The sequence below is a fragment of the Cnephaeus nilssonii genome, assembly GCF_951640355.1.
Source record: "Cnephaeus nilssonii genome assembly, chromosome: 7".
Taxonomy (NCBI): Eukaryota; Metazoa; Chordata; class Mammalia; order Chiroptera; family Vespertilionidae; genus Cnephaeus; species Cnephaeus nilssonii.
This window is the reverse complement of record NC_137078.1, coordinates 66,498,187-66,617,738: the sequence shown is the minus strand read 5'-3', so window position 1 is coordinate 66,617,738 and position 119,552 is coordinate 66,498,187. Positions and strand designations below refer to the sequence as shown.

Sequence of the window (119,552 nt, the reverse complement as noted above, 5' to 3'; positions counted from 1 at the left end):
ATTAAAACAGACCTTCCAGGTTTCACAAGTTTCTACATGCATTCATTGACTTACCTTTTGTATATAGCTCTATGAAATTTTGTCATCACAATCACTGTAGAGAAAGAACTGTTCCATCACCCCAAAGAAACTAGTTGTACCCTCCTTCCAACCCTGACCTCTAAGAACCAATGGCCTATTCTCCATTACTGGAATTTTGTCATTTTGAGAATAAAAATGGAATCATAGTATGTAACTTTGAAATCAGTTTTCACGCAGCATAATGTCCTTGAGATCTATCCAAATTGTTGAATGTATCAATAGTTGCTTCCCTTCTCCCTGCATCTTCTTAAATATTAAGTTTAAATTGTTATTTCTGGATATAAATGAAAAAAATCTTTATTTGAGAGATAAAGCTCTTCTGCTGAAGTTAAATGAAGATACTGCCTTATATCTAAGCTTGATGTATAAATTGGAAAGAAATAGACTTTGGATTTCCAAATACTTTCCAACCCAGCTGGGGCTTTCTGAGGTAATCCTATATAATAAAGATGTAATATGCAAATGGTCGTTACACAGTGAAGCGTGACAACCTACCAAGTGAGGACCGACTGCGTAATGACCGGATCATGGATCAGCAGGAGGGTGGGGCAGCGAGCTACAAGCAGGCACCAGAGAGCTACAGGAGGAGGCAGGGCAGCAAGCTATGAGGGGTGGTGGGGGGAACTACAGGAGGGTGGGGCAGTGGGTGGAGAGCTACTGGAGGGTGGCAGTGAGCTACTGGCGCACAGATTCGTGTGCAGGGCTACTAGTAATCTGATAATTTATAGTAAGCAAGCCCAAGTATAGCAACATGGTAGCTCTCTGCTGTTCCCCACTGGAGCCAGGGACCCATTTGTGCATCTTTTCCTTCAGTGTTGCTCTTTCAAGTTAAAAGTAAAATGAGTAAATAGCAATGATGATTGTGTTTCCCTTTGTTTCCATACGCATTGTTTGAAGCTTTAGTTATTTTAATAAGTAGCATCAAAGTCCACCTATGGACTTCATTGGAGTAAAACTTTTTTAAAAATATTTTTAAAATGTTTTTCTTGATCTCAGAGAGGAAGGGAGAGAGTATGAGAGATGATGAGAGAGAATCAATGATGAGAGAGAATCATTGATTGGCTGCCTCCTACATTCCCGAACCTCACTGGGGATGGAGCCCACAACCCAGGCATCAGACCATGACCTCCTGGTTCATAGTTTGACACTCAGCCACTGAGCCATGCCAGCCAGGCATTGGAGTAAAATTTTAATGGAATTGTCAATGCCACACTTTAGCAGCATTGTGTGCTCTGTTTAATGTTAGTCCTCAGTGTTTCACCCAAGAGAGTGTAGGTACAATTTATATTGCACATTAATGAACAAAAAACCAGGGGATATTACTGAATTAACTGACAACCTCATTAACTATACCATTATCACTGGGAATCCACACCAAATAAGAAGCTCTCTATCTGAACAATAAAAACTGAACCTGACGCTTTTTAGGCAAAATCAAATTCCATCACCACATCTAATTTAAGGCCTCTGATAAGGATGCTTAAGCAGTTTGGAGAATGATTTTAGACTGCAGATTAATTCAACAAAACATGTCTCTCTACTAAATGCATTTCCAGAGAAGAGGAACCATCACTGAAGCCTACTCCAGAAAGTTCTCTAAGAAGAGTGTTTTACTATGGTAAGTTACTTGGCAAGCTATTGCTATGATAGCATCTAGGCATCTTTGGAAAAAGCATTAGTACTGGGAAAACCGGATTAAAAGACTTTTGAGATGTTTGTCTCTCAAGTGACATTTCTCTGAATTTTTTTCATTCATCCAGTCCCCAGCAAGCTGTTTATAGATATGGGTGTGCTACTTCAAATGAAATAAGGGAATAGAATTTCTGCATCCAGAAACATACCCACTAGTCTGGGTCCTGACCAATTGGCCTCTCCCCGCCCCCCTCCCCCCACACACCCCAAATGTGCACTAACTCAGCCTCTGAGCCCCTTGTGGCTAACTGCTCCATGCTCACTTGTCCTCTGCCTTGCCCTGCAGAAGTGGATGTAGACATGTTAGACATGAGTCTTGCCCTTTGCCAGCTGTAAAGATTAGGGAAAACAGATACACCCTGGAAGCAGTCACACAGCAGTATATGATGAAAAGCCAAAACGAGTGGTCCAGGCTAAGCCACAGCAGTGTAATCATAATAGCTTCCACCTTTTTAGAACTCACTGTGCAGAGTACTTAATATGTGTTAGTTCATTTAAGCCCCTGCTGACCCCAACTGGTGATTGTCATCCTCATAGATGGGGAACAGCCTGAGGGAAGTAACTTATCCAAGTAAGTTACTAGGAGAGATTCACACTCAAGTATAACTTCATAGCTCAAGCTCTTATTAAGCCACTGGGAAAACAACTTCTCTGAGGCCTGAGGAATTCAGGAAGAGCTTCCTACAAAAAAACAACAGATGATTTTGAACATTACAGTCAATGCTGTCTTCAAATATACACTGTCCTCTAAGCTGCCCTGCTGTATTTTCCCCTAAGAAGGAGTCCCCTTGCCCTTTAGCCAAGACCAGAAATGACTTATTTATTTATTTATTTATTTATTTATTTTTACCCAAGAGCCCTGAAGGAGGCCACCCCAGCTATGTTATGTTAATATTAAAGGGTTCATTTCGGCGATTTTCATCCTGGTAACCTCCTCGAGTCTACTGTCAGGGCTCCAGGAAATTGGAGGAACAAAAGATTTTTCTGTGCCCTTGTTTTCTAGACATTACTCATAAGGGCAGAACCTTTGCTAGCCTCCTAGATGAGAGAGGCCTTTATGCCTGCAAAATAAATTACATGATAATGTCTTAGGTTGATAGACTATTTCACACATTTTTCAAAGTGTGCTTTCCCACATACTTCCTCTTATTAATACTTACAAAACCGGACTGAAGTATATACGGCAGTATCATTAACCCCTTTTTTCAGATGATAAGGCAGACACAAATAAGTTATAACTGGGCCAAGGTCACACACTTATAGTTAACAATCTAGTGTTCTTCCATAGCATCTAGCCCAGCAGCAGCCATTCTCTCCACGTTTCTGATCCCCATCAGCACCATTTTCACTCCTAATCATTCCACAGGTATCTAATATTGGTTCTGCTGGGCACTGAGCTAGGTGCTGAGCATAAGGTGATGAACAGGACACATTTGCCCTGTAGGAACTCTATCTAATGGAGACAGACATGCAAACATTAGCAATGCTGAGAGGTCGGTGCTCCTATATGAAATGGGAGAATAGATTAAGAGAAGCTTGGAGGAGGGTTATTCTGACAACACTGGAATTTTCCAGAATCTTGCAGGAGCAAGAGGGAAGAGAAGGGAAAGAGGTGATAATTCTAATAGAGGAAATAGCTTGTTGAAAAGCATGGAGATACGAATAGGTATAGCACTGGAGGTGGGGGTTGGGGACAAGAAACTAAAGATAGGTAAAGGGGTAAAATATACAAGTCGAAAGAACACTGAATTAGAAGTCAGCAACAATTGGATTCTTCTTGTTGCTCTGCCCCAAGTTCTGTGACATTGGGCAAGTCACCTCATATCACTCGGCTTCAGTTTCCCAATTTTTGAGGTGAAGGGGTTAGTCATGTGTCGCTGACATGCTGTGATTATATGAACAGTGATTCAGAAATAGGGTATGAGGAGTGGTTTAGAAGTCCAGAGGGGAAGGCTTCCATAAAAGATCATTAGAGCTGGGCCTTCACAGGTATAGATGAGGGAAAGGAGATTTTCCTACTTTTTACAATGCTTAATGTATTTCACAATTTAAAAAGAAAAAGAGAGTTCCATTTTCCCCACCAAAATGTTGATTAATAATAACTGTTCCGAGGGATACCAAGATGCCTTTTTCCAGCTCTGAATTGCACATTCCCTGTTTTTAAGGAGTTCAAAGTACAGTGTGAAAGAAAACATCAAACCCATGGAAAGGGGTTTAGGGTTTGGAAGCCTGGGTGATGTTCCTTATCTCCTCTCTGCTTCCCAAACCGGAACTGTCTGGGTCACAGAGAACATCCTCAGAGGAAATCCTGTTTTCCCACTTCCTGGTCAGAGACTAAACTCCAGGAAAAGGAGAGATTAGGGGAGAGCCCTGTGTCCTGTCTCTTCACGGGAGGTCTGGGACCAGGAGGGCAAGAGGGACTAATTAAAAGCATAATGGAAACAGTGACGTAAGGTATCCGAGCTGCAGAGCTCTCAGAAGTCACTTGGTCCTCATTGTACAAAGAAGAGGAGGGACTGTTCAAGTTCACACAGCTTAGTAAGCACAGAGCTGGCACTGGGACTCAGGATGCCAGCCTCCCAGAGCAAACCATCATATGCCACAGTATTTGAGTCAGTAAGTTAGGTATCAAGCAATCAAACCTAGGCCCACCCTGCTACCCTTGATACCATGAAGGAAAGAAAGGGCACACACACACACACACACACACACACACACACACACACACACACACTTCTTGCTTTGCTCACATTGCTCCCTTTACCTCCAAACCCTCCCTAGGTTCAAAGCCTTGTGTACTCTTCAAAACCTAGCACTTTTGTTAACTTACTTATTCCTCACAACAACTGTATGAAATAGATACTTTTATTAGTCCCAATTTTATGGAGTGGAAAATAAGAGCAGAGGTTAATTAAATTTTCCCAAGGTCACACAGCCAATATGAAGAACCAGGATTCAAACTCTGGCAGTCTTGCTCCAGAGCCCTTGCTCTTAACCGGAGCATTAGGTTGGGAGTATGGAGACTCCGTGGTAAAGTGATGTGCCCAAGGTCACACAGGTGAAGTCAGGATTTGAACTCAGGTCTGTCTGACCTCAGAACCCATGTTCTCTTCTCCTTCTCCTTTCTCTCCTCCTCCTTCCCTCTCGAGGGTGGAGGGTTGAGGTCAGTATGTGTTTCACTTCCCTAAAGCCCAATATTCCTACCTTGGTAAAGTGATACCAGGTCATAGACACTGGCTGGTTGGAAGGGAAGCAGGTACATGAAGCAAAGCTGAGTCCATTCCTGGTGAGTGACTTGCTCCAAACTTCCAGAATCACCCAGGGACTGCTCTGTGACTCTCCAAGCCTCCTGCCGGTGTTCCCCTCCCCACCCAGCACAGAGAGTATCTGTGAAAATAGGGAGAGTCCACCCCCCTCACCCCCATCAAGGCCTGCGTTTCTTCACAGCTTGTCTGATCCTGGAACCATTTCTCTCTCTGACAGGGGCCTTAAGGATGCACTTACCCGTTCTCTGTGGCTGGTTTTTAGGACCAGGAAGGTTGGCCAGTTCCACTTCCTCTAAGTTCATGGCCCAGGTTCCTGCGAGTTGGTGTTCCTCTCCCTCAATTTCTTTTTCCAGGTTCGTCTCTGTCACTCGTCTCTGTCACTTTTTTTTAAAAATATATATATTTTATTGATTTTCCACAGAGAGGAAGGGAGAGGGATAGAGAGTTAGAAACATCGATGAGAGAGAAACATTGATCAGCTGCCTCCTGCACACCCCCCACTGGGAATGTGCCCGCAACCAAGGTAGGTGCCCCTGACCGGAATCGAACCTGGGACCCTTGAGTCCGCAGGCCGACGCTCTATCCACTGAGCCAAACCGGTTTTGGTCGTCTCTGTCACTCTTATTCAACATACATTTGTGGGGTTCCTCCTCTGTCTGTGCGATAAGCCGGCCCTTCAAGGGGCTTGGTGGGGTACGCAGACACCCAGATACGTGTGGTCAGCACCATGTTGGAAGGATGTTTAGTGGACACAAGAGGAGGAACTAGAGGCAAAAACTTCTTTTCTGCTGGAAGTTTTCCATACTCTTGTCTCTTCCATAATGTTTTTGAGGTTATTCTGTATTTTTGCATGTATCTGTAGTTTGGTTCTTTTATATGGCTGGGTAGTATTCTGTTGCATGAATGTACCACAATTTGTTTATCCATTCACCTGTAGATGAGCATTTGGATTATTTCTAGTTTTTAGCTATTATGAATGAAGCTGCTATGAATATTTGTGTACAAGAGTTCTTGTAGGTATATATTTTTCAATTCTCCCAAGTAAGTATGTTGATTAGGAACTGCCAAAGAGTTCTTCCAAGTGGCTGAGTCAGTTTTGCATTCTGTTCAACAATGTAAGAGAATTCCAGTTGCTCTACATCCTCACCAATGCTTGGTATCATCAGCCTTTTGTGGCACAGTTATCACAGGTTTTAGTTGCATTTCCTAATGCAAGTTTGCACATCTTTTCATGAGATTTTCGGGTGTTTGTTACTCTCCTATAGAGTCACTGGGTGTTCTCTGCAAGGCGCTCAACCTGTCTGTGCTTCAGTTGGCTACCTTACAAAATGGGGTCCCTACTTCATTGGGCTGTTGTCAGGAGTAACTGAACTAATCTTTAGGAGGAGGTTAGGTCAGTGCCTGGCACATGGTACTGCCATGTAAATGCACCTATTGGAAATTAACCAGAGCACACACAGCACCTCTCTCAGAGGACAAGCTCAGGGGAGAAAGCGCAGAGATTCGCTGGAACCCAGAGTTAGGGTAGGGTAGGGCGTTCTCGCTTGAAAGCCTAGAATTTGGAGTTGAGGGAGAACTCAGCCTTAGGCGGGGTGGGGGGTGGAGGGGTGGGGAAGGTGAGGGGGTGGGTTTGCGGGGGACAGGTCAGAGAGGGGACAACGCCTCAGGCCCAAATCTTGGCTGGGCTGTTCTCTCCAGGCTGCTCAGCTCCAGGACCAGACTCCAGACCAACCAGTCTGGGTCCCAACCTCCCCTCCTCCTTGACACCCCAAACGAGGAGCTCCCGGGTTTCCTGCCTGACAAGGCCCCCCGCTCGGAGCTGGCGGAAGAGGGCTGGCATTTCCTGGCGGGGCCACCAGCGGCGTCACCCGCTCCTGGACGCTGGGGCCACGCGCTGACCCACAGGCACCAGATGCTATTTCTGGCGGCGCCCAGCTCAGCTCACAGTTTCCGTTTTTCCACTGACGGGTCTGTCGGAAACAGGGGAGGGGGAGGTGCCGACGTCACCAGCCCCCAGCCCCAGGCGGAGATGGTGGAGCCTGGGGGACAGGTTGGGACCAGCCGGCAGACTGGAATAGAGGCGGGGAGGGGGAGATGTCTGGGGCAGGGCTGAAAAAGCCTTGCCTCCCTGTTTCTTCCTCACAACTCTTGGACAGGTCCTTGCCCCCTAAGTCAAGACCACAGCCTGTTGGTGCCTCAAAGGCGCCCAAAGTCAAGGAATTCAAAACCAAATGCAGAATCCTTCCCGGTGTCCCTGAGCCTCCAGGTGACCATCTAAGGAAAGGAGAACCAAAAACCCCGAGGGTTCCTGGATTTCTCCTTCCTCCTCACCCTCCAAATTCTTACAAGCCCGGTTTTGTATCCTAAATACCCGTCATCTTCATCTGCCTTTTGCCATCTCTTCTGCCAGCATCCCAGTCCACATACCTTGGACCAGGACATTGGCCTCAGAATCCTTCCCACCCCCACACACCTCTTCTCCACCTTGCAGTCAGACATTCTAGAAATGCACATCTCCTCCATAGGACCCTACACCTACCCTCAAACCAAATAAGCCAAAAGGTTCTCTGAAAATCCTTTGAGTTGTCCAGAGGCTTGCTCAAGCCACCAGGCTGTTTTTTGTTCCGCTCATGAACCGGAGCCCTTCTGCTTTAGCCCTTGACCCACCTGGAAGGCTCTTGATGCTCACTCTTCCACTCGCCCTTCAGATCCCACTCTTAGATCTGAGTCCAAGCATCATTTCTCAGGGAAGCATTCCCTGGCTGGGCTCTCTGATACGGGAATGGCCAGCCCCTTTTTTGCTGGGGCTCAGAGACATGAAATGACTTGCCCAATGGTGCCACAGTCCAAGTGAGCAGAGCTGGGCTTTGAACTTGGGTGTAGTGCAGGTTGTGGGCTGATGGATCAGTATTTTGCTCTCACCTCTCTCTCTCTCTCTCTCTCTCTCTCTCTCTCTCTCTCTCTCTCTCTCTCTCTCCCCTCCCCTTCTTCCTCTCTCTCAAAATAAGAAAATCAATAATACAAAAAAAAAAAAATACTGCTTAAAAAAAAAAAAAAAGGAAATGGAGACCAGAGGAGGGAGAGATGAAAGCCAATCAATCCCTTGCATGGAGGCTGCAGGCAGAAGTGGCCGAGAGGTTAGTCTGGAAGGATGGATGTGAGAGGAGGAGGACAATAAGCCAGAAGGACCAGCAGAAGCTAGGGCACAATGGAGCGAGAATTTGATTTGATGACAGTGAATGAGGCAAGGCTGGAGCCACGGGATGAAAGTGAGACCTGGGGCTGAACAGACCACAGAGGCTCCTCCTCAGGGTCCCTGCTGAGCAGTTGGTGTAGCTGGGCCCGGGAAGACCTTATAGAATTAGACCCCTTTTCTCAGGACGTGGATGACCTTTCTTCCATGGGATTCTGTAAAAGTTACCTGTGTCCACATGGCACCCTGATTTCCACCAGAGAGCACAGAGGAACACGGGGACTGACAGGCTGCACTGAATTAACTGTATCTTCACAGTTACAGAGAGCTGTCCTGGTGGCCAAGGAGGAGACAGGACTCACTGCAGTCACACTCGGGGCTTAGCCCTTGACTGGGACTCAGTCTGTGACCAGGCTAAGGGCTTTTCCCTAGTTCTCCTGTCCCAAAAGGAGCTCAAAGCCAGAGAATCTGGAAGGACAAAGCAGCCTGCTCTGGGGGATTGAGCTGTGGACCGTAAGCTTTAGCCAAGCCACATCTCTCCACGCTTTAATTTCTTTCTCTGTATTAATAGCCCAACCCCTCATACAAGTGTATATATGTCATCCTGGGCTCTGGGATGGGTGAGAGTTCATAGATTACTGTCCCTCAGCACCACCACCTTTCAAAGATCATTTTGTTTAATCCTCACAACTCGGTGAGGGAGGTATTATTTTCCCATTTCACAGATGAAGAAACTGAGGTTCAGGGCTAAGTGACCTGTAAGACTTGAACCTGTGCTATTTCACTCCACTATAAAAGAATGAACCCAGACACCCTCCATGGGCTAAGCCCCAGTTGCCTCTGTCTCCCTGAACCCAGATTTCTACCCCACAGTACAGATTTCATTTCCTCTAATGAACTGAGCCCAGATTCCTCCTCCAAGCCTAAGCTCTAGCTGTCCTTTTTCATCAGCTGGGCTCCAGAGAAGATTTGGTGCTGAATTTGCTTCAGACCCATGCTCCACCACTCACTAAATATGCAACACTGGGAAATTTTCTTTTATTCTCTGTGCCTTGGTTTTGTTGTTTGTAAATTGAGGATAATAATAGTCGTCACACCCTCTTAGGATTGTTTATGAAAACTAAATGAGTTAATATTTGTAGAGTGCTTAGCAAGATTAAAACGCTTAAAAATATTATGAGAGGAGGGATGTTCCTGGGCTCTGGGCTCGGCTCGCCTGAAACAGTAGAATGGACATTTTAATCTCTCCACTGACACCAGTTCTGCCTGCACACACCCCCTGGTGTGAGCTCAGTAGGGGACATTCCAGGCAAGCGGCTCCATTTTAGAGCAGAAAAGAGTCAGGGCTGAATAGGACACTGGAGAAATAATAAATGGAGTTGCAGAGAAGGGTTGGGAGTGATGGTTTTGGCGTCCTGGTCTTCAGAGGCAGGGACAGGGTGCTGGGATGGGAGAAAGGAAGGCCTGGAAGGCCTTGCAGGGACTGAGGTGGTGGGGAAGACCGTTTTTCCCAGGAGGCCTCAGGATCAGAAATGGGGCTGGGCCCGCCGGGTCCTAGACCGCGCGCCCGACTCGCGGCGCAGCGCAGCGCATTCCGGAGCCGGAGCCGGAGCCCGTCCCAGCTACACGCAGCCAGTCCCCATTCCCCCCAGTGAAATTGCCAAATTAAAATGAATCATTTGGCCCATAATGGCCGAGGCGCTTATCGAGGGCGAGCGGACCCGCGGCAAAGCCTTATCTCCGCGGCGCACACGGCCCCGGCGCGCCTCGGCCCATGCTAACGAGGCCTGGGACGTGAGCAGGATTAGAGCGAGTTAGTGGCGGAGCCGGTGCGGCGCGCGCGCGGGCGGGGGGAGACCGGCGCGGGGGAGGGCCTCCGCACAAGGACCCGGCCTCAAAATGGCCACACACGTCCCCCCGTAGCTGCAAAACGTGAGCATTCTAGCCTTTTTCTAGGGGACAGCAACCTGCAGCCTCCCCAGGAATTCCCCAGCAATTTCCTCCCTCTTTCCCCCCCCACTCGCAGAACAGCTCTCCGCTCCTTGTCCCTCTGTTTCTTTCGAGGGGGGGGGGGGGCATTTTCCACGGACGCCGTCGCGCTTGCCGCCGCCGCCCCTCCCGCCTTGGAGACTCTCTTCCTTCCTTCCCTTTTCTCCTTACGCAATATACAGAAATGCGCGAGGCGGTGGTTGGTTTCCATTTCTTCTTCGTGGTTGTGTGCATGCAGTGGGGTTGTGAGAGTGCGGGTGTGAGCGGTGGGCAGTGTGGACTTCTTCCAAGCGCGGTCTTCTTGGCGATCGGTTGTGGGGTCCGAGTGGGATGGTGCCTGCGCTGTTTGGGTGTGTGGATTCGGATTCTTCGCGGTCGTCCTTCACGTTGTATGTGATCGTTCGTTTGCCTTCTCAATTTGAGTCTGGTTCTGTGTGTGGGTTGTGTGGCCTTTGCGATTGTGTCTGGATGGTTTCGTTGTTGTGTTCGGCATGGGTGACCTCGACTCGGTGGGGTTGTGTGTCCATGGGCGATTGCGTTGGACTGATTTCGTTGTGTCATGTTGGACAATGTGCTGTCCTGACCACGTCGGTTTGTGGGGCAGAGAGGAGTTTGTTTACGCTGCCTCCCTTCTCCCGGGCTGGACCGTGTGTGGTCCTGTCCCCTGGATTGTGTGCTGTGTGCTTGTGTCCTTTAGGAGTGCGTTTGCACGTCGCTGGCAGGTAGCGGGAAAGGCGAGCGAGAGATGGAGGCGCCAAGTTGAGGAGGTGGCATGGGGGCGCGGGGAGGGATGTCACATTTTATTCCAAATGATGTATTCGGAAGGAAGCCACTGATGGCTTTGATGGGCAGACGGAGCTCCGAGCGGTGGCTGCTCTGTCCGGAGGCCCGCCGGTGCCCTGGTGGTTCAGGGATTTGCTGAGGAGTGGGAGTCTCTTTCAGCCGGGAGCCCTGGGCTTGGGTTCCAGCCGCACTCGCATTCCGCCTTTGTCCATTTCTGGTCAGTTTCTCCGGTCATGGCTGCTGGACTCTACGCGAGAGGCCGGGAGAGGCAATGGGCACATTCCCCAGGCCTGGCGCCTCGGGTGGGGACCCTCGGGATCATCTCCAAGGAACATTTCCCATCCCTTCCCTGGTGAGCGACATTCCCGCGTGGGTCGGTGCCCGTCGCATCCGTGTCCGGGTCTGGGCTCCGAGGGACGGAGTCGGTGCTGCCTTAGCTCCGGAAGAAATGGTTTTGTTTCGCCAGTTATTGTGGTTTCTAACGCCATCATCACCATCTTATTTTAATTAAAACAATCGTTCAGGAGCGAAGCGGCTTTTTCCTTTTAGCTTCTTTGGATCTGTAACAAAGCCGCGCGGCTCCCCCCAGCAGCCTTCTGGCCTTTTAAGCTGCTGGGTTTAGGGTAGGGAGAGAAAACGGAGAGGGACAAACACAGAGGCTCGGTCCTACAGCAAAAATCAACCTCGCCCTAAGACCCGGGAATGAGTGCATTCCCCTCGGCCTCCCCCTCCCCCATGTGCATTAGAAGAGGAGAAAGAGAATCTCCCACGTTGGATTGAAACCGCAGGGAAGAATTGCTCTTATATTTCCACCAAAAGTCGGGGCAGAAAAATGGAGGCCTTTGCAATTAATCCGAAACTTCCATGGGTGCTCATAAACTGGATGATTTAGGCAGAATAAATTAAACAAAGCCCTTTTGGGGGGAGCAAACTAAATCTGGCTACTGCTACACGCTGGGAAGCAGCAATGGGTTTGTTTTTTACCCTCCTTCCCTTCTTGTTTATTGCTGCGAGGCATTATTAGAATTCTTCCCTTCTCTTGGGGTCTGAATGCAGAAAAATCGAAATTCGTTGTGTAGGGATGATTGCGGGGAGGTGGCGTTTATTTCCTTTATTTTTTAAAAAAATTAAATTTATTGGGGTGACATTGGTTCATAAAACCATATAGGTTTCAAGTGTCACAATAAAGCATCATCTGCATAATGCACCTGGCGCTCACCGCCCAAAATAGTCTCTTTCTGTCTCCATTTTCTCTCTTCTTTTCTCTTCCCCCCCTTCTTTCTTCCTTTATTTATTTCTTTATTTATTCCTTGATTTCTTTCTTGGGTTCTTTCTTTCTTCCTTGATTTTTTTCTTTCTTGATTTATTTTATTTCTTCCTTCCTTATTTCTTAATCAACAGGAAGAAAAGGGTCCTGGATAGAACAAATACCCGCCACTCCCCATTCCTCTTGGGTGCCCGCGGTTCCAACTCCATTCAGGCAGGAAAAGTCTTTGAAATGGGTTCTGGTTTCGTTTTGGGCTGGAGGTAGGCAGGTGGGGGTCATGGAGAGAATGGGGCTCAGAGGTTCTGCCCCATGGACCCGGTCTGAAAACTGGATCCCCATTTTCCAATACACATGCGCCCCCACCCTCCACCCCCCAACACACACACCCAGGCCAAGCTGCTGCAGGCGGCTGCAGCTCCCGCCTGACCCGGTCCCCGAGCCAACCGCGTAGACGCGCCAGTGCTTAGCACACACACTGGGTCACGCTGAACCAGACGTCCAGGCTGGAGGGTCCGAAATGCTGGGGCGGACTGCGGCGGGGCTGTTGTTGTGGTTGGGCTCAATAGTTATCCCTGATTGGTCAGGTGCAGGCTCTTTTTTATGGGGTGGGGGAGGCTTCAAGCACCTGCAGATGGGGGGCGGAAAGCAGCTCGCGATTCCCTGGGCTGGCGAGGACGTGAGGTAATTCCCAGCCATTGACCCCCATTTCTCTCTCGCCCTCCCTCTCGCCCTCCCTCTTTCTCTCCACCCCCATCTTTCCTGGAAACTCGATTTGGGCGCGGCAGACCGCCCGGCACCACACCGCGGCCTAACTGCTGGTCTCCCGGCGAGACTGGGGGAAGCAAAGACCCCCGCCCGCGACCCGGACCTGGGCTCCCGTCCCTCTCCCACGGAGGAGTGGAGAGCCTATTCAGAGGGGCCGGTCTCCCTAAATATGCCCCAGGTGAGTTTTGGGGGGACGCTATCTGTGGAAATGGTGACCAGGAAGGCCTTGGGTTCCGGCCTGGGTGGGGGAGCTCAGGAGGGAGGACGGTCCAGTCTCAGAGGGAGGGAGAAGGGGGGGACGAGCCCAGCGTTGGGAATCCGGGATCTGCGTCCGTCCGCCTCGGGCTGGCCTCTGGGCCTCTGAGGCTTCCAGAAGGCCCTTCCTTGTTCGACCCTCAGCAAAAACAGTTAGTTTTTGTTTGTTTTTACCACTAGTAAAACCAGAACCTTAGTCCCCCGGGCTGCTACCATCGGTTCTGTGGACGTTCCCCAGGCTCCTAACTTTGGGGCGACTGTATCCCTATATCCGGGTGCGCGGGCTGCCTGCGCCCGCAGATCCGGCGGCAGGAAGAAGGCCGCAGCCGGCCTGGCGAGCGCGGTCCCAGCTCGGTGGGCCCTGACCCGGGCTTAACGCCTAGGGTGGGGCGCGCTGGACTCCCCTCCACCCACCTAGCAGCAGGGGGAGAGCGGTTCTATTTACTGATGCTGTCGGTTCTCCCGCAAGCTTGGGGCTCCCCCAGGGGGTCAAGCGGGTGTGGGTGCACTGTGAGGACTGGAAGCCAGGTCTCAGGCGGTGGCCTCGGACGCCGCAGAGGCTGTTTTCACAGAAGAAATTCTCGGTGCCTCCCCTCCACCTCCCACACCCAAACCCAGGAGCGCCCCAGAGCCCCTGACTTGTTCAGGTGCAAGGACCCCTTAAGGCGGTTGGCAGCTGGAGATGAAAACCTGGTGTTGGGTGCTGCTAGCTGGGTCTTGGCTGCACAAAGACGGATGCATTGTAATGGTTGAATTCGCTAGTGCCATTCAGTTTGAAACCTTCTCCCCCTTCCTTCATCTCCCCCAAATAAAAACGAATAAACAAAAATCACTCGGGCTTTCTCTTTAGTAATCTCAAACGAAGCCAAGTGATGGGGTTTAGTAGCTGAAAACCGACAACCCAAGTTGCTTGTGAGGCCTCCTGTGGCACCTTCTGGAGCACAGACCCCTGGCCTGGACGATACCAGTTGCAGAAGTGCCCCATGGATTTTCCCAGAGATCCGGGAGGGGCGGGGAGTGGTCCCCCACAGACCCTGGGGACCAATCGTAGGTTTCCCACAGGGAACCTGGGAGATACAGATATTTCCAGGCATCTGGAGAGGGCATTTGGGGCAGGGTCAACTCATCTGGAATATGTACTCCCCTTGCTCCTCTGGGATTCGCTCCTAGGCTGAGCGGGGGAGCCTGGAATTAATCAGAGGGTATAAATGTGTCATAAGGAGAGCTTGAGCTCAGTCCTGCGGTTGCACTGCACATCATTTGTCACTGGGTCAGAAACTGGGGCTGAAGCACGTGTCACTGGGCGCATCACGCATTGGGACAGTAAGGTAGGGAGCCGGCACCTTGGGGCTTGTGTGTTTTGTCACGGAATGGTAATTTCTGGTGCATTTCACTGCTGCAGGGGAGCCAGGAGGACCTACAGGTATACCGTGGGTACATTTTTAATGGCCAGTGTGTTGGCGGTTCCATTCTGTGGATACAGATCTATTGTTTCCACCATGATCGTAAACTCGCTTCCAGTGAAGCCTTGCGGACCCATTGCTTTTGCAGCTTGTCTCAGGGAAATTTGTTGTTTCTGGGCCGGGCTTCAGGGCTGGCAGACCCAGGGAAGGAGTGCAATCTGAATGGCGACTCTCCACTGGTGTGTGTGTGTGTGTGTGTGTGTGTGTGTGTGTGTGTGTGGTGGCAATTGAGCCGAGCTTCGGAGGAGGTTTCAAAAAGTCCTGTGTCTCCTCTAGGGTGGGAGGATTGTGCCCAGATCCACTCCGGTCTTGAGCACTGCAGTGGCAAAATGGAAGCTCAATAGCTGCCGTGAATGATTAGATGGACTCTGCTTGGGGCTGAATTGGAGTTTGGGGTATTTATTTTCTGCTATAAAATACCCCAATTATATAATTCTGAGAACAAAAATCTCACGTTGAACATCTTATGAAGCCTGTCGAGTTGATTATATTTTTATTTATATATTTTAAAATAAAACAACTTAAAGGCATCCCCAACCTCTGGGCCCAGAGTCTCATGGATTTTTTTTTTGGTTTTAGTTCTTAATGGGGCCTGGCTCCACTGGCATCAACGCAGGGTGCGGGAAGAAGCTGCAGGAGTGCTGTGCGGGGCGTGGAGCCTCTGATGATCCCGGAGTTTGGTTGTGGAGGAGGGGCATGGCCTAGGCTCCCGGGGTGTACGGAGAGGGCGTGTGTGGAGGATAGTGTAGGCACAGTGAAATCAGAGGTCTGGTCCTGCCCTGTGGCACGTCGGCGTGGCTTTGGGCAAGGCAGTGGTCCCCTGGACGGCCCAGTCTCCAAGTCAATAATAATGTTTACTTGAGCCATTGTGTAGTGCTTTTCAATGCATAAGGAGGCATTTCCTAGAGGACAACACTAAGGCCAAAGGGGGTGGGGGAGGGCTGGAAGAGTTCAAGGGCTTTTAGGGCACCTCTTTCCAGGTGTGGATGGGAGCCCACACCCATAGCCTCGGGGCGCCCTTTGACTGCGTGGGCTCCGTACTGCCTCAGCCAGGCCTCCCTTCCAGACCCGACCTCACTCCCGAGTCCTGCTGAGCAGAAGAGGGAGGAGTGTGCAGGGAGGGAGACCAGGATCATCTTCATGCCTCCCTGACGTCTCACCTCCAGTCCTGGGGGGAGTAAAGGGAGCCTGGGGTTTCCAGCAGCTGCACAGAAGACACCCCTGCGGGGGGTGAATATATGCTGAAATGGGGTGCTGGTTCCCCGGGAAAATTCTCTGGCAGCTCCAGCAGAGTGGACCCCACGCTCTGCAGCCTCCATTCCCTAAACTCCCTACTTGCACCCCACCACGTTTCTAGGTCCGTGTGTGGCCGTAGGCTGGAGGCGGTATTGCTGAGAGGTTCTTAAAGAACCCCCAACTCCGCGGGACAGATTCCCCGCCAAAACCAAAGAGGGGGGGGGGGGGGGGGCGGGAGGAACTGGGTCGGGGATTTGTTCCCTCCTCTTCCCTTGCGGCCCGAGAAGGGGACGGGGTGATATTTCTCTCTCGCCTCTTTCTACATTTCCTTCCTCCTTTCTCCCCGTCTGTTTTTCCTTCGCTGACTGTATGCCTTTTCTTCCAAAGTCTCTGTTGTCTTTCTCCACCTCCGTCCTTCTGGCCCTCAGTCTCTGTTTCCCAGGCACCTTCCCCCCTTCTCCCAAACCACAGACACCGCCCCCCCTTTCCTCCCTCCCCAGGCCCGCCAGGGCGTTAGGCCCCGAGGGCCAGTGTGTGTCCACGTGGCTCTAAGTCTGTCGCCTTTTCTCACTCGGTGCGTGAGTTTCTTTTTCTGCCTTCACTCCCTCACCGCATCCCACGCGTGTCTGTCCGTCCGCCTGCAGGATGACGGAGCGGCCGCCGAGCGAGGCGGCACGCAGTGACCCTCCACAAGAGGGACGGGAGGCGGCCGAGGCCCGCATGGCCCCCCCGCACCTGGTCCTGCTGAACGGCGTCGCCAAGGAGACGAACCGCGCTGCCTCGGCCGAGACCCCCGTGATCGAGCTGGGCGCGCGCGGCGGCCCGGGGGGCGGCCCCACCGGCGGGGGCGGTGCCGCGCGGGACTTAAAGGGCCGCGACGCGGCAGCGGCCGAAGCGCGCCATCGGGTGCCGACCACCGAGCTGTGCAGACCTCCCGGGCCCGCCCCTGCGCCCGCACCGGCTCCGGCCCCGGCGGAGCTGCCCGGCGACGGCCGCATGGTGCAGCTGAGCCCGCCCGCGCTGGCGGCCCCCGCCGCCCCCGGCCGCACGCTGCTCTACAGCCTCAGCCAGCCTCTCGCCTCGCTCGGCAGGTCAGTGCCGGCGGGAGGGCGCGGGGAGTGGGCAGCGGGTAGGCGCTCCGGCCCCGGGGCTCCCCGGGTGCACTTCGGGGATGCTTGGCTGGAGCGCAAGAGGAGAGGGGGTGTTTTAAACTCATGGGCGTCAAAGCCTGGAAGCCCCGTGTGCGAGTGAGACATGAGCCCGCTGTGAGCTTCTGTGGAAGCGCGTGTGTACAGATGTGGGGGTGCCTTGTGACTGCGGAGCGCCTGGGTGTGGGTAAGACGAGGAGGGAGAGTGCAGGCATGTGGCTGGGTGTGAGCAGAGGAGCAGAAGTGCGGTGTGCTGTGTGGTTGGGAGGTAGGGGATGGCAGGAGGGAGTCCCGTGAACGTGAGTACCAGGCAAGAGTGTGTCTGAATGTGCTCCACTGTGAAATTCTTCTGGAAGCTGCAGCCTTCTGGGGACAGGATCTGAGGGTGTTTGGGAGTGGGCTCCCTCCTCTGCATCTGAATCTCTGCTCTAGGGTCCGGACACAGGTGGTGAAGGCCTGTGGGCGGGGGGGGGGGGGGGGGGGGGGGAAGGGGGCTAGAAGAGGTCAATGGGGGGGGGGAACAGGGGGGACATATGTAATACTTTCAACAGTGTGGGGAGTGGATCCCTTCCTCCTCTCCCCAGCCCCTCTGCCCCTAGCTGTGGTCTCTGGCCCCAAGCTTTCTACCCCTTGTTGTGAGGGAGTCCATTTCTCTGCTGAGGCCACTGAGAAGGTGGAGAAAGGGAGGCAGGGTAGGGGTCGGGATAGGCAGATGATGCAGGGATACACAGTGTGGATCAGTCAGTGAGTCTGCAGGAGACTCCAGAGAGAAGCTATAGAGAGCCCGAAGTGGGTGATGGGGGGCGGGGGGGTGAGTCAGGGTTTCCTGTCTGTTGCCACTCCACAGGCTCCATGGGGCCAGGGTGAAGGTGGGGGGAGGTTGGAGGGAGGGAACAGTGTGCCCTTTTATGGTGCTGGAGTTGCACACCACCAGTGTGAAGGCCATGTCTGCCTGTGTGAGCACCTGTTTGAAAGTGCAGGTTGTCTGTGGATTGTGTGGCTTGATTTTGGGGAGGGAAGTGTGTCTCTCTGTGGGGTTTGTGTGTGTTCATTTTTGTGTTTGTTCCATATGTTCACCTCTGGTGTGTGTGTGTGTGTGTGTGTTTCATGCTCCTTCTATCCCCAAGTCAGGTGTGAAGGGACCAGGGTTGCTCTTGTATTTCCAGGGGTGAGGGGCTCAAGGACATGCAGGGGGATTGCTAAGGAGCCTCTGTCTCACCTCCACCCTACATGTGATCTTGTGATCTGCCTGCTCCTTCCCACAGCGGGTTCTTTGGGGAGCCAGATGCCTTCCCTATGTTTGCCGCCAACAACCGAGTGAAGAGGAGACCCTCCCCTTATGAGATGGAGATTACTGACGGTGAGTTTCTGCCCCACCTTTGTTATTTGCCCCTCTTGCTGGTTAGAGCCTCCAGAAGGAGGGATCATGGGGATTACTCCTCGGTGTCTCACATGGATGGGGAGGTTGCCATGGGACCCCAAACAGCTGGAAGTTGCCTTGCAACTGAGCTGGGATTAGAGAAGAGAGGACGTGGGAGTGAAGACATGTTGTGACATTTAGTCCAAGCCTCTGAGGGTCAGTTGCAGTCCCCACTCTAGCTCCATTCCTACACTCAGCAAGGATCCTGGGGGAGGGCAGAAACACAAGGCGCTCCCACACTAAGCACCAACCTCAGGGATTAGAGTCTGGAGTTTGCTCCTAGCCTGGAATTGCACTTCAGGGGTCTCCTTCCAAGTCCCTACATTGTGGGGCCCTCTTGTCCCTTGTTCCACACTCAGGGCTGAGACCTGGAGTTCCCTTCCTGACATTATGGATTCTACACTGCCCCTTGCTTCCTCAGAAGGGCCATAGCCTTGCTGTTATACACTGCCTGAGTAATCTTTGGCTCTGAACTTGGGGAAAGGGGTTAAATGAGTGGGAAATTTGGGAGACTCCTTCCCTCTTCTCAAGGTTGACTTTGATGTGCAGATGGGGCCCATCCCCAGGGGGCAGGAGAGCAGGCTTTTTAGAGCCCAGGGATGTGGAGGAAATCACTGGAGCTCCCCGTGCTCAGCCAGGCTGGAGCCTGGGCTCCTGAAGGAAGGGCACCTGAGGCCTGGGAGCCAGGCTGAGATTCACACAAGGGGCAGGTGGGAGGGATGGGTTTTGAGCAGGAGCTTCTGGAGGGGAGCCCATTGTGGTCTTCTGGAGAGGAGAGAGGCTAGAGTCTGGACAAGGAACAGACCTCAAAAGACCCGACCAGCCTGGGGCACAGGGTTATAGGGCCAAGAGGGAAGAGTCATGGGGTGTCAGTGCTGCTAGGTTAGAGAGGGATGGTAGGTATGCCAAACAGGAAGTAGGATGGACCAGGCCTGAAGTTCCCCAGGAAAGTGGCATTTTCTACAAAGGGCAGAAGCATGGGAAATTAGGCACAGGGGAGAAGAAGGAGATGGAAAGGGGGCAAGGGTTTGGGGGAGTGCAGGAGGGTTAGGGAAGCCATTACCCATAATGTTACCAATATTTACTAAGCACCTATTCAGTGACCGGCCAGAGAGAGAAAGAGGGCATACAGGATGGACACACTGAGGAAAGAGGAAGGTGCGAAGAGGTGGGCAGTTCTCTTGGAAGGATAGACAGAAATGAGGGTGAAGGGGAGGGTGGTGAGGGTGCAGGATAACTCCATGGACTTTGAAATCAGAAATTTAACCAAAAAGGGTACATAGTAGTGGAATTAATACAAGGTCTAAAGTCAGGATTTGATGTGGTTCCTGTTGCTGAACTTCTCTGGTTCTCAGTTTCCTCATTTGTAAAGTGGGGAGAATAATAGCTTCCTCACATTATTGAAAGTACACAATGGGGTAAAGTGTTTTTGGGGTCTGCTCGGGGTAGGTGCTCCTTCTGGGGCCTGTCTAGCTCCATCTTTCCATCTTTTATTTACATTCAGCGTCCTGTCTGTTGATCTGTTTGCTGCTTGTTCACCATCTGTCAGCCCCAGTAAGGTACCCACCTCCCCCACACACCTAGGAGCTCCCTCAGCATCAGCCAGCATTAGTCATGGAGCAGGGGCTGGTTCTCCCTGTGCCACAGCTGAGGGCTTCCTCTCCACCTGGCCTGGAGGCTGAGAACAGCAAGTTATTTCCTCTGAGGCACCTAGGGTAGGACTGCCCAGCAGGTGTGCTGTGTTCTTCCCAGCCTGGGTCTGGCCTTTGGCAGAGCCAGCTGGGCTGGGGCCTGTTGGGATTTGGAAAGACAGCTTCAGAGGCTCTGTGGCAGAGAATGAGTGACCCTCCCTGGGAAAACGTGTGTGTGTGTCCATGCCAACACTTTCTGCTTGATCATCTCTCTCCTACATGTGTGCATGCGTACACACACACACACACACACACACACACACACACACACGTGTAGGAGAGAGATGATCAAGCAGAAAGTGTTGGCATGGACAAGCTGGGTCATAGACTGACCTTGGAGGTGAGTTCTCCTCTGTCCTGGCCCCAGTCTCTTTAGCTTGAAATGAGGAGTAGGTCTTAGGTGATGTCTTGACTTTTCCTTTCTTCTTCTCCCCTACCCAAGTTTCCACATTCTGAGGTCTGGTTCCAAGGATCATAGGAAGAGAACGAACCAATAGGCCAGTACTGGCAGTTCCTCCAGTGTGCAGAGCTTCCTGAGGACTGCTGGGAGCCCAGCTCTGTGTTAGGGAGGAAGCAGGCACAGCCCAGGAGCTCAGGAGCACTGGCAGGGCCCACCTCTGTCTTCCCTGGCTTTGGAAATCCCAGGTCAGGCTTGGACATAGCACAGTGCTTTGCATACCATAGATGCTAGATACATGCTTGCTGGTGTCTGACACTGCTCTGCAAGTCTTAGTACACGAACGCAGTGAATATTGATCAGTGCATATAGTCAGTGCATTGTAGACATGGAGAGACTGAGGCAGCCCCCATCTGCCTGCCTAGAGCCTCAGGCTGAGCCTGTGCATGGCTGTCCCTCCACTCCTTTCAGGGCGGAGAGAGCCTACAGGGTAAGTCCTTTTCCTTCTGTTCTCTGCTCTCTCCTCCATTTCCCTACCTGCCAGCATGATCAGTCAGCAGACATTTACTAAACCCTTACTCTGTGCTTTCTATCACCTTTACAATAGAAATCCCCACACCTTACTACAGGGCCCTAGGAACTGGACTTAGCCTACTCAGATCTTACCCACTTTGGCCATTTTTCAGCTCAGGGCCTTTCCACATGCCATTCTCTCTTCCCATGCCTGGCTGGCTCTTCTTCAGCCTTAAGTTCTCATCTTATCGATGTCACCTCCTCCAAAAGGCTGCCCCCAACCAACTCAGCTCAGCACAGTAGCTCCTTTCCATCTTTTATTTACATTCAGCCTCCTGTCTGTTTATCTGTTTGCTGCTTGTTCACCATCTGTCAGCCCCATTGAAAGGTAAGCTCCAGGAGGGCAGTCACTGTCTGTGTTGTTCAGCATTATTCCGTAGTGCCAGGCCTACTGCCTGGTTGTTAGGAAATAACTGATGCACAGATAATAACAGTGAACATGTATTGAACAAATGTTTAATCGGAGGCAGCTATTGTCTTAAGTACTTTGCCTGTGTTAGTTGTTAGATCCATGTGATAATTTTATTCTTGGGTGATTGGTATTATCTCCATTTTACAGATGATGAAGCTAAGGTAGAGAGTTTAAATAACTTTCTCAGAGTCACTATCTAGTGAGTAATAGTCAGGAATTGAACCCAGAAAGTCTGGCTCCAGAGTTTGTCTTTGTAACTTAGTGCAATATGGCCTCTTGGTTCAAGTAAATGAATGAATACGTGGTCCTTGTCCTCAATATCTCACAGTACAGAGAGATAAGCATGGAAGCATACTGCAATGATCAAGAGTAATGAAGATCCAGGGATTGTAAGGCTGTGGTGGTTGGTTAGATCTCTCTGGAGGGATGGAGGTGAACTGGGTTTTGAAGGATGAGTAAGAGTTTTCTAAGTAAAAGGAAAGAAGGCATTGTAGGTTTCCCAATGAATGGTTTTTCTCCTTCCCCATAGGAGAAGATCCTTGGTAGATTTCCAACCCATTCTCCTAACCCTGTCCCCTTGCCCTCCAGGTCCCCATACCAAAGTCGTAAGGCGCATCTTCACCAACAGCCGGGAGCGATGGCGGCAGCAGAATGTGAATGGGGCCTTTGCTGAGCTCCGCAAGCTGATCCCCACACACCCCCCAGACAAGAAGCTCAGTAAGAATGAGATTCTCCGCCTGGCCATGAAGTACATCAACTTCCTGGCCAAGCTGCTCAATGACCAGGAAGAGGAGGGCACCCAGAGGGCCAAGCCTGGCAAGGACCCCATGGTGGGGGCTGGCGGAGGAGGTGGTGGGGGAGGCGGTGGTGCACCTCCAGACGATCTCCTGCAGGATGTGCTGTCCCCCAACTCCAGCTGTGGCAGCTCCCTGGATGGGGCAGCCAGCCCGGACAGCTACACAGAAGAGCCTGCGCCCAAGCACACAGCCCGCAGCCTCCATCCTGCCATGCTGCCTGCCACTGATGGAGCGGGCCCTCGGTGATGGGTCTGGGACCATCCTGGGCCAGCCAGGAGGGTGCCCTCAGGCCGCTGGGACGGTGGGCTTCAAGACAGGTGGGCAAGGACTGGGCAGCTCTGAAGTAGGGCAATGGACTTGAACTTTCCTTGATGTCTGAACTTTGGGAAGCCCAAACTGCCCTGGGGCTGGCTTTTCACTTCCTGCCTCAGTAGGAGAACAGAAAATGGAGCAAAGTGGTAGGTACTTTTTATGAAGACGGCACGGTCTTGCCCCTTCCCCAAATCCCTAAGACTTCTCATGTAAGAGGCTTGAGTGGCGCTGCTTTTGGCCTGGAGCTTGGGAGCCCTGTCTTTGCGGAGACCTGGGGTTGTCAGCTCTCACCTGAGGCGTTCAGCAATCTCTGCCTTGCCTTTAGCCCCTCCCAAGCAGGCTGGGGTGGCTTTGGTAGCCACTCTACCCAAATATATAGGTACCCAATAGCTGCCCATTTCTTGAGCTCCATCTTCACCCAGGCCCATGTTGGTCCATTCAGCTTGCCAAGTGCTGCGGAGTCAAGCCTCAAGGTGCCTTCTTCAGGGCCTGGTTGAAGAAGACGGCTGGTGGACCACCTGCTCCCGGTTAGCTGGGCCAGAGGGGCAGAAAAGCCAGGGGACCGAAGCTTTGCTTTCTCCCCACTGACATTTGCCTTCCTAATCCTTGTAACTGGGGGACTGAGTCTGCAGCTGTGAGCATGTCCTTTGGGCTTTGGGTGAAGGCAGAGAAAGGAAAAAATGATTAGAGGGAATTGAGCAAACGCTATTTGGGGCTCGTGGACTTCAAATTCTGGTAGTGTCTCAGAGCTACTCGTCACTGTTCCAGCGGTGAGCAGATGCCAGTGTGCTGATGGATGGGCATGCGTTGGTGCTGGGAGGAGATGGGAGCCCCATCCGTGCATTCTCCAAGATGCTCAGAGGTCCCGCCCCGCTGCCGGATGTCTGTTAGCTAATGGTCTGGTCGGTGTTTTGAGTGGAACTGAGCACACACTCTGTCCTAGGAATTCCTGGCATTTGGGATTTTTTCCTGGCACTTGGGATTTTTTTTTTTTTACTTCAGTTGTTGGTGGGATCTTTAGGTAGATATGACCCAGGATCCAGCTCCACTTCTAGGACATGGGGAATGCAATCAGAGACCAGGCCCCAGCTGAGACCCGAACGGATGCATATTCACTGAGCAGAATCTTAAAACACCCTTCAACCGTGTAGCTTTCAGTCATCATGGTTGTGAATAGGAGGCTAGCTTAATGCAATAGGAGTGCCCCCCTCCAAAAGTTGTACATGACATTTTTGTAAATCAAATCCTTATACTTAATCTTTTAAAGAAATACTACTACAAGTCCTTTTGTAAGTGAAGAATCCTTTTGTAGAGTGGACCACTGCCCCTTGTTGATCTCCTGTGTCAATCCAAGTGTCGGGGTGTGGTTTTCTTAAGGCTAGGCCTGCCTGTGACCCGCATTCAAGCCCATGGAACCAACTGCACACAAGCCCTTCATACCTGTCATTGTACCCTCAAGTCACCCTAGCCGTCTCCCACCAGGCACAGCCTTTGAGGTCAGAGGGGAATGATCCAATGGCCCGGCCCTGTCCATGGCCACGTGGAAGATCTTGACGCGTTTTGGGTTTCAGCTCAGGCTTCGCCCTCTGTGATGGGGCCTTGGGCACAGCCATATGCAGACAGGGAATGACCCCTGCTCCCCCCCTTTTCCTTTTAAGTTGTGAGGATTGGGAGCACTGTGGTTAACCCTTGTAGCTCTCTGTCTGTCTCATGTCAGCTGCCCCAAATCATATTTTAATGAACTTTAGGATGGGTTCCTTTCCAGTACTTGGAAGCTCCTGTGAGGCATCCCATCTGTAAAGATGGAATACCTGCCTAAGGCTGTGCTTGCTTCCCGGTGGGTGAACTTGACTTGGGGCCACAGTGCGGATGGGTGGATGGGCTTTAGGAGATGGATCACAATTCTGTCAGGAACTCAAGCTTCTGGCTCCCTTTTCTCTCACAAGTTATCTCTAAGTGTCAGTTTCCCATCAGTACCCTGGCTCTCTGCTCCTAGGACTGAATGGACATGAAAGTAGAAGCGTTCTGAGACCATAAAGAACTCAGTTGCCCTTAATCCTGAGGTGGGGTTTCCAACCCTGAGTTCAGGGCCTAAGCAATGGGCCAGGCTGCCTGACTACACAGCTTGGGATAATGTAGGTTCTCACCCACTTTTGCCTGAGTTATCTAGATTGTTCTCATTTCTCATAATTGACCTCATTTCTGGCTCATTCCAAGGCAAGGTACAGGAATGAGAATGGATAAGAGATATGGCAACATGGGTAGAATATGTAAAATGTAATGCAACCACCTCACACAGGCCTGGGTAGGGAAGCACAAGGCTTTAGGTTTTTGTAAGAACTAGAGAAGATCCATATTTTATTTTCATTTCCAACCCTTCACCCCATCAAACCCTCTCCCTCCCCTGCCTCCTCCTCACCCATGAAGAAATGGCAACATTCCAAGAATAATATCTGTACAAAAGGGAAAACATGGGAAGGTTTAAAAACACGAGAATAAAAATGATGGGGGACTCCCATCTTTTAAGAAAAATGTATATTCTTTTATTTGTAGTGGCAAACGACAAGATGGTACAACCTTTATCTTTTCCCAAAAACAAAACCAAGGGCACAGAATCTGTAGTCAGCCGACAACTATCTCGGCCTTTGGGGGTGGTCTGGTCGTACTTGTGATGCCAATGGTACGTGGCCCCCGCTGAAGGCTTGCCCCTGCCCATGTACATAGTGCAGTGTTCCTGTGGGCGGGCCCAGCACTTTCTGTCAATGTTGTACTGTACGTGATGAACTGATGAATTACGTTGGTCTCTGCATTTTTCTGCAGAAGAGGAGTAATCGCTCCAGGTACCTGACCTTTGTACAGCCCAGAGGCCAACACTGTGGGCGTGTGACTCTAGCGACAAAACCCATGTGGTGATGATGTGTGTGTATATATAAGGATATATTGGGAAGATTTCTAAATAAAAGTTTTACAAAGGGGACTGGACTCTGTGCTTGCATGTTGCACCCTAGGCCTGAGAGTTGGGACATTAAAAAGAAAGGTGTGGCATGAACCTGTCTCCCCTGAAATGGGGACCTCCAGGACTCAGCTGTCCTCTGAGGGGGAATCCCCCTCTTCCTGAGGCTTCCTCAGTAGGGTTTCCATTCTTTTCCCGCTTCTCAGCATTGTGCACCCACGCTTTCCACCCAGGGTGGCCCCACGGATATTCCACTCTGTGTCAGGTTCAGCTCCTGTGGGTGGGCAGTTGCTTTTATCATAGGTTCAGGACAGATTCAAGTCTCACCAAAGGAGGCTTCCAGGTTTCCTGATGGCTCAGTTGAGGCTACAGCTCTAATGCCTGGCTCTTAAGGATTGAGGGGTACAGGTCTCTCACATGGGGCTCAGGGAAGGAGGTCAAGGCTTTGGGGGTAGTGAATGGAGGCTTAGGGATGGGAATGGCATTCAGAGGTGGGACTCTGGGTTATTGGAGGCCTCTACACGTGGACTGTTGGATCTTTAGTAGGTCAGGCGGGCATTTCCAATGGAGTACCAATCCTCCTTTATTGCATTCATTTAACAAATATTTACTGAGCACCTCCAATGTGCTGGGTATTGTTCTAGGTCCTGGGGATCCAGCAGTGAAGAAAACGAAGATCCCTTGTGTAGCTTAAATTCTAACAAGGAGACAGTAAACACACACACACACACACACACACACACACACACACACACCCATCACAAATGTGTTAATTATATGGTAAGTTGGAAGGTGATTAGTATTAAGGAAAATAAACGTGCCAAGAAGGGAACTCAAGGTGCCCACAGCTCCTTTGGGTGAGCTTATCTCATCCCGCCAGGTTTGGATCTTGACCACCCTGTCCTGGGTGTTTCCAACTGTAGCTTTGAGGGCAAAAGCACAACAGCGCTTGGATCATGCTCTGGCCTGTAGGGAAGTTCTTTGGGTTTGGAAGGCTGTGTGTTTCTCCATAGCCCAGGGCTAGGAGGTCCCCAGGCAGCTGGGATGGTGAGACTGAGCTCTGGGGCAGGGAGGTCAGCGGGTCGTGGTGGTGGCAGTGGTGGGTGGCCCGGGACCTATGCTCATAAGCCTGAGGAGCAGCATGATGAAAGGATCAGAGACAGACAGAGAGAGGCTGACACAGCAGTGAGAGAGGTGGGAGGACACTGGGAGAGTGTGGTGGTTCAGAGGCTAAAGCAAGTATGTATGTGGGATTAACCAAGCCCAATGCCTCTGAGAGGTCAAGCAAAAAAAAAGGCCTGAAGTGTTGCCTGGATTTGGCCATGTGGAGGTCGCTGATGACTTTAGTGAGAACAGTGTCTGTCACGGGGAGGGATAGAGGCAGCAGCCTGGCTGTCATGAAAGAGCACTCATTTCCAGAAGGTCCTTTCTCAGGAGTGGGCGAGGCTGTCCATGTCTAGAGAGGTCAGGAAGAGCCCATCAGCCCTGTGGCACCAAGGAGGAGACTATGAAGCTATGGAGTGCCCAGGCTGCCCAGGCCCTGGGGATCGTCTGGGCTAACGTCCGTATCTCCACATGGGAGATGGAGGCCCAGAGGGGAAAGGAGTCTTCCCAGGCCCACATGTCCCATAAACAATGACAGCTGTGGCAGGCAGGGCAGGACCAGGCTTCCTGCCTCCCAGGACAACCTCTGCCCACTGTATGGAAGGGACCGAACCGGGGGTCATGCCTGAATGGCCTGCTGATCTTTCCAGCCTCCCTTCACCACTCTGCCCTTCATTCTCTTTGCTCCTGTTGTCCTATCCTTTCTGTTCCACGCTGCAATTTTTTTATTTTTATAGCTGTCCAGTTTTTGCACTTCTTGTTTCTACCCATCCTCTGCTCCCACCCTCCTTTCATTTGGTTAACTTGTCCTCAGCACCCAGGAGAGTTTATGGGGTCAGCCACCTCCTATGTGTCCCCACAGGCTCTCCTTCACTCTGTGTGTCCGCTGTTTGTCCACTTGTCTGCTTCCCGATTCAAATCCAAGCTCATGAGGGCAAAACCATGTCTGACTTGGCTCTTTCTCTCTGGTGCCCTATGTCAGATCTGGCCCAGGTCCCTTTCAGCATTTGTTGAATATTAGCCTGTATAGAATATTCTAGTGCGGTTTTGAGGGCAACATGAAATGAAAGAGTGAGGGGAGGTGGATGGGTGGGAAACAGGGTCATTTTTACAAAAATGCCTGTTCCATTCCCCCTCCCCCCAACACCATGGTCCTGGGCTGGTAAGGGGCTGGTGGACAGCTCTGCCCCTGGGGTGGCAGAGGGTCTTGGGCTGCTTTTGTTGGTAGGGGGAAGTAGGGAGGCAGGGTGTGAGTTTTCTCAGGCTAGACACACCAGTAGCCTGGTTATCCTATTGGACCTGGATGGGGAGAGATTGAGGGTGATGAAGATGACGATGATGTTTATCTGGTCTGCTCATAGCCGCCTGCTTCCTCATGCTGCCCACTACCTCCCTCCTTCTTGCAAAACAGTGAACTGTTCCCCAGCATCCAGCACACCCCTCTGGCCTGTGGCCCATGTGAACCAGGCAAGCACCTCTGACCAGCCTGCTGGGGACAGGCCCTGTGCTGGGCACCGTGTCCAGCAGTAGAGGCTCAGTCATCATGAGTCAGAGTCAGGAAAGGACTAATTCAAGATGGCCCGGGGCATCTTCTTCATTGCCCAGAGGAGGAAATGAGAGGATGGGGCTTCATCAAGGGGACCTAGGATTTGAATTCCGGTCTGAGTCCAGAGCCAGTGCTCACTGCCCCTCAGGAGGAGGAGAGTGCCCAGTAGAGAGTTAGTGGCTTTAGAGCAGATAGGCCCGTGCTGTGCCACGGGGGAGACAGCAACTCAGCTGGTCCAGCCAGCTGCCCAGGGCTGTGACAGTCAGTGTGGGTTCTGGAGAGCTTGCCTCCAACAGGTTCAGCTTGAAGACAGGCTCCTGGGCAGTAAGGACAGTCGATGTGCTGTCAGCTCCAGGAGGAAAGGCCAGGGCACAGGTGGATTGAGCAGGAAAGGCGGCTGGGCCACAGGAAGATTCAAGCCTTTGGGTCAGACTTCCCTGGGTTTAAGACCCAGAGCTGCCACTTACTGTACCTGCTGTGTGATTTTGCGTAAATCATTTAACCTCTCTGAGCTTCAGTTTCCTCGTCTGTTAAATGAAGATCTTAACCTCCATCTATAGGGCTGCCATGGGATTTCAAAATAATATATGTAAGGAAGGTGTTTGTGTTTCATAGAAAGCAGCCGTATTAAACCCCAATGCTGGAATGGGGTTGGGATAGGGCTGTGCGTGGGAATGGCAGAAGAAAGAAGAAGGGCAGAGGGAGAAGTGGGAACATTAGCTGTTCACAGCAGCAGGGATTCCTCTGGCCTGCCCCATGCTGGGCAATGCTGGTGAGCAGCTTAAAGGAGCTTGAAGAGGATGCTGGGCAGGCTGTTCAGAGGAGGTACTGTTCCCTTTCTTCTAGGTGCCTTTGCAGGGAGTTACAGCCTGTCCTGAGCCCCAGCATCTTCTCTCAATGGCAAATTCAAGTTGCTCCAGGGATACTGGTCCTCCCTCCTGGGTCTCCTACTCCTGCCCAGGCCCCCTGGGGTCAGGCAGGGCTGCTGGAGCTACCCACTGCCCACTTCGACATTCTCTTTGGCTCCTCCTTTCTCTCCCCACTGGCCTGGTCCGAGCCCTGCCTCCCTCCCCAGCTCCTGGCCTTCTCTGTCCACACAATAACAGGATGTGATCCGTTCGAAGAGAGGAAGTGGGGAGGACGGCAGTGCTGATAGTGCATTTCTGACTCCCCACGCCTCCCCTCCCCTTTGAACCAGCCCCTGCGGCTGCCTCTTCCCCAAGGCCTTGCCCAGGCCTCTCTCTGGGTTTGGGAGGGATGAGTTTGGGATCTTTAGGCTACACCCAGGCCTTTGTAAGCCCCTGGAAAGATACACCCGTGAACTACGATCTCCCTGCAGGACTTGCCCTCCTGGCTCTAGCTTTGCTGCCTGCAGACAATTGAGACACTCAGGGAAGCCTGCCTGACAAGCTCCCAGGTTCTACAGTATTTTCGCGAACTGCTGGAGCCTGGGGATGGCAGGTGGGTCCCTCAGCCTCCACCTGTTTCCCCAGGTCCACCTGGGCCTGACCCAAGGTGGTGGGGAGACAGAATCAATCAAAAAGTCCTTATCAAGCATTGACTGTGCCCTGCCTTACACGGCGTGAGGGATGGGACTTGACTAAACTCAGCGTGAGCTACGAGCTAAGCTGGAGCTAGGACCTAGATCTCCTGACTCTCAAACCGCACTCTCACCCCTTTAGCCAGTGCGGTCGAGTCGAACTTTCTGTGATGATGGACATGTGCTATATTTGCCCTGCCCTGTGTGGTAGTCACTAACCGCAGGCAGCTGTTGAGCACTTGAAAAGTGGCCAGAGCCGCTGAGGAACTGAAAATTTCATTTTGTTTAATTTGAACTTATATGTAGACCTATTAACATGCCACTCCCCCCGGGGTGAAGAGATGCTCTGTGAATCGTCAGTGAAGATCAGGGTATGGCAGAGCCAGTCCAAAGGCCCCAGATCCCAGACCCAGGAGCTGGGGAAGAGGATGTGAATCACCACAGGTCAGCCTCATTGCACTTACCCCAAAAGACTGCACTTTCAGTCCTGCGGTCTCACCTTCCGTATCTCCCAGGAACCCATTGCGAGGGGACAACCACCCTCATTTTACAGGTGAGGAAACACTGAGGTCAGAGACTGCCAGTGAATCGCCCAAGGTCACGTGGGAGCCAGTTCTGTCACCCCAGAGCGGGTGGAGCCATGAACCCTGCCAGGATCGCACAGGGAAGGACCACACAGTTCCATCCCTTAGGATGGGACCATTCTGAGGGGAAATCATAGGAGGCCCCCCATACACTGCGGGAGGGAGGTTTGGCTATTTGTTATTTTGTGTTCCCTGATCCCTCCTGACTCGGTCTATTATGCAGATGGCGATCTGACAATAACATCCTTTCTTCCTGTCTGCCTCCCTCCCGACCCCCTCTCCACCTCCCCCCCACCCCCCGCTCCGCCATCCCATTACTGAGCCCCCCACCCCTTCAGGACCCCTGCCTTTCTGAGACCCAATGGAGCGAGCGACGGGACCAGGGTGGAAAACCCTTTCCCACCCCATGCCTGGTGACAGCTCAGCCAGCTGAGACCCCCGAAGCCCAAGGTCTGCAGCCCTTCCCAGCTCACCCTCTGCAGCCTGGGACCTGTGGTGCTCCTGGGTCCCAGGCTCTGTCGGGATCTCCCGGGGCCAGGCCTTCTGCCCTCTGGCTGTTCCCACACAGGCTGGCCATGGCTCCGGCTCTGAGCGCTCCGCCCCTCTCTCCAGCTGTCCCCTGAGAGCGGCGCGTTCAATGGGCTATCAGGCTTCCCCATCACTCTCACGCCCCCTCTCCATTACCCCTGAATAGGTGGGATTCAGACAGATACAGGCATTCCCAACCCCAAGCCCCCAGGCAATCTCGCCTAGGAGGGCTTGGGATCTCATAGCTCTGATGCGCTACCTGCCTTACCCTGCTCGGGGCTGAAGTCCTGGGAGGCTGCAATTCTGTTGTTTGGTGAAGGCGTGTCCTAAAGCAGCGATCTAAACGAGATCCCTACACGCTGGGATTGCCCTGGTCTATGATGCTAAGATTTGACTGTGGGACGTTGAGGTCTCTAAGTCCCTCAGATTATATCACCCTAGGAGCCATCATTGAGGGAGTGTAGCTTCTCCACCTCTCTTTGGCTTTGCCACACGGTAATGTAAGGAGAGGCTTACGGGGCAGGCAGGACAGGGTGGTGGTTGCCTGGCTTGGTTTTTTTGGGGGGGGAGCAGGGCAGGATCGGCCACAGGACCCTTCCTGGTCCACATCTGCTCAGTTGGGGCTCTGCCAAAGCTGGGCTGGCCTGTCCAGTTGCCCGGCTGCCATGAGCTGGCAGGTTTTCTGTATGATGCTAATGAGGGCAGTGGCAGGCGAGGAGGGGGAGGCGATGCTTTTGTCCTGCACTTGTCCTTGCTGGAGGGTCCTCGGAGAGAGACAAGGGGCCTGCTCAGACCCAAGGGGCCATGATTAGCCTGCCATCACTCACTTTGTTGGCTCCCAGTCTCTGGGGGTCTGGGCAGAGATTGGGGCGGGGGTGGTGGTGGGGTGGAAGGGGGAGCAAGAGTGGCCACACTAGTTTAAAGTCAGGATGAAAAATGCTGCCCTATTCTCCTCTTAAGGGGCTCCTGAGCTCCCCGAGTGCTCCACATCCATCATCTCTTACTTTCTCACCTCTAAGCCTTTGCACACCTGAGGTGCCTTCCCTGCAGACTCCCACCACAGCAACAGTTCTCTGTGTTAAACTATCTCAGATGCTGCATCTGCTGGTTGCCCCCATGGATGGGGTTCTCTCCTATTTCTGAACTCACAGAGCCTTGGGCCATATCTGGCTGCTGCTCACCATCTGCCTGTATTTGAGTTCTTTTGTCTGTGAGCTGGTGAATGCTGGGACAGTGTGCCACTGGCCACTGGTGGCTCCATCATGCCCAGTGTGGGGGTGCACAGAGGAGGGGCTCAGTAAATATTTATTGAATTATTTCATCAGACCCTCAGGATGAGTGGTCACAAATGGACCATTACCTTTATTGTAATATATATACAAGGTGGGGCAAAAGTAGGTTTACAGTTGTTCCTATGAGGTAGGAATAGTAATTAATAATAATACATGGATAAACTCTGTGTTTCATGTACTCACAACTGTAAATCTACTTTTGCATATATATGGAGGGGAAGAGAGAGAGAGAGAAGGAGAGAGAGAGAGAGGACAATGTAATGTGACATAAATCCATCATCAACACAACAATAATTCACTTGGGTAATCTTATTTCATTGAAACCTCCATTCCTCCCCACACTCCCTATTCTTGAAATACATCATTATTAAGCAAACCCCAAGCATCATGTTGTTTCATCTATACATTCCGATAAAATCTTTAATAGTTGACTTAATTAAAAATATCTACTGAACATCCACTCTGTCAGGTTGTGTGCCGCATTCTGGTAAATTCTTAGTCATCTTTCAAAGTTTAAGTCACATGTCATCTCTTCCTGAAAGTCTTCCCTGATCTTTTCTCCCCCCAGGGGAGTTGAATGGCTCCTTCCTTGGGGTTCTAATTGTATACATTTTTAGTAATTGATTTTTTTTTTATTGTGAGGAGGAAGCATAATATAATAGTTAAAAGCATTAGCATCAAATAGATGTGGATTGAAATCTTGGATCCACTTATTAAGTTTAATGTCTCTGGACCTCAGGGTTCATGCCAGTAAAATGGGGCTATAGCACTCACCTCATATTGTTGTGAGGATTCAATGAGCTAGGGATCAGAGGCACCGAGAATAGTGTCTGGCACACAGTAAGCACATCTTCAAGAAGTGGCAGCATTACTAAAGCTACATGTCTCTCTGTCACCATGGATTGAGCAGGAGGGCACACTTAGGCACTTCCTACGAGTGTCCTGGCACCTGGAGGCCTCTCCAGAAGAGCGGAAGGGGCAGAAAACAGACAGACGGGCTCTGCCACGGAGCCCTAGTGGCCCTGCCTGGTTAGGGACAGATTCTTCGGCAAAGAGAGGCTCTTGGTTAACTTTTGGGCTATTTAAGAGCAATAATAAATATGTGGGAAAATGACCTAATTTTGCCTTTTTATGAACATTTATTTTTAAACTGTGAATTTTGTGACACACCCTTCCCCTCCTCCCCCAAATAAACATTCCTTGTTATAGAATTTCTGGAAAGAACAGAAGAAAATTGAATCAACAAACAAAATCACAAATTTCGCCCCGTTCACCAATGAACATTTTTGTTGTTCATCTAGAAAAAAAACCTACATGTTTTTTTAAAAATTGTGACATTATTTGCATTTTGTTTAACTTTTGCCTGCAGCTCCAGCCTTTTACAGTGATTTTCATTTTGAAGGTCAAAGTCTGACCTTTCAGACAAAAGCTTCAAGTATGAAATGGTCCCCTGGTGTGGGTGTGGCTTCTTCTAGACTGAGTTCCAGGCGGTGAACATGTTGGCCAACGTGTGGCCTGTAATGCCTCTCAGCGCCCTGCTGGGGCTTCTGCTCTGAGAAAGGACTGGCTTGAGACAGGCAGTGTGGCTCCAACATGTGATGCTCTGTTTAGATCTGGGTGATCCTAACACTTACCAAGTGTCCACGCCGACAAGGCGTTCAGATGTGGTCTCCTCCAGCCAGTTCAGTGCAGCATTACTGGAAACAGAGGCTCAGAGAAGGGAAGAGACTTGCTTAGGTGACACAGCTAGTGGTGAGTGAGGAGGGTCTTGACCCCAGATCACCTATCCTGGGCCCCAGGAACTCCAGCATTAAGACCATGTACCCCTCCCCTGCCCTTGCCGTGCTCTATTCCCTTCTGCAAGCTCATAGCTTCTACTTGCACACCTCTGGGGTGGGGAGCTCACCACCTTTTAGGGTCATCTCTGCCATCACTAGACAGCTCTTGCAGACAGGTCTTTCTCTCACTGAACCAAATCCAGCCTTTCTGTCTGCTCTCATCTTCTCCAGCTCCATGCCCAGAGACACAGAGCACAGTTTCTCTCCCTGATCTGGGACTACCCTTCAAATATTTGGAGAAAGAGACCCTCCCAAGGCTGTTCCTTTTCAGACTGAAAATATCAGCTTCTCCAAATATTTAAGAGATTAATGGCAAAATTAGTAACAAGGGAGGAAAACAGTTTTAGTTAGGATAAATTAAAATCAGTCCTATGACTCCAGAGGCCCTGAAATATGAGGTATGCCTGATGCTTGTGGTTTGATCATAGAGGTATACAGGCAATGTGTGTTGCTTCTTTGTTTTCCCTTCATTTCAGAAGGAGATCCACTCCCAGTCCATTTCTTTGGGCTGGGTCCTGGCCTGACTTCTCATCCTTCCCTATCCCAGTCTTTAGTCACCATCCACAAACTGCTGAATCCTAAGCCTCTATTTCCAGCTCAGATGTCTCCCAGGAGCGCCAGATGGACACACTGAGCTGTGAACTCAGCCCTTCAACTCTGGAACCCAATATTGGGCCCATTGCTCATTGCTTGTCTCATCCACTAACATGTGAGTTCCCTAGGGCAGGGCTGTGGAGCTATAGTGCTTTGAATGGTGTTTGGCCCAGAACATACACTTCAGAAAGTTTGTTAAAAGAATTAATACATGCTTCTCTCCCTCTACCCCCCACCAAAACCTGCTGCTCTTTGGTATTCTCCAATTTAAAAAATAGCACCACAACTCAACACCAGAAAGACAAACAATCCAATTAAAATTGGGCAAAGGACTTCTCCAAAGCAGACATACAGATGGTCATATTCATATTTAAAAAAAATGCTCAACATCACTAATCATCAGAGAGATACAAATTAAAATTAAAATCCCCTTACACCTGCCAGAATGGCTACCACCAATAAATCAACAAACAACAGGTGCTGCCATAGATGTGGAGAAAAGGGAACCCTAGTACACTGTTGGTGCGAATGCAGACTGGTGCAGCCACTGTGGAAAACAGTATGGAGTTTCCTCAAAAAATTAAAATGGCTGAAACTGGTTTGGCTCAGTGGATAGAGCGTCGGCCTGCGGACTCGGGGGTCCCAGGTTCGATTCCGGTCAAGGGCATGTACCTTGATTGCGGGCACATCCCCAGTAGGGGGTGTGCAAGAGGCAGCTGATCGATGTTTCTCTCTCATTGATGTTTCTAACTCTCTATCCCTCTCTCTTCCTTTCTGTAAAAAATCAATAAAATATATTTAAAAAAAATTAAAATGCAACTGCCTTTTGATCCAGTGACCCACTTCTGGGAATCCTCTATAATAAAAGGGTAATATGCAAATAGATCAAACAACAGACCAATCAAAGTGTAATATGCTAATGATATGCTAAAGCTGCTCAACTGCTCGCCATAACGTGCACTGACCATCAGGGGGCAGATGCTCCAACCGGTAAGTTAGCTTGCTGCTGGGACCGATTGTGCACCGGTGGGTTCCCTCAGCCTGTCCTGCACCCTCTCACAATCAGGGACCCTCGGGGGATGTTGGAGAGCTGGTTTCAGCTCCATTCTGTAGGCCACTCCCCTTGGGAGGGCACCAGACACAGGGCTCATGGCTGGTGAGCGCTGCTGTGGCAGCGCAAGCCTCTCCCTATCAGAACTGATTGGGCACGAGACTGCAGCAGGCACAGTGGGGCCGGGATGAGCGGGAGCGGCAGGTAGGAACTGCAGGTGGCATTGGACTGCGGGTTTCTGCCTATCCTTGCAGGCCACCCAGAGGGACCCCACCCATGCACGAATTCATGCACCAGGCCTCTAGTATATAATAGGAATTTTGAAATACCAATCAGAAAGAATATATGCATCCCTATTTTGTAGCAGCATATTTACAATAGCCAAGATCTGGAAACAGCCCAAGTGCCTATCAGTAGATGAGTGGATTAAAAAGCTGTGGATACATTTACACAGTGGAATACTACGTGGCTGTAAAAAGGAAGGAACTCTTACCTTTTGGGACAGCATGGATAGCTAGAGGTTATAATGCTGGGCAAAATGAGCCAGTCAGAGAAAGACAAATACCATATGATCTCACTTATATTGGAATCTAATGAACAAACTAATCTGACAAACAAACAAACAAAAATAGCACCAATATCCAAGCATTGTCCAAGATGGGAGACTTGGTACCACCTTTATTCTTCTGCATTCCTCACTCCCCACATTCTTAGTCTGCCAGTTGTACCCCTTAAGTTGCTCTTTGATCCTCCCACTTCTCTCCATGCCACACTGTCTTCTAGTCCCAGCCACGCCGTCTCTCTCCTGGACCCACCCCCCACACCTCCACTCCAACCCAATAAAACAGCCCACTCAGTGCTCACTGCCCTGTCTAGTCCATTCTTCAAGCCGTGGTAGGGGAGATCTCGCAGAAGTGCAAGATCGCCCCTGTCACATCCTTGCCTAAAACCCTACTCTGGCTCTGCATTATCTGTAAGGGAAAGACCAAACCTCTTCACAGGTCCTGCAAGGCCCTCAAGACCCCTTTCCAACCGTCTTCTGCTGTCTGGCTGGGCTGATCTCCCTGCCTGCACTCCTTCCCATCTGCCCTTCCCCAAGCCCAGCACTTCAGATCTCTCTGTGTCCTGGGAGCTCCTCCATCACTGCCCGACACCTCCCAAATGCAATTCTCCAGCCTGGACCTCGCCTCTGAATTCCAGACTCACACACCCATCTCCCAACCAAACTTGTTACTCCTGCCCCCCCCCCCCCCCCAACAATAACGCCCTGTCCTTCCTGAACCTTCCCATCGCTGTCTATCTCACTGAGCAGACTCAAACCTTGAAACCACTCTGGCTCCTCTCTCTCACATTCCAAATTATGTTGGCTTTACCCTCAAAACACAGTCCTCTCCCGCCCTCAGCCTCACTGACACATCCTTCAAACTCTTTCCTTAGGGCCTTTGCACTTGCCATTTGTCCACCTTGAATGTGATCCTCTCCTCTCCTCTCTGACAGCTAAGCATCTTGTTTCCTCACTTCTATTCTCAGACCTCGTTGGAGGAGCTTTCGCTGATGAATCTATGTGAACTAGCGTCCCCTGCCCTGCCAGCACCCCATTCTCCTGATCCTGTTTTGTCTTTCCCATCTCGCCATCTGACCCATTTGATCTATTTGTTTGTTTGTTTCCTGGTTGACCCTGATAGAATGTAAGCTCTCTGAGGACAGGGACTTGTTTGTTTATTGCTGTATTCCTGGCATCTCCACCAGTGCCTGGTCCACAGGAGGTATTCAATCTATATTTGTTGAATGAATGAATAAACTTTAGACTTACTACTGCCTTTTAAAAAAATTTCCTAGACTAGATGGCATCTCCATGATATACTTTTAGCACCCTTCTATCTCCTTTGAAACATTGGTGCAGTTGTAATCAGATAATTGTATAACGTAAGCTCTGTCCTGTTCACTCCTGTGTTTTCAGTCCCTTGGTAGACACTACATATGTGTTGAGTGAATGAATGAAAGCAGAGCAGATGCTATTTGGGAAACTGACCGGCCAGCTGATGCTTGACAGAGGGACTGAGCCCTGGACATAGGGATGCCTGGGTTTTAGTCCTATCTCTCCTACTAACTCATTGTACGACCTTCAGTTAGTGACTGTCTCTTTCTGGGTCACAGTTTCCCCAGCTGAAAAGTGAGGAGCAAGATCATGTTACTCAGGATGAACTGTTAGGCGAGAAGGAACCACTTGGTTCCTAGAAATCAGCACCCCTTGGTTCCACAGCCGGCCTGTGGCCTTGGGCAGGACAGCGGGGCTGTGCTGGAACCATTTGGTAAAAAGTTGGCCTTGGGACCTCTGCTGGCAGGCAGGGCTCCTGGCAGAGCCAGCCCTTCAGTTTCTTGGCTGAGTGAGTGGGCAGCAGGCAGAGTGATTGATCTTCCCCCACTGGGCGGTCCTGGCCATAAATCTCACCGGCCCAGTGGAGTAACCTAGGACCCAGGAGTCACAGCCAGTACATTCCGGCTTGGCTGGCTCTGAGGACTGCTTTCTGCCCCTTCTAACTCCCAAGCACAGGGCTCTCTGTGGGGGGTGAGGACCTATTCATTCTGACCATAGTTCCCAGCTCCCAGTCCTAGAAAACTTCTATCTAGAGAGTGCCAATCTTTCTCCAGTGGCATTGTTTTTTTGCCAACCTGCCACAGGCTCCCAGGTGGGTCAGAACTTCTTAACCATTTTTGTGCCTTGGGAAGTTTGGGGAAGCCTATGGACAGAGAGAGAGAGAGAGAGAGAGAGAGAGAGAGAGAGAGAGAGAGAAGCATTGATTGGTTGCCTCCCACAGGCACCACAACTAAGAATCGAACCTGCAACCTGGGCATGTGTCCTGACCGGGAATGGAACTGGCAACCTTTTGGTGCCTGGGACTACACTCAACCAACTGAGCCACACTGGCCAGGGCCAGAGTGATGTTTTTAAATACATACAATAAAATGTGTAGCATAGCAAAGGAAATCAATTATATTGAAATACAGTTACCAAAATATTAAAAATGTAAGTTTGTAATATAGTAAGTTATGTGTATCTTTATACTGTATTAAATAATAAGATCTAGCGGAAGGTCCAGTGACTGTTATACTTCCATAGTGATGAGCATACATGATATCTCCAGAGATCTGCCACAATTGTCTGGCAATATGAACATACCACAGGGACACTGTGGTTTGTTGCCTCCATTCCTAATGGAAGAAAATGGTAACTTTCAGTTTTAGAGGTTAGTGAATAACAGTTGTGATGTATTCCCCATGCAAGTTCGTGAATCTCTGAGTTCTGCCCCCGGGCCCTTGTGAAGGGATTGCTAAGTGAGGGGGAGCCAGGTGGATGAAATGCTGAGTCTGCGGGGAGACACAGTCCTCACCGGCCCACTTCCTCAGAACCTGACTACAATACAAAAATCTCCTATAATCTGTTAACAGAGTCACAGAATCACAGGCTTCCAGACTGATGCTTTAAAATGCATACAATAAAATGTGTAGCATAGCAAAGGAAGGGCCAGCTCCCTTATGCAAATGCTCCTGTTGCATGGCCTGGCTCTTTGCTTCTGCTTGCACACCTCTAGGGATGGGGAGCTCACTCTCACTCTGGACTGGATAGCTTCAACGTCTCTGAGCTATGACGACATACAGAGATGAATTAGACCTAGGCTCTGTCCCCACAGCTAGAGGATAGAGAAAGAGAAGGATCCAACTAGCGCTAAAATGCTTTATTTACTCAATCATTCTCCTAGCTTCCGCTAGCTGTCAGGCCAGAGGTGGGCACTGAATATACTGAGACTTACTTTCATAAAGTATTTTCTGGACGTGTGCTCAGGCATGGCGCTCTGTAACTGGGGAGACAGACAAGTGAGGAAACACAGACATCAATATGTAATTGCAATTTGTGATAATGGCTGTACAGAGATTATCAGGGAGGACTCACAGAAGAAGTAACTGCAGATGGGGGAGAGGAGCGGTGAAAGAAAGCCTCTTGGCGAAAGTAACATTTAAGCAAGACTTGGAGGATTTGTTAGCATCTGGCGGGCAAATGGGACGGGAAGACGGGTGCAGGCAGAGGAAAGAGCAAGTGTGGAGAGGCCTGATGTGGGAGAGCGCTGGGCTACTGTTAGGACTGACAGGAGGCACGGGGGCCAGATGAGGCTGGAGAGGGGGGTAAGGGCAGGTTGTGGGGTCTTCAAGCCCAGGCTAAGGAGTTTGCATATTATCCTAAGAGCCATTGGAAGCCCTTGAGGGGGTTAAGCAGGATCTCTTTGAATGAATAAAGCAAAGTCTCCAGGTGCTCTTAGGCTTGCAGCAGACATTAATGAGACAAAATATTATAAGAACGAGCAAAAAAAGCTTTTGTTTTTGTGCTCTCAACACCCTTCTTGAATGTACTATCCTGCTTTCTCTTGCTACAACCAGTGTGGGATGGAGCTGGACTCTGCCACCTGCTGGCAACAACTGGAATGTCAGGCAGGATGAGGTGGGCAGAAAGGTGACTGGGGGAAGTCTAGGCCCACTTGGGCTTTTCTGAAGGGTAAGCACACAAGGATAAGCTACATGGAGGGCCTAAGGGATACTCATGATCCAGGATGGTGGAACTGGGCTGGGAACAGGAGGAAGGAACTGAGCCTGGATGGAGCAGCAGCTCAGAGATGAGGACACAGGGTCTAGCCCTATGGGGCTGCTGAGGTCTGAGTCCAGATTTTGGCTCCAAGCCAGACCACTAGGGGGGGGCCCAACCTGTTGCCATGGGGACCCAGGGCTGTGTCCATACAGATGGGGAGATGACCCCCCTCAGTTGTATGAGGACACCCAGAGAGCAGGGACCAGCCTCAAAGCCAGTGTCCACCCACACTCCCCTTTCCGGAACAACTTGTTTTGCTCTAAAGCTTGGGACTTTGACCTGGGAGGTGTGTTTTCCTCCTGTTGGTCACCTGATGTCCTTCCTGCTTATCCCACTCTCCACCCCCCCCCCCCCCCCACGAAAAGCATGGCCCAGGGAATCCTTGTACTTCCCCAGGTTTTTTTGGGGAAGCGGGGGTGCTGCTCAGGTAAGGGAGGCAGGACCTGGGACTTGGGGAATGATGGGAGAGGCTGGTCTGGTCTTGTGAGTCACTGGCTGGAGGGGGCTCACAGCAGCGACTTCCCTGTCCACGTCGTCTTGGATTCTCCTTTCTGGGTTTCTGGGACACCCCTTCTTCTGGGGTTTCCTGCTCCATCCTGACTCCTCTTTCATGAAAGACCCTTATGTGTCCTGGCCTCTCACTGCTTCCCTCCTTACCCCTGCTTATCTCTCTCTCTCTCTCTCTCTCTCTCTCTCTCTCTCTCTCTCTCTCTCTCACACACACACACACACACACACACACAGCCTGGGACACTGGCACTCTCATGTCTCATGTTACCCATGCTGTACCACAGATGGCTCCTGGATCTAGCTCTCTATTCCTGGGATCTGACTGCTTTCTGGACCTTTCCCTCTGGAGGGCCAACAGGCACCACAAGCACAATACTTCTAAGCCTGTAGCTCATCCTTCCTCCCCACATTCCGAAGCTTGCTCTGCCTTGTCCTGGGCACCACCTTTCACCAGCGACCCAAGCCAGAAACCAGGAGTCACCCTCAGCTCCTCCCAGTTTCCCACCCACTCCCAGGTAGTCACCATGTTCTAGCAGCCACGGCCCCTCATAAAGAGGGCTCAGATTTATTCCTACTGCCACTCCCTGGTGCAGGCCACAGCCCTGTTGTGTGGCTCTTGTACAGCCTCCCCTGTTCTCCCTTTCTCCAATCTTTGCATTCCCCTTTCATTCTCCACTCTCTGTCCGCAGGAGTTTTCAAATGCAAACTTGACCAGACTCCCCTGCTTAAAATCCTCGAAGAAGGCATTGTGGGTGTTTGTTAAATGCAACCCCATTCCTTGCATTCCAGTCAGTGAACCTGTGGCTGTTCATTAACATGCATGGTGCCGACTCTAGACAAACTTTGTGCCAGAAGATTCTGAGGACACCAAGCTGGGATAGGGAGGCAGAACAGGATATCCATGTATGGAGGGGCCACTGGACTGTAAGCCAAGCCTCCCTGGATCATCTTGAGACACCCCATCTTTGGATGGAAATGGGCCCACTGCACTGCCATGTGCACACCCACACCCATGCACATAGGGGAAGCAGGGACGAGGCGTAAAGTCTGAGTGTCGGCCCTAGAAGACCTGTCCTGCAGGAAAAAGGGCTGCCTAGAAGGTCCTGTGGCTTCTGGCCAGGGAAGCTGTGGAGGGGTTTCTAGCTCATGCTCTGGCTTCAGGGGACCCCCCACCTCTGAGACTTTGCCCCTGTCTGCTGGCTCCTTCTTTCTTGGTGTCTATGGAACTGGACTCTCAGCATCTCTGGCTTCCTGTATTCCGGGGCTTGGGGGGCAAGGAGACCCCGTGTAACCTTGGCCCTAGGCCTCGAAGGCACTTGGGTCATTCTCAGTTCCTGAGCTGGGGACCAATGAACTCCATGTATTTTGAGGGTTGAGGCCCAGGGGTTCAGAGCCCCAGATTGGACCTTGACACCTGAGGGTGTCCTTCCTTTGCCGTCCACAGCCCAGCTGTGACCCCCACTCGTCTCCCTGTGATGGGTGGAAGTGGGCCAGAGGTGTGTGGAGAGACTTCTGACCAAGCCCAGATCTTGTTCCAGGGAAGCTCCACCCAGATCCCAGGAACCACATCTGGGGCCAAGAGGAAGAGCTGAACTGAGCCAGGTCAGCGTGTCTGGGTAGAGAAGGCTGGGGCCTGGGAACCTTAGGCCCTCTGTCGTGACCCCCACGGGAGAGGTGGATTTAGAGAGCTACTGTGCAGCACTGGGCATAGAGGGACAGAAGTCAGGACTGTGAGTCAGGACTGTGTCCCAGGACTGGCTCTTAGCTGAGTAGGGACAGGTGAGAGGAGAACAGGAAATAGGCCAGGCTCTGCGGGAGGGGTAGCTTTGACATTTCCCTGGCCTCTGGAGTTTACCTCACTCTCCCCCAGCCAACCAGCAAATTTCTTAATCCTCCTGTCTGCCTTCTGAGGGGCCCCACCCAATGGGCTCATTCAGGGCAGAAGCAATAATGTGTCACTCTCTTCCCAGAGCCCAGCCTCCCTGCCAGGAAGGGGGAGCTGATGTAAAAACTCTGGGGAGGCCTTGGGCTTGGAGATGAGGTCCCGACTCTCCCCACATCCCCCTATTCCGTAGACCCACTTCCTTAGCCAAACTCTGAAAGGTGACCTCACATGCCAGCTCCAGTGGGCTGGGCACCCGCCAGGGAGGCCAGGCCTGGCAGCTCATTACCATGGGAGGGAGGGCAGTTTCTCTGCACTTCCCTCCTCCTCCCACTTGGCCTTCTTCCTTACCAGCTCCTCTCCTCCAGGGCCAGACTGCGGGGCTACGCGCTGGCTGATCTCAGCACATATCCACAGACCTCACAGATTCCAGCAGTCCAGGGGAGTCCCCGGAGCTGCCTGCAGCCATGTCAGCCCTCGGCCTGCTCATTCTGGGCCTGCTCTCCGCAGTGCCACCCGCCAGCTGTCAACAAGGTGAGCATAGGACTGGCCCGCCGGTGGCTGTGGTGCAGAGGGCTGGGCTGGGTGCTGGTACCCAGGTGTGGATGAGGGGTGTCTTCTGGCCTCTGTCACCATCCTTGACACCTGCACCTCAGACAGGGGAGCAGAGACTGGAGTCGTGGAGGAACCTCCAAAGGCCGAGAACTTGGAGCCAGATTTCTGCCTGAGACTCTTTTCCATGAGTGAGAAGTGCAGGCAACAGGGGAAATGTTGGGTCTAGGATTGGGGAGAGGAGTTGAGACGCAAGCTCTAAGAGCAGGACTGTCCCTAGAGATAGCTGGGTCCTGAGAGCAGGGTTTGGGCTGAGCCACTTGTGCCAGGGGAGGGGCCGAGCTGTCACTTGTGCCCATGGCTTTGGCATAAGTCCTCATTTTAGTTTCCTGGGCTTTGGTAGGGGACAGTGCTCCAGTGTGGCCCCCACCACGTACCTGAGTTCTTTGTCCAGCTCTGCCTCTGTCTTGCTGTGTGGCCTTGAGCAAATCACTACCCCTCTCTGAGACTCAGCTTTCTCATGAATAATATGAGGACAATAAAGCCGCCCTGCCTACCTACCACTGTGGCTGCCGTGTCAGGGGCGCAGAAGAGCTTGGCTCCAGTGAGGTACCACACCCCAAGATCTGGTGTCTGCCCTGCACTGTCCGGCTACATCTGCAGCCTAAGTCTGGACTCTTCTCTCCTACCCCAGGCTCTGCCCCTTGCTCTGCGTCTCACCCCAGAGCCACAGGGTGTGTCTGGAGGGAGTTGGCTGCCTTGTTCAGGGGAAGCAAGGAGAGGCCCCCCAGGGCTTGAGCCCTAACTCCCAATCCTTGAGCAAACACTAACCTGAGGAAACAATGTGTCTAAACCATTGCTTCTTGGGAAAACAATGAGTGCAAAACATTGCTTTTTGGCAAGTATGGAACTCAGGGTAACCACACTGTGAATCTTCTGTTACCCAAAGAGAGAAGCAAGATCTGACCTGGCCATAGGCCAGAGAGTTCCAAAACCCCGCCTCCTTCCCAATACCTGCCGGCTCCGAGGGAGCTGAGAAGAAGCAGGGCCTTCACTCCTGCAGGAGGCTGTAGGGTAGACTCAAGGAAGGACTTTCGAGTGAGAGTGAGTCAGAGTGAGATTTTTGATGCCCAGCCTGGCACCTCAAAATAGAGGATGGCACTAGGATGCTGGTGTTTGGGCTGGAGGCAGGACCACTCTGAAGCCACCTGCTAGCCTCTGTCCCCTCCTGAGACCTCTACCTGCTGCTGCACGCATGTCCTCTGTGGGAAGAAGCTCCTCAGGCTCACGGAGCACAGTGCTGCCCAGGCAGTTAAGAGCCCTGGGGCTGCCAGTGGCTGAGGACAGAGACTTCTGAGAAACTTTGAGGGTTAGAGGTGGTGTCAAGGGTTAAACATAACCCTTAAGGGTCAAAAGGCAGAGATGTGCATGGACGGCGCCTCACCCGCTGAGCACGTGGCTGGAGGAGCTGAGAGGGGTCAGGTTTGGAAGCTTCCTTCCTGGCCCCCAAGACCCAGAGGAGAGCCCCTCTGTCTCGCGTTTTGTCTCACCCCTCTCTCTGGACACCTGGGCACCCATAGCTGAGCAGCAAGCCTGTCTCTCATTCCCATGCCCCACCCAGCACTAGGAACCCTCCTGCCACAGAACAGGATCTTCCAGATGCCAGCCCGGTCTGTCAGCGCTGGGCTGCCCAGCCTGCTGGGAGCCGGGGAGGAGGGTTGCCACCCCTGGCTGGCAGGCCTAGGCCGGCTGTGCAGGGGGCTGCCCTTTGGTCCCTGTGGCCCAGATACTCCCTGTGGGGCCCTGCAGGTGACCCATGATGAGGGGGCTCTGGGCCGCCTGGATCTCAGACACAGCATTACGAGGCCTGGTCCCTCCTCAGCACCTCATTCCTCCTTTGAACTCCTGTCTTCCTTCCTCCAAACCTCCATTCCTTTCTTCAGCTCAGTGGAGTGTCAGATGGGTCCTCTTTCCCACCCCTGGCACCCAGAATGTCTCCTCTGGCCCTGGCAGCTGGCTGATGACCTCTAGCACAGGCCCCAGCCCTTGGGGTGGGAGGCCCGCCCCCTGCTCTGTACTCACAGTCCCACTGTGGCCAGATCACTGGAGCATCCCCCACCCCCCTCTTCCAGGCCTGGGGAACCTGCAGCCCTGGATGCAAGGCCTGATCGCCATGGCCGTGTTCCTGGTCCTCGTTGCAATCGCCTTTGCTGTCAACCACTTCTGGTGCCAAGAAGAGCCGTGAGTGCTTCCTGGGGACCCCGGGGGCTGGGCCACCACGGGCAGGGTGGCCCCAGGACCATGGCTACTGCTCCAGCAGAAACCCTGGGTCCAGTCCTCGCACAGTGTAAAAGGGACACTGAGGCTCGACGTCTTGGGCTACAGCACCAGCTCACTGGCTCCCAGACCTGCCTGTGAGGCCCCACTGCTCTGTGCTCACTCACTGGGAGGGTGGGGAAATGGCTCCTCTTCCCCAAGTCTCATCGATTCTATCTGTATAGTTGGGACAGCCGCCCGGCCCACGATGGGGGCTTGTGAAACCTGTGGAAAGGAAGGCTCTGTCCTTCCTGGGGGTCAGCTGCTGTGCCACACGCGGGGGTACAGAGGGGCAGTGGGACAGACACCCCCTGTGCTCACAGGCTCCCCACTGGCAGGGGAGGCAGATCTGAAAGCAGCCGGCAGAGGTGCAAGTACTGCCACTAAGGGGAGAGCAGAGTGCGGCGCAGGCCTGACCCGTCTGGGGAGCAGGGGTGGCCCAAGAAGGCCTCCACTGCACCTTTACCCCAAAGCCAGTCTCAGGACAGGGTGGCCTGGGAGGGAGACTGGAGTCAATGAAAAGTGCCCTGGGGTCCTGAGTTAGGGGCAGGGCACCGAGGTAGAGGGGCTCGGCTGAAATCCGGTCCTCTGGGCATTTGCCAACCCCGGGGCAAGGCTGCAGCTGCCCCAGCTCTCACCCACATGGCCTGGGGCCGCGGTGCAAGCGGTAGCCCTGCACGGCCCACTGAGAAACACAACATCGCATGAGTGGAGAGAGAGATGGAGAGGTCCAAGATAGGCCAGTGACGAAGGCACAGGCCCAGGCCAAGCAGACCCCTGCACAGCAATGCACTGAACCGTGGGCTTCTCCCTCGTGCGGTGGGGATCTAGTGCAAGTTTGCAAGTGGTTCTGGTTGCCCTGCAGTGGGCATGTGCAAGGAGAGCAATGCGGAGGCTGGGCATGAGGTCAGGAGAGAGTTTGGATGATGGAGGTGACAAGGGGATGCAGAGAGGCGACAGGTCTAGACTGTCTGCTGCCTAGGAGTCAGACCCCCTGGGAGATGAGGAATGGAGACAGCAGCAGGCAAGAGGGAGGAAGGACAGGGAAACATTTAGGCTTCTGACAGGACCACTCCTGAGACACAGAACACAAAAGCAGAGCTGGGGCACCTGCTGAGTTTAATTTGGGACACAGTAAGTCTGAGCAGCCTTACTGGGATGTCCAAGGGAAGATGAGCAGCACTAAGGCTCCCTGGGGCCCTCAGGAAAGCAGTTTCTGGGGAGGTGGGACAGAGGCTACACTCAGGGGGGTTAATCCTATATAATAAAAGGCTAATATGCAAATCGACCAAACGGTGGAACACGCGGTCGCTATGATGCGTACTGACCACCAGGGGGCAGACACTCAATGCAGGAGCTGCCCCCTGGTGGTCAGTGCACTCCCACAGGGGGAGCACCGCTCAGCCAGAAGCCGGGCTCATGGCTGGTGAGCGCAGAGGTGGTGGCGGGAGCCCATCTCCGTGGTGGTGCTAAGGATGTCCGACTGCTGGCTTAGGGGAGTGGGCCTAAGCCATCAGTCGGACATCCCCTAAGGCAGTGATGGGCAACCTTTGGAGCTTGGTGTGTCAAACTTTGCCAAAAAACTGAGCATAACTTGAGTAGTGTGTCACCTTTGAGGGAAAAACTAACTCCAAGACTCTAGTCGCAAATGTTTCATCCTCAGGAGCAGCAAATGTTTCATCCTCAGCATGCGGCCGCGTGTCATCAGAAATGGCTACGCGTGTCAGTGCTGACACGCGTGTATAGGTTCGCCATCACTGCCCTAAGGGCTCCCAGACTGTGAGAGGGCACAGGCTGGGCTGAGGGATCTCTCCCCTCCCTCCCCCCTCCCGTCCCCCGAGTGCATGAATTTTGTGCAACCAGGCCTCTAGTCTTTAATAAGGGGCCAGGAGCTTTGCCCTTTCTCCACTGACCCCAGCTCTGTCTTCAGTGGCTGATGACCATGGTGCTACTGCTGCTGGGAAAGTCGTGTGGACATCTCGAGCAGACCCCGAGTCCTGCGGGGTCCACTCTGGGGCTGAGCTGAGCCAGAAGAGAGGGAGGCTGCCAGTCTTGGGCTGGGACCTGAGGCTCCCACCGTGGAGCAGGCAGAAAGGTGTGAGGGTCCATGGAGTGGGGCCAGAATCAGGTGCTGCCAGGGACCTCGCAGGAGAGGACAGCAGCCTCTGCCCTTGGGCTTGTGAGAACCAGAGCCCAGACAAGGCCTCACTGGACATGGGGAGAAGGGGGTACAATAAAGGAGGGGATCCAGAGAGCTCTACTGATGAATCCTGTCCCCAGGGAGCCCGTGAACATGGTCGTGACCGTTGGCAACAAGGAAGATGGGATCCTGGCAGGAACGGAAGGAAAGTACTCCTCGATGGCGGCCAGCTTCAGGTGAGGTGCTCCAGGGGCTGGGCCATCAGGACCAGGCGCTTCTGCCAGAGCCTGAGGGGAGGATGGGACTCCTGCAGGGAAGGGCTCAGTGAGGAGAGAGGGCGCAGCGAGGGAACTGGTGAGCGACGGGGGCTTGATGAGAACCGCAGGTCCATGGGGACAGGACCCAGGAAGGGGACAGAGACTTGGTGGGGGAAGGGGCTCAATAAGTGGATTGAGGCTCAGGAAGGATGCAGTGGGGAAAAGGGGCTCAACGAGGGAAAGGGACTCTAAAGAGATGAGTGGGGGGACTCCGTGTGGGAAGAGAGCTCAGTGGGGCGATGGCCTCATTAAGGGGCTCAGTGGTGCCTGTGTGGAGGGGCTCAGTGGAGGGGATTCAGGGAGGTGGTAATGAGAGACCTCCAGTGTCAGGTGCACAAGACCAGATGTGGTCAGGGGAACCCCTTCTGGGACTCAGACGTCTATTCTGAAAGATACTGTTCTCACAAGTGCAGGATGGGGCAGGGAGAAGGCGATGGGAGGGAAGGTGTAATGACCCCTGTTACCCTCGTTCAGGTCTGATGAGCATGAGAACGCCTATGAGAATGTCCCCGAGGAGGAGGGCAAGGTCCGAAGCACCCCCATGTGACCCCACTTGCCGGTGGCCCCCAGTGCTGATCCTGGGCGCCTGTAATCAATGCCATGCCTCTGAGCAGGAATCTACAGTAACAGGCCGACTTCTCCAACCACACCCCACCCCGCCCTCCCTTGAATCATCCTGGCCAACTTCGGAACTCAGACTGTGCCTGGGTTGGGGCTCCACTGTGACTCTGAGGTCTCCTGAAGGGGGAGGGGGTCTCCCACTCAATTCAATTCAGGAGACCCTTCTGAAGGAGACAGTCAGCTCAGCACCTCCCATCCTGCCTACATTTCCTCCCCCCACTGTGGAAATGGCCTTATTTCTGTGAATAAAGACTTTTTGTACTTCTGAGGCTCCCAGGGCTCACAAACAGCCCCCCAGGCAGCCCCTACCTTGTGTTCTGCATCATGACTATCAGCACCAAAGCTGCTCTCCAGGTGGCTTCGGAGGGTTACCCAGGAAGCCCTCTCTGGGAGGCCCCATGGGGCCAGGGAGCTCACCACTCCACCCTTATTCCAGGCAGCACTAACCCCTCCCGCTGGCCTCCATGCTGCCTGGCGTTGTGGTGGGTTCACTTATCTCTCACCCATTCAGCTCCACCCCCCTCCACAAGCCTCTCTGGGTGGGCTTCCTGCATGGGAAGCCCCAGGGAAGAATCTTGGACTAGGGACTTAGGAAGCCCAGATTTGAGTGCCCGCTGCTCCACCAACTGGCTGTGTGACTTTGGGAGAGTCACCGCCCTCTCTGAACTCAGCTTCCCCTCTGTGGCTGGTTTGGCCAGTCTCACCACAGAACCAGTCCTGGGGTGGGGGTGAGGGGGTGGAGTCAGACTCCTGGTGAGAGTGAAGCAGGAAGGAGAGAGAAGAGGCACTGGCTTAGCCGCTGGCTGACCTTGGAGGCCCCTCACTTCTGTCTGAAACAGCCTCCGTCTCTCTGTCTGGGGTGACAACCTGAGTCAGACTCACCTGGGAGCAGCCCCCCCCCCCCCAGATGCAGAGGAGTGGGGCTGCAAGGTAGGAGGCAGACCACTTGTCCCCAAGATCTCCCTCTGCCAACTGTTCCAACCTGTCACAGCGTCTTCACTTCACCGTTATAGCCATTCCTCTGCTGTTCTAAGGCTTCACTCAAATGCCCTGGGAGACCCAAATGAAATCTGGATGGTACCTTCTCTCCTCACTGGGGTTTGCAGCCTGCAGCAATGGGAAGGACCCGACATAAGGACAGCACGGTCTTTGCCCCAGGCTTACCCTTTCTCTGCTGTGTGGACTTGGGCAAATCTCCTCTCCTCTCTGAGCTTCAGCGCAGTGAATTGTGGCTGTAGCTCTTGTGATCCCACCTCTAGGCTTTTGCTCAAGTGATGATTAAGATGATTTTCAAGATCACTTCCCTTATGCTCAGAGTATCATGAGCAGAAATACTGCTTGTGAATTGTACTTCAGGGTCACATCAGGGCATGCCTTCTCACCCACCTCTGCTAGTTTCAGCTCTGCATATTCCTTTTTTTCTTGGCCCAAACAAGGTTCGTCTTCCTCTAGGAAGTCTTCCTTGATTAGACCAGAGGGCACAGCTCGGGGACTGAAGGAGAGAGGGAGGTTCCTAGCGGGCAGAATACCTCTTCTTCCTCTCCAGCCTCAGGTCTGGACCTTTGGCTGCCTGGATCGGATTCTCCTGGCATGAAGCTACATTTCCTGCCACTGCTGCCCCCAAGGTGTCCCGAGGGTGGGGCGGGTTTGAATCTGGTTCCCCCCCTCACCCCCCCCCCCCAGGCCTGCTAGGGCCCAAAGGCAGAGCCACCACCTCTGTGTCTCCCTGCAGCAAGTGAAGCCTGCGCCTCTCACCTGTTCCCTTTTACCAGGTGGGATGGGCTCGCAGGGCCCTGCTCAGATTCCTGGGCCTCCTCAGCCCCTCCCCATGCTGGCAGGACGAGGATGGTGGGAACTCTGGGGGTCCTTGCAGGTGCTGGGCTGGCATTGACCTTTCTACCCCCGCCTCCTTGTTCCTGCCCTGACAGGGGGCAGGGGGCAAGGGGCTGTCGGCCCCAGAACTGCTGGAGCCCCCAATCGTTATCGCTAGTTCCCACCTGCCCGACTGGCCAGATGAGGGAGGGGAAGGAGGCTGGGCTCGGGCCAGGGCGGCGCTTAATGACCCTCCGGGGGCCTAATCTCAGACAGGCAGCCGCTGAGCGGCTCAGGCTTGCTCCTGGAGGAGGCTGATAACGTACCAGCTGGGCCCCCCACCATCTATCCGGGCGGCACAGACCCTCCCGAGGGGGCAGCGCTCACGGGGCTGGGGAGGGAGCCCGTGGGCTGGGACGGAGCGGGAGGTGCGCTCTGCTCTCCGGCCCTGGAGGGGGGGGGGGGCGGGGAGAGGAGGGGATTCCAAGCTCCGGGAGTGACAGATGAGGGGGCGGGCCCGAGCCCGCGGAGCGGTGGGGTGGGCACGCAGGAAACCCCAAAAGGCCGGTGCTCCTTTACGCCTCCCGCTTCCTTCCCACTCTTTTCTCCCCATTTAGGACCTCTCCACCCAGCTCTCCCAGCCTTTATCGACCTCCGATCTCTATCACTGTTTCTGTCTCTTTCTGGGTGCGTCTCTTGGCCTTTGTTCTTATCTTCATCTCCTTGCCTCTGCCCGGTCTCCCTTGCTCCCTCCACCTGAGCTCAGCGCTCACCGTCCCCTCTCCGATTCATCCTTTCTCTCTTTCCAGCTGGTTCTCCCCATGGCTCCCCTCCCCACCCCCACCCACCGCATATGCCCAAGCTGCCCTGAGGTGACCCGTGGGGCGGCGGCGGGGGGGGGGGGAGTCCCCTCATTGGAGTCTCCCTTCTTTGTGCCGCATCATTCCCCCCACCTCACCCCTCCAGGTACTCTCGGGGCAGAACGCTCAAATTGCCCACACCCTGGCTCTAGGACCAGCAGGCTCTCTCTTACGCTGGCTCCTCCTCCTTCCTGGAATAGGACTTGCACCTTTCTTTTTCTTCCCCTACCTAACACGTGTGAATTTCACAGGGTTACATAGTAGATTACACCCAAATTCAGGCACTGAAGGCTCCACCCGGGGACTGCAGATCTAAGGCAGATTGCAGCACAGCTTACTTCAATTAGACTCCAAGAGGAACTTCCAGCCTGGAGTTCTATCTTGAGTGCCACCTGTTATAGACAGGCCAGAGTGCCAGGCCATCGAGATGATCTTCAAGATTACTTCACTCATGCTCAGGGTACAATGAGCAGAAGTACTACTTGCTTATTGTGCTTCCAGGAGCCTCAGATCTGGACTACTGCTGGGCAGTATCCTCTGGCCCAGGGTAGAGGTGAGGTGTGGGGTGCAGAGTGCCACTGGGAGGGGATGTGACCCAAGTCACACACACTCTGCCCTGTCCCCTTAGACCCACCTCACAGGTGAGTCAGACAGCTGGAGCTGTCAGACTTGTTCTGGGACCAGGGCAGGAAGCACCTGCCTCCCCTCCAGATCTGACCAGGAGCCTGGAACCCCCACTCGCCCCTCTCCTTCCAGTTTTCAGTCCTTGGAAGTACACACAGTGGCGAAGTCTTTGAGCTTGAGAGTCTAGCAGACTTGGGTTCAGATTCCAGCTGTGGTCCTCACTGCTTGTGGGACCATTCAGATGCTCCACTCACTTGCCAGCAAAACTGGTTCTGTCAAGTCTTCCCTGCAAGGCTGCTGAGGGGGAAAGGAGATAATGCATGTTACTGTGGCACCCAGGACTTGCCAGAAGACCATCTAGGCCAGTGATGGCGAACCTATGACACGTGTGTCAGCACTGACACGCGTAGCCATTTCTGATGACACGCGGCCGCTGAGGCGGCCGCATGCCGAGGATGAAACATTTGTGAAATAATGTTTTTTCCTCAAAGTGACACACTACCCGAGTTATGCTCAGTTTTTTGGCAAAGTTTGACACACCAAGCTCAAAAGGTTGCCCATCACTGACCAGGCCCAGCTTAGATGTCACTTCCTCTGGGAAGCTCCTCCCACCACCCCTGAGCTAGGTGCTTCCTCTGGGCTCCCCCAGCCTCCCTCCAACTTGCTGTCTGTTTACTTGTCTTTGTCCAGCTCCAGCCTGACTGCTCTTCAAGGGCAAGAATGGGGTCACTTCCCTCTGTGTGTCACTAGCACCCAGGACAGAGTTGAACTCAGGGGAAGGGAAGCCCTAGGCTTGGTGAAGAGACTCAAAGGAAGGAAGGAACTAAACCTCAGCTATCTGTCCAGCGGTAAATCTGTCCATATCTCCATAGCTCTCAATCCCACACAGGTGCATACACACATGGGCACACCCACACACATGTGTGTTCTCTCTCTCTCTCTCTCTCTCTCTCTCTCTCTCTCATTGAAGGTCCTGGGATCAGTGACAAGTTCTTCTGAACATCATTGTTCCTCTGGCCTTCAGATTTTTGTTTGTTTGTTTGTTTTATTTTGTGTGTGTGGGGGGGATGCTTTCTGTCGGTCTGCCTGTAACCTCGGCTGCCATCTGGTGGCTGCACACTTCACAGGAAGAGCAGATTCAGTGTAGCCTTTGAACTTGAGCTTCAGGTGGAGCTCTTCCCCCTTAGGCACTAAGACCAGAGACCCTCCCATGGCTTGTCCCTAGGAACCCCTACAGGTTGTGCCAGCTCCTTTCTCAGTCTTCCCATGGACTTCAAGGGCAGCTAGGCCACCAGTGCTCCTCCTTGTGGCCCTTTCTCTCAGAAATTGTCTGGGTGCCCAGTGGCTTCTGCCCTGGGGCATCATTTCAGAGGATACCATGTTTGCTGCAGACCTTAGTCCCCTGGAGAAGCAGGAGAGAGAGTTATGTCAAGGGGGATGAGTCCCAGTATGGTCCTGAGCAAAGTGGAAGATGACGGAGCCAGGACACCGCTCTAGGTTGTGCAGCCTGTGCCTCCACTCACCAGGCCTTGCAAGCTGGCTTTGGCCTGTGTCAGCCTGCAGGGAGGGGCGCCATTTTCTGATTCTCACAAAGGCCCAATATAGGCTAGTGAATAGCACTGAGAATGGCAGGTGCCAGAGCACAAGCAGGAATGTGTGTGAGTGACTGCATTTATGGACACATGGCATTTAGGAGCCTGTGTGGCATCTATAGGCAACGGAGTAGGACTATTGGGTTCTCAGTTCAGGTCTGAAGCTCAGTTGAGCAGTTAGTAATTGAGCCAGGGATTTTGCCCTCAAGTGGAGGTTTAGAGCCCAGGTCCGGGTCAGGCAACCTGATTCAGCTGCCCTGACACTTAGTATCTGTGACCTTGGATAAGTCAACTCCACCCTGGAGCTCTGGCTTACTCATATGTAAATTGGGGCAGTAAATGGGGGCTATCTAATAAGAGATGTTGTGACGGTTAAAAGAAACTGCACATAAAATACATAGAATAGTGCACTGGCAGGGTGGCTCAGTTGGTTGGAGCATCGTCCTGTACACCAAAAGTTTGTGGGTTCGATTCCCAATCAGGGCACATACCTAGGTTGCAGGTTTGTTCCCTGGTTGGAGCACATATGGGAAGAAACCAATCGATGTCTCTCTCTCTCTCAAAAAAACATATACAATAAAAACATGTCCTTGGGTGAGGATTAAAAGAATAGTACCTAGCACAGTTAGTGCACAATAAATATTAGCGATTGACTTTTATTTTTATTATTATTACATGGATGCAAGACCACAGTGTGTAAGAGCCAGCAAAATCCTTAAGCCCAGCTCATTTTGCACTATGGAACCCGAAGACTTGGATGCGATGGCACTTGCCCAAGTCATGTGGCAAGTCAGGTGAGAGGCAGGCTAGAGGCTCTGCATGGCTGGAGGGTACAGAATATGCTGGGCCCAGCTGCTCTCTTGGACCTCTGGGGGCACCACCACAATGGGGCTGGTTGCACAGGTTCGTTCTGCACTGCTGAGGCTGGTACAGTTCTGTACATGGACTTTGCAAATGAATAACTGGCCTGTAAACCAGTTGTAGCTGTAAACTTGGGGGTGTGGGATGAGGGTGGTGAGGACAGGTACTGGAGAAGTGGGGAAAGGGTCAGGGAGGAGAGGGAACTCCAGTGGACAGAGAAAAAAAAAGGAAGAGAGATGGGTGGGGAGAAGCTGATGGAAGAATCTTCCATGCCCTAAGAGCTAATGTCCTGAAACAAAGGACTTCCACCGCACCCAAGCACAGTGATGGTGATTTTCACATGAAGCTGAAGGCTCCCATATGGCTTATAGGATGCTTTTTGACTAAAGCCCCATTCTGATCTGATCAGGTTGTATAACTGGACCCATTGTCTTGAGGAGAAAATGCAGGCGGGGAGAGAGAGAGAGAGAGAGAGAGAGAGAGAGAGAGAGAGAGAGAGAGAGAGAGAGAGAGAGAGAGAGAGGAGCTGAAGAAGAAAACAGAATGCTTACCATTGCAGTCTTATAGTCCACTTGGAAAGCTGCATCTGGGATAGTGGAGAGAGGTCCCTTCCAGTGTCTAAGAGAAGTGGTTGGCATTTGCTGTTTTTGCCTTCATCCTTCCCATTCCTCCATGTCTTTCATGCCCAACACTCTGCAGAGACTGCTCTCACCACAGGCACTATAGTCCCATCTTCTTGTTACAAGATACAATGTCTTATTTGATCCTCTGCTCTCAACATAATAGGATAGAAGCCATTTTTCCTGAGGAGCTGTTCCTGACCACCTGCCCTCAGCCCCCCAGGCTCCCACGTTGGTCATGGCGCTGCTCTCTGGACAACACTGTGAACTCTGGATTCAGTGAGACACAGACCCCATCTGCCCTGTGTGCCCAGCACAAGCTGGAAATACAGAAGGTCTCCAGTCAATACTTGTTCAAAGAATGACATGGGGACCTTATCCACTCCATTATTTATAGTACTTCCTTTGAACCATCAACTTCCAAATTAGCACCTTCAGCCCATTCCCTCAGGACACTTGTTGCCTTGTTCTCAACTCCTCAAGTACCTCAGGTCCAAAATAGAATTCCTGGTCTTTCACCAACCTAAGCCCTTGCTCCTATTAGTGGCGTCTGCACCCATTCACCCAGGCCAGGGATGGATTCACACTGAATGCCCCTCCCTTACCCCTACTCCCAGCTCCCCTGCTTCCGGTCTCCATCTTGCCTGGGTTGTTTTGTTTTCACTCTTGTTGAACACTCACTGCCCCATACTGTCACTAGAGAGACCTTTCCCAAATACAGCCAACCAGGATCAGCTCTTCACACCTCCAAGTCAGTGCAGCTTAGTTAGTGGCTGTGGACATGGGCTTGAAACTAGACTATCCTGGGCAAATCGCACCCTGCCAATTTTTCAGTGCCTGAATATGAAAACAAAGGGTGAAGTTACGGCTACCATATAGCCGTATAGTCTGTGGTGATGAGTAAATGACTTAAATATGTATAGAAAACATTTAGTAAGTGTTCAGTGAGGGTTAACAACAGCCATCATAATTTTCCTTTCAGCTTTGCCTGCACTATCTAGAGTAGCCACTAGATGGACACACTGGAGGCTTTCTGTCACTGCATACTCCAATCTCCCCTCCCAGGATGTTTCACATCTCAGTGTTCACGTTCAGGGCTCATGGTTTTTTTCCTTCTGCGACCTCACCTCCTTCAGGATGATTCCCTGACACCTCTTTCCCTACCACACTCACCGGGTGGACTCTTTGTCTGTGAGCTCCTGGAGGGCAGGGCATCCCCAGGCATCTGGCATAGTCCCTGCATAGAACAAGTGCTTGGTGTTTTTGAATGAATTAATACGCATCAACCAGTTAACCTCTCTGTGTCTCAGTTTTCTTTTCCTTAAATGAACATTTAAAAGAGAATCTACTTCATATTTTTGGTGAGAGTCCAATGGATAAAGACCTGGCATCCTGTAGACCCAGGACCACCATGCACAGCCCATTACCATTGCCCACCAGCTACTGCCTACCCTAGGCTCACTCCTGTCACCTGGCCCAGCTGAGAATATTAAAAATGTTTACTTCTTCCCAAAAGTCCTTCTTTACCAAGTAAGGTCTGGAATTAGTCTGCAAGTCGGCCAGCTGCGCTGGGTGGTTGACAGATCAGCTGAGCCCAATGGGCTCCCATTTTCCTGGAAAGCACAACCTCAGCCTCTTGTCCCTGGAGCCCCACCATCCTCCTGAATGACTGACCCTCCTTTTCTCCATCCACCTCAGTTCCTTTGTCCCTGTTCAGTCTGGGGTCGGGTTGAAGGGCTGATTCCTGGCCACTCCCCATGGATCTCTGTATTCTGACACTGCCTCTATCTGAATGGCCCTAGTTCCTGAGCCCTTTCCATTAAATCTCTGAAGTAATGACTCTTCCTTACGACAGACTCCCAGGAGTGTAATGTCTCCATCAAAGAACATAAGCCTTTCTGAGGGTCTTGTAATGTACATGCTCACTATTGGTTTCCCTAAGGGTTGAATACTTTTACATTTACTCCGTTACACCACAGTGTAAGTAGTGAGGGGGGCAGTGGATTCCAGTTTGCTTTGAGGCCAAACACTTTCTAAAAGTTTGCTTACAAAAAGTATGGCTCTATTTTTTTTGGCCAAAAGTTTGTTCCTATTCTTTATTCCCCACCCCCCTCCCTATTGCTTGCAATATCTTGAATAGCAACCAGGTGGCAGAGCTTACACAGTCCCTGGGAAGATCGATGCTGGAAAAGGCAACCTGCCTTTTCCTGTGCAGAGAGGGGGTGCAGGTTGGGGGTCTGAGTGGAGTGGCCATTGATGGGATTCCTGGGGAGATGTGGGGGTGGCTTTAGTAGAGAGAGCTCTGGCTGGAAGTTAGTTTTTTGGGATTCTAGAACGGGCCCTGCCCTGCATCACGTTTAGTTTCCATTTATTTCTTGAGGACTTCCTGTATGCTACATATTTATCCAACCACCACAGAGGAAGCATCCATCATCAAGGTTTGTGTCTTAGGCAACCGGTCGTTTTATGAAGGTTTCAGGCAATGCAAAGCCTAAGAAAAATCTGTGTGCTCATGGGCCACCGGGCAATATTTATTAAAATGGAAGTTCTGATGGCTGATTTGTAAACCAGGTCATTGTGATGCAGGAAAGTGTGTTGACCAAGGTGGATGAGTTTGGTCTTGTTAAATTTTGCCTCCATGAGGGATCTGGAGATGTTGGAAGAGAAGAAGTGGAACAGCAATTCATGGATGAAGTAGCTCCTGGTGAATGAGTTTACTTTTTGTCTTTTAGTCACTGACCTGTCCACCTGGGCACTGCCCTGGTGATTGAGGACACACTTCATAATGGTGTCCAGATTCATTAGGAAAGGTGTTCGAAGAATTTCAGTTGCACCATGAGTGGAAAAAAATATTTGGGGGTATTTGAGTCAATGACAACATAAACACAAAATTGTTGGACTCTTAATTTTCCCCAAAGGACTTAATTATTTGATGAACATATTTTTCGTGTCCAGAGGAGGAGGGTAAGTTTGGCCTGGTGCAGGAGCAGACCCCTTGCAATCGATCCCAGGGAGCTGGGGGTTGCTTCGGCCTGGTACTCCAGCGGACCCCCTGTGATCGATCGCCTGGGCAGGGAGCTGGGGGTCTGCTTTCGGCCTGGGAAGCAGGGGACCCTCTGCGATTGATCGCAGGGAGCTGGGTTTCCGCTCCTGCCCAAGAGGCTTTGGGTCTGGGCAGGGTTGAGCCGGTGATCAGAGGGAGCTGGAGGGGCCTGCCCAGGCTTAAAGCTTTGGCCAGAGGCTTTAGGCCTGGGCAGGGCCCAGCCGTAGATTGGTGTGAACTATAGAGGAAACACCTTTTCTGACTGCACATTGGCTAAGCTTCCTGTATGCCACTGGTAATATTCTTAGTAACTTGGGTAATAAGAATCCAAAAAGGTGATCTAGGGTTTTTCCACCACACTTCTGGAGAAAAAAAATGAAGGTCCGCTGCTGGAGGGCTAAGAAATGTCATATCCTGCCCTAGCCAGTTTGACTCAGTGAATAGAGCCTGGGCCTGCAGACAGCAGGGTCTGGGTTCGATTCTGATCAAGGGCATGTACCTAGGTTGCAGGCTTTTCCCTGGCCGGGGCCCAGATCAGGGCTCATGCAGGAGGCAACCAATGAAAGTGTTCCTCTCACTTTGATGTTTCTCTCTGTCTTTCCCTTTCTCTTCCACATTCTCTAAAAGTCAATGGAAACATATCCTCAGGTGAGGATAAAAAATAAATAAAGAAATGGATATCCTGTAAAAGACACATCTTGAAAAAGCCTAAAGAAAGTTGTCATTTTTTCTTGGTGAAGGGACTGGAGTCTGTGTTGATAAAAACACCTTGGTGGCTGCGGTGACTAGCAGTGGCTGCAGCAGCGGGGTGATGGGGCTGGTGCCTTCCCCTGATCAGCCTGGTTGCCTCCCACAAAGGGAGGCCAGACTGCGGCTTAGGCCCGCGCCCCATGGGGCGCGGGCCTAAGCTGTCAGTAGGACATCCCCTGAGGGCTCCCAGTATGTGAGAGGGACCCCCGACCCCCTAGTGCACGAATTTCGTGCACCGGGCCCCTAGTGTGTGTGTATATATATATATACACAAATATATATATATTGAGTGGCCAGATTATTATGCATTCAGAGATCATAACAATCTGGCCACTCAGTGTAAAGTGGCTTGGTAACAACTTCCCCAGCTCAGGTCTTTCTCATGGGTTTTCATTGCCTCCTGGGCATCTGTTCTGTTGGGGCCTGCCAGGCACCTCCCATTCAATATGTACAAAACAGAACTCACCATTAACCCCCTGCTTCCCAGTCCATTTCTCCCTCTTAGATGTGTGGCAGTGACACATGGCCTCACCCCCGCTCTTTCAAAGTGCCATCATTTTGCCGCTAGAAGGCCCATGAGAAAAAGTAGGAGTAGCTTCCATGATCATCTTTCAGGTTTCAACTTATATGTCACCTTCTTAAAGAGAATTTTCTAGATAAACCAATTCAAAGTAAGTTCCCCTTGATTACTGTGTAGCTGAGCCCACTCATTTCCTCATGGCACTTAATATAATTTGTAACTATCTGTCATTCATTCACATACAACATAAGTATTGTTTAAAAAGGAAAATGAGAAAAATTACAAAGAACAGTTACAATCAAGGATTATTATCCATAACATACGAAAAACTCACATGAATCAATAAGAAAAAGACAACGCTATAGAAAAAGAAACATAGATGATGCACAAATCATAGAGAACAAAACAAAAATAAACACAAATGGCCAATAAACATGTTTTTAAAACTACAAATAAGTTAAATATCTAATAATAGGAAAATAGTTAAATAAATTATGGTACATCATGAGCCAGGATTGGGAATGAGATTTATTTTTATTAAGTGATAAAAAGCAGGAACAATATGGATATGGTCCCATACAACTGCACATATGAAATGTATAGGAAAATGTTCGAAAGAATACACACCAAACTATTCTGTTTTTAGAAAAAGCAGCAGGATTGGCCAGGGCAGGGAGGGTTGTGCTATGGGAAATGGATTTTTACTTTTTACTCTACATGATTTTTCTAGTGTTGGAAATCTTTTATAGTGAGAACACATTCACGTGTTACTGTGTCATTCTGAAAACTATTTAAAAAAAAACCCACAGAAGATGTATGGAAGCCTCTTAGCACACTCCTTGGTATACAGCATTAATAATAGCTAAAATCAAATAGAAAAGATAGGAAAATCTCACCAAATCATATAGAAACAGATCTAGGTGACACCCTATATCACCTAGGAATGTTTTTGGATAATATGCAGCTCCACAGAGACCCCTATCGCACCTACCCGTGACCTTCCCACCATACTTTGATTCCTCTCCATGTTCTTGAACCATTAGTAGTAATTTAATTTTAAATCAAATTTTATAATCATTCTAGCCTGGGCTCTAAACATTAGGAAATTTTTTTCAAGGACAAGTAGAGCCCATTCTTGGGTTTGAGGAGAACCTTGGGTACTAAGGTAAGTGGCCTGGTGGGGTCGGGCGTAATCTTGAAGCGAAGCAGAATCATGGCAATGGCCATCTTTAACTCAATCATGGTGAAGTGCTGCCCGATGCAGTTCCTGCAGACACCGAGAGAAAAGCAGAGATATTCGAACAAATGTGTTTCTCCTGACTCTGCAATACGATGCTAGAATAGCAAGTCTGATGTTCCCAGTAAAGCAACGTGTTCATTCTAAAAACGCCATACAAACTTCTGTACTTTGGGTTTACATGGTCTCCTGTGAGAATGTGAGCTGGGAGGCCCCAATGCAAGGGTCTCCCTAACCAAGGTGGCACTTGGCATTGCTCAGAGTTGTTTCTGCTGTGAGGATCTGATGGAAAACATGGTGACTGTCGTTCACAACACTGTATTTTATAATTGTGATGCGCTAAGAAAGTAAGTTACAGTTACACAGTGGTGTATATTTCACACACACACAAATACATGAGGTGAAGGATGGGGAGGAATCTTTTCACAATGAAGATGTATATGAAATCATCATGATGTACACTTTAAAGATCTTAGAATTTTATATGTCAGGTATACATCAATAAGGCTAAAATAAAAAACAACACCTTTTTCTATTATTAGAAAAAAATAAATGCAGCCCACTTGCATTGGGGGTGGACTGCATTGAGCCTCTGAGCAACAGCTTGCCTCATGAGATAGCTTTCTGGGGTGTGACTACCTAGGATGTGATAGAGAGGGGCATTGTCCTCTGTGAAACTAACTGGCCCTCTCAGAGGTTCAACTAGGCACCAAGATCTCCTCATGGCCAGGCGAGAAGATAGGGTTCCATGGAAGAATTTACAGAGCTGAGAGACTAAAGGAAAAACGCTGTCTCCAAGTAAACATTTTTGTATATTTTCAACAGCTTCAACTTGTCCTCACCTTGGTCCAGCTGAGAATGGTAGGAAGGAGTAGCTGTGTCTCTTATTTTGATTATCTGGAGAGAACCTCAAGGGATCAAAGACCTGAAATGAGAGGTCACCCCCAACACCATTAACACATTCCTAAGCTACTACTTAGTACCGATCAACCAAAATATACTGTGAACCACATATATAATTTTAAATGTTCTAGTAGTCACATTTTTAAAGGATGAAATGAATTTTAATCATGGAATTTATTTAACAGAAAATATTATCATTCCAATATCTATCCAATATAAATAATTATTAAGGAAATAGTTCACATTTTTGGGTACATGTTCAAAATCCAGTGTGAATTTTTTTCAGCACATCAGTTTTGACCAACCACATTTTGAGTGCTCAATAGCCACATGTGCTAATGGCTACCATGCTGGACAGTGCAACTCTAGACCTATGACCTTGTCTGACTTCCCAATTGACTAATCTGCTACCCAGACTAAGTAAGGGGAAAGCAGAAATGCTATGGCCAGTGGTATGATTTTCACTTTGGAGGTAAGAGAGCACCTACTTAGAAGTCAAGTCAAAATGATTGTGTGATCATTGTTACTGGGCTATGCAGTCCAACTTTCCATTACATGTAACTGATCTTTAACCCTAGCAGCTTTTGTAAAAGGAAGCATCAAACATGTGTTTAAAGAGAACATCGAATCAAGGAACTCAGGTATGCTACACCTCTTCTTTTTGTCTCTCTAGATCCTTTCTCCTCCCTGCTCTCGGCTCTAAGAAGCTGAACCACATGTTGTTCGGTTGGGTTTGGCCAAGAAAAGACATTGATAGGAGGCCTGAAGGGTGGGAGGAGAGAGCATTCAGGGTATTTACTTCCTGGGCCCCTACCTGCCAGGTTGTCTAAGGTGGGCTGCATGCTCGACTGACAGCCACAGCTCCTGTCTGATGGTCTTTTCCAGAAGCTCTCTCTCTCCAGGCTCATCACCCTCTCTCCTGTGACTCACCAGGCCAAGAAGTGGTAAGCCCTTTGGCAGTTATTTACTCTATTTTGCTTTTCTTAAACCCTAACCCATACCTTTATCAAAAGTTCCTTCATAGAACTCTTCTCAAATTGCCCAACTTGAGGGATACTTGATTTCCTTCCAGAATCTTGATTGTGAAATCCAGGAAAAGGGGACTCTACCCCCCACCCCCACCCCCCGTGCAGATATCTAGGAAAGTGCGTGGCAGAGCCTGCTGAGTAAATGGCCACAGCAACTAGAGCAGCCCGTGTGACGTTAGGCCAATTTGTTTATTCAAAGCAAAGATAAAATAGGAATAGAGGGATAGGACCGTTTTCCTTTAGTGGGAAAGTTTTACATTTTTGGTTTTTATGTTTATTTTTGTTTGCTGTATAGTTTTCCACTTCCATGCAGAGCTAACAGAAAGTGAATTGGATGGCATTGGTTCTTTGAAGTATTTATGTGGAAGATAGTCATACCTTGGGGTTTTCCCAGACGGCAGGGTTGTGGTGAAGACCCCAAATACTGAGAGTCACAGTCATTCCTGAGAAAGGGAAGAGATAACAGAGATTGCAGGAGAAAGAGTAAACAGTGGGCTACTGCTCTACCACTCTTCAGTAAGACTTTTCTTCTACAAGGACAAGAGCTAGTTCCTGGCAGAGCTGTGGGCACTGTAGCTGATGCCAGGAGTGAATGTCCTGTGGGAAGATAAAGCTTGGTGGCACCTGAGTTTTTAAAGCAATGATCTGCTTAACACATGACTCTATCTTAAAGAGCAATTGGTTTCACATCAAAATATGCTTATGCTTTCTGCTGCCTTTGGAAATCACTTATGCAGTGATCTCTACTTATCCATGGGGACACGTTAAACCCTGAAACTGGGGATGGTACCAAACCATATGATGAAGTTTAATTTATAAATTAGGCACAGTAAGATATTAACAATAACTAATAATAAAATAGGACAATTATAATAATATACTGTAATGAAAGTTATGTGAATGCCATCTCTCTTTCAAAAATCTTATTGTACTGCACTCACAAGTCTTGTGATGATGTGAGATGACAAAATGCCAAACCTATTCCTGAATCTGTGTAAACATCCCTTGTGGCAGTAAATGGCTGAGTGTCACTTATTTTAGTGGACCCTCTGCTGAAGTCTTCATAAGGCTCAATGCTTCTGGTAACACATTACCATCGAGCAGAACAAGATTTCTGTTCATGTCTTCCACCCACAAACTTAATGCCTTTTCTATCTTAACTCAGCACTTATCACACACTGTGGCCATAAGTTTTGCAGTTTGAGGTGCAACAACAAAACTAGCACAAGTTTCTTTTTCCTTCTTCACAATTTCACAAATAGAAAATTCGTTTTTATGGTAGGATCATAGCAAACTCAGCATATAAGAACTTTCACTTTTTCTCTTTACAAAAGCACTTATAGCTGCTCCTTGGAATATCTGAATTGCTGGCATCACTACTCTTGTGCTTTGGGGCCATTATTAAGTAAAATAAGGGTTTCAGACCCCAGGTGACTGCAGGTACCTGAACCAGGGGAAATGAAAGCATGGATAAGCAGGAACAACTGTATATTAATGGACTATAAAGCACTAATTGGGGACAGTTTGAGGACATAAGAACAGAGCTATAATTCTATAATGCAAATCCAATGTCAAGTTTCTGTTGGTGCTGTTCCTATATACAGGGTGGGGAATTTTGACAAATACCCATGTAGTTTGGGAATAAAAAAAAAGCCACACAGGAGAGAGAATTTAGGATTATTTGATTACCAGAATTAATTCTTGATCTGTCAACAATGTCATAGTAACTAACAGGTTGTTGGCTTGTTTCCAAGGGCAAGAATACATAGAACAATGAAGCAGATACGTGAAGGATGTCTCATGTGAACCCTCTGCCTCCCACCCACCCTGCTCAGAAACGTGTGTTGTTCTGAAGAGCTCCGGGCTCTGGGCACGGGACTGCTGCATGAGCTCTAGCTCTTGTGGCTGCACACTGGGGTCCCCCAGCGTGTTTTTTGGTGACACCAAAAGTATTTGAAAGGGCTTTTAAACTGCAAAGCACTATAGAATTGTTTGCTAAGATCATGTTCCAAGAGAAAAATGAGATAAAATGTTTGAAGGCTCTATGTAAAATATTAAGTGCTGCTCACTTATTAGGGCGATATTGTGATGGCAAAGAAGCTGAAAGCTTTCCTTGGGTCTTGTAGATAAAGATAATGGTGTTCATTTCCCATGAAATCTTGCCTGGGTCTCAAGCTCAGCCAAACAAGGATTATCTTTAAAACAATGTTCCAACAATGGAAGATAGCCTGGGTTCGGAATCTTATGACACAGGTTCTGGACATAGTTTTGCTGCAAACGGTTATGTGCCTTTGGGAAAGTTGCTGAAACCACATCTGATCAAGACAATGCCTCCTGTGCCCCACCTTAAGCCCGGTATCTTTAGGATTGTCTTTTGACTTCTCCAAGAGTTGAGAAACCTACTGGTCTTTTACTGTGGTCCCCAGGGTCCCACAATATCTAGCTGCTTAAGAAATGAGGGCAAAGACCTGCAGGCAAGGAGCGTCCATCGGGGAAGGTAATGGGCTTGCTGAGTTGTCTGGAAATAGATATGACTGTAGGGTACAATCGGAGAGACTCTTTGATACACATTGTAGTGTATGTCATCTCGCCCAGATGGTCCCTGTGAATACAAGGGAAGAAGGGAAAGGAACTCAGACTCCACATCCAGTTTGTAAATATTGATTTCTTTTCCTACTTGATGTTTGTTCCTGGTAAATATCATCCTCGTGTTAAATCTATTTTTCCAATTGTTTATGCAACAGCATTTTAAAATGGAACTCCTTCCCAGAGGATGAAGAACCAAACAGATGCCAAGTATCCTCATTACAAAGTGAGGTGCTAAAGTACTGGAAAAGGATTTGCTAAGTAGATTTCTGAAAACCAGTTTTACAAACCTTAGCTCATTATACAAATCCAGAATGTATAAGGAATGGCTAAGGACTGAAGAGAAGAGGCTTGAGAGGTTTGATAGGAAAAAAAAATGCTTTTAAGAGAAGTGTTGAAATGCTGGATTTGCCATGGAGAATGGAGGAGGATTCCCTCCCATGTTAAGTAAAAGGGGCTTCAAGAGGATTAGTCAGGTGATCTGATGTGTGCTCCCTGGAGCTTGGGGAGCACAGGACGGATAGAAAAAGCCATGACTCTGAACAGACAGAGAGAGGCAATGGAGAGCAACAGGGACAAAGCAAGAATGCTCCCATGTGTCCTGTGGGCCAATGAACTGAACTGGTCAGAGGGAGAGCTCTGGAACCAGCTTGAGGGGAATTCTAAGGACAAGAATTCCCTTGCTTCACCCTTGCAAAGTCCCTGTGAGGGAATCTCCAAGAAACCCACAGGGGCAACTATTGAGAATAAAAGGAAGCATTTGAATATCCACCAAGCTCAGAGGGCAAGGTCACAATAGTACCAGCCACTTTCTCCTTATCCTCTCTCCTGCCTGGGCCCATTTCTGGAAGGGTCAGAAACAGCAGCGTAGGGGAAGAGCTGGTGAATAAGAGGAAGCCATCCATAAGCCTCTTACCCACCACTGGCTTCCAGACCCAAAGAAGTACTGAACTGGATAGGGGGTGATGCTCCAAGTGGATAGGAAATTTAAGTTTTTAATATTCCACTGGACCAGCTTAATTATTGGAATGATACTGCTCTTTTGATTTAAATCAATCAGAATATGTGAGGTTCACTCCTGCTTTCACGCAGCAAGTTTGAAGTGTTGGCAGGAGAAGAACAAAATTTTTGTTGTTGTTATTTTGTTTTTTTAAAATATATTTTTATTGATTTCAGAAAAGAAGGGAGAGGGAGAGAGAAAAAAACATCAATTGAGAAAGAATCATTGATTAGCTGCCTCCTGCACGCGCCCCCAACAGGGATGGAGCCCGTAACCCAGGCATGTGCCCTGGCCAGGAATTGAACTGTGACCTCCTGGTTCATAAGTCGACACTCAACCACTGAGCCAAGCTGGTCGGGCAAGAATGAAGTTTTTCATTTGCACCGTCGCTAGTCAGGTTGGTTTAATAAAATGATTGCATATAGTTTTTAGTCTATTTGCTCTATTGTATTTCTATTTTCTTTTCTGATTACTTATTTTGAATGCAGGCTTTGATCATTCTGAAATATGAAATCTTAATTTTAAACACTTTCCTCCTTGAGCCCAGAATAAAAAGATTCATGTGGTTAGTCTGGAACTTAGCATATTTAAGAAAACAATGCTGTCCACTATAGCCCTGGTGTAAAAAGAAGAGAAGAATTTTAACCCAAAGCAGAAATGGGGTAAGAAGCCAGAAAAAACATTGAACAAATTTTCAGCTTTCTAGAAACTGCTTTTTGTAGTATGGTTTTATTATCTGTCTAAAGGAATTATCAATTCTCAGAATTCTATGTACAAATTTCATTAAGTATAACTATAAGGCCATATTATAGAATAAAAGCATATTTATTCCCTATAATATAATTGCCATTACTCTCATTAAAACAAATGATAGTAAAAAGATCCTCTGTACTTCGTTTTCCTACCTGGAAAATATTTTTTGTTGCTTTCACATTTTACATAAACCCAACGAGAACAAGAATGATCACTAGTTGAGTTGTATATATATATATACCATAATCAAGATTAAAATATCTAATTACTGTTGGGAGATGGTATACAGTGTTTTCAATTTCAATGAATGAATAAAAATGACTAAGCAACACTGCATTTTGTGCTATATTGATCAGACCTTTAATTTATAGTAGGAAATGATGATTATTCATTTTTATAAAAAGTGAGATCTCTACTATACCCATATAAATTCAAATGTCTTTACAAATGTTCTAGTTGAGCTGACCTTTGTATTTGAAATATGATGATTTCCCTCTAACCATGGGGCCACATTACCCTTAACATTTCTATTTTTCTGCCCCTCTGACCAGAAAAAACAACGATATGTGAAATACCTAGCTAGAATGAAGAGAGTGTTCTTTGCAAACAGCATGTTTAAGGGGAAAATTCATAAGCTGGGCTTCATTAACAGCAAGATATGCTCAAACTCTAGCAAAATGAATTTTTCCATCTGACTAACTCCTGCCCATCCTGTAAGAAGTACCTTAAGCGTCAGATCTTTCCAGGAAGTATCCTTGAGACCCCCCATGCCAGCTTAGGCACCTGTCTTCTAAGTGGTTGCTAGCATATATCTCTCTGCCTTATCATGCTATTCTGCAATTGTCTGTATGGGAGGGGGGGGGGGAGCTCATTGAGGGTAGGACCCACATCAAATCTTGCATGTAGTTTTAGTACCTCAGTATTTAAAATGTCCTCAGTTTGTATTTGCTAAACTCAACTTCAGTGTGCATCATTTAGTACTATGTTCAAAGTCCAAAGCCAATCCTGAGGAGTAAACAAGGAGACAGGAGAGACTTAAATGACACAGATGTTCATTCAGGTCTCTCAGAAGAGGAGCCCCACTTGAGCTCTACCACTCAAGCTCTAAATGCAAGTCTACTGAACAAGTCCCCATTTCCAATGCACCAGAAACTGGGTGAAAGAAATAAATAAGACATTTAACACACTACTGCTCAGAAAAACAATGAAACGTAATTTATGGATACTTGGCGCTCTTTTTCAAAAGACAAAGGGATAGCTTTGGGCCCTCTAGAGAAAGAGAAGAATGGTAGCCTCCCTTGTCTGCTTCTACATACACATCTTTTGAAGCACTAGTCACCAAGGTGCCAGAAGAAGAAAGAAGAAAGCAAAATCCCAGGAGGAAAACAGGATGAATTGTTTAGGGATGCAGAATCTTACCAGGTGATGGAAGACCCATCCCCCAGGATGCCCCTGATCTCCTCCCGGCATCTCTCCTGATGCTCAGGGTTCTGAGCCAGGTTGTAGAGGAGCCAGGAAAGGCTTCCTGCTACGGTGTCTTGCCCTGCCACCATGAATGTGTTCACCTCAGCACGCAGGTCAGCATCTGAGAAGCTGTTGTCATGTTCAGCCTAGAAAGTACAATAGAGGTATGTTTATGCAACTTCAGTTTATAGATGCTTGGAGCTCCAATCAAAATAATGGATTTAAGGAAAAAAATTATCATTTCCAAAACAAGTTTCAATTTTAACTCAGTTCAACAAATATATACTTCAAGTCACACTTTGCCCAGAGCATAAAGGAGGACCAAAGCTGGAAAAGGACAATAGGCCTTGCAAAGAGTTCCTTCAATCATCCTGTCAGACTTATCCAGCACCTTATCATCAACATTTTATCAGCTTACCTGTGACCCATTTCCTTGTTTTCCTGAACTATTATGTATCTTTATGATAGTAACCAAATCCTGTCAAATCAGTAAAAAATGTAGTCCAATCTGACTTTCTCTAATGACAAAGCTGCAGAATTCTATCTTTACTACAGATTGTATAGAGCCAACCCATCAATTCAAAAGTATTGTTAAATTTAGTTGATCAATTTTACATTTGTCTCCTCTCCTCCCACTCATCCATCTACCTTACACAGTTACTTAGATATATGAGCAGGCTCAGAAATGTGAAAGATTTACCTGGGCAGAAAGTAAAATATCCAGAAAATCCCGATACTTCCTATCGTCAGTTTTACCATGCTCCTTCTCGTCCTTGAGGGCTTTCCTTCTCTCCTGGATTATCTGGTCTGTGGTATAATAATTCCCCATTATCAAAGTGACAACAAAGTAAATCAAAGAAAATAAATTTTAGAGCAAGCCATGGCCCATAAATAACTTTAAATCTTGTCTAATTTCCTGAGGTCAGAGTGGGTATATCTATTAAACAGATTTAATTTTGCAGACATTTATTTTGAGGCTTAGAGTCAAGATGGCAGAATAAGTAAATGTTGTGCTTGACTCCTCCATTATTACCTCAAAATTGAAATTAATTATAGAAAAACCACCTTTGAGAACCACCTGAACACTAGCTGACTAGAACTCCTATAATCAAGCATATAAAGAAGAAGCCATGTTGAGACTTCTAAGAGGGGTAGAGATGCAAAATGAGGTTGTCCCATATCCACATGTTGTAGTTAACAATTGGGAGGGACATGAATGGCCCAACAGCACCCAAGACTCAACTACAACAGAAGGGCTCACATAATACATACAAGAGACATTCTTGGAGCACCTAGCACAGGTGATCAGGAAGAGTGCACCACTGAGCCCCACAAGACACCTACTACATAAGATCATAATAACAAGATAGGGAGACTTAGCAGATCTACCTAATACACAGAGACAAACACATATAGGCAGACAAAATGGGGAGACAAACAAATGTAACCCAAATGAAAGAACAAAATAAATCCACAGAAAAAGAACTAAGTGAAATGGAGGCAATTAAGCTACCAGATGAAGAGTTCAAAACAATGGTTATAAGGATGCGCAAGGAATTTAGGAAAACAATGGAGGATCTTAGTGAGATCTTAAAGAGATAGTAAGCATTAAAAAGGACATAGAAACCATAAAAAATAACCAGTCAGAAATGAAGAATACAATATCTTAAATGAAGAATATACTAGAAGGAATCAACAGCAGGTTAGATGAAGCAGAGGATAATAGTGTCAACAATAAGAATGAAGTAAAAAAACAACAACTCAGCATTTAGAGGACAAGATAACAGAAACACAGCAACAAAGTGCTGGTCAGTAGATGAGTGAATAAAAAAGCTGTGGTACATTTACACAATGGAATACCAGTAGGCCATAAAATAAAAATTTTAAAAAAGGAAAATTTACCCTTTGCATCAGCATGGATGGACCTGGAGAACATTAAGCTAAGTGAAATAAGCCAGTCAGAGAAAGATAAATACCATATGATTTCAGTCATATGTAGACTCTAATGAACAAAAGAAACTAACAAACAAAAAAGAGATAGACTTATAGAGAGCAGGCTGACAGCTGTTGGGCTTGAGGGAGGGTTGAGTGAGGAAAGTGGGGGAGAGATAGATAGATAGATAGATAGATAGATAGATAGATAGAGAAATTCCTTCATGGACACAGACAACAGTGTGGTGATTGCTGGGGATAGGATTGCTTGGGGTAGGGAAGGTGGGTGGAAGTGGAGGAAGGAATAGGGGGGATAAATGGTGGTGGGAAAAAAACATCTTTAAGAGAGTAGATAGATGACAGATAGATACATAGATAGATGGCTCTATCTTTAAAAAATAAAATTTTAAAAATGAGGAAACTCTAAGGGATTTCTGGGACAATATCAAGCATAACAACATTCACATCATAGGGGTACCAGGAGGAGAAGAGAGAGGGCAAGGGATCAAGAACTTATTTGAAGAAATAATAGGTAAAAACTTCCCTAACTTGGTTAAGGAAAAAGACCACCTGTACAGGAAGCACAGGGAGTCCCAATTAAGATGAACTCAAAGAGGCACACACTAAGACACATTACAATTAAAGGGACAAAGGCTATAGACAAAGAGAATATTAAGAGCAGCAAGAGAAAGATAGTTCCATACAAAGGAGCTTCCATAGGCTGTCAGCTGATATTTCAACAGAAACACTTCAGGCCAGAAGGAATTGGCATGATATATTCAAAGTAATGAAAATCAAGTACCTACAACCAACACTACTCTATTGAGTAAGGCTATAAAATTAAAGGTGAAATAAAGAGCTTCTCATACAAGAAAAAGCTAAAGGAGTTCATTGCCACCAAACCAGTATTATAAGAAATATTAAAGGGTCTTCTTTAAGAAGAGGGAAAAAAAGAGGAACATAGTTATAAAGACTAAAAGGGCAATAAATATGTACCTCTCAATCACTACTTTAAATGTAAATGGATTCAATGCTCCAATCAAAAGACATAGGATAGTTGAATGGATAAGCAACAAGACCCATATATATGCTGCCTACAAGAGATGCACTTCAGATTAAAAGATATATACAGTCTGAAAGTAAAGGATGGAAAAAGATATTTCATGCAAATGGAAACAACAAAAAAAGCTGAGTTAGCAATACTTATGTCAGACAAAATAGATTTCTTTTTAAAAATCCTCACCAGAGGATATGCTTAGAGACAGGAAGGGAGATAGATAGATAGATAGATAGATAGATAGATAGATAGATAGATATAGATAGATAGATAGATAGATAAACATTGATGTGAGAGAATCATTGATCAGTTGACTTCCATACATATCCTAACCAGGGATTGAACCCACAACCCAGGTATATGCCCAGACTTGGAATCAAACCATAAACCTTTTGGTGCACAAGACAACACTCAAGCAACTGAGCTACTCCAGCTGGGCCAGACAAAATAGACTTTAAAACAAAGGCTATAATAAGAGACAAAGAAGGACATTTAAAAATAATAAAGGATCAATCAAACAAGAGTATATAACCCTTGTAAACATTTATGCACCCAATGCAGTATCAACTAAATAGAAAGGTAATAATGACAGATATAAAGGGACAGACCAGTTATAGTAGGAGACTTTAACACCCCTTTGAAATCAATGGGTAGATCATCCAGACAGAAAAACAGTGGCTGTAAATGGTACATTATACCAAATGGATTTAACTCAACATTTTTAAGGATATTTTTTAGGATAGACCACATGTTAGGCTACAAAACAAGTCCCAATACATTTAAGAAGGTTGAAATCATATTGAGCATTTTCTCTGATCACAGTGGTATGCAACTAGAAATCAATTACAAGAAGAAAACTAAAAATCACACAAACACATGGAGGCTAAATAACATGCTACTAAACAATGAATAGGCTAACAATGAGATCAATGAGATCAAGGAAGAACTCAAAAGATACCGGAGACAAATGATAATGAAAACACAATGACCCTAAATCTATGGGACACAGCCAATGCAGTTCTAAGAAGGAAATTCATAGCAATATAGAATTTCCTCAAGAAACAAGAAAAACCTCAAATAAACAATCTAACCTTACACTCAAAGAAACTAGAAAAAGAACAACAAAGCTTAAAGTGAGTAGAAGGAAAAAATTATAAAGGGCAGATTGGGAATAATGAAATAGAGTCCAAGAAACAAGATAAAAGATAAATGAAACCAAGAGCTGACTCCTTGAAAAAAGCAAACAAAATTTATAAATATTTAAGCAGACTTATCAATAAAAAAGAGAAAGAACCCAAATAAATAAAATCAGAAGTAAAAGATGACAACTGACACCATGAAAATATAAAGGGTTATAAGAAAATACTATGAACAATTATATGCCAACAAATTGGACAACCTGGAAGAAATGGATAACTTCCCAGAAACACAATCTTCCAAGACTGGAGCAAAAAGAAACTCTGACCAGACTGATTACAACTAATGAAATCAAAGCAGTAATCAAAAATCTCCCAACAAACGTAAGTCCTGGACCAAATGGTTTCATGGGTGAATTTTACCAAATATTCAAAGAAGAACTAATACCTATCCTTCTCAAAGTATTCCAAAAAATTGAAGAGGAGGAGGGAAGACTCCCAAGTTCCTTTTATAAAGCCAACATTACCCTGATTCCAAAACCGGACAAATACTTTACAAAAGAGGAAATTATGATCAATATCCCTCATGACCATAGATACAAAAATTAACAAAATATTAGCAAACCAAATTTGGCAATACACCACGATCAAGTGGGATTTATTCCTAGGATGCAAGGTCAGTTCAATATCCACAAATCAATTAATGTGATAAACAAAATTAAGGATAAAAATCATATGATCATATCAACAGATGCAGAAGAAGCATTTGACAAAATCCAGCATCCATTTATGATAACTCTCAGCAAAGTGGGAATAGAGGAAACACACTTTAACATAATAAAGGCCATATATGACAAACCCACAGCCAACATCATACTCAACAGTGAAAAGCTAAAAGTATTTCCTTAAAATAAAGAACAAGACAAGGATGTCCACTTTCATCACTTCTATTCAACATAGTATTGGAAGTCCTAGCTACAGCAATCAGATAAGAAAAAGAAATAAAAGGCATCCAAATTGGAAAGGAAAAAAATAAAACTGTCATTATATGCAGATGACATGATACCATACATAAAAAAATCCTAAAGAGTCCACCAAAAAATATTAGAACTGATAAATTAATTCAGTACAGTAACAAGACAAAAATGAATATATAGAAATTGGTTGCATTTTTATATGTCAACAATGAACTATCAGAGAATTGAAGCAAACAATCCCATTTAAAACTGCATCAGAAAAAATAAATAAAATACCTACGGATATATTTAACCAAGGAGGTAAAATACCTGTAATCAGAAAATTAAAAATCTTGAAGAAAGAAATTGAAGAAGATGTAAATAAATGAAAGTATACATTGTTCTCATGTATAGGAAGAATTAGCATTGTTAAAATGTCCATACTACCCAAAGCAATCTGTAGATTCAATGCAATCCCTATTAAAATATCAGTAGCTTTTTTTTTTTTTGCAAAACCAGAATAAATAATCCAAAATTTATATTGAACCCAAATAGTCACAGCAACTTTTAGAAAGCACAGAATTGGAGGTATCACATTACCTGATATCAATCTAACTACAGGGCTATAGTTATCTTATTGCCTTGGAGAAAACATAGGCAGTAAACTCTCTGACATTGTTCTTAGTAATATTTTTTCTGATCATTCTCCTTAGGCAAAAGAAACAAAAGAGACCCCAACCAGCATAGCTCAGTGGTTGAGCATTGACCTATGAACCAAGAAGTCATGGTTTGATTCCCAGTTGGGGCACATGCCCAGGTTGCGGGCTCAATCCCTAGTGTGGGGGTGCAAGAGGCAGATGATCAATGATTCTCTCTCATTATTAATGCTTCTATCTCTCTCCTCTCCCTTCCTCTCTGAAATCAATAAAAACGTATTTAAAATTGTTTTTAAAAAAGAAACAAAAGAAAAAATAAACAAATAGGACTACCTCAAACTAAAAAAGTTTTTGTACAGCAAAGGAAACCATCAACAAAATGAAAAGACAACTTAATGAATGTAAGAAGATATTCACCAATGCTCCATCCATTAAGGGTTATTATCCAAAATTTATAAAGGATTTATACAACTCAACATGAAAAAAATAAATACTCCAACTGAAAAATAAGCAAAGGCCCTGAATAGACATTTCTCCAAAGAGGACATACAGATAACCAATGGATATATGAAAAACACTCAATGCCACTAATCATCAGAAAAATGCAAATTAAAATTACAATGAGATATCATCTCACACCTGTCAGGATGGCTATCATCAATAGATGAACAAACAAGTGTTGGTGAGGATATGGAAAATAGTGAACCCTTGGTGGGAATGCAAATTGATGTAGCCACTATAAAAAACAGTATGGAGGTTCTTCAAAAAATTAAAAATAGAACCAGGGGTAAAGTGAGTAGCCCAAAGTGAGTAGAAAGAATAATAATAAAGTACCTATTTAATATGACCCAGAATTTCCATTTCTTAGTATTTATCTGAAGAAATCCAAACCACTAATACCCAGAATTTCCATTTCTTAGTATTTATCCAAAGAAATCCAAACCACTAATTTGAAAAGATATATGCACCCCTATGTTCAATGCAGCATTATTTACAATAGCCAAGGTATGGAAGCAAACTAAGTGTCCATCTATAGACATTTGGCTAAAGAAGAGGTAGTACATATATAAAATAGAATATTACTGGGCCATAAAAAAGAATGAAATCTCACTATTTGTAACAGCATGGATGGACCTAGAGGATATTATGCTAAGTTAAATAAGTCAGACAGAAAGACAAATATAACTGATTTCACTTTTATATGGAACACTAGAGGCCCAGTGCATGAAATTCGTGCACGGGTGTGTGAGTGTGTCCCTCAGCCCAGTATGCACCCTCTCCAATCTGGGATCCCTCTCACAATCCAGAACTGCTGGCTCCCAACCACTCGCCTGCCTGCCTGCCTGATTGCCCCTAACCACTTCTGCGTCCCAGCCTGATCACCCCCTAACCACTCCCCTGCCAGCCTGATCGACACCTAACTGCTCCCCTGCAGGCCTGGTTGCCCCCAACTGCCCTCCTCTGCCGGCCCAGTCACCCCTAACTGCTGGCCATCTTGTGGTGGCCATATTGTGTTTACATGGTGGCAGCCATCTTGTGTGTTGGAGTGATGGTCAATTTGCATATTACTCTTTTATTAGATAGGATATTTAACATTGATTCAATTCCAGGAAATGTTCAAAGTGCTTTACATATATAAACATATTTCATCATCACTACAAACCTATGAGTTACATTCTTTTTTTATCTTCATTTTACAGATAAAACTGAGACAAAGCAGTAAGTAACTTGCCCAAAGTCACACTGCTAGTAATTGGTGGAGCTAAAGGAGGATTAATTAACTGCTTGATAAACATTTTCTATTGTTATGTTCATTAAAAGTAATATTGAATTGTTTAGAAAGTTTGATCTATTTCAACTTCTTTGTTTATGTTTTGTTAAAACTATATATTTTTGAAACAAGCTTTTAAAACTTTATTTTATTTTTTTATTCTGGTAATAATGCTTATCAGAGATGAACCCATTTAACGCATTTTAAGTATACAATGCAGTATTGTTAACTATAGGCATGATGTTGTAGAATAGCTCTCTGGAACTTATTTGTCTTCCATCACTAAAACTTCATAACAATTGGATAATTCCCCGTTTCCCCCTTCTTTGATTGTATGTCCCTGTTTACTCTGTCTCCCTATTCATTCCTGTGTTGCATGAATATTTTTTGCTTGTCATTATTACTGAAAGCATGGTGCAAATAGCCAAATGCTATTTATGCTTTGAAATATTAAGTATGCACTTGTTACATTTGTATTAATAAAAATTATGCATAATAAAAATTATAGAATACATTGAAAACTTCTCTCTCATAAGACACTATTATAAATGTAGCAAACTTCTCTAAAGGACTTACATTTAAAAGCCCCATTAAGAACAAGAATTCTTTCTCTTTTCACAATCAGATACCCAGTATATGGCTGAATTATGTATCATTGGCCTATTCCTCTACACAGACACAATACAGTTATGACAATGTATGCACTCGGGCAACCCAAACCCAAGAAATACCTGTGTACTGATACAAATTGTTGACTATCTTCTGTAAGTGGCGCTTCATAGAGCTGAATTTGAAAATTATGTCATGGTGATATAAGAAACTGAACATGCGCTTATAGATGATTTCACAGCCTTCACTTATCCCTTTAATATAAGTATCATGGGTACTAGAGAGAAAGTGGAGATAATATGTCAATAGGTGACTCAGATAATGGCAAACAAATGTTTTGTTTTGATTTTTTTCCCCATCTTGTCACTAACCTGTTTATCTGGCAGTTTGTCTCCCGGCTGAAAGTACATCTCATGAGTGTGTCCAGGCTCATCAAGCTGATGTCCTCAAAGACCTCCAAAACTGATTCCTGAGTTCCACAAATCTTCTCCCATTTATCCTGGCACGGGAAGTCAAGATCAACATCACCATCCAAGTGCCTTTATCTGACCCTGCCCTTATGATGTAAGGGAGACAACCTAGCAGGAGCCAAAATTCATACAAGCAAATAAGCTAAATGTTTACTTAGCATCAGGAAGGGGGAAAAATGCACAAAGCTGGGTGTGAAAGAGCATGGAGCCAACCAGATACCCAGAAAATGGCTGAATTAAGTATCATTGGCCTTTCAGTTATTACCATAACTCTGCTTTAAAACAGATAAGATCCTAGTGAAATAAATCATCTCTGATACAAGACCCATAATTACAAGGAGTCTGCCCAGGGCTTCCTCCACCTTCAGTCCCCAAACTGTTAGGTCCCCTCACCCCATCACTACTTCCAACCACCATAATCGCACTTAGAATAAACTTGGAACATTAAAAGTAAAAATACTAATAAATCTAAATGTTTAAGTTCAGATCAACTGACATTTATTTAGCGACAATACCTATAGCTGGGTGCTAAGGATTTGGAGGCACAGAAAAAAAGGCAAAGAGATATTTCTAAAGTTTTTACCTAAGTGTCTACTGTTTAGTCAATTGCTGTCATCCTGAATGATGTAAGTTTTACCGAGTACAGAAGGGAGTTTAGAAGAAAGGAGAGCCAAGGGGAGGCTCAACACTGGAGGCAGTTTGGCACAATTCAGCAGAAGGAAGGGCTGTGAGAGGAATCTCAGAGAAATGTGGGACTGAGAAGTGAGGGAGACAGAAATGGTTGATTGAAATGGTGATAAAATCAAATGTCACTACTGGCTGATATGCAATTGTGAGCCAAGCTGCATAGCACCAGAATCCGAAGAGTATGCCCCATCTCATTCTAACCTGCACCTCAAGCTCTCTGCCTCGACTGGTACATACTTTCACCACAGTCCCAACAGACTGGAGGGAAAATCCGCTTCTCTGAGCTTGGCTGAGAACCCAGCCAATCAGTGGTTCTGTCATGCAGAAAGGGATAGACTTGCGGATGAAGATGGAAGAAAACTTTGGCTTTGTTTGTGGGGGTTGGAAGTGTTTCTGATGAAACTGTTTTAGTACATTATTAATCTGATTTTTAAATAAGTACAATTTAAAAATGTATCATTCAAACCTGGAGTTTATGAATAGAACTCATTTATAAACCAGGGACTGCCCATAGGAACAGTCCTCTGCAACCTCCTCATGCCCCTTTGAAAGGGTGCAGGTCAGCTCCTAATGATCTTCCGCGAGAAAAATCACATCTGCAACTTTAATGTAGACACTTATCATCCCAGCCTGATCACCCCCTATCATTTATAGCCAGATCATTTATGGCTATCAGGCAAGTCCATTCCAACCTCCAAACATTTGTTCATGCTACCCTAATTCCCTCTGCCTAAGTTTCCTCATCCATGTTATTCACATAGTAGAGGCCTGATGCACGAATTCGTGCATGGGTGGGGTTCCTCGGCCTGGCCTGCGATCGGGGCTGATCTGGGTTGGCTGGGAGAGGTTGGCTGTGGGAGCGCACTGACCACCAGGGGGCAGCTCCTGCGTTGAATGTCTGCCTCCTGGTGGTCAGTGCACATCATGGCAACTGGTCATAAAGGTCTCTTAGGCATATATATATATATATATATATATATATATATATATATATATATTCAAGTCCAGCTCAGATTTCATGATAAATGTGAGTCTCCTCTGAATTTGAAGCAATTATAGCTATTCCAGATTTCCTTACCTGTCATCGACAGCATTTACCATTTGAATCTTACTACTTTGATTTACTGCCATAGGATCTCAAAATATATCTAAGACAGACAACCAGATCTTCATCTTTTTTATCACCCGAAAAAACATAGCATAGGCTTACATAGACACCTATTGCTTAGGGGGTACTTGTGCATTGATTGATTTCTAGAAAGCATTTCTTTTTGACTTTCACTACCCACTACACATATGTCTAATCCATTTCCTGTTGGAAGTATTTTGAAATACATCAGAACACTTTTATCCCTTCACTTACCAGCATTGTGTTTATAGACTGGGCCATAATGCTGGTGTGGGATTTCAGGGTGTTAAAATTGAATACAGGAGTTATTAGGCGCCGGTGCTGGAACCACCTGATTCCATGTAGACTCAGTAGTCCTTCTCCTTGAGACATAAAAGGCATAAAAGCATTTTATTAGAAGGAGAGGTGAGGAACAGACATCATGGAGTGACCATGATGTGCAGTCATGATGTAATAGAATGTCAAAGCAGTGCTCATATATTAAGATCAAGGTGAGTTCTGATGCTTACATCTGGGATGAATGTAGTTAGCATTGTCAGAAACCCCACTTTATGAAGCCTTATGAGAGTGCTCATACTGAAATCATCAGTTACTACCTGTGTAATAATTGAGTAAGTCACTTAATCTTCCTAAGGTTTGATTTTCTCAATGATCAAGTGTGATAATAAATATCTACTTCACTGTGTTTCTGTGCAGATTAAATTAAGATGTATATATAAGGCACCTTGGCTGGTCTCTAGCTGACAGTGGAGACACAGCAGATATTAATCTTCTCTCACTCCAAACAAACCCATAAACCATACTGTGAACACAAAATTCACAAGGAACTGGACAAGAGTATCCACTATGTCCCCAGATAGCTCCTCCTTGAGCCCTTGTCAGTGCTTCACACCCATGAATGATACAAACAGAAAACACTCATCAAGCCTAATGCCTCATAATCTTCTGTTACCAGGGAGGTCATTGAAGATTTGACATTAAAAGAAACTCAAAGCATATCCTATATAATTAAAGCCTAATATGCTAAGTGTCTGGTTAACCGTTTGGCCATTCAACCAATCAAAGTGTAATATGCTAATGATAGGCTAAGGCTGCTCAACCACTCACTATGACATGCACTGACCACCAGGGGGCAGACGCTCCAACTGGTAGGTTAGCTTGCTGCTGGGGTCCAGCTGATCGGGACTGAGTGAGATGGGCTGGACATGCCCTGGAGCCCTTCTGCGGTCCCTTCCCGACTGGCCAATCTCCTGTGTACCTCCCCAACCCCGATTTTACACTGGTGGGGTCCCTCGGCCTGGCCTGCATCCTCCTGCAATCCAGGACCCCTCAGGGGATGTCAGAGAGCCGATTTTGGCCTGATCCTGCAGGCTAGGTTGAGGGACCCCACTGGTGCACGAATTTGTGCACTGGGCCTCTAGTTAATATATAATTGCAATCCTTCATTGAGGGCTTACAACATACCAGTCTTGCAATGCATGGTCGGGCACTGGTATGGTGATAGCTATTACAATCAGTGCTGAAAATATGTTTCATTTAATCCTCTCAACAGTCCAGAGATGTAACTCTCTTCCTCATCATCAAAGGTGAGAAAACAACTAGTCAGTGGGGGGTTGTATTCCAATTCAAGTAGTTCTAAATCCAAAACCCATGTTCTTTCATTTAATTCCTTTCTTGTCTAACATAAATACCAATTACATGACTAAAAGACTTAATTTATCTGCTCATGGACTATTTCCAAACTGTATTTTGGAGCAAAATTTTACTGATTTGCATACAGAAGTAGAAGAAGTCCAAAAAGAAAGGGAAGAAGCCAAGAAAACAAGAGAGAAGAAAGGATAAAATAAAAAATACCGATGGCTAGGCTGCAATTTTAAGACAGAGATAGGACAGATACACACATATGTTACCTTGAGAATGAGATTTCAGCGACAGAACTGGACAAGGAGGATTCCTAGGAAGTTGTGCTCTTACCATAGCACTCCCTCCTGACTTTCCCCCTAGATAACTTGCAGTATAGGTCTACCATATTCTTAATGCTTTTGAATTCCGACTTGAGTTTCTTTGGAATGCTCTACTATAGCAAAGGGGGCTTCTAGCAAGAGAGTGGGTCACATACATACCGAGTAATGGAATCAAGAACTTGTATAAGTACTGGGACTTGGGATCTGCAGAGTCAAGCAGGGGAAACAAAAGACAGCATTAGAGGAAAATTATCAAAGTTGGTGAAGGTTTTCTCATTTGCCCACATTAACCCCAAATAGTCAGTAAAAGGAAACGCAGGGCTCATTCTTGCAGCCCTTGGCAGGTGTAGGGGTTGGGTAGTTGACAAAACTTTTGGCTCAGGAATCAGAGGACAGCAAACCCCATGAGGCAGATAGGTGCACGAACCCAGAATCATTCCTCCTTTACATTTCCTACATCAAACACAGAGATTACCTGCAGGTTACAAAGTTTTCAGAACAGGAGTTGAGACAACATATTATATGGTGTGTGTGTGTGTGTGTGTGTGTGTGTGTGTGTGTGTGTGTGTTTGGTGTTTTTTTTGTTTTGTTTTTTTTTTGGGGGGGGGGCGTTGGGTGACAACAAGAGTTGGGGAAACACCAGAAAGCAAGGTATAAGTGCCACCTGTGGTTCTCATGAACTCTAACGTGGTGTTTACATCTCCTGTCCCTCAAGAGACAAACATGAAACCAACCTGGAGAACCACTAAAAAATAATGAAGATTTTGCTAAAAGTAATGGAGAGAATGGCACAGGGAAGAAAGATCTGAATATCACACTTTAATTTACAAAGTTGATGGAACAAAAACTGGACATTTAATTTTGTGCTATGAGATAATGTACTGTGGAAGCCTTGAAAAAGAGTTGGATGGAGGAGTCAGAGAACTTGTGCTCCAAAGGGAACACAGTTGAGAAATATGCAAAAAATGAAAACAAAATGTGGACCACAGTGGAGAGGTTAGCCTGAGTAAAGCAATGACCTGGCATTCAGGGCTATATACCAAACCGGCACAGGCAGAGATTCCTCCGAATCCCTCTGAACACTTACACTCAAGAAAGAGGCCGGGCTGTGGAGTGTTGCTGACACTGAAGTCACAAAACCAAAAGAGGAAAAGAAAGCTCGGGGTGATCTGGTGGTGCCAGCTGGGCTTCAATACAGTGACCTAAAAGGGCCCAGGGAGGTCTGTACTAGAGAGTGACTGGGGTTGTGTGGGAAGGATTGGTGGAATGCCTCTCAACACTTTCTCCAGTTCCTCTTGAAGGCCTAATACCAATCTTTGCTTCAGAATTCCTTTAGAATCCTGCCTATGGGTTGTGCATATCACTCCTAGGAGGATGAGGTTGCTGAGATTCATTCCTTATCTTACCTGTTCTGTTCAGAAATGTCTTTGCATAGTCCGGGTCATAGATTTGGAAAAATGCCTCAAAGGGCCCAATCCAGGCAGGAAAGGCACACGGGTATTTTTTCACAAACTCCTCAATTGTCTCGAAATCACCATCCTGAAATAACTGCAGTGAAAAAAGTGAAGGAAATTAGAGATGCCAACCAGTCTACACTCAGCCCCTCTTACAGAGCCTAGCTGAGTTCAGGGCCTGCGTAGCGTCACCAGGCAGAGGAGCCTGACCCTTTTTCTGGAAGTGGGTGAACATGCCTTTCTTGGGATTCCTAAGCTTGGGGTATAGCATTCTAAACAAGGATAGTGTATTTATCTTCTTAGTATAAATATACTAGAGGCCCAGCCCATGAAAAGTGCATGAGTAGGGTTCCTAGACCTAGCCTGGCCTCCGCCAACCAGTGATGCTACATGAAGCACTCTGCTCTAGGACGCTCCACGATGCTCGCATCTGCTGCCCATCGACTGCTCTGCAAGGCTCTCCCGCCCCACCACTGCTCCACGAGGCTCCCCCAACCCCTGGACTGCTCCATGAAACTCCCCCGCCCCGTGACTGCTTCGCAAGGCTCCCCGCCCCTGGACTGCTCTGCGCACCCCCCCCCACCCCCTTTAGAATCCTGCCTATGGGTTGTGCATATTACTCCTAGGAGGATGAGGTTGCTGAGATTCATTCCTTATCTTACTTGTTCTGCTCAGAAATGTGTGACCTTGGCAGGTGAGGCAGGGCATGTGACTGGACTCCCTTCACCCTCTCAACTGGGAAAACAGCTCACATTTGACAGTGACTTGGTCTGGGAATATAACATCTATATTATAAAAGGCCTGTGGCCCTAGTGTAAGGACCAAACTACCCCGCCCTGCAACAGCTTGCTGAAGCTCAACAGTCCCCAGTCCTGCCACCCCTGCCTCATGGCGAGTGGCTTGGGCAGGGAAGGGGAGGTACCGAGAGGTGCTCCATGCACCTCCTGGTGACCGGTAGTTTGGTCCTTACGCTAGAGCCACAGGCCTTTTATAATATAGACTAGAGGCCCAGTGCATGAAATTCGTGCATGGGGGTGGGGTGTCTCTCAGCCCAGCCTGCACCCTCTCCAATCTGGGACATCCCTCTTACAATCCAGGACTGCTGGCTCCCAACTGCTCACCTGCCTGCCTTCCTGATTGCCCCTAACCACTTCTGCCTGCCAGCCTGATCACCCCCTAACCACTCCCCTGCCAGCCTGATTGATGCCTAACTGCTCCCCTGCCAGGCTGATTGCCCCTAACTGCCCTCTACTGCAGGCCTGGTCCCCCTAACTGCCCTCCCCTGCAGGCCTGGGTCCCCCCTAACTGCCCTCCCCTGCAGTTGTCACCCCTAACTGCCCTCCCCTGCAGGCCTAGTCACCCCCAACTGCCCTTCCCTGCAGGCCCAGTCGCCCCCAACTTCCCTCCTCTGCTGGCCTGGTCACCCCCAACTGCCCTCCCTTGCAGGCCTGGTCCCTCCCAACTGCCCTCCCCTGCTGGCCTGATCCCTCCCAACTGCCCTTCCCTGCTGGCCATCTTGTGGCGGCCACCTTGTGTCCACATGGGGGCAGCCATCTTTGACTACATGGGGGCAGCCATCTTATGTGTTGGAGTGACGGTCAATTTGCATATACTCTTTTATTAGATAGGACTAGAAGCCCGTTGCATGAAGTTTCATGCAATAGACCTTCCTTCACCTGGCTGCCGGCACCAGTTTTCCACCAGCAGCAGTTTTCCTCTGGCCACCCGCCGATCGGAGCGCCTCCCGCCAGCGCGATCGGCCACCCCGAGAGGAACTCCGATCAGGAGGCGCTCCGATCGGCGGGTGGCCAGAGGAAAACTGCTGCTGGCGGAAAACTGATGCTGGCAGCCATGCAATCGGCCACCCTGAGTTTGCCACCAGCGCCTTCCGCCGGCTCCATTGGTCCTCCCGCAGTGCTGGCCGTTGGGGCCTGCAGGAGGAACGGGGGGCGGGGACTTGTGAGTCCCCACCCCCCGCTCATCCTGTCAGCCCAATTGGCCACCCCAAGTCCCGCCCCCAGCCTGCCGCCGGCCCAATCATGGGCGTAGCGGAGTGATGGTTATTTGCATACTTCCCTTTTATTAGGTAGGATGTTATATTCCCAGACCAAGTCACTGTCAAATGTGAGCTGTTTTCTCAGTTGAGAGGGTGAAGGGAGTCCAGTCACATGCCCTGCCTCACCTGCCAAGGTCACACACTTAGATTAGGAGTGGCATCTGAAAACTGAAAAGATTTTTTTTCCTATGTGGAAAGCTAACTGTTAGTGGGTTGAACATGATCCATTATTCAGCACACCATTCCCTCTCCCGTTTCTCTGATTATTGATTAGTGTCTTTTTTGTAATTACTTAATAGTAAATACTTCTCTCAAAAAACCTGCCAACTCCATCTACAAAGAAAATCCAATTCTTTTTTCATATAACAGTAGAAGTTTCATTTATTTGGGAGTGTGAAGCTTGATGCAAACTCAAATGCAAAACTCTCAGCCTACCACCACCACTTCCCATATGCTCCACCTGCCCCTGTGCAGCCCTTATTCAAGCATCACTTCCTCATGGTAACTGAACTGCCAAGCCATGACCATTCTGCCCTACCAACCAGAGTGTTTGAAACAACTCCATCACGGCTAATCTGATCTCTTCCCAATGCTGACAACTGACAACGTTCTATTTAGCCAGTGATTCTTATCTACCTTTAAGTCAGTCAAAATGCCTCTGTGTGGAGTGAAAGATTCATCACGTGTGACCCAAGTCCACACTAGTGAAAGGTTTCAAAAAGAAGAAGTCAAAATTATTGCCTCAATAAATTACAGGATTTCCTGTGGCTCGATGCACATAATCTATCTTCTCATTCTTGTTCAGATAACTGTGTGGTAGCTGTGTGTAGACACGATGTAAGAGATATATCTAAAATATGCCCCCACTTTTCCTGGATACAAGCTCTTGCTTTGAAATGAATCTATTTATTTCCAATGTCTGCTAAAATTGCACCTCGGCCCTGCTGATGCCCAAGAATATGGCACTCAGTGCTGTAAAAGCAAGAAGCAAATAATTGTTTTTATAATATATCAATAAAAACAAACTCATATGCAAAACTAAAAAAAGAAAAGAAAAAGAAAACCAAAAAACTCACCTTCTCAGTTGAGAAAACAGCTCTCAGTGTATGTCATATGATAGTGAGTTGGTCTGGGAATATAACATCTATACTAATAATAGCCTAGGTGGCATGATGCCCTCACATCGTTACAAGATGGCTGTCACAAGATGGCCACGTGCACAGTGGAGGTGGGGCCTGGTGGCCGCTCTGCACAGTGAGGCCTGGGAGGTCCCATGGCTCTGCATGGCATGGAGGAGGTCAGTCCTCGTGTCTCCACCACCTCGCGTGGAGGAGGCGGGTCCCAGCAGAGGAGGTGGGTCATGGCAGGGAAGGGTAGTTGTGGGCAATCAGGCCGGCAGGGGAGAGCAGTTGTGGGCCATCAGGGTCGTAGGGAAGGGCAGTTGGGGGCAAACAGGTTGGCAGGGTAGGGCAGTTGGGGGCGATCAGGCCCTCTCAGGGGAGGGCTGTTGGGGGCCACTTCAGGCCGGCAGGGGAGGGCAGTTGTGGGCCATTAGGCCGGCAGGGGAGGGCAGTTGTGGGTGATCAGGCCAGAGGGGGAGGGCAGTTGTGGGTGATCAGGCCGGCAGGTCAGACATCCCATAAGGGGTCTCAGATTGGAGAGGGTGCAGGCCGGGCTGAGGGACACCCCCCCCATGCATGAATTTTATGCACCAGGCCTCTAGTATATTTATATTGAGAAGATAATTACCCTTTTTTGTTTAGAATGTTATAACCCAAGCTTAGGAATCCTAAGAAAATGTATAAATCAGAGTACAAATACTACCATTAGAAATGAACTTTTTGCCTGATACGCAGACTGCTACTAATGGTTCATTTAAGTAGTTCCATAAAATCACTGACAATAGATTCGTTTATATCGGCTTCTTGTATAACATGGGGTAGGATAGGTGTGGAGACCTATATGTGTGTCTGGGTGTGCCCAGCTACACATTTGAGCATGATCGTGAGGACTCTGACCTGCAAAAACACCCTAAGGCTGTGTGACAACTCACACAGCATTTGCCATGTGATTTATTTGTTCTTACCCTCAGGACAGGTAGAAAACTTTAGCTCCTAATATCCTGTTACCAGTTAGCACCTCTAATCCATGAAGTGCTCCCGGATAGTTTAGGCCCCCTAAAAGATTGCAACTGTTGAAACTAGTTCCTGCAGACTCTTATTTGGTCTCATTCTGACAGTCAAGGCAGTGACAAGCACCCACCGACATCCTGAGTGGTTTGCCAACAATGCTAATATTTGTTCATTTGCAGAAAATAAACTTATTAAGTGCTTATTATATGCACCAAGTGATAGAGATACAGAGAAATATAAGACAGGCAAGGTCTTTGCCCTCATGGAACTTATAGCCTAGTATGAGGATTACTTTTTAGGTTAGAAATGATCATGGACACCCTCAGCCACAAACATTTAGTTATACTTTTAGTAACTCCTGTCTAGACAAAAAGTATAGAAAGTTATGTGAATCTTGTAATATATGAGTTGATATTTTTTTCATCCATGGCAGCATTAAATACATTTGAAAATACATATTACACATATTTAGGAGACATTGTTCGGAAATATTCAGAAATTATTTAATCCCTGGAGTCATAGTAACAGCTAACATTTACAAGCACTACTATGAGCTGGGTGCTTCCAAGTGCTATCTATGTTTAATATCCCTTAATTTTTACATCAGGAACCCTATGAAGCAGGCACAATTGCAATATCCATTTTACAGATGAGGAAATTGAGCCTTAGAGAAGTTAAGTAATCTGTCCAAGGTTGTACAGTTGCAACTAGTAGTAAGGATTCAAACCCAGGAAGAACTCTGGAGCCCAAGTGCCTTACTACTTAGCTATACGGACTTTCCCCGAATTACATACAAGTATGCATGTGGGCACGTGTGCGTGCACACACATATACCTGCATATACAACACAATTGGTCCCACACACTGGCTGGGATTCATTGGTCTACTGAATAAGTATCAATCTACCTGGTCTTTTCTTTGTAGTCAATAGATCTTTGAATGAATGAATTTATTTAGCACCTAATATGTGTGCATTCAACAAAGTAGTTATTAAGCACCCATTATGAGCCAAGCACTGGGTTGATAGTGTTGAACCCTCCTCTCACAGATTTTGTATTCTAGTGGGGAGGAGAGCAGAATATAGTAAAGGAGTATATAATATGGTAATAGGGAATGATAAGTGCTAAGATAATAAAAACGGGATAAAGAGTACTTGAAGGCCCTATTTTAGTTTGAGGGGTCAAGGGCAGGTCTCTCTGAGGAAGTGATATTTGTTCAAAGGCCTGAATAAAGTGCAGGAAGAGCATTCCAATCAAAGAAGAGCATATCCAAAGCCCCGAGGGAGAAATTTTCTTGGCATCTTTGAAGAATAGCAAGAAGGCCAGCATGACTGGAACAGAGCAAGGAATGAAATTCCTTGTCTTACAGGGAATTTCCCTTAAACACACCTATTCCTTCCGGAACCTAAAATGTTTTACAATGCAAAATAGTTCCATCCTCTCCTTGCGCCTGAGTAATGAATCATCAAAAGGAACATAGTCTGGCCGGTGTGGCTCAGAGGTTGAGTGTTGACTTATGAACCAGGAGATTGCAGTTCAATTCCTGGTCAGGGCATATGCCCAGGTTGTGGACTCGATCTCCAGTGTGGAACTTGCAGGAGGCAGCCAATAAATAACTCTCTCTCATCATTGATGTTTCTATCTCTCTCTCCCTCTCGCTTCCTCTCTGATATCAATATAAATATTAAATTTTTTTTAAGGAACATAAAGGGCTAAAAAAAGGTAAAGAGGTAGGGTTGGTAATATTAGCCAGCTTGATATATCAGCCAACTCCAATCTTCAAAACTCTGAGAAAGGCCTCTCTTAAACACAAAAAACAATTTAGTGACAGTCAAGAGGAATACTAGTATAGACTTTAAAATATCATGAAGGCAAAGACCAATCTGAATGAAGATAAAACCATTCTATTTATAACTAGCAAATAGAAGAAAATATTCAGAAACAAATTTAACAAAAAAGTGTAAAATATGTAGCCTGAAAACTAGAAAACCTTAAAAGAAAACTTAAAAGACTTAAATAGCTAGAAAGACACCCATGTTCATTGATCAGAAGACTTAATATTAAGATGGCAATATTTCTCAAATTGAACTACAGATCCAATGCAATCTGAATCAGAATTACAGCTGGCTTCTGGCTTCTGTGTAGATATTGGCAAACTGATGCTAAAATTTATATGAAAACCGGAAGCATTGAGAATAGCCTAAATGTCTTGAAAAAGAACAAAGTAGGAGAGCTCATGCTTTCTGATTTCAGAACTTATCCATAAGGCAACAGTAATTAAAACAGTGTGGTATTGGCATAAGGATAGGCATATAGATCAATTATATAGAATTGAGAATTCAGAAATAAAGTTCCATGTTTATAGTCAATTTATTTTTGACAAAGGTGCTGTGAGATAATAGAAATATATATAGTCTTCCCCCAATTCCTGGCACAGAGCTCCTAGAATCCTTGTAATGTCCTAAGTGACAAGAGTACTAGAAGCATCTTTTGTTCTAACATCTGGTCTTTGAGCCTGGTTTCTGACATAGGGTTCTTAACTCCTTGGACTTTCCTTGGTGATAGCAGTGTCTTGGTGGGCTCCTGGGTGGGGGCTGGTCATCAGAAAGACTAAGCCATAATTAGAAACTTAGAATTTTTGGCCCATCTCCCATTCTTCTGGGAGGGGAGAGGGGCTGAAAATGGAGTTAATGACCAATCATACTTACAAGATAAAGCCTTCATAAGCATCTGAAAAGTACAGAGTTTGGAGACCTTCCTTGTTGATGAACATGTGTAGGTGCTAAGAGAGTGGCACACCTGGAGAGGACATGGAAACTCTGTGCCCAGTCCCACATATTTTGTCCAATGCATCTCTTCTATCTGGATGTTCATCTGTATCCTTTATCATACCCTTTTATGATAAACCAGTAATCAGTAAGTAAAGTGTTCTGTGATTCCTTCTAGCAAATTAAAAAATATATTTTTATTGATATCAGAGAGGAAGGAAGAGGGAGAGAGAGATAGAAACATCAATGATAAGAGAGAATTATTGATTGGCTGTCTTCTGCATGCCCCACATTGGGGATCGAGCTCACAACTCAGCCGTGTGCCCTGACTTGAAATCGACCTGTGATCTCCAGGTTTACAGTTTGATGCTCAACCACCGAACCACCCTGGCTGGGCACCTTCTAGCAAATTAATCCAACCTGAGGAAGGGGTCATGGGAAACTTCAATTTATTACTGATTGGTCAGAAGCACAGTAACAACATGGACTTGTAATTGGCATCTGAAGTGAAGGTGAGGACTGAGCTCTTAATCTGTAGCATCTGATGCTATTTTCAGGTAGGTAGTATCAGAATTGAGTTAAATTTTAAGACACCCAGTTAGTGTCACAGAATTTCTTGGTGTGGGGAGAATTGTAAAACATCTGGTGTCAGAAATGTTGTGGATGTGGTAGTGGTGTGAGAGTAAAATAGATACACAGAAGGAGGACTTGGGTTTCCCTACTCAGGTGCCCAAACAATTTAATGGGGGAAAGAATAGTCTTTTCAACAAATGGTATGGGATAACTGGGTATACACATGCCAAAGAATGAAGTTGAACCTCAACCTTACACAATATACAAAACTCAAAATGGATCAGAGATCTAAATGAAAGAGCTATAACTATAAAACTCTGTAAGGCACTTTAATTTAAAGGCCACCTAGAGAAGAAGTCATAAGAATTTAACTTTGAATATGGCAATTGTTTCTTAGATATGACAACAAAAGCATAAAAAACAAAAGAAAAAGTAGATCATTTGAACTTCTTTGTTGTCTTAAACCAGTAAGTTTTAGGATTTTAAAAATGCATTATACTGCTTGGCTGGCATGGCTCAGTGGATTGAGCATCATCACATGGACCAAGAGGTCCCAGGTTCAATACCCAGTCAGGCCACATGCCCAGGTTGCGGGTTCAATCCCCAGTAGGGGGGTGCAGGAGGCAGCCGATCCATGTGTCTCTCTCATCCATGTTTCTCTCTCTCTCCTTCTTCCTTCCTCTCTATCTAAAAATCAATAAAAACATTTAAAAATAAAAATGCATTATAAGGTAATTAATACAAGAATAAATGAAGAATAAGATGAACTCTTGGAAATTAAAATTGTGATAGCAAAAAAAAAATTTTAATTCTCACCCGAGGATATTTTTTCTGTTCATTTCCAGAGAGAATGGAAGGGAGGGAGAAGTGGGAGAGAGAGAAAGAGAGAGAAACATCAATGTGAGAGAGACACATCAATTGGCTGCCTCCAGCATGTGCCCCTACCTGGGCTGGGGAGCCTGCAATTGAGGTACATGCCTTTGACTAGGAATTGAACCCGCTACCCTTGGGTCCGGGGGCTGACACTCTAACCATTGAACCAAACCAGCCAAGGCATGATAACTAAATTTTAAAAATTGTAGAAAGATAAAATCAAGAAGCAAATTTTTGAATGTTGTTTTAAAAATAGAGGTCCAGGGAGAAACCAAGATCGCAGCATAGGTAAGCACCTAAACTGCTGCCTCACACAACAATTTCAAAACTACAACTAAAAGACAGAATGGACATCTTCCAGAACCACAGGAAAGCTGGCTAAGTGGAAATTCTACAACTAGAAGGAAAGAGAAACGCTCACAGAGAATCAGAGGAGCTGCAAAAGGCTGAGGTATGGAGACATGCACGCAGGGAGGAAGGGTGGCTGAGTGCCTGACTGGCTTTCTCTGGCGGAAGGGAGAAGGAATTTCCCGACTGCATTGAACCCCAGTTCCGACTGCACTGAACCCCAGTTCTGGGCAAAACCCCGTGGACCCAGGCTCATACGGGGGAAGTCTGGACTGTCAGGTAGAGAGAAAGGCACACAGAGACTCAGAAACTCGGGGGAGCTGCGGTGGGCAAGGGTCTGGAGACGTGTGCGCGTGAGTGTGTGCAGTAAAGTCTGACTGCGGAGGTTGCCGCCGGCTTTCCCTAGCGGAAGGGAGTCAGAAGCTCCTGACTGCACTGAACCCCAGTTCTGAATGCACTGAACCCCAGTTCCAGGCGAGCCCCTGGGGACCCATGCTCTTACGAGGGGAAACTGGACTGTCAGGCAGAAACTCAGGGGAGCCGCGAAAGGCAGAGGTCTGGAGGCACACGCGCAAGTGCACGCAGAGAGGACTGACTGCTAACTGAGCTGCTGGCTGGAGGGAACCGGAAGCTCCTAACTGCTCTGAACTCCAGTTCTGGGCAAGAATCTGGGAATCCAGATTCATTGGGGGAGAAACTGGACTGTCTGGCAGCGGGCGAAACTCGAGGGTAGCTTTCTCTCAGAAGTGCTTGCAGCAATTACCAAGGGACACTGAGACCCAGGGGCCTCAGGCAGGGCTGACGGGAAGCCAAGACTGTCTGCTCAGCTCTGAGACTCCGCCCCATCCAAGCTGAGCACATAGGCTTTTGCAATTTTGCAAGTCTGGTCTCATAAGGCTGTCTCCAGCACAGAAGGTCTCCCGGCATAGACACAGCTGATACTCACAACCAATTGGCCTGGAGGTCAATTCCTCCCAGTGATACCAACAACAATCAAGACTTAACTACAACAAGGCTGTACACATAGTCCACAAAGGGGTGCACCAAGAGTTTCCATCTCAGGTAACTGGGGAGGCCGACCCACTGGGCCATATAGAACACCTAGCACACAAAGCTACCCTACCAACTCAGGGAAGCAGAGAAAATGCGGAGACAAAGAAACAGATCACAAACGAAAGAAATGGAGGAAAACAAACGACTGGATATAGAATTCAAAACCACGGTTATAAGGTTTTTCAAGAATTTCCTAGAAAAGGCTGATAAATTTAACGAGACCTTCGAGGATATGAAAAAGGACCAACTAGAAATTAAACATACATTGACTGAAATAAAAAATATTGTACAGAGACCCAATAGCAGACTAGAGGAATGCAAGAATCAAGTCAAAGATTTGAAATACAAAGAAGCAAAAAACACTCAACTGGAAAAGCAAAAAGAAAAAAGAATCCAAAAAGTTGAAGATAGGGTAAGAAGCCTCTGGGACAACTTCAAGCATACCAACATCAGAATTATGGGGGTACCAGAAGAATAGAGAGAGCAAGATACTGAAAACCTATTTGAAGAAATAATGACTGAAAGCTTCCCCCACCTGGTGAAAGAAATAGACTTACAAGTGTAGGAAGTGCACAGAACCCCAAACAAAAGGAATCCAAAGAGGACCACACCAAGACACATCATAATTAAAATACCAAGGGCAAAAGACAAAGAGAGAATCTTGAAAGCAGCAAGAGGAAAACAGTTAGTTACCTACAAGGGAGTAAGTACCCATACGACTGTCAACTGATTTCTCAACAGAAACTATGCAGGCCAGACGGGAGTGGCAAGAAATATTCAAAGTGATGAATAGCAAGAACCTACAACCAAGATTACTCTACCCAGCAAAGTTATCATTCAGAATTGAAGGTCAGATAAAGAGCTTCACAGGTAAGAAAAAGCTAAAGGAGTTCATCATCACCAAACCAGTATTATATGAAATGCTGAAAGGTATTCTTTAAGAGAAAGAAGAAAAAAGTAAAGATAAAAATTATGAACAACAAATACCTATCTATCAACAAGTAACCTAAAAATCAAGTGAATTAAAAATCTGAGAAACAGAATAAACTGGTGAATATAATAGAATCAGGGGCATAGAAAGGGAGTGGACTGATAATTCTCAGGGGGAAAGGGGTATGGGGGGTGCGGGAAGAGACTGGACAAAAATCGTACACCTATGGATGAGGACAGTGTGGGGAGGTAAGGGCAGAGGGTGGGGTGGGAACCGAGTGGAGGGGAGCTATGGGGGGAAAAAGGAGAAACAATTGTAATAATCTGAACAATAAAGATTTATTAAATTAAAAAAATAATAAAATAAATAATAAATAAAAAAATAAAAATAGAGGTCCAATCCAGGAGGTGCATATTCAACCAATAGGAGTTCCAGAAAGAGAGAAGAGAAAGCTTGAGAGGGTGATGGGAAGGAGGTATCAAAGAAATTATACTATTCACTATTATTGTTCTGTCCCTAACTCTTCTTCCTTACCACTTCAATGCATACCATAACCAGAACTTTTAATTATTAATTTAAGGGTTTCCCTTAGCCACTGGAGCCTGCTTTGTTGCCTACATAACAGTCTAGAAGTGCTGGAAATTTAACACTCCCTATGACCATCTTCCACCGATGACTGTCGGGAGTTAGTCTAAAAATGCCCCAGTTTCTTTACTCTTCAGGCAGGATAACTCTGAGTTATACATACTGGCTACCAGAGTTTGCCTGTGGGATTAAACTACAGTTGTCCACAGTGGTAACTTGTTTGAAAATCAACCTTATGTTGACTGCCTTCTCATCTCTATCTCAACTGCCAAATCCTCTATCAAAGTTTCCTGGCATCATCTCCAAAATAAAATACTTGCTCTTGGATCCTTGTCTTAGGGTCTTATGCTGGGAAAACCTAAACTAAGACAAAGATTTTACATAAAATTTCCCAGAACTGATTAATATGAGTTTTCAGATAGAAAAAATTGCTGAGATAATAATTCAAAAAACAAACAAACCTAAGTGCCACACCTAAGTACATCATAATTAAATTTCAGAACACCGGAGGCAAAGGGAAGATTTTAAAGCTGTTAGAGAGAGGGAGAGAAAAAGATCACATAATAAAGATTAATAATTAGCTAGCGGGGAGGATTCTGGAAGGATGGCAGATTAGGAAGCACCAGTAATCTGTCTTCCCACCTAGACAGCCACTGCACTGGCAGAATTTGTCAAATGTACCTATTTTCTAACTCTGGAGTCTATTGAAGGCTTCCACCTTCCAGGAGTAAGGTTTGGACTGTAAATCGCAGTTGATTTTTGTCAATTTCAGCTCTTCACACAGTAGCAGCTACCCATTCCCCACCCCCAGTCCCATAGCAAACAGTTACAGGTGTTCCTGGAGCAGCTTGGACACAGTGGGGCATGGAGGTGTGTGTGTGGGGAAGAAGCACCTTGTTCTACAAATATTGGGAATTACTTCTTCTGATCACAGAGGGGCACACAAAGAGGATAAAGGCCATTTTCATTACACCTCCCCCATTGTTGCAAGTCCCCTTGCTCTCACCAACTGAAGTGGCTTCTAGGGAATTTTAAAGACCAGTGCCAATTTCTTCTGGCCATTTTTTCTCTTTTTTTTTTCTTGTTTGTGAACCATATATTAAAAACTAGGACATTCAAAAGCAACTGTATATATGAGGAAAATTAGAAAGTGGCCACACCTGTTCAAGGAAAAGCACAGGCTCAGAAAAGATCTGAGAAGACATTAAATTTACACCTCATGATGATCCTTGTTATATAGAGAGCTTACAACAATTAAAGAAACAAAAATCTAAAACAACACCCCCCATCAAACCCTGGAAAAGGGAGAGAATATTATTTCTTAAATAATCATATTATTAGATTGAAATGTCTAACTTTCAACAAAAAAAATCACAAGGCATAAAAAACAACAACAAGAAAATATAACCCACTCAAATGAAAAATTTAATGAATAGAAATTGACCCTGAAAAAGACCCAAGAGCAGCACTATTAGATGAAGACTTTAAAACAACTGTGTTACAGATGCTAAAGAATGAAAGAAAGAGGTGAAGAAAATTTTAAAAAGTGATGTATGAACAAAACACAAAAATCAACAAAAGGATAGAAAACCTAAAAAATGTTGGTGATTAAAAGTACAGTAATGGGAATGAAAAACTCACAGAGGGATCCAAAAGCACATATAATCAGAAAGAGAAAATGTCAATGAACTTGATGATAAAATGATGGAAGCTATTGAGTCTGAGAAACAGAAAGAAAAATGATTGCAGGAAAGTGATCAGAGCGTAAGGGACCTATGGGACACCATCAAGCTGAACAACATACGGTCTCAGAAGGAAAAGAGAGAGAGAAAGGGATAAAGGGAACATTTGAAGAAATAATGGCTGAAAACTTCCCAAATTTGATTAAATACATGAATATAGACATTTAAGAAGCTCAGTGAACTCCAAGTAAGATGAACTAAAAGAGACCCACCCAGAGACACATAATCATACTTTTGAAATCCAAAGACAAAAAGAGAACCTTGAAAGCAGCAAGAGGGAAGTGACCCTTTACATACAAAGGATTCTCAGTAAGATCAGCAGCAGATTTCCCATCAAAAACTTTGAAGGACAGAAGACAGTGGGTTGCAGAAGGGAAGACATCTGTAATACTTTCAACAATAAAGATTTAAAAATAATCCTGAGAGTACTCTTTCATTCCTGCTTCACAGATAAGGAAACCAAAGCATTTATAGGTGCACTGTGCAGTTCTAAGCCATTATTTACCAACATATATTCTGCAATAAAATAATCTCATGGTAAAAACAACAACAACAACAACAAAAAAAACACCCTATAAAGTGGTAGGCACAGGCACCCCCCCCCCACACACACACACATACACACACACTCACACAACCGTTAATAAAGAGTCCTATATCCAGCAAAACTGTCCTTCAAAATTGAAGAAGAAATGAAGACATTTCTCAGGTAGACAAAAGCTGAGGGAGGTTATTACCACTAGACCTGCCTTGTAAAAATGCTCAAAGGAGAAATGAAAAAACACTGCTAAGTAACCCAAAACCATATGAAGACATAAAGATCTCAATAAAGGTAAATGCATAGACAATTATAAGAGCTAGTATTATTGTAATAGTGGTTTGTAACTCAATTTTTGTTTTCTACATGATTTTAGAAATTAATGCACTAAAAGGAATTAGTAGTTTATGTTTTAGTGAAACAAGGAATCCGGAGTAGGAGTGGATTTAAATAATAGGAGGAACCAAAAGGTAACAGCCTTCCTCTGCCATACAAACTTAAGTCAGTCGATATTTTGTGAGTGATTGGCTGGGGCTGCTCCCTGCTTCACAAGAATCTTAGGAAAAGAAAGTTATTTTTTTTTCCAGTTGAAATAGCCCAATGTTGGCAACTATTGAGTCCAATTTTGCACATTTTCTGCAATTAATAGCTATTATTTAGGATAATACTTCCTAAAAATATTTTTACAATACGCGTGGAAGACTTTTTAAAATGCAGTACATAAATGCAAGAGATTGGTGAAGCAGAGATAGACCTGAGTTACACCATGCTTTCTTTTCCCAGATTCAGCTCCAGGGTGTTTCCCTTCCCCTGCAGGGCTGGGAGGGAGCAAAAGGAAAAGACGTGGAGAGCCACAAGCTGGGCCAGAGAGGTCTGTGCAGGGTAGAAGGATGGGAGGAAGGGAAGGAAGCAGTCGCCTCTCCGCCCGCCTGTTTTCCAGCATCCTCCTTTGCCCCCCTCTTCCGTCTTACCTTCTGGTGGCCCGTTAACCAGTGGGGGGATGGACCTGGGAAGGCGCGCAGAACTCGCTGCAGCTGCTGCCTCCGCAGGTAGAGCTTGATGGCCTGCAGCAGCAGTAGGGTCAGGAATAACACGAACACCAGGTAAAAGGACCTTGTCCAGCGCATCTCCAGCCAGGAGGTCTCCATCACTCTGCTCTGCGGATTGCCGGCAGTTTCCAGGCAAGCGGGAGAGGATGAGCTTTCTGAAGCCTGGCGCTTGGGAAGGATCACGCTGCCCGCTGCTTCCCGGAGGCCTCCGGAAAGCTCCCTCCTTCCCCGGAAAGAGGAAGAGCGATGGGAGCGGCAGCTCAGGCTTGGCCAGAGGAGGTAGGCGCAAGTTCCAGGATTTCCAACCCTTTATTAAGGGATGCAAATCTTCATCCAGGACGACCTCCTACATCCTCCTGGAGTATCATATTTCAAGAGTGACCGTTTCCAAACAAGGGAAAATTGAAGTTTGGTTTTTGAAATAATGCCAAGGTTGAGGTCATCATTTTTCTTCATTGCCACAAATAAATGGTAACCTGCTATACAAAAGACCTTCTTTTCACTCTGAAATTGTATCAAAAACCCACAAGGTCTGTGGGCTAGTGGTGGGCATGTATAATCATTATATTTATATAGTGTGGCCTGACCAGTGGTGTGCTGGTGAATATTTTACACGTGGTGCTCACTCTGATTTCTAGTGTTTGCAAATGTCCACCATATCCTATTTCAAGCTGCCAGCAGAGTACACTGAACCATGAATTGGGAAGAGATGTTAAGTAGCATACCATTGTACAGTAGTTCCACCATACACATGCAATCAGGGCCCTCAACATAATTTGTGGATCACAGTACAAAATGAAAACGTGTTAAAAATCTATTAATGAGATGACGACAGTAGAGCATTTAACCAAACACACACCGTTCTGAGTGCAAGGTCTGTGTGACTGCTCAGATTCCATGCCCATGAAGAGAGCTTTGGACTCAGGAGACATAAAAACCCTTTTGAGCATACATAATAGTAAATGTAGTAAAGTAGTTAGAAAGGAATGAGATTTTTATTACTTAGTAGATACTGAAGTAGGATCCAACAGACCCAGCTTCCCAAGCTGCTGTCCCCCACTCACAGCCTTCTTTATAGGCATTTTCCACAATTCACTTCATCATTGTGTATTATTGCTAAGATAGGCACCTGTTAAGTGTTGGATTTACAGCTGTAAACAATAAACACAATCTCTTATAACTTCTTATTCTCTTCCCTGTCACTGCCTCTCCACCGCCCCTCCAACCCCATTCACCAAGCACCTACACCAGTCACTGGAGCTAGGTTTTGTTTGGCAGGTTAATGGGTAAGACAGACTCCAATGGCAGTTACTTCATCTGGCCCCTCGACTGTTCCATTTTGTGCCACACCTATTTCAGCTCTCTCTTCCCTAGACCTTCCCACCTCTTGCCTACCTCCGTCTCTCAGCTAGAAGTGGGATAGTGGTGGGCGTGTATGGTTTTTAATTTATTTTTTAAACATGTTTTTATTGATTTTAGAGAGGAAGGGAGAGAGAGATAGAAACATTGATTAGCTGCCTTCTGCACAGCTCCTACTGAGGATCAAACACAGGCACATGACCTGACTAGGAGTCCAGCCGGAAACCTCTTGGTGATGGGATGACACTCAATCAACTGAGCCACACCTCGGGGCAGAATCATATGGTTTATACAATTAATGTTGAGTACATTGGCAAGGAAGTTTTAAAATATTGAGTAAGCAGTGAAATTTACATAGCAGGTTTCATGCAGAGGTCCAAGAACATATGATTCTATCATTTTCTTCCCGAACAGCCTGGTGGTAAGAGAATGGTTATTTCCGGGAAGGAGGCATAGAGCTAATCCCACTCTCACTGTACACGAGCCAGTGCTGGCAATGCCAGGAAGCAAAGAAGGATCAAGAGTAAGCCTTAACTTGGGACAGTTCACAATCTGGTGGAGGGGACAGATAAGTAAGCAAAGAAATACAGTACAATGAATAAATGCTATAATTGGAAGGATTCCCATGGGTTATACAAGCAGACACTGAGACACTTGAAATAAAAATGAATGTTGAGTGCCCTGGAGACAAGCTCAAGTTTGAAATGTGTTCATTGGAATCAGCTGTAACCATAGCTGTTGAAATGATTGATAGAGAAGCTAAAATAAAGTAGCTTGAGAAGTGAATATGATGGCAATTCCTTGAGACTGTGGAGAAAGTATTAAAAATTCTGAAAAGTTTGGCTATGTAAAAGAGGAGACTTGGGATGGTACCCAGTTGTGGATTTGAAAATAGAAGGAAGTTAAGACTCCCTTCCTCCCTTCCATTTCTTGAAGAGTGCGAGAGGTTGGAATCAGTAGTGCAGTCGGCCTTGAAGTAGAAGGAAGAAGGAAAGGTTGGGACAGATGTAGAGTTTCACATTTTGTGGTATTTCATACCACAACAGAGAATAGCCCAAAATGTAAATCTCACTCACAATCTTCCTTTGATAGACAGTTTTGAATTATATTAACTCAATTTTACAACTTTAAGAACCAGCCTTTCTCTTTTTAATATGTGTCCACTCAAAATAGTTGAGTTTAAGAGCACATTGAAGTCATCTGATCAAGAATACACTTTGTTGATGGAGGGTAAATGAATCAGGAGGCTTTGGCTAGCAATAAATGACAAAGTTTAATTCAAGGGTCTTAGGGCTTGCAAACCCGAATTGCAAGTGGGCAATGTCCAGAGTGTTGTGAAGAAGAAAGAAAAGCTGAGAGTTCTTATAGTAAAAAGTACATTTTGAGGAAGAATCAGCCCTGCATTCTTACTAGTAGCCTCTGGATTGGTCTGAGAGGATAATCTTTCAGATGTCCAATGTTCTAGATACTGGATCTCAGGTGGTCTGGAGAAATGAACATTCTTTCCTTAATCCTTCAGAGGGTATAGGAGATATATTTATAGAAATATAGATAGATATAGATATGGACATGGCTTTATATATAGATTATATAGATATAGACAGATAGATATAGATATAGATATAGACATAGACATAGACATAGACATAGACATAGACATAGACATAGATATAGATATAGATATAGATATAGATATAGATATAGATATAGATATACAGAGTTCAAAAGTTTAAGTTTCCAGGCAAGCTAAAGCAGGAATAGAATCATACGTTAACCTACTTGATTTGGTAATTTAGTAATTTTTTTGTTCTTTTCCTCAATTTTTATAACATTAAGTTAAATAAATTCTCAATAATAAGTTTAACAATTGCCTTCAGTAATCCCTCACATTTGTGCAATATAAAAATAATAATTTTACCTGAGTATCAATAAATAACATACCTATTGGGCATGAGAATCTTTGCTAAGCTAGACTCTCATCAGGAGTAATAATAACATAAAAAACATTGAACACTTGCATATATGTCTCCATTCTCTCAGGTAGGTATTACCATACCCCCAGTATAGATAAACAAATTGAAGCCTAAGGAAGCTAGTAACTTGACCTAGATCTGTCCTCTGTATCACATGGAGCCTCCAAGGTATCATAAGACCCCTCTCCTTCCTGCCAGTTCTTCCCATTACACAGACACACAGTGAGTCATAAATTTACCAAAATTTTATAATAATAATCCACATTCATTATTAGCTAAATATTAACATTTAAAAACAAAAAGGAAAATCCACCTGAATTATACATTTTGAAGAGTTCAATATTACCAAATTCATGTAATTTATTTCTAATTAGTTTTCCACATGACCAATATACATATTTCCTTCAATTACTTAAACTCCCGAAGCTTAGAGTAGAGTTACCTACTCCAACTAAAATGAATTTTGGATCTTGCTCAAAATTAGAAAATATACCCAAGTCCCTACATTATTGGAAAACAGGACCCACACTTCTCTGTGGACACCAAAAGAGCTTATTTTTCTACATGTAAACAGCACATAACTTTATTAACAACATGGTATTCATTCTGATAAACCAAACCCCTATGTAAACAAATATTGAACCTTAAAACTTTAAAGTAAAACTTGATAAGGAATAAAGTTAAAAACATGCTTTGTGTATAGGAGCGCATCTTTAAAATTTTTTATTGTTGATTTTCTTACAGATGTCGCCCATATTCTGTCCCTTGCCCATCTCTACCCAGCTCCAGCTCCTCCCTCTCTTGTTCTTGACCTCAGTACTGTGTGTGCCCATGGGCTATGCATATACTAGTATGTTCTTTAGCTAATCTTTTCACCTTCTTTTATCCAGTCCTCTGCACTTCCCTTCTTCTGAGTTCTGTCAGTCTGTTTCATGTATCTATGCCTCAGGTTCTATTTTGTTCATCAGTTTATTTTGTTCATTAGATTCCACATGTAAGTGAGAGCATATGGTACCTGTCTTTCTCTGACTGGCTATTTTGCTTAGCATAATAACATCCAGCTCCATCCATGCTGACACAATGGGTAAGAGTTCCTTCTTTTTCCACTTGTATAACATTCCACTGTGTAAATGTACCACAGCTTTTTTATCCACTCATCTACTGATGAGCACTTAAGCTGTTTCCAGATCTTGGCTATTATAAACAATGCTGCTATGAACATAGGGGTGCATATATTCTTTCTAATTGGTATTTCAGAATTCTTATGATATATTCCTAGAAGTGGGATCACTGGGCAGTTCATTTTACATTTTTTTTGAGGAAACTCCATACTGTTTTCCATAGTGGCTGCACCAGTCTGCATTCCCACCAACATTGTACTAGATTTCTCTTTTCTCCACATCCTTGCCAGCACTTGTTGTTTGTTGCTTGTTGGCGATATGAGGTGATACCTCATTGTAGTTTTAATTTGCATCTCTCTGATGATTAGTGACATTGCACATTTTTCTTATGTCTATTGACTATCTGTATGTCCTCTTTGGAAAAGTGTCTATTCAGGTCCTTTGCTCATTTTTTAATTAGATTGTTTGTTGTCCTAGTGTTGAGTTGTACAAGTTCTTTATATATTTTGGAAATTAACCCCTTATCAGATGCATCATTGAAAAATACATTCTCCCATGGAGTGGGTTCCCTTTTCATTTTGTTGATGGTTTATTTTGCCAAGCAGAATCTTTTTAGTTTGATGTAATCCCACTTACTTTTTCCTGTATTTCCCTTGCCCTAGAAGATATATCAGCAAAAACATTGCTATGTGTGGTGTCTGAGATTTTTACTTCCTTTTTATTCTAGAATTTATATGGTTTTGCAACTACATAATTTGAGCCAAATTATAAATGTGTTACTACTTTCATTTTTTTGAACTTCCATGGTTATTAGCACTAACTCTGTTAATCATGGTTATCCCATTGTGCTACTTAAAATTTTTAATATGAAGAAATATGTTCCACTATATCAACAAAGATTGGGATTATCAAAATAAAATTAGTGAAGAACCTGTTTTGCAAAACTTGCATGTATTTGTATTTATTATAATGATCTCAGCAGAATTGCAGATGTATTCATTTTCAATTTTATTTTTACTGAATTTATTCAAAGACTTAATTGTATTGGTAATATGAAGAGTCACTTGATTTTTTCTTTGCAACATTTATATTTTTTGTAATAGGTTTTTGTCCACTTGAAATAACTGGGTTGAAGGAAGAAATGCAAGTATTTCAGCATCTATAGTTTAGATTTTGAAGTATTATAATTGCTAAATAATCTTGCTGTCACTGCCTAACAAAAATGATGATTGATTATAACCCTTTTGCCTAAAAACCCACACAAGTTGGGAGCATGTCAATCTGCATATGCTCAGTGTGAGAACTGGCATTTCTGCCCTGTTCCTGCCCTGCATTAAACCTGCCCAAGGAAAGATACCACTGAGCCAATAAATGGGAGCAAGAAACTGGGAAGTGTGGATTAATGTCTGCAAAAATTACCCTGCTTTGTTTCAGATCTACTTTCAAATGAAACTGCTGCCCAACTTCCTGCAATGTGCTGCCTCTGTGAATGGAACATCACTCCTGGACTCATTTGGTATTTAACTAAATGTCAACTTCTCTCAGCCTCAGTTCTCCCAATTGCAAAAGGGAATGCACACCTATCATTGTCAGATATTGTGAGAATTACATCAGGTAACAAATGAAGAACACTGGGCACTGTGTTGAAGCAGTGAGTGCACACATGAATTTCAGTATTGCAGTTATCAGAGAAATAACGGCTCCAGCCAGGGAGACCCAGGGAAGTGAAATAAGAGGTATGCCATTCATCCATTCAGTCATAAACAAATGTACACTAAATAAAAATATGTATTCTAAACAAATATATCCCATCAATAAGCAAATAGGCAAAGGGCTAGAGACAATGTCATGCAGCTTATTAGCTACCACATATTTGCCACTTAGTGAATGTAAATTAAGTGAACCATTAACCATGGTTCAAATCTTCTCTTAAATGCCTTAATCCCTACATTTTCAAAAACTCGGAATGAACCAGCTACAACAGCCCACTATTGAGAAAGTGGTGTAGTGGCCTTTCCCCTAGAATAAAGCTAAAAGCTGGAAATTATTGTATGGGCTGCTAAAGAACTAGAAAACATAGTCAAAACCATTTTAGCAGAAAGAAGGATGTTCAAATGCACATAAATGAATTAGGTAACAAGATTAAGTAAAAGACTTTAATGATTTAAAAAAAACAATTTAAGTTTTTTATTGTTTAACTAGAGGCGCGGTGCATGAAATTCATACACTCGGGGAGGGGGGGTCCCTCAGCCCAGCCTGAGCCCTCTCGCAGTTCTGGAGCCCAGGGAGCAGGCCTAAGCCATCAGTTGGACATCCTTAGCACTGCCACGGAGGTGGAAGAGGCTCCCGCCACTGCAGCTGTGCTCTCCAGCCATGAGCCGGGCTTCTGGCTGAGTGGCACTCCCCCTGTGGGAGCACATTGACCACCAGGGGGCAACTCCTGTATTGAGTGTCTGCCCCCTGCTGGTTAGTGTGCGTCATAGTGACCGGCCCTTCTGCCATTCAGTCTATTTGCATATTAGCCTTTTATTATATAGGATGGTCTTTGGTTGATTACTTCCCACCCACCCACCCACCCATGATCAGGGCAGGGAAGGGACACATGAGGTTGGCCATCCAGGGAGGGACTGTGGGAGGGCTCCAGGGTATGTCTGGCCCAGCTCGCTAAGTCTCGATTGGCCAGACATGAGCAGCAAGCTAACCTACTGGTCAGAGCATCTGCCCCCTGGTGGTCAGTACACGTCATAGCAACTGGTCAACTGGTCAACTATCTGCCCCTTGGTGGTCAGTGCACATCATAGCAAGTGGTTGAGTGGCCTTAGCATTTTATTAGCATACTAGAGGCCTGGTGCATGAAATTCGTGTACTTGGGTGCGGGGTCCCTCAGCCCAGCCTGCACCCTCTCCAATCTGGGACCCCTTGGGAGATGTCCAGCTGCTGGTTTAGGCCCGATCCCTGTGGGACATCTCTCTCACAATCCAGGACTGCTGGCTCCCAACCACTCGCCTACCTGCCTGCCAAATTACCCCTAACTGCTTTTGCCTGCCAGCCTGATTGCCTCCTAACCACTCCCCTGCCAGCCTGATCGATGCCTAACTGCTCCCCTGCCAGCCTAATTGCCCCCAACTGCCCTCCCCTGCTGGCCTGGTTGTCCCCAATTGCCTTCTCCTGCAGGCCTGGTCGCCCCCAACTGCCCTCCCCTGCTGGCCTGGTTGCCCCCAACTGCCCTCCCCTGCTGGCCCAATCGTCCCCAACTGCCCTCCCCTGCCAGCTCAGTCACCCCAAACTACCCTCCCCTGCTGGCCTGGTCACCCCCAACTGCCCTCCCCTGCAGGCCTGGTCCCCCCCAACTGCCCTCCCCTGCCAGCCGAGTTGCCCCTAACTGCCCTCCCCTGCCACCCTCCCCTGCAGGCCCAATTGCCCCCAACTGCCCTCCCCTGCTGGCCTGGTCACCCCTAACTGCCCTCCGCTGCTGGCCATCTTGTGGCAGCCATCTTGTAACCACATGGGGGCGGCCATCTTGTGTGAGGGTGTGATGGTCAATTTGCATATCACCTATTTATTATATAGGATTACACTTTGATTGGTTGAACAGACAATCGGACAACTGGACTCTTAGCATATTAGGCTTTTATTATATAGGATGTATTACATAAGTCTCCTTTTTCCCCCATTGACCTCTCCCCGGCCACCCCTAAGCCCCAGCACATGCCCTCACCACCCCCATCTATGTCGATTGGTTATGCTCATATGCATGCATACAAGTCCTCTGGTTGATCTCTTACCCCCTCACCCCCCTCCTTCCCTCATAGGTTGGACAGTCTATTCGATGCTTCTATGACTCTGTTTTTGCTTTTGTTCATCAGTTTATGTTGTTCATTATATTCCACTAATGAGTGACATCATGTGATATTTATCTTTCTCTGACTGGCTTATTTTGCTTAGCATAATGCTCTCCAGTTCCATCCATGCTGTTGCAAATGGTAAGAATTTCTTCTTTTTTACAGCAGTGTAGTATTCCATTGTGTAGATGTACCACAGTTTTCTAATCCACTCATCTGCTGATGTGCCACAGTTTTTTGTTTCAGACAAATTCACTTACTTTGGAGATAATAAAGACTTTTAGACTCTTATAATTTTTCCAAAAAATCTACACCTGCAGGCTTCCAGTGAAGGCAGTGGAGTAGGGCAATGCAGTACTGGCATCCTCTCACACCACATCAAAATTACAACTAAACTACCAAACAACCATCATTCAGAATCATCTGAAGTCTAGCTAAACAGAAGAAGCCACATTGAGACTAGTAGGTGGGGCAGAGAGGCAGAATGAGCTGGTTCTACACCCATCTGTGTTGGTTAAAAATTGGGAGGTATATCTAGGTAGCAGAGGTGCCCCCTGAGGAGTGAGGGATCCCAGCCCTACACCCGACTCTACACCCGGCCCCCTGCCCAGGCTTACAATGCTGGGAAGAGAACCCCCATAACTTTTTATTGAAAATCAGTGAGGATGTGGCTGAGTGAGACAGAGGGCTGCTCTAGTCCCAGGTGTTATTCTTAAAGAACACATACACAGACTTACTTAGACTCACTTGCTCTGAGCTCCAGTGCAGGTACAGCCATCAAAAGGCTCCAGAGACATACTGGGAAGAACTGAAATGTCTGGCTTCAGGGTGATGGCTTGAGGGGAAGTTTTCTCACATACAGCAGTGCTGGTAAAGGCCATTGTTTCTTTGCTGAGTCATCCCACTGACAGAGCCAGCAGACTGGTGTCATACCTGTGTCTCCATCAACTTGGCTGACATTGTTTGCCCCTGCCTCATGATTTCCTGAGACCATGCCCCACCTAATTTGAAGCTCCACTAGTACCTTTTTCATATAAACAGCTTTTTTTTTTTTTTTGCTCATACTTCCTGAAATCTCTTAAAAATTCACAAATCCCAAATAAGCAGTGCCTTGCCTCATAATGTCCTATACCTCTTGGTAAGTGGTCCCAGGAGTCACATTAGTGGTAGCTGGCCTTGGTTTGAACCTTGGCCTCTCCTGGACACTTCCAAGCCCAGCACAAGTAGCAGACATCTGCGAATTGCTCTGTAGCTCATGCTGGATGACCCTGAACAGGGCACAGGCAGTGGCTGACCTTGGTATGCTCCTCACAGGAGGCCCCCAAGCCAGCACATAACAGTGAAAATCTTCAGATGCCAACTGAGCATCACCAGCTACCTCCATGAGCAACACAATCTTGATGTGCTGAAGCAAGTCCTGCTCTATGGGGTCATGCTGTATAGCAGATCCTCTACTGTACTTCCCGCTGATCAACCTGAGCATACATCCCTTCCATTGACATGCCAATAGCAATCAAGCTGAAACTACAACAGGAGAGTGCACACAGCCCACACAAAAGGCACATCTGAAGTGCCCAGCTTGGGTGACCAGGAAAACTGCACCAATTGGTCCTTTAGGACACTTACTACATAAGGCCACTCTACCAAAACTGGAATATAGAGAAGCTCAACCTAGTACATGGAAATAAACAAAGGGATACAGCCAAAATAAGGAGACAAAGAAACATGTCCCAAATGAAAGAACAGAATAAAACTTCAGAAAATGAACTAAACAGAATGGAGACAAGCAATCTACCAGCTGTGGAGTTCAAAATACTTGTTATAAGGATGCTCCATGAATATAGGGGAAGAGTAGATGAACTCAGTGAGAATTTCAACAAAGAGGAAATATAAAAACAAAGATAGAATACATAAAAAAGAACCACTATGAAGAAATGAAGAATACACTAACCAAAATGAAGAATACATCACAGGGAATCAACAGTAGAGTAGACAAAGCAGAGGGTCAATTCAGCGATTTGGAAGATAAGGGAGCAGAAAACACCCAAGTAAATAACAAAAAGAATTAAAAATAAATAGGATTGTTTAAGGAGCCTCTGTGACAACTTCAAGCATAGCAACCCTGGCATCATGGGGATGCCAGAAAGAGAACTGAGAGAGCAAGGCATTGAACACCTATATGAAAACATAATGGCAGAAAATTTTTCTAATCAGGTGAAGGAACTAGACATAGTTCAGGAAGTAGAGAGTCCCAAACAAAATGAATCGAAAAGGGCCCACACCAAGACACATCATAATTAAAATGACAAAGGTTAAAGACACAGAGAGGATCTTAAAAGTAGCAAGAGAAAAGCAATTAGTTACCTACAAGGGAGCTCCCTCAAGACTGTCAGCTGTTTTTCTCACCAGAAACATTTCAGGCCAGAAGGGATTGGCACAAAATACTCAGAGTATTACAAAGCCAGGATGTATAACCAAGATTACCCAGCAAGGCTATCATTTAGAATAGAAGGACAGACAAAGAGCTGCCCAGATAAGAAATAGATAAAGGAGTTCATCAACACCTAATCAGTATTACATGAAATATTAAAGGGCCCTTTTTAAGAAAAAGAAGAAAAAAAGATAAAACATGAATAATAAAATGGCAATAAATATATACTATCTATCAACAAATACTTTAATAAAAATGGATTAAATGCTCTAATTAAAAGACATATGGTGGCTGAAGGGATAACAAAGCAAGACCCATATATACACTGTCTACAAGAGACTCATCTCAGAATGAAAGATACACACAGACAGAAAGTAATAGGATGGAAAAATATATTTAATAAAAATGGGGATAAAAAGCTGGGGTAGCAATACTTATACTAGACAAAATAGACTTTAGAGCAAAGGTTATAACAAGAGACAAAGAAGGGCCCAGCAATTCCATTTCTGAGTATTTATCCAAAACTTAAAACACTAAGTCAAAAAGAAACACACATCCATTTGTTCATTGCAGCAGTATTTACAATAGCCAAGATATGGAATCAACCTAAAGGTCCATCAATAGATGAATGGATAAAGAAGTGGCACCTATGGAATATGACTCACCAAAAAGAAGAATGAAATCTTGCCATCTGTGACGGCATGGATCATCCTGGAGAGTATTGTGCTGAGTGAAATAAGTAGACAGAGAAAGACAAATGCCACATGATTTCAATCCTATATGGAATCTAAAAAAATAAACAAATAAATGAACAAGCAGAATAGAAACAGACTCTTAGGTACAGAGAACATTTTGGAGGGGATTTAGGGCTGGGTGAAAAAGGTGAAGGAATTAAGTACAAATTGGTAGTTACAGAATAGTCATAGGGATGTAAAGTACAGCACAGGGAGTATAGTCAATAATCCTATATAATAAAAGGGTAATATGCAAATAGACAAAACGGCAGAACAACCAAACAACCAATCAAAGTGTAATATGCTAATGATATGCTAAGGCTGCTCAACCGCTCACTATGACGTGCACTGATCACCAGGGAGCAGATGCTCTGACCAGTAGGTTAGCTTGCTGCTGGGGTCCGGACCATCGGGACTGAGCGAGATGGGCTGGACATGCCCTGGAGCCCTCCTGAAGTCCCTCCCTGGCCGATCATGCACTGTTGGGGTCCCTCAGCCTGACCTGTGCCATCTTGCTATCCAGGACCCCTCAGAAATGTCAGAGAGCCGTTTTCAGCCCGATCCCACAGGCCACTCCCCTTGGGAAGGCGTCAGATGCAGGGCTCATGGTTGGTGAGCAGGAATCATGGCTCCCAATCGATCGGGACTGATTGGACATGAGGCAAAGTGGGGCCAAGATGAGAGGCAGCGGCAGGTAGGAGCTGCAGGTGGTGTTGGACTGTAGGTTTTGGCCTGATCCCTGCAAGCCACCAGACCCCACCCATGCACGAATTCATGCACCGGGCCTCTAGTATTGTAATAACTAAATATGGTGTCATATGGGTACTAGATTTACAGGGTAATCACTTTGTAAGTTCTATGTCTAATCACTGGGTTGTACACCAGAAACTAACATAACATTGTAAAAAAAAAAAAAAGCCATGCCTGGAACACAAGGAAGTAGAAATAATAAGAGCTGACAGAAACATATTTTCAGAAATACTCTCACTTGATCCTCCCAATTTTAGAGCAACTTAAGATTCATTTCACAGATAAGGACATGATGCCAGAGAAAGTGCCCAGGCTGAACCAAATGTGAAAGCAAGGCTAAATACACGTTCCTGTCCCAGCTTGGTCTCTTGGCAGTCATTGCAAAGGGACTGGCATATGTATTGTAAAAATTAACAAAAAGAAACCTCATTTAAAATGAAATCAGAAGGCCAGAAGGGGAACTCTATGTAATACATGGGTCACTGAGCTCAACAAGAAGAACTCTTTTTAAAAAGGCTCTCCCAACATTCTGTTCTCCTCTATAACAGACTTTCCTTTCCTTTGTTTCTCAGGATTTGCACGTGGTTCATCATTAGACCTCAAGTCCAAAATTGTTTCTTCATTGTTCACAAATAAACTCATTTTGCTGGAGAAATATCTGGCTTTCTGTTTGTTCAAGGTCAACAGTATGGTTTTACATTTGTGCCAGACATTTTCTGGCCAGGATTCTCTAAAAACTGGTTGGAGGGCATGCAGGAGCTGCCAAGGAAGGAGGATGTAGGGAAGGAGAGAGTGGAGATCAGATGACTAGCCAGTCTGAAATGGACTGGGCTGAGAAATCAGAACAATGGACTGGGATAGGGGTTGAGTTACATAAGTCAGAGAGACCCACCTGAGGAGGTACAAAGAATACTAATATCTGGGCCCAGATGGGTAAGTCATGGTCAAGGTGGAAGACCCTAAGTCAATTCTCTTTATTTGGGGGGGCTCAGAAAGCATTTGTTCTCCCCCCCACCCTATATGGCTGCTTCCTATATGTACTTGGTATTTTTGAAAGAAACAGGCTCTACACAGGGTCTGACTCAGACTTTTTAATGAGCCTAGTGGTGCCCCATGGGGTTAACTGGCACTATGTACCCTGAGGGGTTAGGGGTGACTTTTCTGAAGTGTTAACAGGTCCTTTCTCTTCCTGTTCTGACTAACAAACTCCTGACTCTACCTTTGAAAACTATTTCAAATCTGATCCCTCCTCTCAAGTCATGCTGCTGCCAGGGTTATAGGTCAGACCTTCCAGCTAGTCACTCTGACAGCAAAATACCTTTCACTCAGTGGCCTGTGGGATAATGTCAATACTTTGCTTCAGAACCACCATGGGTGTTAAGTAGGCACTGCCTATGTAATGTCCTCTGGCTCATTATGGAACGCATGTCTCATCAGACATTACCCCCCTTCCCTTGCTTTCATCTTTGTCTTCCACTGCTCACCTGTCGTTTTACTCTTCATCTACACTGAACTTGTCACCATTCCCTAAAACACCTTTACCTTTGCCTTTCCTTCCCTCCTTAGACCAAGCCTTGGCAAGGGAGCAAGAATCCAGATCAGAACCAGGTTCATGAGAAACAGCTCCAAACCGTGGCCAACCGATCCTTCACCACCACTCCAAGAGCTGGACCTAAAGAGAAAGGTTCTATTGATTTTCTTTCCCTTGGTTGCACGTCCAAAAGGACCAGTAGCTACAACAGCTTCAGAAAAGGGTAGAGACATTCCCGTGTGCCTGTCCTCGCTGGCTATGGGGAGCAAGTTCAGGTTCAGCCCTGACTACATGAAGGTGATCCTGGGAAGATCAGGAAGATCAGGTGAGAGCTAAACGGGAATCATGAATCCCAGGCAGGAGCAGCTCTTCTGTCTTAGGTACACATCCTTGGGTTGTGAAATTCTAGAAGAAACATAGTTCTTCCATCATTACCTGAACCCTCTAACAAACCACCCTCCCAGCCTAATGTTAACAATATTTACATAAAACTGAATGCTTCAATAGTTATGAAGGGCCAATTTCTGTTTTCTTTCTAATTTCTTTCTCTTCCTCCCTCTCTTCCTCCTTTCCTTCATCCCTCCCTTCTTCCCAGTTTTCCTTCCTTCCTTCCCCCCCTTTCTGTCTCTCTCTCTCTCTTAATCAATTTGAGATGATCTGTTATTTAAATTTCCTCAGATCTAAAAGACAATTTTCTATCCACCATGGCTTGGGTTTGGCACCTATAATTGTTGTCTATCCTGGTCATGGAATGACTAAACCCCCAGACCACAGACTTCTGTGTTTTCTCTGGCACTGAGGATAGAGCCTATATTTCTGGCAGATTCACCATCCTAGTCCTGTGGGTGTTCCGCTGTTGGGATACTTATCTGTCTTTCTGAGCCTATAGCAGCTATTAGTGTTACCATAGTTAGCTAAATACTATGAAAAAGGAAGAGAGCAAGGGAAGTCAGGCATTGTTGAGCATGGTCTTCTGGGAACACTGAGCCTGTTTGCTTCACCAGAAAGCTACAACTTCACACTCCCCACCCAGGGAACCACCGGTCCATTCCCTGAAGGTCATTGGGGAAATGGATAGAACAGTGGGACATAAAAACATGGGAAATAAAGTAAAAATGGCACAGGAGAAGTGCTTTTTCATAAGGCCTATCAGTCTAACCTGGGGGCAGGGGAGGGAGGAGATCATTGGCTACGGCATGGAGCCAATGCAAGCCCGAGTAAACTTTGGAAGTAGATTGGTTATTTTGGAAAAACTCCTCGTTAAAACCCCAGGGAACAAAGAAACTTTCTCTCTTTTGGTGGCCCAGACTTGCCCAGTTCGTCCACGTTCTTTCTCACCAGGGAACATGTGACCATGCAGGCCTACCAGCAATTTGGGCCATGGTAGACTGTGTGGCCTCCAAAAGGACTAAGCTTTAATATGAAGCAGAAATCTGGACACTGGCCTTTGTCTTGGCCTTGCTGAAGACTGGATTGGACATTTTCCATGGCCAGTGGATGGAGATGGGACATTGGAAACCCAGAGGTCTATTTCCACCCTAATAAGTCACCTTGCCACACCATAATCTCTGGTGTGTTGATCCTTATAATTCTTTTCTTGTGATGCCATGGAAAAGCCTGATTTCAACCTACATTATGACAGAGAGACTTGGGGATGAGAGGCATGTGGGAGGTCACTTAAGACAAATACCAGCTGACAATGACCAGAAAGGGCCAGTAGTCCAGGGTCTGGACCACAGTTTTCCCCCTTGGGGCTGTCTGCCTTGTTTAGTCCCCTTCAAATTCCTATAATGCCCTTCCTTACTTTTGTGACCTGAAGTGTTGTTGTTTTTTTAAAATTCTCACTGAAGGATATGCTTATTGGAGAGAGAGATAGAGAGAACATTGATTGGTTGCCTTTGTATGTGCCCTAAGTGGGGATCAAACCCAAAACCTAAGTATGTGCCCTGACTGGGAATCCAACTCACAACCTTTTGTTATATGGGACAACACTCCAACCAACTAAGCCATACCTGCCAGGGCTCAGACCCAAAGTCTGATGATTTTTACTGAAAAGGAGAAAATTCTGAGATGCCCTAAATTAATAACTGCAGGCCAGAGAGGAAAGGATGACAAGAGAGGTTAATTCATTAACAACTACAAGATAAAAGCAACAAAGACTACTTACATTCCTGACTGTGCATTGAAACTTAGAATTAACTTCCAGGGGGCTATCTCTCCAATTACCTAAAGAGGACAGCTAGCTGCGATGGAGCCCTAGGAACCTATGCTTCTTGCTTAGTCATGAACTTTCCTACTAGTGGCCACACCATCCAAAGGAGCAAACATTTCTTCCTGATGAACTCTGCACCTATCCCAGGACTAGCTCCGCTTCAGCTTCCCCCACCCCCTTCATCTGTAGCCAATGTAAACTATTTCAAAACAACTCACATGTTTCTTCCCCCTCCCTGATGTATAAAAAGAGCCTGTCAAGTCCTGGCTGGAGTGGCTCAGTTGATTGAACCATCATCTCTTACACCAGAAGGTGACAGGTACCGGTTCAATTATAGGTCAGGAGACATACCCAAGTGCAGGGTATGGGGATTGAGATATCAGAGTGCAAGGGACTGTGCTGTTGTTTGCATGTGTCACTATATTGGTGATGTCACCCTCTCTAAGCAGCATTAAAGCAGACCCTACTTTGTGAGTGTGCTATAGAGGGGAGGCTTGACTTGCAATCAGATGGTGCTAAATCTCTCAGCCCTTATGTGCCTCCTGATCCCCAGTCTGGCAAATGCTCTGGTGCATGGGGGAGGTGCCAGAGGTCTGACTGCTGTCTCTCTCTCTCTCTCTCTCTCTCTCTCTCTCTCTCTCTCTCTCTCTCTCTCTCAAAAAGCCTTAAAATTTTTTTTAGAGTTTGTTAACTCTTATGACAAGCATGTTGCCTTCTCTTTCTGGCACTGTTGCTAGTGGTTTAGACTTCATGCACCAAGACTTGATCCTTTTCTGGCATATAGCTCAATAAATCATTTTTCAAGACAACTTTTCTTCTTGCAGGTATTTCTTTAAAAGCTTCCCAAAAGTGGATGGGACAGGAGGTACCCAGTCACTAGCTTGGATCCATACTACTTTGGTCATTGCCAAGGGAAAGCATGGCCATGGTAGAAACAGGTCCTGCTCTCCTCCTATCTCCATTTCTAGAGCAATGGTCATTCCCCTGAACAACAGGACAAACTGCCAGTAGCTGACATGGGCAGTGACAACTTTAATGGCAGGACAGACATCCCAGGATGTCACTCAAGCGGGCTCTGGTTGGGGCTGTAAGACAGGAGCAATGAATGCCTCAGTGTCACCTGTACCCACGGTTTGGGGAAACTCCCATCTAGAGCCCCACTTCACCTCCAGGCCATAGGCCTCCCAATACCCTGTTTGTTCTATATATTCTCCTTCAGGAACTCCAAGGCCATTGGGATATGAAAAATCTTTTTTATTCTCGAGCAAGGAATTTCTTCTACCAGAATGACATCATCTACTGGCTGACGCCTGATGACCTCTGGAGCCGGCTGGCCTGCCAGTTCACCCATCAACACACAGGTTGGGCTCCACCTCCTGGGCTGCTACCCTCCTTCGTCATGTACATATCAAAATGACTGGCCCTGACCCTCAGGAAGAGTCTGACCCCTGTGTTGGGGTTCTTGTTCCAACATTAAGAAGGGTTCTGTGATCTGGAGAAAGGCTATGCATAGATTAAGTAAGAGTCCAGAGACAAAAGATAATTTTGAAAGGCATTGGGGTTCAGAGGAACTTTAGCTAAAGGAGCCAAGTTCTCCTTGTCTCAAGACCCCTTGCTTTTTAGTTTATTAACACAAATTGTCCTAAGGTAAGATGGATCTATACACTTCAAAGGGTAGGGTTTTGTACAGAAGCATTGTCAGATTGGGGAATAGCCTACAGCTGTTCAGGTGTTTGGCCAACAGGAGGCAATAACATGTAGATTAAGATGCCGTGAGCTGTCTGGCAGTAAACAATCATCCTATTCAGGTTTGGGGGAAATGCCTTTAGCCATCCCAACAGGTGATAACATATGTGACTCAGCCCTTGTTGAGTCCCCAAGTTCCATCAACCTTTTGATGAAACTCTTGCAATTATGACATGCTAGAACTGGCTCCTGGCACCCCTGCTGCCCTTTGGGAGCTAGAACACACCCCACTGAATACTTACCTGGTGCAGGGCTTGGGAATTAAGATGTCAGGGTGCAATGGACTTTGCTGGTGTTCACATGTGTCACTGCATTGGTGATGTTACCCTCTCCAAGAAGTATTCAAGCAGAGCCTACTCCATGGGTATACTGTAGAGGGGAGGCCTGACTTACAATCTGATGGTGCTAGACCTCTCATCCATCATGTGCACACCTCTCCCACACTCATTCTGATTCACTGGTATCCATATTGCAGCGGGTGGGGAGGGGGAAGATGGGGCCACTGTGGGTTGCTCTTTCTGGGTATCCAGGGCCCTTAGCTCTGCCTGGGAACCACTGTTCTGGAACAAACCAAGTGATCAAACAGAAAGTGCATCTGCAGGGTGAGGAAGATCTTGAGAAGGTCAGGAAAAAGAGGAAGTTGGATTTCTGGACATTCATCTCTTTGCCAGAGTGCGTGTGTATAAGAGGAGCCTGAGGTTTTTCCCAGAAGTACAGAGGAAAGTGCAAGCCATGCACTCTCCCCTGCCTTTCCCAGTTGAAGAATGGGAGCAGTGACATTTGTGTTGAACTGGGCACATTCATCTTCAAGGGCTATGACACCATTGCCAGTGGTATCTCCTGGATCCTCTACTCTCGCTGCCCACCCTGAGCATTAGCCGAGGTGCCACAAGGAGATCCAGAGCCTCCTGGGGGATGGCGCTTCCATCACCTGGCTAGTGCTCAGGAGATGGGAGAGCCCTGACCACTCAGCTAGACAAGAAGCCCTGGTCTGCCTGTCCCCTGTCTGCCCTCAGGTTGGGCCTCATTCATTTCAGGGATCACATGGATCAGATGCCCTACACCACATGTGCATCAGGGAGGCACTGCGACTCTATCCTCCTGTACCAGCTGTTGGCAGAGAGCTCAGCAAGCCCATCCATCACCTTCCCTGATGGAAGCTCCTTACTCAGAGGTCTGAACTTCACCACACTCACTAACCCAGGAATTCTGCAAGATCAGAATTCCTGATCATGGCAGATCAGATCCATATGTCCTATAGCAGTTCTCTGGTCTCGTTCCTTCATCATAATTGGATGTTTACTTTGTAGTTTGGATGAGGAATATAATATGCTTGGCACAGAACTTGAACATAGTAAAATTTCAATAAACAAATGGTAACCTTTGTATGTGGCCTTATCATTTAGTCCTAAAGTTCTAATTCCCTGAGATGTGAGGGCTACAAAGACAATCAGAGAGGGTAAGGGAGATGTGCTTTCTTTCTTATGGAGTCTAGGAAAATGAGGGAGATCAGAAAATCCACTGTCATGGGTATGATGGTCCTGTCTCTGAGGAGCCCTCAGGTTGATGGCAGAGAGGAATTGATTACTAGATCTGGGACACCTACATGGCTGGAGGCCACCTCTTGGCTCACATTTGTTCTACCCTACCACATTCCAGCCCTACCACATCCTAGCTATATGATCATAGGCAAGTTACTCAGCCTTTCTGAAGCTCAGGTGCCTCATATGAACAATGGGAATATAAGTGGCCTCCTTGGAGGGTTGTTGTGAGGATGGAATGAGTTAATGCATAATCTCCAAGGGCTAATGGATGGCACTGATAAATTGAGTTGTAACTTGAGTTGCTCCAAAATATGAGCCTCTAATTCTTTCTTGCTTCTCACCCTATATAGATTTTCTGAATCAATAATTCTTTGAATTCCTCTAATGGTGAATCAGCTTTTACAGAAAAGGCTTTAAGCAAATTGTTCTTCTAGAAATTAGCTTTAGGATTTGATTTTTCCAGGATTGAGTTCTTCCTCATAGACCTTGGCTGCAAGTCACATGACTCCCTCTAGAGGACAGAAGCATGCTAGGCAGCTGAATCCTTAGGCAGAACTCATATTTAGTCTTATTTTCTTCCATTTTGGTGTTTAAAAATTCAATTAACTTCAAATATAAAATTATTAAGACTGTCTCTGTGTGCCAAATCCTGTGCTAGGAGGTGGGAACACAGAGATGAAAGATACTGTCCTTGAATTCAAGAGTTCACAGTCATAAAACAAATACCTTTACTGAAGACAAATACTCATTCACTCTTTCTTTCACTCACTATTCACACATTGAGCAGACTGTTGAATGTTCCATGTTCCTTGCACTGTCCTGGGCACTGGACGTTGATGTGTCCTTGAGTAAAACATGAATTGTGCCTTAGTGTCTGGGGAGGAAGAGGTAGAGCTGACATAGAGGAAGAGGCAGGAGTATAGACCATTTATTGGGAAGCAGATAGTATAATAGGTTGAGACTGGCTAAACGGTGGCCCCTTCAGGAAGCTTCCCTGTTGTCATTCTGCCTTCCTTATACAACCCCATCTTGTCTTCTCTCTGAAGATTGAGGTCCCAGTGCATCCCCCTAGATGATGAGGGCCTGAGAGTGTGGCCCACCCCACTCCACACTGTGCCTGACCTGACCTCCACATTGTGAAACCAGAAACTGCTTGTGAAAGGAGTGAACAAACTAATAATTAACTCTATTGTTTTCTTTATCTTTTTTGTTAATCCTCACCCAAGAATATATTTTTCATTGATTATTATTATTATTATTATTATTATTATTATTATTTTTAGAGAGAGAGAGAGAATGGAGGGGATGGGGAAAGACAGAGAGAAACATCGATGCGAGAGAGACACATCGACTGGTTGCCTCCCACACGCACCCCCTCTGGGGCTGGGGATCCAGCATGCAACCTAGGTATGTGCCCTTGACTGCAGGCTGATGCTCCTACCACTGAGCATAACTGACTAGGGCCTAATAATTAACTTTTTAATGACTCACTTGACTTGACTTGGTGGCTTAGGGCACTGACCTTCCCCCAACATGACTTCTGAGAACTGAAGTTGAAATTAGGAGCTACTTCTGGAAAAAAGATAGGTTTTGTTAAAGTTCAGGAGCAGAATATAAAGCAAGGCTAGTGGGGTAGAAATGTGTGTAACCTAAAGGAAGAGGATCAAATTGACTCACATCAGAATTCCTTGCTTCTGCAAAGGCCAATGCCTGCTTACCTAAAAACAGGGTTTAAGACCATTTCTCATGCCATTTCCCCTCCATGGCCCAGGAACTGCATTGGGAAGCAGTTTGCCAAGAACAAGCTGGAAGTGGCCATGACCCTTAACCTGCTTTGCTTTGAGCAATGCTGGATCCCCCCAAAGTCCCCATATCCCTACTGGGAATTGTGTTGAAGTCCAAGAATGGGATCCACCTGTGTCTCAGAAAGCTTCTATAACCTTTGATTGGACAAGGACAAACTCTGAGGACCTCTTATTTATCATGCTGTCTTCCTGTCATCAGCTTCTGTTTCTTCCTCCTGCTCATCAGACTGTCTGCTCTTCTCTGTCTCACTCTTTTCCAGACTTCCTACTTGTTTGATATACCCTGTCTCTACCTACCTGCACCCCTGACTTTCTACCTAACTCCTATTCACCTGCTGACCCTCCAGCCTGTCTGCCCTCTTCCTATCTTTTTACTTTCTGCCTGCCTTTCTATCCCTGTATTAGTATTCTTTTGATGTTATAGAAAATTACAACAAACTTAGTGTCTTACAACTGCAAATATTTATGACCTTATAAGTTAAGAGATCAGAAATCTGAAATGTGTTTCACTGGGCCACAACCAAAGTGTTGCAGAAGCCCTAAGGAAGAATATTTTCTTACTTTGTCTAGCTTCTAGAACTTTGCTCTTAAGGGCTTTTAGTGAGTGTATTAGGCATTCCTAGATTACCAAAGAAATATTCTTAAATGCAATTGATTGTAGATGTTAACCACATCTACAAAATCTTCACGGCAACATCTAGTCTTGTGTTTAATTGAAAAATGGCGTACTACATACAGCCTATCTAAGTTGACACGTAAAACTAGATGTCACAGTCCATCCCTTGTCTACTTGGCATTCACACACATTCCCTTAAATCATTCTTAATCTGCAAATCTATACTAATAATAGAGGAATATGCAAGTTGGTCGGGACGCCCTCATGCAATGACCGAACAGCAGGCTGCGTGGGGCGACCAGGCCAGCAGGGGGGGCAGTTAGGGGTGACCAGGATGGCAGGGGAGGGCAGTTGTGGGCAATCAGGAAGGCAGGCAGAGGCCATTAGAGGCGATCAGGCAAGCAGGCAGATGAGCAGTTAGGAGCCAGCGGTCCTGGATTGTGAGAGGGATGTCTGACTGCCAGTTTAGGCCCAATCCTCAGACATCCCCTGAGGGGTCCCGAATTGGAGAGGGTGCAGACTGGATTGAGGGGACCCCCGTTGCCCCCATGCATGAATTTCATGCACCGGGCCTCTAGTAGAAACTATAATAAAGTTATACTTCTGCCACTACCCTGTGTATCATTAAAAGGCATTAACCCTTTCCCCGCAAAGACAATGCAATGTCATTGGATGATTTTCACTGTTCTGTAATTTAAATGCTGTGATATAAAGTTGACTTTTATTAATACATCTTATGTTAGATTTGAAGGGCAAAAAAAGAGGAAGAAAAAGTATCAGGTACACTCATGTACACACACACACACACACACACACAAACATGTTTAAAACAAAATAAAAGAGAAATACTCAAAACAATTACGGTCTTTGTTCCTGCAACTGGTCACTTGGCCATAGCTAGCATTTATAACCACCTTCTTCCACTACCAATTCCATATTCTCTTTGCCCTCATCAAGCACCCCAGCTAGACATGGTATTTTGCCTGGTGGGCTGACCCAAACCTTCATTCTTTTTTTAAA

At 46.8% G+C, this 119,552-nt stretch overlaps 3 protein-coding genes across 9 annotated transcripts; 2 read left to right on the top strand and 1 right to left on the bottom strand.

Moving 5' to 3' along the window:
- Window positions 1–10,447: 10,447 nt before the first annotated feature.
- On the top strand, window positions 10,448–25,710 carry TAL1 (TAL bHLH transcription factor 1, erythroid differentiation factor). 7 transcript variants are annotated; one of them, XM_079777135.1, is made up of 5 exons: window positions 10,448–10,610; window positions 13,057–13,214; window positions 16,635–17,081; window positions 18,404–18,498; window positions 22,220–25,710. In XM_079777135.1, the coding sequence occupies exons 3-5, from the start codon at window positions 16,636–16,638 to the stop codon at window positions 22,672–22,674; spliced, it is 996 nt and encodes a 331-aa protein (XP_079633261.1). In that variant the 5' UTR covers window positions 10,448–10,610; window positions 13,057–13,214; window position 16,635; the 3' UTR covers window positions 22,675–25,710. The 7 variants fall into 7 exon arrangements, with proteins under 7 accessions (XP_079633261.1, XP_079633259.1, XP_079633258.1 ...); XM_079777133.1 differs by having other exon boundaries at window positions 11,227–13,214; XM_079777132.1 differs by having other exon boundaries at window positions 10,448–11,356.
- A 16,788-nt stretch (window positions 25,711–42,498) lies between these two features.
- Window positions 42,499–48,974, top strand: PDZK1IP1 (PDZK1 interacting protein 1). The gene is made up of 5 exons (XM_079778265.1): window positions 42,499–42,521; window positions 43,170–43,335; window positions 45,486–45,594; window positions 47,950–48,045; window positions 48,601–48,974. The coding sequence occupies exons 2-5, from the start codon at window positions 43,269–43,271 to the stop codon at window positions 48,671–48,673; spliced, it is 345 nt and encodes a 114-aa protein (XP_079634391.1). The 5' UTR covers window positions 42,499–42,521; window positions 43,170–43,268; the 3' UTR covers window positions 48,674–48,974.
- An 11,553-nt stretch (window positions 48,975–60,527) lies between these two features.
- Window positions 60,528–96,967, bottom strand: CYP4X1 (cytochrome P450 family 4 subfamily X member 1; the record flags this gene model as incomplete). Its single annotated transcript, XM_079776473.1, has 12 exons — window positions 60,528–60,696; window positions 61,509–61,591; window positions 62,976–63,040; window positions 65,066–65,199; window positions 68,356–68,546; window positions 69,101–69,207; window positions 76,640–76,794; window positions 76,889–77,016; window positions 79,038–79,165; window positions 80,927–80,971; window positions 82,174–82,315; window positions 96,791–96,967. 12 exons carry the CDS (start codon window positions 96,965–96,967, stop codon window positions 60,528–60,530), a joined length of 1,524 nt encoding a protein of 507 aa, XP_079632599.1.
- Window positions 96,968–119,552: the final 22,585 nt, after the last annotated feature.

Coding starts and splice junctions, on each gene's coding strand:
- TAL1 (XM_079777135.1), top strand. CDS start 16,636: ATGACGGAGCGGCCGCCGAGCGAGGCGGCACGCAGTGACCCTCCACAA. Junction 17,082..18,403: donor CCTCTCGCCTCGCTCGGCAG/GTCAGTGCCGGC, acceptor TCCTTCCCACAG/CGGGTTCTTTGGGGAGCCAG. Junction 18,499..22,219: donor TGAGATGGAGATTACTGACG/GTGAGTTTCTGC, acceptor CTTGCCCTCCAG/GTCCCCATACCAAAGTCGTA.
- PDZK1IP1 (XM_079778265.1), top strand. CDS start 43,269: ATGTCAGCCCTCGGCCTGCTCATTCTGGGCCTGCTCTCCGCAGTGCCA. Junction 45,595..47,949: donor TTCTGGTGCCAAGAAGAGCC/GTGAGTGCTTCC, acceptor TCCTGTCCCCAG/GGAGCCCGTGAACATGGTCG. Junction 48,046..48,600: donor TCGATGGCGGCCAGCTTCAG/GTGAGGTGCTCC, acceptor ACCCTCGTTCAG/GTCTGATGAGCATGAGAACG.